This window comes from Sorex fumeus, unplaced genomic scaffold, assembly GCF_029834395.1.
Source record: "Sorex fumeus unplaced genomic scaffold, SorFum_2.1 ptg000006l, whole genome shotgun sequence".
Taxonomy (NCBI): Eukaryota; Metazoa; Chordata; class Mammalia; order Eulipotyphla; family Soricidae; genus Sorex; species Sorex fumeus.
Genome location: NW_026606063.1, coordinates 5,350,380 through 5,494,558, shown reverse-complemented (window position 1 = coordinate 5,494,558; position 144,179 = coordinate 5,350,380). Strand labels below are relative to the sequence as shown.

Below are 144,179 nucleotides of genomic sequence, written 5' to 3'. Positions count from 1 at the left end.
GACTTTGCTTAGTATTGCTAAGTATATTTATTTTAATGTTGATCAACTCACACATTCATTGATTCTAGTAGAACTTCTGTTTTCCATGGGTTAGGGTAGAGATGAAAGAGGGAAGAATGCATCTGTGTGGCGAATAGAGCATTCCCTTGAGTTAAACTTGAATACCCTCATATTAAACTTGAATAATATTGAATTAAGGTAATTGTATTTAGAAAAAGTTTCATTTTGATTTCTCCAAAGAGAAGTCTGTTCTTTGCCATCTTTTTGCCAAACAAAGAAGAAAGGCTCTACTAACTACCCTGCTGTAGATGTAATCCCTAGTTGCAACCTCACTCTGCACGTTCCCTTTCCCTTGAAGTCTTGTGGTAACATTCATGCATATAGCTGTTAGGAAAGTTGGAGTCATAAAGTTTGCTTATAAGTGGATGGTCATGCTAAGTGAAATGATTCAGAAAGAGAGGGACAGACATAGAATGACCACACTCATTCATGAAATATAAAATAACATACTATGAAACTGACACCCAAGAACAGTAGACACAAGGGCCAGGAATACTGCTTCATAATTGGAAGCCTTTCTCATAAGCTGCAGGGAGAATGCAGCTGGAATAGAGCAGGAATCACTAAGTCAGTGATGGTTGGAGGAATTGCTTGGGATAAGAGATGTGTGCCGAAAGTAGATAAAAACCAAATATGATAGCCTCTCAGTATCTATATTGCAAACCATAATGCCCCAAAGTATAGAGAGTATGGAGAAATTGTCTGTCATAGAGGCGGGTAGAGGGTTTGGATGTGTGTGGGGGGCACACTGGGGACATCGGTGGTGATGGAGGATGTGCACTGGTGGAAGAATGGGTGTTCGATCATTGTATGACTGAAACTCAAATATGAAAGCTTTGTAACTGTATCTCACTATGAGTCTATAAAAGATATTTTAAAAAATCCATGCCCTCCCCCTTCGTGTGGGGCAGATGATTTCCACATTACTGTGGGATGAGGGGTATACTGGGGGTTTTGATGGTGGAAAATGGGCGCTGGTGAAGGGACGAGTGTTTCATCATTGTATGACCAAGACTTAAACCCAAAAGCTTTGTAACTGCTCTCACAGTGATTCAATAAATAAATTTATAAAAAAGAAAAAAATAAGGTGAAATTCATGCCCAATTAAACCAGCCTAATCAGTGGCTGAATTATTAGCAATACTCCTACATAAAAAATGCATATGTGTGGGATCAGGAACAGACATTTTCCCCTACTTCTTCAAATAATTCTCATGTCTGCACCTACTTTTTCCCCAGACATGACTGCCTGCCTGCCTCCTAGAAAATGTACTTTGTATTCAAGAGACAAGATAATTAATTAAAACTCCCAAATTTACAGCAATTTACCTATACAAACAAATTCTGGAGTCAAATACGCAGACAAATACACACATATTCATGAATGTAGTACAGAAACTAGTTACTTTGACATTGCAAAAGTATTCATAGGATTTCCTGAAATATTTAAACCAACTGTTTGGTCTGTTGCACTGCAATTCATTTTTTTAGCTTCAGACTAATGAATAAAATGACACCCATGTCTGTATACTGGGGTACATATCTATGTTCCTTTGAATATCATTATATACATATATGTACATAGATATGCATATACTTATATGTACATGAATAATCACATAATGAAACCTAAGACCCCTGAGTTCTCTCTCAGATCGCCTATAATAACTGTTCCACTCACAATCCCCTTTAGTGGAGACAATCTTCTTCCAATGTAACATTCCTTAGTCTGATTGCATTTGCTGTGATTAATCTTCCACAAAGAGTGTTAAGTACTCTCTCTTATCCTATTCATTTAGGAGTGGGGTAGTGATATTATTTGTGATAATGCAAAGTTACCGGATATCAGCAACTCAGGTAAGTGAAAATTTCACCCCAAATTTGAGTACTAAAGTGCCTAATAGGTGGGAGACCCTAAAAGCACACTCTGAGGCTCTCTCCGGTACTTCCTGGTTCTCAGAGAATGCACACATAACTCCTATCCCCTATGAGAAGTTGACCTACAGTCTGGTGGGTTCCCAGTGGGGCTCCCAAATAACCCCTGTTCGCAGCTTCAAGTAACCTCAGGGGCAGCTCATTAGACCTCTACTCAGTGAGTAGATACAGTGAAAGATTGGAGTCCTGATTGCCTATGACAAGGAGCCCTGCAACTGGAACTTTCCAGCAAAAAGGGAACCATGGCCAGGATGGACAGTAGCTAGGAGACCCTTGTACATCTGTATCTTGATTTTTGTGAATAAACAGTAGCGTCATAAAGGCTATGAAGCTTGAGATTGACCACAGATATACACTGGGGACTGAGAAGCTAGAGTCAAATTATAGATTCCTGACATATCATACTCATGAAGATCATTCCCCATCCTTCTGCCCCCCTCCCCCAACAACTAAACTTTTTTTGCATTTCATTTAGTCCACAAGCTGAAACCAGGAGATATCAAAGTGGTGGCTGCCCTGGGGGATTGGGCCACAGTGAGTACTGGGCAAACCAAGGGTATCCACCAATCATTCTGTTCCCTTTTAAGGAAAAGTAAATGTAAGCCCTGACTTGCACATGAGCAAAAGTTACCTTTCTCCAGTGAGCTGAGTACAGAAGCAAACTTTCGTCTTTGTCTTTACAGACTGCATGGGGTTCCGGCCCTTTCACCTTTTCCAGATCTCAATCCTGGAAAGCAATCTCCTGGAGGTGAGGTTATAAACTGATTTTCTATTATTGGTATCCCCCTTCCAATAGATAGAACTGATTGGTTTGCCTTTTCTCTCTGGTGAGACAATGCTAGCGCTCCCAGGACAGAATGGTTCAAAGAGTTCTTATGAAAGTACAGATATAAATACTCATAATAAAGTGATTTCTTATGATTCAGAAATATGTCAGCACATGGAATAATTGGCTAAAGGTCTTTAACTCAGGGGCTTTCTCATTCCTAGCACTGGATCATATAAGAATCTGAAGAAACATACCACCCTTCCCAGTAAGTAGGCACACAGATCAGTCACCAAACTAAGTCTACAACAACCCCATGTTGTGGCCAGTACTTTTCCTAGGGAGGGAATAGAGGTCAAATGTTAAGAGGGAGTTCACCAGCCCTGGGGCAACCCAGAATTTCCCTGCAATCACCATTGTCTCCTAGTGACTGCTAACTCTCCTCTCATGTTGTTATGTGTCCTTCTTCCTGAAAGACATTCTAAACCATTTCAACCCTGCTATCTTGGGTGTGTCTCTTGGATCATGGACTGAGTCATCAGGGCTGAATGTAGCAGAGGAAGATGCCAGAGCTCGGTAAGTCTACATGGATATACTAGAGAGGTCATGAAGGGAACATGAGAGGGGAGATTGAGATCAGGGTCGGGTAGTGGGTGTTGGAGGCATCTTGGAGCCTGAACCCAGGTGACAATAAAGGCTCAGTTCTGGAAAATGTTCTTTGTCACTGACTGTTGGAGAGATGGCTCCTACTACATGGTGTCTCATGCAACCTCACCACAGTGGAGAGGAACTACAAAGAGAAAAAGGAGGTTTGGGAAGGTTGCTGAATGTCCCAAGTTATCAAAGGAAGCTGAATCACAAGGTTCAATCCCACCTTTCACTGTGACCTTGAGGCCTGGTGTTTTCAGTCACTGGTCCCTCATCTATGGGTTTTTCAGCAGATTTATTCTCTTGAATGGGGGAGTGAGGATGAGCCTCTTTTTATTCAGCAAGATATTCTTTGAGTCCATCCATGTATAAGCAAATTTCATGAATCCATGATTTCTTTAGGTTTTTTTCATCAAATTTGCCCTCTGTTTTCCCGGGAATCAGATGCTTCTTAGACTGTTCCTCTTGGACTCATTCCCTAGCTCTCCAGGATGGTGATCTTTTTGTTTTCTGACTTTTCCCTTCACTATTCATCACTTTCTAAAGGTTTCCTGAATCCCATCTTAGGGTTCCTAGATCTTTCTATAGCTATTGTTATTCTGTCATACTCAATACTGTACTTTTTATGTCACCAGCATTACTATTAATTTCCAGCACGTCTAATAGTGTTTTTCTAATTTCAGCTCTCGTATTTTCTTCTGTCTTGCTGATTCCCTATGCCATAATTTCTTTATTTTCTCTTAACACCTTCAAGATGGTGTCTCTAAAATTAATATCTGAGACTTTATGGAAATGCTTGGTACTGGTAAAACCTTACTGCTATTGTTTTCCACTGTACTATAACTCCATTCTTGGTGACAACTCATTGTTGTTTTGTTTTACATCTCCCTGATGAAAAGTAATTCAAAGCATTTTAAAATATACTATGTACTTCCTGTATGCCTTCTTTGATGTGGGTTAAGTTCACTTTTTTTCTAAATTTTTCGAATACATTGGTTGTTGTATTGTCTTAAGTATTGTATGTACTTTACATGTCATCATTATTAATCCTTTGTCTATTAAGTGGTAGGAATATGTTCCTTCTCAGACTGTGGGGTGTCTTTTGATTAATTTTTGGTGAAAATGCTTCTTTTATTGTTATCATTATTGTTATTATTTTGTTTCTTGAATCCAACTGACTATGCTTGGGGCTTACTTCTGCCTCTGTACTCAGGGATAACTCCATGTGGAGCTTGGGGGAATAGGTGTAGTGCCTGAGGTAGCATATGGTTCAGTCACAAACAATCCAAGGAATTTGCCTTCTGCATTATTTCACTACCCCCAAAACCTCTTAATTTGATGTATTCCAATTTGTTTATCTTTTCTTCTGTTTGCTTGGTCTGTAATATCAAATCACTGAAGTTGCTTCTAGATTCAGCGTCATGAATTGTTCTCCCGATGTATTCCTCAATATAATTTATCCCTTCAGATCTGATATTTAAGCTTTTAGTTCACTTTCATTTGAATTTGTATATGGTGTGAGATAAAGGTGTAAGTTTTGTTTAGATATGACTGGCTTTCCCAATATCCTTTGCTAAAGTGAATTCCCTGTTTGAATTCATAGTCTCTTGTTCTTCTTGTCAAAGACTAGATGACCACATACCCAAAGATCTATCTCTCAACTCTCAGTTGTTACTGGTGTGAGTTCATTCTTATTCCAGAACAATATTCCAGACTTATACACTTATACAGCACTGTGCTAGGCTTCAAAGTCAACATGCAGAAGTTGATGACAGTTTGATATAAAAAATATAATGAAAGAGAGAAATAATAGAAATAAAATAAACAATCTAATTCACATTCTGGCTCAAAAAGAACCTAGGAATCAGCTGCCAAAAGAAGAGAGATACTGATATAAATTACTCCTAAAAGAAATTAAAGGAAGCACAAGAAAAAAAGAAAAGTGCCCTATTCATGCATTGGAACTATTAATATTATCAATGATAATTTTACCTAAACAAATATTCAGAGCCATTACAATTCCTGTAAAAATACCTATCACAATCAATCACAACCATCCTGTTATTCATCGATTGCCTCGAGCAGGCCCCAGTAACTTCTCCTTCGTCCTAGCCCTGAGATTTTTTTTTTAAAAAATGACATATTCAAATTGCCTATTCTTTCAGAGTTAGGAGAATGAGACCCTTCATTGTTACTGGTATTTGGCATATTGTGTATGCCACGGGGAGTTTGCCAGACTCTGCCGTGTGGGCAGGTTACATTCGGTAGCCTGCCAGTTTGTTCAAAGTAGGAATGAGATGATAAGATGTCGCGCTGCTGCATTCACGGAAATGCTCTCGGGAGTTGGGTTTTATAGTCTCTGAGTCTTGGTCGTTGATGGGATTACATGGTGCCAGGGGGCCAGTTGGTGGGTGTGACCCCCGCCTACTGGAATTTGGAGAATCTGGGTGGAAGATGCTCAGCCCCGATCCGAGTAGGCTTGGAGATCTCAGCCCCGGGATCTGCATGCCTTTGTTCCTCTGCGGGTACCTTCTTGTGTGCGGAGAGTGGTCTCAGCATGGTGGTGGCTGGTTCTGGAGGTCTTCGGCTGCCGTAGCCCTGGTCGAGGCGGGGAGGAAAACTCTGCCCGCTTCCCTCCAAGGGGCCCCAGCAAGGACAGCCAGGTGCGGGGGCAGGAGATACCTATGATATTTTTAATTTAAAAATACTTTTAATTGAAATTCTCTAGATTATATACTGTTCATAATTGTTAGTACTTATATGGAAAATGTGTGCTATGTTATTTTAAAATCATAGATCAAATGTTGCTGAATTTTACATGGAGTAATAAACTCACCTAATAGCACAGTCAATTCCATGGGGGGAAAAAAGAGATGAGAACACATGCTTTTACAAACACTAAATTATATTATAAAGCTATAATGATAAAGTCACTATTTTCAGAATGACACTAGGATATAGCTGACGGTCGTTGCCAGAAATATGAGACCTAGCTAATAATAACTGTGACATTTAATTTTTTAATTGAATCACTGTGAGACAGATGATTACAAAGTAGTTTATGATTGGGTTTCAGTTGAATAGTGTTCCAACACCCATCTCTCCACCTGTGTACATTTCCCAGTAACAATGTCCCCCCCAAGAAAACAAACAAAAAACCCTGTTACTTTTAAATTTGTTTCTTGCCTCAGAACAACACTAGAACACCAACAAGATCATATTCCTGTTGTTCTCTGTGCACAAAGAGAGACAAAATTACCATCTACTTTGAGAAGGCCAAACTTCAAGTTATTATATTTTTAATCAAGAGGCAAACTCAGTTACGTTGACTTCAATGGCAAAGGTCACAGTAACCAGTTTTCTGATTAAAACAAAGACCAAACTGACAGCCTCAATTTCACCAGAGAATCAAAAATGTCCGTTATTTTCTTTATAAAATCAAAATGCAATTTGGTCAGTTCTTGTTACTGAAATTTAAAGAATGAAATTAAAAGTGGCTCCTTCCCATTAATTACAAGGGTAAAACAAAATATCACTAAGCAGAAAACATCTCTAGTGAATGGCCCAAATTCCCTAGAGAAAGAATTTTTCCTTAAGACCTTATTATTGAATCCCTGTGAGATATATCTTTACAAAGCTGTTCATGATTGGGTTTCAGTCATATAGTGTTCCAACACCCATCCCTCCACCAGTGTACATTTCCCAGCACGGTGTCTCAAGTTTCCCTCCATCATCTCCCCCACCTCCCAGCCTGCCTCTGTGGTAGACAATCTTTCTTCTTCTTCTTCTTCTTCTTCTTCTTCTTCTTCTTCTTCTTCTTCTTCTTCTTCTTCTTCTTCTTCTTCTTCTTCTTCTTCTTCTTCCTCTTCCTCTTCCTCTTCCTCTTCTTCTCCTTCTCCTCCTCCTCCTCCTTCTTCTTCCTCTTCCTCTTCCTCCTCCTCCTCCTCCTTATTCTTCTTCTTCTTTTTCTTCTTCTTCTTCTTCTTCTTCTCCTTCTCCTTCTCCTTCTCCTTCTCCTCCTTCTCCTCCTTCTCCTTCTCCTTCTGCTTTTTCTCCAACTTCTCCTCCTCCTGCTCTCCTCCTCTTCCTCTCCTCCTCCTCATCCTCCTCCTCCTCTCCCCCTCTTCTCTCTCTCTCTCTCTCTCTCGTCTTTCTCTCCCCTCTTTTGAGCATTGTGGTATGCAGTACAGATACTGAAAGATTATCTGGTATATCCTTTTACCTACTTTTAACACTCAGTGCTTGTCCAGTGTGATAATTTTCAGCTACTATTGTCATCCTGGTTCCATCTCTATCTTACCTATATTCTGCCCCACCCATACTTGTGGTTGATTGCAACCATTTACCAGAGGATCCTCTTTTCCCTGCCATGGATATGTCTTCTAATATAATATATATGTATATATAGATATAGATATATCAACCACAGGTGACGAAGGCATTAAAATCAGGAGTGTCACCCTACCCTGCCCTGATGCTTCCACCAACCATGAGAGACCCAGGGATTGGATTGTGCACAAAAGACCCCCCTACCCCTACCAGTGCCACATAAATACCTCACCTGCAGAACTCCACTACCTCCACTACCCAGCCGCTGCCACACACCAGGACGCTTTTCGGACCGCGCGGCCGCAAAGTGACCTCGCAACACATTATAAGACACTAAATACCCATTTTCCAGAATTTCCATACCATATTAGATAAGGTTCAAATATGGTTTGAACCACGGGAACACCTACAAGGGCAATTAGAGGCCGCCCCAAAAGCCTCTATCCCCCTCGGAGAGCCTGGCAAGCTACCGAGAGTATTCTGCCCGCGCCGCAGAGCCTCGCAAGCTATCCATTGTGTATTCGATAGGCCAAAACCAGTAATTACAATGGGACTCATTGCCCTGACCCTGAAAGTGTCACCAATATGGCAGCATTGAGAAGGATGAGAAAGGAGAGGCTGATAAAATCTCAAGGCAGAACTAGGCTGCCACAACGAAGGAAGACAAAAATGATCGTCTGTACTTTCAATGCACGTACTGCTATCATCAGATGCATCCATCGAGGACCTGATGGTACAAGTGCAAAAGATCAAGTACTACATCATTGGTCTGACCGAGACAAGAAGGTACCAAACTCATCACGCCGTTTTCGACATTGGAGAAGAAGTGTTCCTCGGAACATGCGATAAAAGAGGTGTCGGAGGCGTCAGTGTCCTTGTCAACACGAACTTGGCCATGAGCATTGATTCATTCGAATGTCTAACAACCCAAATCAGACGTTTACATTTGAATAGATGTGGCTCAGTGCCAGCAGTTTCTATCTTCATTGTTTACGCACCAACATCCAATTATGATGAAGGAAAATTTGAGAAATTCTACATGGAGCTGGAGAAGTTCTATAAAGAAGACCACACCTTCTACAAGATAATTGTGGGTGGTTTTAATGCCAAGATAGGACCAAGAAGATCGGCCTAAGAACTCCCCATCGGGACCCATGGCTTAGAATGGAACGAACAGGGTAACAGACTGACTGAGTTCATCGTGTCGACCAAGACGGGATCAGACCACCGTCTTCTTCATGCAAAATTCTTCTTCACATAGCGGGGAGAAAGGACTGCAAAGTTTAAGAAGAGAACTCCCAGAACAACCACCAACTGGTAGCTCTTTGGCACTATTGCTGCAACATGGGAAGATGCCATTGTTGACAACATTGATGAGGAATATGATCGACTGGTTCAGCACCTCCATGATTGTGCGAGGAATGCCAGGAGAGAGATAGCCACCAAAAAAATGCCTTTCTTCGAAAACTCTTGAGTTTATTCGCCAATGTGGTTTGGCACATGCCTCAGGCAACTACAAGCGAACGTCCGAGCTCTCAAAGCATTGCAGAGATGCGAGATATATATATATATATATATATATATATATATATATTGCAAATGTATGCAGTCATTCTATATCTGTCCCTTTCTTTCTGACTCATATCACTCATATCACTCTAAGTCCATCCATTTTATAGGCAAATTTCATGACTTCATTTTCTTAACAGCTGAGTAGTATTCCATTGTGTAGATGTAACATAGTTTCTTTATCCACTCGCCTGTTCTCGGGTACTCAGGCTGTTTCCAGATACTGGCTATTGTGAATAGTATTGCAAGGAACATAGGCATGCAGATGGTGTTTCTGCTGTGTGTTTTTCTATGCCCAGGGTATACCTAGTAGTGGTATCACTAGGTCAAATGGGAGCTCCATTTCTAATTTTTTGTGGAGTGTCTATATTCTTTTCCATATTGCTGGAGCAGTCGGCATTCCCAAAAACAATGGAAGAGAGTCCCTTTCTCCTCCCATCCGTACTAGCACTGGTAGTTCTTATTCTTTTGTCTGTGTTCCAGTTAAATTTATGACCTATAGAAATTCTCTCCCCTCCACCCCCTGCCCAAATCCATGGTTTCACAGAGCTGTAAAACTATTGCAGGTTTTTATGACTATTGTCCAAGAATAGGTTTTCTTCCCTAATGATCCTGTTCATATTATTTTTGGCCACTGAATTTGCTGCTCTAGTGAAAGATAAAAGTTTGGATTGAACAGTGAGTGCTCCGGTGTTAGAGAGGTCGAACAGACCTTAAAGACAATAACTCATAAAACTAATAAAATTTATATTTTAGCTCCTATCTATATAGTTGTCTTCCACGTAGAATGGCCTCTTCATACACTGTGACTCTTAGGCCTGGATTTCTAGCCTTGATAACTTGACTTCCCATTAATCATTGATTTACTCAAGTGGGCACCAGTAATGTCTCCATTCATCCCTGTTGTGTGCTAGTGTAGCCCAATGGCATCTGTTCATTCTAGGAACACGAAGAGCCTCAAACGAAGAGCTTCAAACCGATCGTTCAGAGTCTTGATGAAGAAGTCTGACCATCTTGTAGGTGGGTGGCCACGCAGTATTTTGATATCCTGTGGAATCCAGTCGCTAATGACTTTAGTCCAGTGGTCATGTTCAAATCTCATTAGGTGTCCAGCCCATCTGATTTTCAATGCTTTGGCAAACAAGACAGCGTCCCTGATTCTTGACCATCAACAAAGGTCAGAACTCCGGATTCTTTCTCTTATTTGAGTGAAGAGTGATACTCCAAGCATAGCTCTTTCTATTCCTCTTTGGGAGACACAATAGCGTCCTCATCCTGTTTTCGTAGGGCCCAGGTCTCTGAGGCATATGTTAATGCAGGAAGAATGGTGGAATCGAAGAGATGTGCCCAGGGCCAGAGGGTCTTTGTCCTCTTAGCTATTTCTTCGATGCTCTTGAAGGTGTTCCAAGATACTCTCTTCCTCCTGCGCAACTCAAGTGCCAGGTCATTCATCATGTTGACTTCTCGACCTAGGTATACATAACTGTGGCATTTGGAGATGGTCGTTCCGTTGAGAGCGAATGGAACATCAGGAATGAGACTGTTTCTCATAAACATTGTCTTCGTTTGATTCAGCTGGAGTTCAACCTTTCCACACTCACAGTCGAAGTCGGCCAGCATTTGTACTATTTGGCTAATGTTTGGTTTTATTAGAACAATGTCGTCAGCAAAGCAGAGGTGGTGTAGTTGGCGACCGTCTATCTTCACTCCCATTCCTTCCAATTCCAGTCGTCACATGACGTTCTTGAGGGTGGCACTGAAGAGTTTCAGTGAAATGGTATCACTCTGCCGAACCCCTCTCTTGACATCAATGATCACTTCTTTGTAGAATGGTGAGATCCTGGTAGTGAATCCATAATAGAGCTCACAGAGGATCCTGATGTATTGCGTATGAATGTCCACTTCAGTCTCAACAGAATCAAAGGCCTTCTTTAAATCAATGAATGTTAGACTGAGTGACATCTTGAACTCCTGAGACCCCTCAGTGAGTTTGGTTATCTTGTGGATATGGTCGATCGTGCTGAATCCTTTGCGGAACCTGGCTTGCTCGCATGGTTGTCCTTCATCTAGTGTTCTGCCAATCTTGTTCAGGATGACTCGAGTGAACAGCTTATAGACGATGGACAACAGGCAGATCGGGTGATAGTTGCCAATGTTGTGGATGTCTCCCTTCTTGTACAGTAGTACAGTCCTGCTGGTTTTGCATTGGGATGGAACCTTGGCATTCAGACAGGTAGCATGTGAAGAGCCAAGCAAGTGTATTGAAGAGTACTAGCGGCAAGTTCTTCAGGTGTTCATGCCTGGCCTTGTCTGGGCCAGGTGCTGTTCATTTCTTTACCGACGATATGGCATGTCGGATTTCGGAAGGGAGAATGTGGGGAACGACATATCCATCCTGCGGAATTTGGTATGTGGGCAGGTGGATGTTTCTATCAAAGAGATCCAAATAGAAGTCATGGATAATCTTCTCCATTGCCCTTCTGGAAGATGTGATAGATCCATCAGGACATCGGAGGGCAGTCATCTTGGTCTTGTAGTTGGCAAAGGACAGGCGGGTGTTACGAATGCTTTTCCTGGCTTCTGCCACATCTACTAGCACTTCTGCTCTTCTCTCTTTGAGGTCTTCCTTTATCACATGTCTGCACTGCTTTGCGAGTGCCAAACCAAGTTGGCAAAAAAGCTCAAGAGTTTTTGAAGACAGGTGATTTTTTGTGGCTATCTCTTTCTTGGCATTCCTCACACAATCATGGAGGCGCTGAACCAGTTGATCATATTCCTTGTCAATGTTTTCAATGACGGCATCTTTCGATGTTGCAGCAATAGTGCCAAAGAGCTCCCAAGTTGGTGGTCATTCTGGGAGTTTTCATCTTAAACTGCAGCTCTTTCTCCCCGCTCTGTGAAGAAGAATTTTGCACGAAGGATTCCTAGCCTAAAAAATGTTAGAGCAGAAGAATGAAGTTCTAAGGTTAAATACCTGTACTCTCATGATTAATGTTCAGTTTCTGTCTGCTAAACAGCATTTTCACCATAGCCAGCTGACATCAAGCTCATCTTTGGTCTGTCAATCATCTCTTCCTGGTTTCCAAATAGTTTCAGCACAAACAACTGTCTCCTGGGGTCTTTTGGGATGACTATAATTATAGATAGATAGATAGACAGATAGATAGATAGATAGATGGATAGATAAAGAGACAGAGAGAGTGATGCCTGCCAGTCTCACTTCAGCCTGACTCCCTTCCTTAAAGTGTGGCATTGGGACAAAGAAAACATTTCAATATACTCTGGAGGCATTACTGAATATTTTTCTTATAGTTCTTCTATTTGAGAGCAAAGTACAAATCCTCTCATTTGAACCCTTGCTTCTGAATCAACACTAACATCTCCTCTTCTTTGTCATTTCAGGAACCTTCCAGATCAAGCCTCTAAATTGGTGAAGCTTTTAGAATCCAATAAGGTGAGTTCAGGATCTCTGAACGATCTTTAGAATCCAGGTCTTTGGGTGATGGACCTCAATGGTGCTACCATACTACCTCAGTCCCAGATCAAGATTTTCCTCCAAGAGGCATAACAATAGCTGGAGAGGGTTATTAATAATAAAAATGCTTTCTGGATTTTACCACAATGAGTCTCTTACCAAGAGACACTTTGAAGGGGAAGGATGGAGCACAGAAATGTTTCAAGATTGATGTTCTTGTTTTCCTGTAGCTTCAAACTTTCCCTTTAGCTCTGACTTTCCAGAGTCCTATTATGAAGCCCTAGTGGACCAATCTAGTCTTTCCCTCCTAATTCTTTTTCCTTCCTGCTCACTAGATCTGACTAAACGTGTAACCAGCACATCACAGGCCCTCTGATTTCCACAAGCCTTGGAGTTTAACTCATGGAGAGACTCTGGTTTGGGAGGTGATTGAATCAGGCTCCTCCAAGAGCTTTGATAGCCCCCTCATTCAATGCAAGGCTCTCTCTGTAGTTGCTCTATCTGCATGCAGACTCAGAGGACTCTGGCTAGCAGTGATTCAGGGACATTGCTCTTGAAACAGATATTTTGTTAAGTTCCAGGGGTAGTTTTATCCTTTACTTCCTCAATACACAGATTTTCATTTTGTTAAAGAAATTGTTTTAGGACTAAGAGTGATATAATAATGGGTAATGAAATGGCTTTGCATGCAGATAACTCTAGATTCGTGCATAAAATATGGTCCTTTCTGCCAATTTTGATCATTAAGTGCAGTCAGGAGTAAGCCCTTAGCATGGAAATGTTTACCCACAATCCTTGCAAACAAAAAGTAGTTTTAAAATTTTATTTAGGTAATAGGGTTACTAGGGCTGGAGCGATAGCACAGAGGTAGGGTGTTTGCCTTGCACTCAGCCAACATGGCCGACCCGAGTTCAATTCCTCCACCCCTCTCGGAGAGCCCGGCAAGCTACCGAGAGTATCTCGCCCACACGGCAGAGCCTGGCAAGCTCCCCGTGATGTATTCGATATGCCAAACACAGTAATAACAAAGTCTCCAATGGAGACGTTACTGGTCCCGCTCGAGCAAATCGATGATCAACGGGAGGGCCTTTACCTTTACCTTAATAGGGTTACTATAAGTATATGCTACAGTTTTACTGAATTGACATGAGAAGTTGCAGATCCCAGTTTTCTTAGAAAATTTCAAAGTGAATAATAAATTCTTGTTCAAAGTGAGCAGACCTCTCTCTCTCTCTCTTTCTCTCTCTCTCTCTCTCTCTCTCTCACACACACACACACACACACACACACACTATCATGTTGCTCCTTGTTCCAGACACCAGGATAAAGGGATTTCCATGAAGGTTTTACCTCCAGGCTGGCACAAGGCAGAATCACTTTTGAGGAGCCGGTTGCGCTGCATGTGAAACTCTCCACCCCCCAAGTCTAAATTTTTATTTCTCTGTCCTTCAGGAGATCAACTTTAAAAATGACTGGAAGATGATCACAATCTTCATTGGGATCAATGATTTGTGTGATTACTGTAATAAACAGGTAGGACCCTGTGCAAGTAATGAAAGGTGTATCTTATTTCTGTCATTATCAATACATGGGCAGTGGATTGCAATATGGTAGTCTCAATAAGGCAAAGATGGTATGAACTCCATTCCAGAATATCAGATATTTCTGCCTTCAGCTTTACTGAGGAAGTGGCTCCTTGTCCACGCAAATAATATTCTTGGTTGTCAGTGGGCACATAATTCATATCCCTTAGGGTCCTCGAAAAACACATTAGAGGATGTTTTCTTGAGAGTAGTGACAAGGGAAAGGCAAAAACAATGCCATGAGTGAGGTTGAATACTGATAAAGTGGTCCTCAAGCGATAATTGATTTCCCACCTGACATAACGCACCTTGATAAAGGGGTCCTCAAGCTATAATTGGTTCCCCACATGACTTAAAACGTCTTGGCTTCTTGTCTAGGAAGAATGTTTCTAAAGATCTTTATCAGAGGAAATCCATCCAGACCTGTAAACTATGACAAATTGTGCCTTGGGACATGACATAACTTGTTCTAAATTGTAGATAGCCTGCATTTTATTAGTCAGAGAAAGACAACTGACCTGACCCAGTGAACAAAGGGAATAAGGTCTTAGATGTAATGTCTTGCCTTTGGCTCTGAGACTCCACCAAGCACTTCAGAACTTCTCTGCCGCAAGGTTTGCTTCTCCAGCGTTCTCACCTGATCCTTCCCTCAACACCCAGACCTTAATTACAGAAATGACCCAATGTCATGGGAATTAAATGCTAAGTTTTCATTCAGTGTACTGGAATATGACTGAAGTGAACACAGAAAGCCAGATCGTTATGAGAACTGTCAGGTATATGACATCATCTTCATATGAAAAGAACATAGAAGCAACTCCAGAATGAACTCAGGCCAAATTTTAGGAAAGGGCCAAACTTTTATAATGTTTCAAAGGAGAAGCCTCTAGACCTGAATCACTGGGGTAGTGGTTAGGGGGATGGAGAAAGAATAAAGGTCCCCAAAGTGTGGCCAGCACGTGCCAAAACCAATAGAAACACAAGTGTGGTCACTGGGGCTCAAGTGTACTGGTGACAACTGAAATCAGTGACAGATAGAAATAAAAAAATGTAGCATTCAACTGTCTCTGGCTAAGGAGCAGGGATGTCTACTAGGGTTCAGGTTTGACTATGTAAAACAGATTCTTGTATCTGTCAACAGAAAGTAGTTTGTAATTCACTCACTGTCTCCAATTTTAGTATAGGTAAAAGGTAAAGGTAAAGGCCCTCCCGTTGATCGTCGATTTGCTCGAGTGGGCCCAGTAACGTCTCCATTGGAGACTTTGCTGTTACTGTGTCTGGCATATCGAATACTCTCGGTAGCTTGCCGGGCTCTCCGAGAGGGGCGGAGGGATCGAACTCGGGTCGGTCATGTTGGCCGCTTGTAAGGCGAACGCCCTACCCGCTGTGCTATCGCTCCAGCCCTATGTTTCAGTCATTTTTTAAACAAGTATAGTGTTTTCCAAAAGTCACACATATGATCTAAGATAACACAAAACACCAAATGCAGAAGCAGATATAAAATATAGCCGCTATTTTTTTATTAACCTGGACATGAAACTTATTAAAATGTCAAACATTATTTCCATGCAAGTATATTACGTTAATAAGAGTTTATTGTTTTTAAGGCATAACTAATTTTTTAAATTTCAATTTATAATGAAGAATATAACCCACCTTCATCTTTTGTTCAGGAGTAGGGGCACACCCAGTGGTGCTCAGGGCTTATTCCTGACTCTGCTAGATGACCACTCCTGGTGGCACTCGGGATTACATGCAGAGTTAGGGACTGAATCTCACGGAAGGCAATTGCCTTATACTTTTGTACTATCTCTCTAGCCCTGTATCTCACATTTTAAGAGTTGTTAGGGAATTCTCAAATCAAAGAGTTTGAAAACCTCTGCTGGAGTAATAAAATAGGAAAATAAAAAGTTTTAGTGTAAGTAATGGTTAAGTCTATGGTTTTAGGAACATATGAAGAAATTAGTAAAGGCACTAGGTCTCGATATTGCATTATGCAGACTTTTATTTAAACGCTATAACCCTCACGTGAATTTCATGCATTCTCTCTCCACACAATTAAAAGTCAGAGCTTTTTGCCTTGACTGTGAAGAAGAAAATAACCACTGCACAAGATAATTTGCTACCAAAGCAAGCACTATTCACTGACTCCCAAATCGCTCCAAAACTTTACAAAGTCCCTGGCTACTAAGCCTCTCTTCTTTTGAACATGATTTTCCTCATCTAAAGGAAACTTGGTAGCTTAGGAAAACCTCTTGTTCCTTCACAGGATCCAGAGGCACCTATGTTATTTTTCCAGCATATCAATGAAACCTTGAAGATAATTTTCAAGAAGGTAGGAAAAGAGTAAAGATGTTTCCAAACCTCATAGATTCCTCAAACCTGTTTTGCAATTGGGGGTTGCGTTACTGGGGGGCCCTGGGCAGGCAGGGTTTAGTAAGAGACTCTGAGAAGTGCCTAAACCCCACTGTAACTGCCATAAGGGTTGACTGGTCGGAGGCCACTGTAGTGCCTCTGTGGTTCCCAATTAGAGTTGGAAGGGGCTGGCGTAATTCTGAGTCAGATAATATTACTGGGCATGAAAGAGCCAGTCTCTGGAGTTAGCTCATCTGGTGTGCTGCCAGAAAATCACAGGCATGGAGACCCTCGGTGAGGCAATTCCCTTTTTCTCAGCTTCTCCACTACCATGGGGTAAGGTCAGGGAATGGGAGCTGGGATATGGACCAACTGAGGTTCCTTCCAGTTTCCATCAGTGACCCCCGGTTCTACCACTGTAAGAAATAAGAAAGTTTCCCTCTCTTCCACAGGTTCCGAGGGTTTTCATCAACCTGGTGGAAGTAATGAATGTGATTTCATTTTTTAAGAATCGAGGAGGGAGATGTAGTGGAAGGCCTCTGTAAGTAGATAGATCAAGTGAATCATGAAGAACCCAGTTGACAAAAGACAAGACCAAAGTGGGAAATGTAGTCAGAGATGACTTCAGATATCAGTCAGGGTTTGTGCATCCCTGGAAATGTGTCTTCCTTATTTATGACTAAAAGTCACTTCATATCTCTGGACCCAGTTTGGTCACAGTAAATTCAGAACCAGACCAAATTCTACTGAAAATAAGTACTTTGTACATGGTACGTGTTTACAAGTACCCTTCAATGAGTAGGGTGTATTTTCATTCAACAACATCTGGGACCAATTGCTGACTGCTTCATTTGGGATCTGTGACCTCTTGCATTCAGCACAGAACCTCTTTAAACTTTTATCCCTTATCATGGGGGAAATTAGGAATGTACATGCATCAAGGGCAGCATCTCTCCTAATAATAGTTTTTCATTGTGGGGCTGAAGACCATGAGTCAGAAGTAAATTCCCAAAAGGCAGAACAAGATGATCTCTGGAGGATGGAACCCTTTTTGGTCCAGGGAGTCTCCTATAGGAGGATGCCAACTTTTAAATGAAAAAGTTCTCTCCTATTCTCTTGCCATCAGGGAGGGCTACCATAATTGTCTTTCCCCATTATTATCCCTTCCCGAAAGGAGCCCTGTCATCAGCTGCCAACAGTTGCCACCACTGACAAGTATCCATTTAACCCTGTACCTCTGACTTATGTTTCTGTGACTTGTCTCCAGAACTTAGCAAGTCTGGTTATAGAAATCATGTGTGTATTTACTGATTGGGAGGGGGATACAGAGAAAACCTCCCCCAGAAATTTCTCTGATCACTTCACAGGCAATGTCCTTGCTTTGAAACCAAGAACGAGGTGTTACAGAAAAAAATTCAGGAATTAAATAGTCACTTTCAGGTAATTCCTGCTGCCCTGTTTGAGGGACACCACATATCCCCTTCTTATGTCCTTTGAAATGTTTATAATTTCTATGTACTGCTGCGGTTAACTGCCACTGGACAGTTGAGTTTAATCTAAATGAAGGTGCGGTGACTGAAATATTTTCCCCAGGAAATCAAATACCAGGTCTGAGGGGACCAGGCCTGAATGATATTGCAGTGGGGATACTGGGATAATCCCCATATGTCAGTTCAGGGGATGAACAGGTAAGTACCCTGGAAACAGAGGAGGGAGTGGTGATGTTCTCCGCCCTGAAGGTCTCCCTTTCTTTAGAAAAGCTTGAGGTTCCCTTATGCTCTTCTAAGCTCACCCCAACTTTTCTCAACTCTTGCCTGCTTCCTTAAGAGCCTTCACTTCTTATTCCTCTATAAGGGGTAAACTCATGTGTAGATTCCTAATCTTTAATCAGGTTCTCCAAACTCAGCTCTTTACCAATAACTCCTCTCACACTGTCTCATCTGCATAGTACACTAACCTGAAATTGCCATGTTGATTCTCGTGGTTTCAGATCTTTCACTCTCCCATGGGAGTCTTCCACTACGTGAGGATAAGCGCATTCAACATATTTACTTTGCCCTCCCCACTGTGGCAAAATAAATATAAAGTCCATGGCTATGCAATCCTAAACCATGGGAACCTGCGCTACTGGTGCTAAAATGTTTCACCAAGTGAACAGGGGCACCCTATTCTCAATCTTCTCTTTGCTAAGTGACAAGAAATGGTTGCCGGAAATGTAAGCATATAACTGGGTGCTTCTGTGTCTTTTTATCCATGGAGATACCACAAGAATTCTTTCATCTAAAAGGGGTTGGTATGCCATAGCTCATGCCAGAGATCAGGACCAGAGATGGTCCATACAACCTTGCAAAGCATTCCTCTTCTCCCATTGCAGGAAGGGATCTACAAATATACCTACAGTAGTGAGTTTGACACACGTGAGGACTTTGCAATAGTCTCTCAACCTTTCTTCCGGAGATCCGAATTGCCGCGGAACACAGTATGTTGCAGGTGGTTCTGGGAGCACCTGTGTAGACCCCAATAGTGGCAATGGGATGATATGGTGGGGGCATGGTTTGAGAAAGAGTCTCTCAAGGGTTTGCGCTTTTGATCTCCTCTTTTCTTTCCTGTTTTGATTCCTTGTGGAGCTTTGATAGCCTGCCTTTGCAGGTGACTTACGTGAAATGACGTGCCAAAAGGAAGCGGCATAGAGAGTGAAATCTATTGCTTTCTTCTTTACCTAACTTGATCACTCAGGAAAGTGCCCCGGTGGGTCAGGACTGATAAAGTCTGCCAGGAACACCTGTGAGGCATGGGAAGTTGCATCCCAGCAGTCCCATTTAGCAGTGATCAGATTGCACAGAATCTCATTTAATCTACATGCTATGGGAATTAATAGCTTCAACCCAAATTCTCAGGGAGCTATAGAATTGCTGGTGGACAGAGGAATTGCTCTTTGCAGAACAGAAAAACCAGTCTTAATCATTGCACGAGTTCTCATTATCTCATTCCCTCTTAGAAAAGAATTTAGGAGGTATAGTACAGTGAAGTAAAAAGGGTTTTATTTAGAGATTATAAGGAAGGATATGGTAATTTGCCAAGAGAATGAGGCCTTCTCCAAGGGAAAGCTCAGTGGATTACATAAAGTAAAGGAAAACAGTTACAAAGTTGCGAGATGAATGTGGAGGTTAATCCTCTCCATTTGCAAAGTTGTATAGTTTTTGCCAAAACTGCTCTTTGTTCTTCACATGGGGTTTTCTATATTATGAGTTAAGTCTTTTGTAAGTTTATTTTCAACAGGAAGAGACTTGTTGGTTCAACTTCTGGTTATTTCTTCCTGCGTGGCTTTTCCTCTCTGGAAGAATTCCTAACCTCTGAGCTAGTGCTAGGAGGAGTTAAGAACCCTAACTATTTCCATTTCTAAGTCCATAAATTGGGTCTAAAATGCACGGTTTGGGGCTCCTTTAGGGCTAGAGATAGTGTTGGCTCTGAAGAAATACATGGTATTATTACTTTTCTAAGCTAATTGCTGCACCTACTCTTACCTAAGTGCATACTTCACTAGGAAAGATGTGGAGTAAATCGACAGTTCTCATCCTCCTGAGGCTTTGTTTTGGTATTTACTGTGTAAATTATGATAGACTAGATAACAACATATGGTGACCAGCATGCTAAAGATTGCTTGGGGAATGTATGTTCTAGGGGCCTGGGGGGTCCTGACCATTCCATTCTGCTTCTGAAAATTCAAAATTGGCAAGTTTCCCCATCAGTGGAACCAGTTCATTCACAGCTGGCCTCAGAAAAGTATGAAAGTGGAAACACAAAGGGTATCTGCAATACGGCTGTGATGGGACCCTTTGCTCATGAAGGTTGTCACCATGCCTTTTCTTGCAGATTGGGGAGATTGACTCTAAATACTTCTCTGACGATTGTCTGACCTTCTCAGCACTTATGCAAAATGAGATGTCCATTGCACTCTGGAACAACCTGGTGAGTTCCCCACTGCCAGAGGAGCTACCCACGGATGTTCATGCTATTTCCCATTATGACCCACACTTGGGTTAACAGAACTCCTTTCTGCCAAAAGCTTGAAATGCCAAATACCTTATCTACCCTCCTGGGGAGCATCGGAGGCACCCTGGCAGTGCTTGGGTGCCTCCGAGCCACATGTGGCAATGCTCTGACCTCTCCATAACTACACTCTACACTCTCCCTCCTTAAGTTAGAGGCCACCTTGCTGAAATCTTCAAAATGACTTGTGGAACGATTGTCTTCCAATTCTTTGGTGAGTAGAAGTTCAGTTTCCTGTGCTAGATAATCGAGAAACATCCCCAGATAATAAGACGTCCTTTCTGAATTTGCAAATTTATTCTTCCAGTATGGGATATTTGCAGCTTATAGCTAATATTGTCTTTTGAAATGTCTGAAAAAATGCATTAAAGTAGATACAGTTTTAGAGAATAAAAAATCCAAAGATAGTGACCATTCAAGTAGCTTTCTACTGTGGGAGCCTAAGTAAACCAACCCCAACAGACTAATTTTTCTACAGAGTTCTATGTGAGGGAAGTGTTAGATTCACAGCATAAATAATTTCCTACCTATATAGAACTAGCTATTGTATAAGGGCAATGAAACCAAAACAGGAACAAAGTAATCTGGAAACCCCATAGGACTTTCAGAGGAAATCTATCCAACTTGCTATTTCTAATTTTTTTTATTTTTTTAATTGAATATCTGTGAGATAGACAATTACAAAGCTATTCATAATTGAGTTTCTTTCATACAATAATCCTGCAGCCATCCCTCCACCAATGTACATTTCCCACCACCAATGTCCCCTGCTACCCTACCATGATCTCCCAACAACCCACGTCCCCCACTCCCAGCCTCCCTCTATGGGAAGCAATTTCCTTCTTGCTCTCTCTCTCTCTCTCTTTTCCTTCTGTGCGTTATGGTTTCCACTACAGGTGCTAAGAGGCCGTGGTGTGTGTTCAGGGCATTCAGTATTTTTATCGAAACAGTAAGGCTGGAGTAGCTTTTCAATTGGGTGGCCGCTTTGGGTTGTGGATGTGACTACCTGAGGCTTCTGGAAGTACATGGAGGTAGGGGTAGGTAGCCCATCCTGATCCTGAGAAAGCCTGGAGATTTCACTCTCAAAACTTGCATACCAGAATTTTCAATTTTCAGCAGATTATGTCTCCGTGAGATCCACCCTGAGAGAGTGGAGTCAGACCAGGGGCTTGGTAGTGATTTGGGATTGTGGGAGCAAGCAGCTGCTGGGGGCTCTGCTTGGGTGGGCACCAGGCAGACCCACCTGCTTCGATTTACCCCCTGTCTGTTCAGCCATGCACAGGTCAGAGATTGACTGCGGCTTTTGATCTCTTTCTTTTTTTTTTAATTTGATTAGTGAAACACCATGAGGTACAGCTGTAGACTTACAAGTTTTTGTGCTTGGGTTTCAGTTATACAATGATCAAGTACCCATCCCTCCACCAGTGCCCATTAGCCACCAACACTGATCCCAGTATCCCTCCTACCCCCCCATCCCCCCCATTCCACCCTGCCTCTATGGCAGGGAATTCCCTTTGCCTCTTTTGATCTCTTTCGAGATTTATTTATGGGTCTCTGAAATAAGTGAGCTTATATAGCTGAGCCAGAGGTGGTTTGTGGGCATGGATCCTACATACCTAACTTTGACTGTTAAATTCTTGGTAAACTTAGCCCCAAGTTGTTGGGGTCTGTCCAAAGGCACAGCGTCAATTTTTGGGTATCGGCAAGCCTGAAGGCACCTTCAGGCTGCTTGTGCACTCACAGGTTGATCTACTGGTGGCACAAAATCTCCACCACCTTGCTATTTCTTAAAGTGGTAATGAGCTGGACAAAACACCTTATATTTAAAAAACTACCAAACTTCTTGTTAAAATATACAGCACACATTTCACACAGCTGACCAGAATTATGTACCTACAACTGAAATGGACAACATGGCAAGCTCTTCACACCTGGGGATCCAGGTATAGAAATAGTTATCCAATATTTTGGATGATGCCTATAAACAATATAAGAACCTGGTCATTTGAAACACTTCAGAAACCTCATCAGAGATAGAAATAGGTAGATGTTGTAGAAGTTGGGGTTCATTTAGATCCTCATATCTACAAACACAGTTTTTTATTATAAGTGCATTACAGTGTGGAACATGAAAGTCAGCAAAGTTTGTTAAGGAGTAAATCAGTGATCTCAAATAGAATCGCCTCACACACACCTTCACCCAGAAATATTATAGTTTTAACTCTCGAAATAAAAGCCAATGCAAATCATTTATAGATCTCTTGACCACCCACCTTAACTCAGTTAACTCCTGAATATATATATCCTTAAAAGGATGTTTATAACATTTTTACTTCAACTAATCATCGCCAGTCCATGGACACGAGGATATAAAATACTTCTAAAAGAAAGAAACCTTGCTCATAATATGCTTGATTGTTCCCCCCTAGTATAAATACTCCTCTGGGGGAGCCTGGCAAGCTACTGAGAGTATCCCACCCACACAGCAGAGCCTGGCAAGCTACCCATGGCCTACTGAATGTGCCAAAAACAGTAACAACAAGTCTCACAATGGAGATGTTACAGGTGTCCACTCGAGCAAATTGATGAACAACAGGAGGACGGTGCTACAGTGCAGTATAAATACAATCCCTTTTGGCTAGAAAAGTCTTTCATTTTCCACGATTCCTTAGAGAATTCTATCTATGAGATCTACCTGACTTGATTCCATTTTTGCTCAAATAAGCCATCAAAATAAGATGGAGGAAGAACAAAAGATGGAGAAAAAGAGTGAAAATAACATCTTCTGAGATTGTAGTGACAGTAGCTGTAGTGATGGTGATGGTGAGGTTACTGAATTATAAAGTGTCTGTTTTGTTTTCCAGTGTAGTCTAAACCAGTCTACATTACCAGCAACAGTGGGTAAGGGTGAATTGTTTTGCCTCATCCACATAAGATCTGATTTATTTTGTTCTTTTTTTTTCAATGTGTGCCAATTTCACTCATGTGGGATGATGAATTCTTATTTTGATTTTCATTATCTTAATGATAAGTGATATACAGCACCTTTTCCCACATACCTGTTGACTCTCTGCTGTCTTTTTTAAAGAGGTATTTATCTCATTTTTCTTTCTTCCCAACATCCCCCTTTTATTATATTTTATTTTTTTATTTATTTTTGTTTATGGTATACATCCAGCACTTTCTCCTGGCTCTGCTCTCAGGAAACACTTCTGTCAGGGATTGGGTGACTCTATGGGGTGCTAGAGATAAAATCTGAGTGCTGCATAAACTCTGACCCTCTCCTTCCAATTTTTAAGTAGGATTGCTTGTTTTCATTTTGTTGCCAAGTTTTACAATTGCTTATATACCTTGAGTATCAATTCTTAGTCAGAGGAATGGGATGAGCATATGTTTTTCTCCCAGGCTGTGTTTTTTCTCTTAAGCACTTAATCACTTAACTTCCCGTTAGTCGTCGATTTGCTCGAGCGGGCGCCAGTAACGTCTCCATTTGTCCCTGTCGCGTGCTAGTGTAGCCCAATGGCATCTCTTCGCTCCGGGAACATGGAGGGCCTCAAACCGATCGTTCATGATCTTGACAAAGAAGTCTGACCATCTGGTAGGTGGGCGGCCACGCGGTCTCTTGACATCCCGTGGAATCCAATCAGTAACAGCTCTAGTCCAACGGTCGTCTTTAAATCTCATTACGTGACCCGCCCATCTGATTTTCGACACCTTGGCAAATGAGACAGCGTCCCTGATCCTTGATCGTCGACGGATGTCAGAACTCCGGATTCGTTCTCTCATTTGAGTGAAACGTGATATTCCAAGCATAGCTCTTTCTATTCTTCTTTGGGAGACCAGAATAGCGTTCTCATCCTGTTTGCGTAGGGCCCAGGTCTCTGAGGCATATGTTAATGCAGGAAGAACAGTGGAATCAAAGAGATGTGCCCGGAGCCGGAGGTTCTTCGTCCTCTTAGCTATTTCTTCGACGTTCTTGAAGGCGTTCCAAACCGCTCTCTTCCTCCTGCACAGCTCGGGTGCCAGGTCATTTGTCATGTTGACCTCTCGACCTAGGTAGACATAGCTGTTGCATTCGGAGATGGTCGTTCCACTGAGAGCGAATGGGGCGTCAGGAACAAGGCTGTTTCTCATAAACATTGTCTTCGTAAGATTCAGCTGTAGTCCTACCTTTCCACACTCACGGTCAAAGTCGGCCAGCATTTGTGCCGCTTGGCTGATGTTTGGTGTTATTAAAACAATGTCATCAGCAAAGGGGAGGTGGTGTAGTTGCCGACCATCTATCTTCACTCCCATTCCTTCCCATTCCAGTCGTCGCATGATGTTCTCGAGGGTGGCACTGAAGAGTTTTGGTGAAATGGTATCACCCTGCCGCACCCCTCTCTTGACATCAACGATCACTTCTTTGTAGAATGGTGAGATCCTGGTAGTGAATCCGCAATACAGCTCACGGAGGATCCTGATGTATTGGGCTTGAATGCCCTGATTGGCTAGGGCTTCAATGACCGCTTCCGTCTCAACAGAATCAAAGGCCTTCTTTAAATCAATGAACGTTAAGCAGAGCGGCATCTTGAACTCCCGAGAAACCTCAATGAGCTTGGTTATCGTGTGGATATGGTCGATGGTGCTGAATCCTTTGCGGAACCCTGCTTGCTCACATGGTTGTCCTTCATCTAGTGTTCTGCCAATCCTATTCAGGATGACTCGAGTGAACAACTTGTAGATGACAGACAATAGGCAGATCGGGCGATAGTTGCCAATGTCATGGATGTCTCCCTTCTTGAACAGTAGTACGGTCCTGCTGGTTTTCCATTGGGATGGAACCTTGCATTCAGACAGGTAGCGAGTGAAGAGCCGAGCCAGTGTATTGATGAGTACTGACGGCAGGTTCTTCAGGTGTTCAGGTCTGACCTTGTCTGGGCCGGGTGCTGTTTGCTTCTTTACTGACGAAATGGCGTGTCGGATTTCGGAAGGGAGAACGTTGGGAACGACATACCCATCCTGTGGAATTTGGTATGTCGGCAAGTGGACATGGCTATCGAAGAGATTTGAGTAGAAGTCATGGATAATCTTCTCCATTGCCGTTCTGGAGGATGTGATGGATCCATCAGGACGTCGGAGGGCAGTCATCTTGGTCTTATAGTTGGCGAAGGACAGGCGGGCCTTACAAATACTTTTCCCGGCTTCTGCCGCATCTACCAGTACTTCTGCTCTTCTCTCTTTGAGGTCTTCCTTGATCGCATCTCTGCACTGCTTTGCGAGCTCGGACGTTAGCTTGCGGTTGCCTGAGGCATGCGCCAAACCACGCTGGCGAATTAGCTCAAGAGTTTTCGAAGATAGGCGACTTTTTGTGGCTATCTCTCTCTTGGCGTTCCTTGCACATTCATGGAGGTGCTGAACCAGTCGATCGTATTCCTCGTCAATGTTGTCAACAATGGCATCTTCCCATGTTGCCGCAATAGTACCAAAGAGTTCCCAGTTGGTGGTCGTTCTGGGAGTTCTCTTTTTGAACTTTGCAGCCCTTTCTCCCCGCTCTGTGAAGTAGAATTTTGCACGAAGGAGACGGTGGTCCGATCCCGTTCGAAATTTTGGGACAACAGCGACATCAGTCAGGCAAAACCGTCGATTGAATATGATGTGGTCTATTTCGTTGTGGAATCGTCCACCGGGAGACTCCCATGTCCATCGTTTAGATTCTGCCTTCTGGAACTGTGAGTTACCATGAATGGTCTTGGTCGACATGATGAACTCAGACAGTCTCTCACCCTGTTCGTTCCATTCTAGGCCATGGGTTCCGATGTGAAGTTCTTCAGCTGATCTTCTCGGTCCTATCTTGGCATTAAAATCACCCACAATGATCTTGTAGAAGGCGTGGTCTTCTTTATAGAACTTCTCTAGCTCCATGTAGAACTTCTCGATTTCTCTTTCATCATAATGAGATGTTGGTGCGTAGACAACGAAGATAGAAACTGCAGGCAGTGAGCCACATCTATTCAAATGTAAACGTCCGATTCGGGTTGTTAGGCATTCAAATGAATCAATGCTCTTGGCCAAGTTTGTGTTGACAAGGACACCGACGCCTCCAACACCTCTTTTATCGCATGTTCCAAGGAACAATTCTTCTCCAGTGTCGAAAACGGCATGGTGAGATTCGTGCCTTCTTGTCTCGGTCAGACCAATGATGTCGTACTTGATCATTCGCGCTTGTACCATCAGGTCCTCGATGGATGCATCTGATGCTAGCGTACGTGCATTGAAAGTACAGACGATCATTTTTGTCTTCCTTCGTTGTGGCAGCCTAGGTCGGCCTTGAGATTTTGTCGGCCTCTCCTTTCTCATCCTTCTCAGTGCTGCCATGTCGGTGAAGCTTTCAGGGTCAGGTGAATGAGACCAGTTGTAGTTACTGGCTTTGGCATATCGAATACACAGCGGATAGCTTGCCAGGCTCTTCCGTGCGGGCGGAATACTCTCGGTAGCTTGCCAGTCTTTCCGAGAGGTATAGAGGCTTTTGGGGTGACCTCTAATCACCCTTGTAGGTGTTACCATATGGTTTTTTCTCTAGTTACCATTTATTTTACAATGAAGAATCTTCTTACTTCGAGTACCTATTTCTTTTCATTGAACTCTATGCTGTTTGATATATGCATTGCCACACAGTCCCTCCTCTTCCCTACTTTTTGCAGTTCTTTTACTCTAAGATGGTTTTCCAAACTTTTATTTTGAACCTGAATTGACCCTGATTATTCAGATGTATCTCTTATAAGCAGAAGAAAGTTGGGGCTTAGTTTCTGTTCCACACTGCCAGTCTGTGTCTCTTGGGTGGTGAGTTAAGGCCATTGATAATGATGAGATTATTGAGATCATGGGATATATTATCATCATTTTGTGCTGTAATCATTTGCACATTGTGTGACTACTGTCTCTGATCTGCTCGTTTTGGATTCTGGTGAGTTTACCACATCACTTTCTCTGTCATCCTAACCTTGCCACATACAAATCCAAGGATGAAAGTATTTTAAAAATTTTATTAAAGCACCATCACCTACAAAATTACTCTTAGTAGAGTTTCAGACATATGATATTGCATCACTAATTTTCCCAGGTCCCTTTCCATTTCTGTCCCCCTCCCTTCCAGCCTGTCCTCTTGGCAAGCATATAGATTTATTGCCACTTTTGATATTATTGAAGAGAGGGGAAATTTTAAGAGTGGTGTATCCAGCAAGTTAGATAATGAGTGGGGGTTTTTTTTGGGGGGGGGGAGAAGACTTTGATAAATGTGCCAGAAATGTTGGAGATGGAGAAAGAAAATAAAACCATTGTATCTGTCAAGGTGCTGACTATTACTATCACTGATCTTGATCAAAACTTAAGTCAAATGATGGAAACTAAAGATGGATTAGATCAATAGGAGAGATGCAAATTACAGCCAGGCCTTTGCTTGTAGTAAATCGCAACAGCTCTTACTGGAATTGTCGGAAGTATCAGAAAGGCATGAGGTAGAGGATAAATAAAACACAGGGATAATAGGACAGGCTGTTCCTGAGGACATGGTAATAGTAGAAGTGAGAGACTGATGGGCTCTCCATCCACATCAGCTGATTCCTCGACTCTTGGAATAACACTGTAATCAAATAGCCTGTGTTAATTGTCTATTTTTTCCACTAAATGTCTAATGATGACAGATTTGGCATTTCTTCTAAAGTATCATTGGAAGTATCTTGAAATGGTATTCACCCATGCCTTAATTTCCTCCTATTCTTAATTCTCAAGCAACTCATTTAACAGAAAGCAGAGGGCAGTATGTTTGACCATTACTTGCGTCAGTTAATTTTCTTGCCTTCCTCCATATAGCTTATTTTCTGCAGGTCCTGGACTCAACATGATGTGCTTATTTCACTCTTTTTTCTCTCATAGAATAGACAGTCATTCCTTTCCACTGTCACCAAGGAACAGATTAAAGATGCTTTGCAGGGACTGGAGCGGGTAGGGCATTTGCCTTGCACTTGGCTGACCTGGGTTCGATTCCCAGCATCCCATATGGTACCCTGAGCACCACCGGTGATAATTCCTGAGTGAAGAGCCAGGAGCAACTCCTGTGCATCGCCAGGTGTGACCCAAAAAGAAAAAAAAATGCTCTGCAACAACAACAAAAAAAAAAAACAAGATTATGGACCCACAGCTGTTAATAGCTGGCAGACAACCTTTCTCTGCCCTCCTGGGTAGAGATTGGGTATTAGGAGCATATAGGTCAAGATACGCAGGGAAGAAGATTACAGGAAAGATAGAACCTCAGCATTCAGAGAAAATTCTGCAAATTGACATGTAGTTAATCTCTTAATCTTGTCTGTCTATAGTCTATATGCTGAGGCAGAAGGGATGGACAGCTTCTGGGTCATTATTAGAGGGTTTTTTTTCTTTTTGGGTCACACCCGGCATTGCACAGAGGTTACTCCTGGCTCATGCACTCAGGAATTACTCTGGTGATGCTAAAGGCACCATATGGTATGCTGGGGGATCAAACTCGGGTTGACTGTGTGCAAGGCAAATGCCCTACCCACTGTGCTATTGCCCCAGCCACTTTCAGGTTCTCTTTTAATCCCAATTGCTCCCCCAGAATATTTCAAAAAAAAATCCCAGCGTCGTTGAGCCTGAAGGATGCCACATATCCAGGCAGAACACTCAACTATCAAACTTGAACTTCCAGGCCCTTTGTCACTGGGAAGGCTCCCAGGCCAAATGAGTACAGAATGGGAGAGCCTGAAGTTCAATACCAAGAAAATATGAAAATGTTTACAAGAAAGCTCGCATTTCATGGGGTTGACAATCCAAATATCATAAACATGCTATGGTAATAGTGAAAGTTTTCGAGTTTTTCTGAAATAGACTAGCCCAAGCATTCTAAGGTTCTGTTACATATAATTATCACCTCTGTATAACATTGAAAATTTTGTGGCTGTGACACTGTAAAAATTAGAAAACACGAAGGAAAGACAGGGCATGGAACTTGAAGTTTCTCCACTTCTACACACTCTGACAAGTCAAAAATCTCTTAGGAATGAGGCTCTTCCTAGATGAATCCAATGCGCAGTCTTGGGGGTCCACTTGGTTCCCATTTATCACTGATCTGTCACTCTGTGAGATAGAAATTTGGTTCAGTTCTAGCCCAGACTGCTGGTCTAAGCCTGAACCTGGTCTTTGCTGGTTACACCCCTTCTTTGCAAAGTCATGAAATTGTGTGTGTGAACCTGCCCATGGGTAGGTCTTTTCCAGCTTTGAAGAAAATTCATCTGTTCTCTCTCTCTCTCTCTCTCTCTCTCTCTCTCTCTCTCTCTCTCTCTCTCTCTCTCTCTCTCTCCAGTTGGAACCTGTTGACTGGAAGACCACCAGCTATAACTTCACATATGATCGAAATAAACTCAAGTGTCCCTCTATTGTGAGTAATGTCTATATGTCCAACCTGGATGCCTGGGGTCTAAAAAGGGGTATTTACCTTCCCCCAGCAGGACAGACACTGCTGTCCACCAACGCCCCCCGCCCAGGAGACTTTACCTTCATTTCTTTTCAATCACCTCTTTCAACCTCCCTACCTCCTCATTTCCCTGCAACTTCTCAGCTCCTCAGGTTTGGGGAACCATGTACGGGATGGAGAAAATACAAGCCCACAGGGAGGTGAGGAGAAACCCTCAGGGAGGCAGTAAACTAACACTGGCCATACCAGGCACCAGCACCTGAGTGATCCCAGACATCATCTGCCCTGCACCCACAGGGAGGAGCTGTCCCAGGCAAAAGAGTTTACTAGGCAGCTGGAAGAGCAAAATGAAATAAGACACAGATTCTATTTGGGGGTTCTGGTGCCTCCTTTACACTCAAAACACTATCTGTTACAGTCCTTATCTGCTATTGCTTGGTCCAGGTAAAAAAAATTCACTAGTATCCCCATCTACTTCCCTCTCGCCCTCTAGCCATCCCAATCCTGCCACTACCTGATCTGGTTTTCCTGATAGTAGCTTTAGTTCTGGCAGGGCTTCTTGAAACTCTCCCCCGGTCTCTGGTCCCTACTGCCTGTTGGATAGTACAGAGGGAGGCCCACAGTTCTCTGCCACGAGGCAGATTCTGTGATCCTATAACTGGATGCGCTTCCCATAGGAGTTCACGATGGTCACTGTTTGGGCTACTGCTTCTCCCTTCCTCTTGTTCTGTAGGCCCAACCTCTGTCTCTGGCCTCAGCATATGGATCATGCTGTCAGCCTCCCAAGCCCAGTGTGTGTCTATCTCTTAGTAGTCATTCCCACCATAGGGCCTTCTTGAACTCCCTTCCTCAGCCCTGACTCAGTCTTTCCTTCTGTGAGGTGATAATTTCTGAGCACGATTTCTTTGAAAAAATGAAAGTGGAGTCTTGCCCTTGAATCTCCTATTCTTGAGTTCCACCAACAGGACAATCCACTGTTTCCAGAGAAGGGAAAGCAGAGAGGTGGGGGAAAGGAATAAGAAATTATCTATATAGTTCCCCATGTCCCTTCTCCAGGACTTTTTGGCTTAAGTTCTGTAACCTATATCCCCAACTCTGTTCCCCGGGCACCCCTCTGACGGGTGGGCAGAGACAAGGGGTATTGTGAGCTGGGTTAATCTATTCACGTCTAGAATAATGTGTCATTTTTTGTTTGGGGACTGAAAAAGCCATAAGTGGGGAGACGAATGGTTTCTATTGACCTTAACCACTGATCTTTCTACCTATACAGTTGCATCCCTATATCTACACCTCAAAAAACAGTAATATACTATTCAGAATCTGGATCCCGATTGTATTTATCGTATTGTTGATCCTCATCGTAATTATCACCATTATACTAGTGTGTTGTCGAAGGATTAGTGAGGAAAACCAGCCGCGGTAGTGGCAGTATGCAGGAGGGAAGAAGAGACCTAAACGTGTACATTAGAGGAAGACCGGTGCTGGACATGGTGACCTCTACGTCTGTGTGAAAGCGCTCCTCCTCACCCCTGCCTCATTTCTCAACAGTTCTCTAACTCAGCCACACTTGACCAGCAAGAGAGCCTGTATTTCCATAACTGGTGACAAGAGAAACTGAAGGGACAGTCACAATATCTTGGGGCCTGGAGTCTACTCATATCAACTTGGAAAATTAAAATAAAATCCAATGTTTATTTTGTCCTGTGTGGTCCTCCGTTTGAAGCGTTCATCTTCCATTTGTTGTGTTACCCTGTTTGGGACATAGAAACCTTGTTGTCCTGTCTCAATCACAACTGCCTGAGAATCAGTAGTCAAAGTCAAGACTTTCTGCATAAGGCTCCAGTCTAGCACTGAATGTGGCCACCTGGCTTTTGAATCACTGGTGAAGCAGCCATATTTGATTCACTCTTGATTTACCTGCACTCAGGACATTGAAGAGCAATGTGTTGCCTCGAGGCTGGGAGTAGCAGTGGGTGATGACCAAGATACAAACTAATTTGAAATATAAGAATTCTATAACTGTGTGGGGTTTATTTCTGGGCATTGATAGTCAGTATCTAATTATATCAGGAATCAAAGGAGTTCCCTGAGGGAAATTTTATTTCAAGAGTAGAGGCCCTCCCGTTGATCATCGATTTGCTCGAGCGGGCCCAGTAACGTCTCCATTGGAGACTTTGTTGTTACTGTGTCTGGCATATCGAATACTCTCGGTAGCTTGCCGGGCTCTCCGAGAGGGGCGGAGGAATCGAACTCGGGTCGGCCATGTTGGCTGCGTGCAAGGCAGACGCCCTACCCGCTGTGCTATCGCTCCAGCTCAAGAGAGAAAATTTAAATGTCCTTTTTGAAAGGGGGTATGGGGTGGAAGAATCTCATGATTTTCCACATGCCCTCAACAGGAATTTATCAAAAGGTGTCATATTTGGGGAGAGCTATTTACTCTATACCCAGGTTTCTGAGAGATTGTCTAGAGAAATCCTGACAGGTGTAGGCCAAAATCAAGACCTGAACTGAATGCCTTCCAGAATTGTTTTCAGTTAGCATGAAAAGCCAGATAGATAATAAGGAAAACATTGTGATGAGTCTCAGGTGATAATGAACATACCTGCATGTGTGAGGCTATGGAGTTTTTCGCGGTACCACATGGTTCCAACAATTCAAGCTCATGTGACATTACAATAATTTTTTACATCTTTGAAAAATTTAAATAATTGAATATATTAAACAATTATGCCATTAAATTAATAATTAAAAGTAAATTTTATTTAACAGAATTTAAAATAAATAGATGGTTGCATAGCCTTAAGCTTGCACTGTAGCACTGTCCTCCCGTTGTTCATCGATTTGTTTGAGCAGGCCCAGTAACATTGTGACTTGTTACTGTATTTGTCTTATGTTTTGTATAAGGGGCTGGAGCGATAGCACATCGATTTGTTTGAGCAGGCCCAGTAACATTGTGACTTGTTACTGTATTTGTCTTATGTTTTGTATAAGGGGCTGGAGCGATAGCACAGCGGGTAGGGCGTTCGCCTTACACGCGGCCAACATGGCCGACCCGAGTTCGATTCCTCCGCCCCTCTCGGAGAGCCCGGCAAGCTACCGAGAGTATTCGATATGCCAGACACAGTAACAACAAAGTCTCCAATGGAGACGTTACTGGGCCGGCTCGAGCAAATCGACGATCAACGGGAGGGCCTTTACCTTTACCTTTTTACTGTATTTGTCATATCAAATATGTCACAGATAGCTTGCCAGGTTTTGCCATGTGGGCGAGGTACTTTCAGTAGCTTGCCGGGATCTCTGAGAGGGGTGGAGGAATCAAACTCGAGTCGGCCAGGTCAGCCACGTGCAAGGCAAACGCCCTACCCACTGTGCTATCTCTCCAGACCAAGGATTAAGTTACATGTAATATTTCTAGAAGGATTGGAGGAGTGGGATTCATTCTGGGTCTTTAAAAATGAATCCCGAGCTTCACTGTACCCTCCAGGGGAACCAGAACCTCTGCCACAGTCAGTGGAATGAACTTAATGGTGTGATGAGCTGCTATGACAGCACTGGATTGGAAGAACAGACTGCCCTCAAGAGAGACGGCCTCTATGCTTGATCACCACCAGCTGCAGAACTTAGCTCAGTTTCCCACCCAGCCAATGAGTTGAGTGTATGGGTGGATGGATTAGTGGCAGGTAGGTAGATGAATGACTTACTGGATGATGGGTGGGTGGCTAGACAGCTTAGATGAACGGGTGAATATATGGATGATGAGTGGATGGATGGTGTGTTGGCAGGTAGAGAGATGGATTAATGGATGGATGGATGGATGGATGGATGGATGGATGGATGGATGGATCACTTAGTAGGTGGATAGATTGCACTATGTGAAGCAAAACTATTACCTTTAAAATGGCCACATATCTCAGGTGAATATTGCAAAATCAAGCACAAAGCAAAAGTACTTTCTGTTTGTGTTTTTTGACACTTGGGAGAAGTTATATTTCCAGCAGTGGAATTTCTGGGTCCTATGGAAGCTCAATTTCTAGCATTTTAAGGAATATCTACATTGTCTTCCAAAGAGGTTTTACCACTTGACCTTCCCAACAGCAATTAAGAAAGGTCGCTTTTTCTTCTCCATTTTCTTTTTGGATGAATGCCTGTTGGGGTGTGATGTTTTTACTTTCGTAAAGTTCTATCATGTTTTATATTACTTAGAAGAGTTGGGCAAAAAGTTTCTCCAAGTCTGTGGGCTGTCTTGGCATTCTGATTATCATTTTCTTTTAGGTGCAGAACGTGCTTAACTTAATGTAGCCTCGTGTGTTTAACTTTGCAGCACTATTCACAGTAGTCCAAATCTGGAAACAAGCCAAGTGTGCCCAAGAACAGATGATCACTACAAAGAAGCTATAGTGCAAATATATACATGTACGCTAGTGTAATTATGCATATGCACTAGTATATGTATATATATAGATATTTCTGTATTTACATATGTGTATGCACTAGTCAGACATAGGAAAAGATGAAGTCATCTGATACATGATTGGATCTAAAGAGTATCATGCTGAATGAAATGAGTTAGAGGGAGAGATACACAGTATAATCTCACTTACATGCATCAGAATATACAAAACATAAAAGGACTATAACTAAATCACAAAGGCATTAAAAATAAAGAGCAGAAGTTCCTTAGTCGGTATCTTGCAACCTGTGTGGGGGGACGGAGAATTGTGCTACTTCATGGAAGAAACCACTGCGGAGGGCCCGCAAACCACTCTCCGGCCCGTGGAGGTGGCCCTAGGATCCGTAGGTGCAGGGAAGGACCAACCAAATGAACACAAGACACAAGAGACAGAGTATAGTTTAGAAATAAAGAGAAAAGGGGACAGCACTTTATTGAGGGATACAGGCTGTTTATATAGGGTCCGGGGCAGCTCAGTCAGGAGCAGAAGCAGTATAACCATATATGGTAAAGTCAGCAACAAGAGCTAACATTCAAGGTAAACATTTGTACATCAAAAGGGTCTATGGCAGTAGGTGCATCCTGAGCTTTACATTTGTATATCAAAGGGTCTTAAGGCAGTAGATGCATCCTGAGCTTTACATTTGCATATCCACATCCTGGAGGTTACTATAGCTAAGGCCAGATAAGATAACTGTCAGCCTGATGTGTGGCTATAGATCAGGCATCCCCTTAGATGAGGAAGTCCTGGGAGACTGTTACCATTGTCTCTCCCAAGCAATTCCTAACATGGGAACCACAGCCAGTGTTTATGAGAGGGCTCTTGGCTTCCCACAAACCACTACAACAGTAACAGAGGAAAGTGATCACTCTGTACCTGGAATAGGTACTGAAAAGAGGTCAAGTGACCTGCATGATAGCCTATCAGTCGCAGTATTGTAAACCCCAGAGCCTGTAAAACCCAGAGCCTGAAATTATTTTTAAAAAATGGGGGAGAGGGGTAAAGAAAAATAAGGAAAAGGAAAAAGTTCCTATCACAGAGGCAGCTTAGAAGTCAGGATGGAAACTGGGAAAATGGTGGAAGAAAGTGGAGATTGGTGAAGAATGTTGGGGTTGGAACACTGTATGACTAAAATTCAATCATGAATACCTTTGTAATTCATGAAGATTTTATAAAAAGTATGAAGCACAGCTTTTTCCCTCTGGAAAGCAAGATGGAGGCCACCTCGGAACTTTTTGGAAAGCCAGGTATGAGCCACTCATGTCGGGGCGACTGAAACCTCATGGGAAGGGGGGCATTCCCAGCTCATCCTTCATGCCCTACTGAGGTCACGAGTTGTCCCCCACGTATGGCTCTCTGGCATGGCCATGGCTCCAGAAGCACCAGGACTTAATGCAGAGCCTGGCAGCTTGCGGCAGAAAAGTGAATGGACTATGCGTTAATCCACGCCACCATGCCTGCCCAGAAGGGAAAGGGCATTGCTCCCTTCAGCCTTTTTCATTCTGGAAAGCAAGATGGCGGCCGCCTCGGAGCTTTTTGGAAAGCCAGATATGAGCTGCTCATGTCAGGGTGACTGAAACCTCATGGGAAGGGGGGCATTCCCAGCTCATCCTTCATGCCCTACTGAGTTCACGAGTTGTCCCCCACGTATGGCTCTCCGGCATGGCCATGGCTCCAGAAGCACCAGGACTTAATGCAGAGCCTGGCAGCTTGCGGCAGAAAAGTGAATGGACTATGCGTTAATCCACGCCACCATGCCTGCCCAGAAGGGAAAGGGCGTTGCTCCCTTCTGCCTTTTTCCCCCTGGAAAGCAAGATGGCGGCCGCCTCGGAGCTTTTTGGAAAGCCAGATATGAGCCGGTCATGTCAGGGTGACTGAAACCTCATGGGAAGGGGGCTGTTCCCGGCTCGTCCTTCATGCCCTACTGAGGTCACGAGTTGCCCTCCACGAGCAGCTCTCCGGCATGGCCATGGCTCTAGCTAGAGCCACAGAAACCAATCTTATAATTATCTGACTCTCTGCAGAGATACTTCCAGGCTTAATAAGTAAAACATCAGAAATCCAAAATTTTGTGGCCACAATAGTGGCCACGCGACTACATTTGGTTCTTGCAACCAGCTGTAGAAAATAAATTATTTCACAATGCCTTTTCAGCAGGTCTGATTTGGGGGTGGAAACTCTAAATAATAATGGTGCATCTTTTTTTGAAACAATGAATCTACCCAAAGTTGATATAGCGATAACTAGAATTCATCTGCCTCACAGGCATTGGGAGGGGGAGGGGTATATTCAGGTTTTTGGTTGTGAAAAATAAGTACTGGTGAAGGGAAGTGTGTTTGATGATTGCATGACCGAGACTTAAACCTGAAATCTTTGTAACTTTTCCCACAGTGATTTAATAAATTAATTAATTTTAAAAAATTATGAAGCACATGGGAATTAACAGGGAGCAAGTATCAAGGACCTCATGTACATCGATGTATAGAGGAGTGGTATAACTATAAATGAAAATTGTAAAGTCAGTAACACTGAATGCAGATGATCCAAACCACAATAAAATTAGAATTGCTTCCTGTCAAGAAGGCAGGTTAATGATATGGAACGGAACCTGGGGATTCTTGTGGAGGGATGTTGACACCAGAGATGGGACTTGTGCTGGAATATAGTTTGCCTAAAAATCGACTCAATTTTGAGTAATTTTCTAAGTCTCAGTTTTATTATTTTAAAAAAATGGTACAGATACACAATGGAGTATTACTAGGTCATAAGGCAAGATAAAGTCATGTAATTCATTGCTGGATGAGGAATCTGGAGTGTATCATGTTGAGTGAAGTCAGAGAGAGGAATAGAATGATCTCTCTCGTATGTGTGATATGAGGTGGATTATCAAATGCCCAAAGGAAATAGAAATGAAGAGCAAGAGAACTGGTAGGAAGTAGGAAGCTTGCCATTGGGGATGGAATCTGTGTGACACGTTAGGGAAGTGAACTCTAGGACAATAAATGAGGGGAAAATTGTTTGCCAATTCAAGCTTGACTGAAGGGAGATTGATAACTAGAGACATTTATGAAGGGTAGTGGATACTGCTGAAGGTATTGAAGTTGGAACATTGCATGCCTGAAACTCAATCATGAATATCTTTTCAACCTTTCAATTCAGGGTGTGGGAAGCTGACCCTTTAACTGACCAAGGGCCTACGTGCCTGTGCTAGGTATGGTCATCTTGACCTACGACCCCACGGCAGGCACAGTTAGTGCTATATATGGTTATCTTGATGTATGGTTATCCTGAGAGAACATCTGTCATGGCTGTCAGTAATAATAAGAAATAACTACCTCGTGTCTGGTACGTGATACGTATAAACCTTGTAAATCATATGGACATGGCCCTTTGTGTAACCACCTTGTGTCTGGTATGAGATACGCATAAACTTTATGGGTGATATGTGAAAACAAACCTTCCTAACCATATATGGGCATGACCTTTTGTGTAGCTGCCTTACTCATGGATATATACCCTGATTGCCCCCAATAAAGTCTGTTCCTTTTTCTCTCTGTTTCTAAACTGCATTCTGTCTCTTGTGTCTTGTGTTCATTCAGTTGGTCCCTCCTTGCACCTATGGATCCTAGGGCCACCTCCATGGACCAGAGAGTGGTCTGGCAGGGCTCCCCGCAAAATCCTAAGTTTAACAAAGTATAATGTTAATGGTCTTCCTGTATCCATACAAAAAGGGCATTGCTTTAAAGTAAACTGTTCATAAGGCATAAGGAGAGGAGAAAAAGCAATATTTCACTCATACATATAAAATCATAGATTTCTGAGGAATCGAACCTTACAAATTAACAGAGTCTGATTAGGGGGAAAACTGATTAACTGGTTGGGAAGGAGAGCATAGGGAAGAATTTACAGATGAACACAATGGAATGGAAATGCCTCAGGAGCAGTGTGATGGGTGTAACCAGATAAATCTAAGCTCCTTGTGGAGGAAGGACAAAGCAATGTCATCCTACATAGCATGTTCTGGGAAAAAGAAAAACAACAACTAGCACCATACAGTCCCCTTCCTATGTCCTTACAGGGTAGTGAGCATCCAGAACAGAGACACTTGGTACTTAGAACCCCAGGGACTAGGTGGGAATCCCAGGTGGACCATAGCTGAAGGTCTTTAACTTGGCCTACATTTTCTCAGCACTAGGTAAAGGTAAAAAGGTAAAGGCCCTCCCGTTGATCGTCGATTTGCTCGAGCGGGCCCAGTAACGTCTCCATTGGAGACTTTGTTGTTACTGTGTCTGGCATATCGAATACTCTCGGTAGCTTGCCGGGCTCTCCGAGAGGGGCGGAGGAATCGAACTCGGGTCAGCCAACATGTTGGCCGCTTGTAAGGCGAACGCCCTACCACTGTGCTATCGCTCCAGCCCATAGTTCTCAGTACTAATCTATAAAAATAAAATCATGAACCAAGTGAAAGCACCCTTGTAGCAGCTGCCTACCACAGGGTTCAGTCTCCTGCCTCAGTCTCTGTCAGGGAACCAAACAAAGCTGGAAATCTGAGCATCTAGACACTTTTTACCTTCCCACCATTCAAATTCACCCAGTTTCTTGCAGCTTTGAGGAGCATCATGTGAACTGAATGAGCATCAGCCAGACCCTTTTCACACTTGGGAGCACTGGATGCTGAGTTGGAAGATTGAGAGAAAATAAACAGAAATAAGCCAGGCTGGGTCACAGACCATAACTGAGATAGAACTTTAAAAAAGTGTTAAACTTCTGAGATGTTGAAATAGGACAAACTAAATTTCCACTATTAAAATAATTTTTTTAATTTTTATTAGTGAAGCACCATGATGTACAGTTGTAGACTTACAAATTTTTGTGCTTGGGTTTCAGTTATACAATGATAGAGTACCCATGCCTCCACCGGTGCCCATTCTCCACCACCACTGATCCCAGTATCCCTCCCATCCCCTATCCCCCCATCCCACCCTGCCTCTGTGGCAGGGCATTCCCTTTTGTTCTCTCTCTCCTTTTGGGTGCTGTGGTTTGCAAAAGAGGCATTGAGTGGCAATCATGTTCGGTCTATAGTCTACTCTCAGCACGCATCTCCCATCCTGGGAAAAATAAATCTTAAAGCCCTAATATGCATCAAGGAATCCTCACTAACACCCGCGTAGTCCTGACACTGCCATGTACGTTACAATTATAAGCTCAATTATCACTCATAAACTGCGTCATTCACCAATACCTGAAGACAAAGGGGTAAAAACACTTGGCAGAGACATGCTCCCACCACTTCATTAGCTTTGTTCTCTGATTCTTGCTATTAATATGTCCTAAGAGAACATGTTCTACAGCAAGAAAGCACTGTTTCAGATCTTATCAACCATCAGCAACGCTCTTTTAGGGAAAGACACAGGCCTATGAGTCAAATGCTTCAGGAAGGTCAGTCTTGGCCAGCTGGAAAGGCATCTTTGTGATTGAGAAAGCCGAATGCTTGCTACCATCAAAAGATCCACAAGGGGGTGCTCGATTCCAGCCTCAGAGTCCTTTAGCCCTTTATGAATTTATTGTGAACAAGAGAAGTGGCCTTAGAAGAATATTTTTCAAATTAGAGTTTATAAACTATCATTATCCCGTGAAATTAATTTTGTGAGCCATTATCCCACTTTTTTAAAGTTTCAGTATAAAATACCTAAGGGCACTGCATTTAGCAAGGGTAGAATTTGGAAAAAGTTTTATCTCAGCGACATATAAATGATACGTGATGTATGCTGGGTAAAGTACTAGGTTTTTGTTTTCACTATGATTCGTAGGAAAAATAGTTGACAACCATTCTCTCGGAGAGTAATAGATCATATGCATAAAGAAATCCCTACATTTTGAAAGAAACAAAACAAGCTTGTCTTTCCCTCTGGTAAAAGCTGAAACGAGGGCAAACTCCCTGATGCTAAGAGCTAGAGCTAATGTCTCAGCTCAACTCCAGTCTGGGAAGAAAGACAAGTACAAGGCCAAGTTCTCAATGGTTGCGAATTAAAGATTAATTAAATTTGTTTTTCTTTCAACCAGGAAAACCTAGACCCTGGCTTCTGGGCTAGCCTGCCAATGTCGTCTAAGTCTGTGCCAGTGGCCTGATGCTAGAGTCCCTGCCAGTTGGCCTCTATTTTATATATACTCACACCTAGAAGAGGAACAATCCACACCGAACTCTGTGGGGTGGAAAAGAATTGCATAGATCTCAACATACCCTGCCCTGCTGCCAGCGACACCCTGTGGTTGTCTGCCATGAGTCACAGCTTTTGCAGAAATACCACCAACCTCTTTCATGGCGGACTTCAAACATTCTCCTTTTGCATGGAAATCTTCCTAATGACCATACCTTCCTTTTCTGGTCTCGTTAACATCTCCGAAAGTTCTCCCCAACAGAGGACCAAGCCCTGTGTCCTAATAACCATGGACCCTCCATAAATCTTTGTTCATGGGCTGAGACTTGACATTATGGTGTAATTAAGCCTGTGCTCTCCACGACCCTGCCCAGTCCCCAGAGGGCAATTTAAATTTGTATCTCTAAACTCTTCAGGAGCCCCAGAAATCTGAGCTCTTGCCTGGATGCAGCACAGAAGCACACACACATGAGAAAACATTGTCCAACTTGAGCATGTTTAGCATCCTTTGGGCTGAAGTCTTACTACAATTGAGACGTTAAAGATAAGTTTGACTAAGAAGCAAAAATAGGGACTGGAGCAATAGTACAGCAGATAGGGGTGCTTGCCTTGCCTACCCTTTGACAACTCCTTGTCGATTCAGTTCTTCTCTGGTCCAGTCAAGGTCAGATCCTGATCCATGCTCCCCTGGGTTTCTGGGCTTTTCCTCTGACACCCAGCACACTTGTCAACACTGATTTGGTCAGGTATTCTGAGAGAACAAGGACCAAATGCTGTGTCCCCAGCACAGAGTCTGACTTAAGCAGGACCCCAACAATTTCTTCAGGGATGAAAATACCCAGACTAATTCCAGCCTCTTCCCTGGGACCCTCAGTAACAAGAGAAACCCCTTCCTGGGACTGGAGAGATAATACAGTGGGTAGGACGCTTGCCTTGCATGTGGCTAATGTGGGTTCAACTCCACGTGGTCCCCCAGCATTGCCAGGAGAGATCCCTGAGTGCAGAGCCAGGAGTAAACCCTGAGCATCGCCATGTGTGGGCCCCCAAAAAGATAAAAATGAAGAGAAGCCTGTCCTTTATAGTAGATTAACTCCTGCTGCTGCCGCTGCTTTATATCACCTCCTTTCTCTCTTCAAGGAGCAAAACCTGGTCAATTGGAGTGAATTCTCTCACTAGATAGCACAGCGGGTAGGGCGTTCGCCTTACAAGCGGCCAACATGGCCGACCCAAGTTTGAGTCCTCCGCCCCTCTCAGAGAGCCCAGCAAGCTACCGAGAGTATTCGATATGCCAGACACAGTAACAACAAAGTCTCCAATGGAGACGTTACTGGGCCCGCTCGAGCAAATCGACGATCAACGGGAGGGCCCTATAGCCAACCTTTGTTAGCTTTGTGCTCAGCAAGATGATACTGTATCTAACCACATGATCATCACCATGAAGAATCACCACGCTCTGTTTTTCTTCCCCAAAATTGATTTATAATCTTTATTTGAAAAGCTTCACCTAGTGGTCACACCCCATTTTTTTACAACAACAAACAAATGGAATAAAATTCATGACAATTAGGTAGTGAAATATGGTATGTTCTAAGAACCAAATTTTGGGTCCAAGAGCAGCACATTTGGCCCTCACTGACTTCTGCTAAACTTAAGCTTCTCCTAAGACCCCAGCATCAAAAATTATTGGAAAAGAAACATGCTGTTGAAGCCAGAGCAATAGTACAACAGGTAAGCCTCTTGCCTTGCACACAGTCAATCTGGGTTTGATCCCTGGCATCCCATATGGTCCCTGGGCCTACCAGAAGTAATTCCTGAGTACACAGCCAGGAGTAACTCCTGAGAATAGCTGGATATGGCCCAAAAATCAAAAAAGAGAAAGAAGGAAGGAAGGAAGGAAGGAAGGAAGGAAGGAAGGAAGGAAGGAAGGAAGACAGGCAGGCAAGCAGGCAGGCAGGCTGGGAGGAAGAAAGGTAGCTTGGGAGGGAAAAAAGGGATGGACAGAAGAAGAGGTATGTGCTGAAATAAAGCAGAAAATTACAGGGCTATAAATTATGGAGGATGAATCAAACAAGAAAAGCCAAAAAGGACCTAAAGGTCAATTAAGGTCAAATAGTTTGCCAAAGGGACCCCCAATTGAATACTTGCCAATCAGATACTTTCTCAGGATTTCTTCTTATGACTTCTACAAAATCTGCTCTGCTTTTAGAGCTCTTTGACTTCTACTGAAATGCAGTTATCTATGTCTGGTTTCTAGGTTTGGAAAAATCATGGGCTGAAGCAACCTAAGGGACAAAGGCCCAGGCTTTCTCTTGTTGTCTGCACCATCTCTGAGAACTTTGGGGAACTGAGCAGAGTTCATGAAGCCCAGGTAGCGCAACCAAGAAGAGAGACGCATTCTTGAGAAGTACAGATCTTTTATATAGCTGGAGCTTTTAGGTTAGATACAGACATTTAAAGCCAGAAAAGGAGTGAGAGACTGTTCCAGCTCATTTTATTAAAAACCCTCTCATTTTATGATAAAGTCTAGTACATTGCTAACTACCCATGTGACTTTAAATGGCAAAGTCACATGGCTAGTTAGCAATGTAGCTGGAGTGAAAACCCAGGCCCCCATGCCCAGCTTTCTTCTAGACTGCCTGAGACTGTTTTCTAGATGGAGATGACTCAGCCTTCAAATGAAGGTTTTAACATCGATTGCTTTTTTAAATTTTTATTAGTGAAACACCATGAGGTACAGTTGTAGACTTACAAATTTTTGTGCTTGGGTTTCAGTTACACAATGATCCAGTACCCATCCCTCCACCAGTGCCCATTCTCCATCATTTACATTTTTTTAGAATTTTTGTTAGTGAAACACCATGAGGTACAGTTGTAGATTTACAAATTTCTGTGCTTGGGTTTCCATTGTACAATGATCAAACACCCATCCCTCCACCAGGGCCCATTTTCCACCACCACGGGATGGGGGGATGGAGGTGGGAGGGATACTGGAAACATCGATTTTTTTTTAAGTGCATGAAGGTGGAAAGAGAAGAAATTTAGTACAATGAGGCTGGTTGGCTTAGGGTGACAGAGAAACTTACTTTACACTGCTTAACAAAATAGACTCCTATCAACTTGATTTGTTTCATTCTTTATTCTCTTCAAAGATGCAAAGGTGGCTGGAGGGTTGATTCTCCCCACTCCCCCAGTTGACTCATCCATGCCCTTGACAATCTGAATGTAGGCCAGGGGTGAGTGAGTTAGAGGGAAAGATATTCTAAGGAAGGTGAATAGATTGAGACTGTGGTGGCAGGTTCTGGAGAACTGCAGGAATCTTCTTTGAAGGACAAATACATGGAATTACTCAAGCTGTCTTGGCTGCTGAAGTAGAGCACAGCACTTCTTAAATCAACTTCAGATACTTGATTAATATAGGCATGAATTGGACCTCTATCTGCACGTTAGCCGCTCAAGTCTAACGGTTGGAATTTGCTTATTATCGTGTATGCAAATCATATTATTAATCATGATCCCCAATGCATGCAGTGTTCTTCCCAGGCTCATCCTGAGGGATCACAATGCCATCATCCACTCCTGATGGATGTTCCTCGCCTGGCAGATGCTCTGTGCAGGCGACACCCCAGGAAGGCACCAGTAGTTCCATCAGGAGCTGCCTCTTCAGACCCTCTGAGACCAGGGCTGGTGGTTTTCTGGCACTGCGGTGATGCACTAGGAAGGAACAACAGATAGATAGTTCACTCTGGGTGCTCCCCGAGCACCCTCTCACATGCAGGCCACCCCACCCAGGAGACGTGTTCCCAGGGCAGTACGGGGTTCTTGTCTATGTGGCCAGAGCTCAGGCAGGATCTGGGGATCACCACACAGTCATGGTCCTTCTCTTGGAGCCCTTGCAACCTTGCAAAGATTTGGAGAACCAGGAACTCTAGCACGCCTACGAAGGGGAGTCTAAGTTCCTGGTGTGTATATGTGTGTGTGTGGTAATGTCGCAAAGGGGCGACATTACCACACACACACATATAAATCCCTACTTCTGGGATGGACAGATAATACAGGGGTCAAGGTATATGCCTTGCACATGGCAGACCCCAGTTCAATCCCCTGCACTGCATGTGGTCCTCTGAATGATCCCTGAGCACCACCATGGCCCAAACACCAATAAAATAAAATAACATTCTTGCTTTGGATCCAGGGTCTGTGGGTGGAGGAGCAGGTAGTGCAGGAGATCATCTTCAGTCTGCAGAGTCAGCTGACCAAGCTCCCCCGAGTCAGGTGACAACCTCCTCTCAGAATGGGGTTTCGGTAACTGTCAGCAGGCAGGCAGTGCAGTGGGGCGTTTGGAACTGCACCACTTTGGATTCTCAACCCAAAGCTCACCTAGTGGGCAGCCCTAGAGTGGAGACCCGTTTGCTCCAGTCTCAGGGCAAGGGATCTGGATGACACATTCATTTGCCTCAAGGTTCTTGGGGGGTAGAAGGGTAAACCTCCCTATCCCTGAAACACTTTGGGTCTATGAGGACTCACTTGGCCATTAAATCCAAAAGGTCTCTCAAGTTCCTATCAACACCCAGGAGGAGTGTCAAGAGACCCAGCTTGGCCCAGAAAAGACCTGCTCTACCGGCTCAGCTGAGCTGTCTGTTGCAAAAGGCAGCTGTTTTGCTGTGTGTGTGAGAAGTGCCCAAGTTGTAAGGCTGATTAGAAGGGAGGTCCCAACAGGGACAGAGCTGTCTATCTGGGCAGGTTCTTATCTTGGCTGGGCTTGCCCACTCCGAGCACCACAAGAGTCTTCCAGGACCAGGACAGCCAGCTGAGACCCCCTGAGCTCCTGCTCACAGGCTCCCTAAGGCAATCACAGTTGTCACACTGCCCCCATCAGCTCTCTCCTGCTGCTCCCCTGACTCTTCCCTGTCCCCTCACACAGTTTCTTCTACAGAGCAGGGTCCCGGAATTCCAGCACAAGACACCCACAATTAGGCTCTGCTGGAGTTTCATTTATCAAATATTGAATTCAGCATATTCAGCAGCCCTCCGTGTTTGGGGGGGCATCCGAGTTCAGGCAGGCTCTACTCATTCTCCCGTCAGCTGGGAGAGTACCTACACGCAGAGCAAGAGGACCTGGGGACACTTCCCACAGGCTCCTAGGAAATCCACCCCCCACTGACTCCTGCAGCATCGAACCCTACACCCTGCTGTGCCCATGCCCCGGGCCCCACCCTTGGCCACCCAGAACAGAAGACAGAGACGCTACCAGGTTCGTGAACTTGTCCTTGCAGGCATTTCGAATTTTCTCTGGCGTGGCAGGGCTATCAAGCTGGAAAAGTTCACTGGTGTGACAGTCCATGTGCTGAGCTCGGGCCGCGCGGATAGCGTCCTTGATGGCGAAGAAGATGGAGGAGGCCAGGAAGAGGGGCGGCTCCCCAACAGCCTGGAGGAACAGCAGGGGATGGCATGAGGCGCGGGACACTCCGTTCAGCAAGAATCCAGTAAATGACCCAACCCCTGTAACTCGTTTTTTTTTTTTCCTTTTAAACTCAAGAAATAAATAAAAGGGCCAGAGCAATAGTTCAGCAGGAACGGTGCTGGCCTCGTGGCTGACCTGAGTTCAAGTCCCCTTGTGGTCACCCAAGTGCACCAGAGTGATCCCTGAATACAGAACCAGCGGTAAGCTCTGAGCACCACCAGCTGTCACAAAAAGAAAGAAAGAAATAAAGAAAGAAAGAAAGAAAGAAAGAAAGAAAGAAAGAAAGAAAGAAAGTGATTGTAGTTGTGGTAACATAGTTATAATAGTGTCAACATTTATCATTTTGATGTGCAAACCTACAGCACCCGCACCACCATCAAAATGCCAAAGATCCTGACCCATGTTTGATCCCTGGCATCCCATATAGTCCCCCGAGCACTGCCAAGAGTAACTGCACTGCCTGAGTGCACTGCCAGGAGGAATGCATAACCCCTGAGCATCACTGGGTGTGACCCAAAAAGGAAAAAAAATCCCAAGATTCTCTATCACTGTTTTATTTTTTAATTTTTTTAACTTTGGTTTTGTATACATTTGCATATATATGTATATATATATATATATTTGCAATAGTGCCAATAGTACTAGTTTATACTCACCAGAGAATCAGGATCTCTCCACCATTATCCCAAGTTCCCTTCTCCCTACGCCCTCTCAGCACCTCAGATCACAGTTCTATTGACTGAAAAGATATGGTTCTACTGGGTTCATATTATAGCATAAATCTATCTTATATTGCTGCTCCCTCTGTATGCCCCCTTATAGCATAAACACAGAGGGGGCAACTATGCTCTCACTCCCCTCCAAGAGGCACCCAACAGAGTCTGCAGAGATCAGACCCAATTTTTATTCTAAGAAGTTTGAAATAAGTTAGGTTTCATTTACTAAAATACCAAGCTCAGGGGCTGGGGAGATTACAGGGGGTAGGACACTTGCCTTGCACACAGCTAACAGATCCCTGACACCCCATATGGTTTCCCCAAACCCTGCCAGGAATGATCCCTGAGCACAGAGCCAGGAGCAAGCCCTGAGCACAGCTGGGTATGGCTCAGAAACCAAAATGAATGAATGAATGAATGAATTAGATACCAAACTCAGGCAAATATTTTTTTCTCAACCCCTCCTCTTAATTACCCTTTGTTTGGACATGTCAGGTATGCATTCACTTTTTAAGCTGATGATAGCAAGTGCTGTAACTTCAAAAGGTGTAGTTAGCTCGTGTCTGACCTCTCTGTTTCGGGGAAAGGGTTTCTATATTGTCATTTAACTTTTTGGGGTCTCATAGTGTAAGTTTTTTCTAGTCACGTCTTGCCTGTAGGAGGCTTGAAGGTTTATATTAAATAATATTAACAGTTATATTCAACTATGGGATTTGGGGGACAAAACCTTCTGACATGCGTTTAACCCGTTCTTCCCAGTTCTAAGCACAGAGGAACCTACTACTCCATTTTTCAACAGCCTCAACACCACACGGGACTGTCTGCTGAGACCTACACGGTGGAACACTTTCTAACTGAAGCTCGTTAGATCTTCCCCCACGTGCCCAGAGCATAGATCAGAAACCCATAGATTCAGGATCACAATGAGGCAGGATCCTGCCCAGAATCTACTGAACCCCACGTTCTTGGAGGTGCATCCCAACACCCGCATTTCCTATGAGCCCTGATTCCCAGGCATGCACGCCCTAAGCTCTGGTGGCAGAAGGGATGCCTTCTGCCTTCCAGAGGCTGCCCATCTTCAGTGATGCCAACTCTCAGGGACCAGGGGGCCATCTCTAGGATCAGGCAACCCTGGGGACCAAGAGATGGCCGGGATGTGATTAATCAGGGTAGAGTAAGGGGCACCTCTGAAAACACCCCAGGAGAGCAGGCTCGACCTCACGGGGGTTGGGAGGTGTCATCCTCAGTCCATTCACCGGTTCCTGCCTGGACAACCCCCTCCTCTCTTCCAGGGACACCCCTGCAGGCCCCCAATGCCACTGGTCAGTCCCCTCATCGTCACCCTGGCCTTCCTCGTGAAGAGTATGAACCCAGGGGTTCCCGGCGGGGGACACAGTACCTTGGATGCATAGATGGCCTTCTTGTTGGGGCAGTCCCGGAGCAGGGACACCCGGAACTCCGTAGGGATGCTGCCAAAGGCAGGGATCTTGTAGGTGCCGGGGCCGCGGGTGTGCAGGGACCCTTCCGGGGAGTAGTGCAGCTCCTCCAGGGTGAAGAGGCCAAGACCCTGGACAAATGCTCCCTCCACCTGAAGGACACAGAGATATCTTGGTTGCCCTGCCCTCCTTTCTCATGGAAAGCCACTGGAAATAGCCCCTTCTCCCCTTGCCCTCCAGAACAGAGACAGTGAAGCCACTGGGTGGGAAGTAAGTGTCAGATCTATCAGCCAAGCAGGAGGGCTGTGAGGTGGCCACATCTTAGCTGGGCAGTGGGAACTGCTCCTGCCATGATGTTTTGGGGTGACCCCATGTGAAGGAGAGAGACTGAGTGTCTGACGGTGCCTCAGGGTCCTTCCTGTGTGTCTGAGCGGGGCCAGGCACTTCTGAACAGCTCCACAAAGTAGGAGGATCAGCTTGAAGAGGGACTCCCAGCCTTTACCTCCCTGAGGCTACCTTTCAGAGGCAGGGTCCCCTCCCAAGGTGGTAAAGCTCACTCTTAGGGGAACTTCCCAGCTCTGTGGGTTCACATGCTCAGTCTCCCTGCTCAGAATTGAGGGAAAGCTCTCATCCAGGAGAGCCCCTGCACAGGTCACCTCTGTGCCTCGCGGCCAAACCCCACCCCACCCCCCCGCCCAGCCTGGAGCCTCCCCAAAAGTCTGTTCAATGACTCCCTTTTTGGCCAGATGCTACCCCACTCCCAACTTCACAAAATCTCCCTCTTTTCTCCTCCTCGCTGGGCCGAACACACTCCTATTTCCATTTGACTCTCCCTTCACTCTTGCTGTGTCTTTTGCCCCCTACCCCAGGGAACATTTACTCCAAAAGTGCAGTAGCTGCCCCCCTAAGTGGGAAAGGAACTATGGGACGAAGTGTCTGACCTGCGGCCCCACTGCTGGACAGTGATCCAGACTTAGTCGTCTTTCACTCTGTGTGCCTTCCCACCCTGGGTGCACACATGCCTCACATGTTTGTGCCTATGTGAACAGATGCATGCACATGTGCCATGCAGATGTGTGTGGTTGTGCCTATGTGTGTTTCTGTTCATGTGTGCATCTCTGTGCGCTTGTGCGACCATGGGCACACATGTTGTACACATGTGCCAGTGTGGGGTGGAATGTGTGCGCATGTACGTATGTGTGGGCACCTTCACAAGTGCAGCCCTGATGTCGCCTGTTCATCACCTTATTCTGGGAGGTCTGAGTGCCCTTTACAAGTCAGTTTGCAAACCCTTGTCTTCTGCCTGGAGAGGCAGATGGACTCTCACTCACCAAAATCCCACTCTGAGGAAGGCATGTCTGATACCAGACCCCATTGAAAAGCCACACCGAATCTGACTGGTGACCCTAGGGGGTCCCGGGGCAGCTGTGTTGGAGTTATCCATCACCGTCTTGAGCCCCTGTGAGTCTTACCTGCCCAATGTCGATGGCAGGGTTCAGGCTGGAGCCGACGTCCATCACGATGTCTGTGCGCAGGTTCTAAGGGGTCAGAGGCATAAGCATCTTTGAGAAGGTGCGATGGCAGCTGGATCTTGGGGCCTGATACTACCTAGGGCCCGATCAGAAAGGGCGTGCTCTGCTGTCCCCCCACCACCACCACCACGGTCACTGCTAAGGTTTGCATTCTAAATGTCTGGAGCCAAAGGACAGAGAGAGCAAGAGTGATTGTGCCTGCCACAGAGGCAAGAGGTGGGAAGGGGTGGGAGTGGGGGAAGGATACTGAGAACATTGGGGGTGGGGAATGGGCACTGGTGGAGGGATGGGTACTTAAATATTGTTTGACTGAAACATAATTGTGAAAGTCTGTAAGTTTGTAATTGTATCTCATGATGATTCATTAAAATGCGCTGTCCTCCCGTTGTTCATCAATTTGCTGGATCAGGCACCAGTAACATCTCACAACAAATTGTGAGACTTATTGTTACTGTTTTTGGCATATTGAATACGTCACGGGTAGCTTGCCAGGCTTTGCCATGCAGGTGAAATACTCTGGGTAGCTTGCCAGGCTCTCCGAGAGGGGCGGAGGAATTGAACCCAGGTCAGCCACGTGCAAGGCAAACACCCTACCTGCTGTGTTATCACTCCAGTATTTGTCTTCATTTCTGGGTACACCAACACCCTCCCTTCTCATATTGGAACTTCCAAGTATTTCAGATTCAACTTGCAGAGTTTCTTTTTCACTTGGCTCTTCTCATAATAATAAATAAATAAACATCAGGAGCTGGGGCCAGAGATACTACAGACGGGAGGGCATTTGTCTTGCACGTGCCTATGAACTCATGATGGAACTTACAATTTTTTTAATGACTGGAGAAAAATCAGGGGAGGAATATGTGGTGATGTGAAAATGATATGAAATTGACTTGCAGCTGACATCAACCTCATGCTCAGTTTCTGTGCTCTGTGGTTTTACCCCCACTAAGAGGAATGACTTGAGTCATGGAGTTAGAGTCTCTGTGGTCCAGAAAGCTTGAAGAGTGTTTCTCTACTCTTGTTAGGAAGCTGGCAGAGACCTAATATAAAATACTATTTTTTTCTTTTTTAATTGAGTCACCATGAGATACACAGTTAAAGCTTTTCGTGATCAGGTTTCAGTCATATAATGATCCAACACCCATCCCTCCACCGGTGTCCATTTCCCACCACCAATGTCCCCAGTTTCCCTCCCATCACACCCCCTCCCCCAGCAGGCACTTTCCTGATCTCTCTCTCTCTCTCTCTCTCTCTCTCTCTCTCTCTCTCTCTCTCTCTCTCTCCCTTCTTCCCTCTTGGTTATCATGTTTTTTCCTTTACCTCCTTTCCGCACGCAGTTCCTAGCCAGAGTGATCATTTCCAACTATCTTTGTCATAATGGTCCCTTCTCTATCCCACTGCCTTCTCCCCCAGCACTTGAGGCAGGCTTCCAACCATGAACTAATCCTCCTGGCCCTTGTTTACACTGTCCTTGGGTATTAAGTCTTATTTTATGTTTTCTTTTTATATTCCACAAATAAGTGCAGTCATTCCATATCTGTCCTTCTTCTGACTCATTTCACTCACCGTGATTCTATGTTCATCCATTTATAAGTGAATTTCATGACTTTACTTTTCCTAACTGCTGCATAGTTTTTCCACCGTGTAGATGCACCATAGTTCAAGACACTATTTTCCCCATCAGAAGTTCTGTGTCAACCAGCTATTGGTATTTCAATATAGCTGTTTCTCTTCTCTTTTTCCCCCTAAAAGGTAAGTTGTGCAAGTGTCTTACCTTATGATCCCCTGTCAGACAGTCAATCTCTACTTCAGAGCAAGCCACCCCATAGCTGAAGTAGTGGAAAGGATTTCCAGAGTTGGTCTCAAAGCTGTAGCCCAGGTTGGGTGTTCTGGGGAAAAAAGAGAAAATATTATGCTACTATTATGATGAACATATAAAAACTTCCTTCGGGCCCCTCATAAGAGGTTTTTCCTCCAAAATTTTAAAACACTAAAGATTTCGTTGTTCGGTGTCTTAACCTCTGTTGTATCTCTCCAGCTCTTTGGTCTCTGGCTTCATCTGCCTTTGAATTCTCCCTGACAGAACCCCAGTTTTATCAATGCCAAAAACCACAGAGAACCTTCTGAGAAAATTTGTACTCATTTGTGATTGTGTAATTCAAATACCCTGCATAGCCTAAGGGACATTGGCAACTCATAGTTTTTGGTCCCAACAAATACAGTTTCACAGCTTCATAAAATCACACAAAACTTTTTAAAGCAAATTGAGCCATTTTCCACCTCTACCAATCTGCAGAAGAAAGGATTCTGGCTTCATTTCCTATTCCCATAGTTAAAGATTCCTGTAGATAATCAACCATCGCCTTATGGCTTATAAATCAGATGAATGGGACCCCCAACTCTCCCTACTGCTACTGGATTTTCAAATTAAAGAAAAGTCAGCACTATTTTGTAAATCTCACTATAAATTCTGTTCAATGATAAGACCAAGAGCTCTAAGTCCTTTGGATGAAAAGACTCTAGTAATGCAAAGTAACACAGCAGGGTAACTAAGATATAAGGACCTCATGCTGGAGCGATAGCACAGCGGTAGGGCGTTCGCCTTACAAGCGGCCATGTTGGCCGACCCGAGTTCGATTCCTCCGCCCCTGTCAGAGAGCCCGGCAAGCTACCGAGAGTATTCGATATGCCAAACACAGTAACAACAAAGTCTCCAATGGAGACGTTACTGGGTCCACTCGAGCAAATCGACGATCAACGGGAGGGCCTTTACTTTACCTTTTATATCAATATGAATGGCTGATAATTTTCTTTTTCTCTTATAATTAGGAAAGCCTATTCAGAGAGAACCCTTAATTTTCTCAAGTGAAAATAAACTTTAAGACCAGAACCAGAAGGTAAGACTTTAGATATGGCAGCTTTTGCTTCTGTTCCTCGGAACAGAAGGAGTAGAGCTAGTGGAGCATCCCATGGTCCTTAGAACTCGTGGAGCAATTCTATGTTTTCTCAAGTATCTTCTAAATGAAATGAGTGGCAGTCCATTAGAAGAGATAACATTAAGTGTATGGGTGGAACTGTTCCGTCCTGACCTCAGACTGGCAGAATTCAGAGTGGGACACTGGAAGATTAGAGTACCACAGAATACAAGGTAAATGAGGTTGGCAACACACTCACTTGTAAAACCCAGTAGCAGACAAGCTCACAGTATTCTGGTAGGCATCTAAGACCTAGGAAAAGAGACCGTCATAAGCGAGGGGTAAGTGTGATACCTGGAAACTCTGTGACATGACGTTTTCATGAGCTCATTCTCCCCCTCACTGGGAATCTATTCAACTTTTAAGTAATGACCTACTCCCGCCCTTTTTCTTCCCTCTTCACCCCTACACCAGGGGAACATTAACCCAGAACTCATCTAAGTGAGTGGGTATTAGAGACTCCATTGTATTCCTCACATGTACATTTCCTCTAACCCTTTGATCATTTCCCTATCTCTCGATCCCAAGAGACTTTCTTGGCTCTGAGCTACTGATGTTGAACCAGGTTCAGTTCGGGATTGGGATGGGGGAAAGAGAAAACAGCAAACCTCTGAGGACACTACTGAGGTTCACCATGCCCAAGGATTCCTCCCTCCCTTGGAGAAAAGCCAATAACAGGCTCTCTGGGAGGACTTTTGCCAGGTGATGGTGCAGGCCCTGGAAGATGGCCTGGCCAGGTCACAAGAAACAGAGCATCCTCCTCCAAGGAACCTTTAACCACTGATGCAGCCTGAACACTCAAGACAGAACTCCTCTTTCTTAGCCTGCAACCATGCATTTCTTCTAAGCTATTATCCCAATCAGCCATATATAAATCTCTATCCCTGAACTGAAAGTAAGGTTGAGGGAGGGGTGGGTTTGGGTGGACATGAGTCCAACATCTTCTCACATTGCTATGCCCTGAATAAATTTTTTTCTCATATCAATTCTTGTCTCTTGAATATTGACGTTCAAGCAAAGAGAACCCAAACTTGGATTTGGCAACACACAAATAACTGGGCTGGTGCATGTCAGGAAGACTTGTTGCTACTTAAATCACACAATGACATGAGTTTGTGATGACTATCCCATCCTCACTGTCTCCCAGAGAGAACCTCAAGGTGGCTCAATTCCAGTACTGGATGAGAAAAGGGACCCATCGGATAGCACTCTAAGAGAAAGAAGTGAAGAATGCTTCATCAGATTTAGTGGAATGTTAAAGGCAGGCCTGCGTGAAACACAATTTCACAGTGAGACCTATCCAACCATCACTCCCACTCCTTCTCCTCAGGCTCAGAGAAGCCCAATCCCCAGTTCCCATAGATCTGTCAAAGGCCATTTCCTCCAGAGACTCTCCTCAATTCTGAAGTACATCAATGAAGTTTGAGTATCTACCCTGGGGAGTATGTATTTACGCTGAGGATTTCTCTTTGTTGGTGTGACTAGTATGTGAGCTCGAGTTCCTACTCAGGGCTGAATGGAGGCCACATTCTGATTCTCCCTCCTTCAACAAAGGGATGTGTATGTGATCAGACTTACCCAGTCTTTCCAGGAGCCTTTGGGGTTCTTTTTCTTGAAGGGTTCCAGCCTCTGGAGAATGGTCTGACATGCTGCCTGCAAGCATACACAAACGCTTCAGCCCTCTGTATCCCCAACCCAAAGTATCACAGGGCTTCCACCAGGCTGCTGGGTACTGCTCTGCTCAGCAAGCCAATCTGCTCATAAAGCCGTTAAAACAGCCTTGACTTCTCTCAGTGATGGCCCAACTCATAGGCAAAGGCCCCAGACCCACCAAAGAGCACCATTAGCCTTTGATTAGAACTAGTTCCTGATGCCACACACCTGTAGACAGAATGAAATGTTTGATGGGCTTCCATAGAGGCATCCTCTACCCTCAGAGCCTATGGTTTGAGGGTACCCCTCCGGTCTCTTCCCTGAACCACTCTCCTCATTCCCTCTATTACCTCCCCTTCTTATGAGCTTTGATGAAAGTGATTTGGGCTCAGGGTTGCCTCTTAGCTTGGTCTTTGGAAGAACATAATTCCCCAAAACACCGAGTGAAAAACAAGGCCACATTTCAGGAGCAGGTAACTAGCCCTTTCAGCCTCCGACCCCAGGGATTCTCCTGGCTACCCCAAGACTCCTTACATAGACAGCTTGTCCATTGATATCGGTGCTGACGGAGGCCGCGGTGGGAGACGTGTTAGGCACTGTGTTCGTGCTGGTCTCGCTGATGTAGATCAGAGAGGTGGGTATTTTCAGAGCTTTGCTGGCCACCTGTGCAAAGAGACAACATCATCTTCCAAGGAAAGGATTCTCCTGGGACTTGGTTGCCTTCTCCCCAGGAAAAAGTCATGGTCACAGTTCCAAGCACAAAAATAAGCATGCAAACTGTAAACCTTGAAGGCTGACAAGTCCTCACATCTGGGTGAATATGAAACAATGCTTTATAGAGTAATTTAGTTGGATTTTAAAAATTAATAATTTTAATAGTGACTAAAAGCACCTATAAAAGTCAACCTTGGCATTTAGCTGGAGAATATGAAAACAACAATGTGAACATGAACTCAACCTCAATGCCACCAGTGATGGAGTGTGTATAGAGAAGCAACGTGCATATCTTCCATATAATATTATACAGAATATTATATATTTTTTGCTAAAAGGTGGGACCCTGCCTCAGGTTGCAGCATGGATAACACTACAGGTGATTTTAAACAGTGAAGCAAGGAAGAAAGTGAACTACCAAATGAGTTCACTGCTATGTAGGCTATAAATGACCAAAACAAAGTAGAGCAACAATGATTTTTAGACTTTTAGACTGTGGAAACTGTGGTAGTTCCCAGAGAGAAAAGGGACAGGGAGTGACAAGGATGTAGGAAGGGGGAGGACATTAGAGACTTCTAGAGACCTGGTGTCAGCATCTCCTCGTGGAAAATAAGCTCCTTGTACCATATGGCATGCCTACCTCACAACATCTCTGAGCCTGCCCATCTCCACCTTAAGGGTCAACTGGTCAATCCTACACTGATGAGTACACCAAGACCAGGAGAAATGATGTGTCCAAAGCCACAATAACAAACAGCAGAGCCAGATCCCAAGTTTCAGCCTGCTTCACCTTCTAGCATATTCCACTGCCCTGTCTCACAGGACTTCCCTCACACAGGCTCCATGAGGTAGGAGGACATTCAGCCTCTAGTCAACTCACTTGGACCATCTTGGTGTGCAGGCCTTGGCCCATCTCCGTGCCCCCGTGTGTCAGCAACACAGAACCATCCGTGTACACATGCACCAGGGCTCCAGCCTGTGGGAAAGGGGAACAGACATAAAACAGGGTGGGTCTAGGGCAGCTCAATGTTGTGATTTAATGAGACATCCCTTGGCAGCAAATTTTTCTTTGACTGTTTCTCCCTGTTCCCCCAGAATGAGCGGAAAGTCAAATAGCTTTGTCCACCCATAGGTGAAGGGACAGGTCAGCAAGCACTAGAAGACCCCAGTCCTCCAAGTTTTCTGTTGCTCGTCCTGTCCATAACACACTGGACCAATGGGGATGTGCAGATTCAGCTTATATTTCACAACAAAGAGCTGCTCTTGTCAGCTCTGACCTGTGATAGGTCACAGGACCTGACTCCTCCAGGACCACCAACAGGGGAAAGTCTCTCCCAGAGAGAAGCACAACATCCTAAAAGGCAATTACCTGATTCAGGAACGAAAGGGTGAAGCTTATCCCAAACTTGGTCGGAATTATACATAACCCTCTCTTTTTCCAACAGTTCTCCCTAGAGAGATAAAAGAGTCATCTCAACATTATTTAGGTCCCAGGAGGCATTTGTCCGGCCAACAGCTTTGTAAATTCAGAGAGTGGCACGAAGTTGTCTGGCATCCTTGTCTTCAACAGTAGCTCCACACACACCCCCACCTCCACCCAATTGTTCAACAAAAGCTCTTGAGTGCAGGATCCACACGGAGGTTGAGGTGAAGGTGTGGGATTGGAGGTCCCAACCTGAAATCTGTGCTTTCCTGATTGGGTGAGAGTACTCTGGTAGAGCTAGGAAGGCTCCAAAGGGATGATAGCTTACCAGAAGCCCCTCATTGCTTCCTATTTCATCTGGGTAACTCAATAAGGACGTCAACACCACTTTACAGATTATAAAACTGAGGTCCCACTACATTGGGAGATGGTGGCCCACCCAGAATCCTCATTCCATTCCTAGCTGCACAATGTGAGTTCCATGGGAAAGTAATACTCTGAGAGCCCCAGAAAGTGTCAGAAGATAATGTCCTCCCCTCCAGCCTTACTTGTTAAACTTGTCCACCTCGCTGCGCCGAGCCTGGTACTGAGAACTGGCCAAACACTCCTCCCAGCACCTGGGCAAGGTGAACCCTTCCAGCTTCTGGTTGAAGTGGGTCAAGTCTCCTTCTTGATACATGTTCTTCCTTCGCACCTTCCCAAGGACACAAAAACTGAGGACTTGCCAAGGGCATAAAATTTGGGGGTGGGGTCGGTGGGTGCAGAGAACCCAATTTCAGTTCAGCTTGCAGTCCCTCAAAAGCACCCGCCTGCCTATCTTCTATGCCCCAGGGGACACCAGGAAGGGAAGGCCCTGTCCTCTGAAAAGTGGCTAAGAACTGCTGACTTGTGCCACCAAATTCCCTACTCACTTCCTCAGCAGGCAGCCCGCAGGTCACCGCGACATCACTCATCCAATACTCAGCAATGAGCATTCCCTGAGGACCCCCAAAACCCCGGAACGCAGTGTTGGAGGGCAGGTTGGTCTTGCACAGTCTTCCGGTGCCCCGGATGTTGGGTATTTTATAGCAGTTGTCCATGTGGAATAGGGCACGTTCCATGATCTAAAGCAGAGAAGGTTGGAGGGAGCAAGTAACACATTTGTTTCAAAGGGGTCCCCAGGCCTCCCACCCGGGCCTCCCAGGCCCCATGATGTCCTCCTGCCATTCTCTGGGTCCTCTGCTCACTTGGAATTTGTGAGAAAGTTCAGACTGGAAGCATGATTGCTCAACTTATATTTTTTAAAAGCAGTAAATTACACACGCCAACAGAATTCAAGCACCACAGAAATGTGTGATGTGTAAGACAAATCTGCGTCCCCTTAATCACTTAATCATCTGAAGTCTGCTTAGTTGTGCATGCTTTCAGATTATTCTATGCCGCCTATCATATACTCATGACATACATGCACACGCACACACACACACACACACACACACACACACAGAGTTGCTATGCACCATGCTTAGACAATCTTCGATCATTCCACACACTCTTGAGAAAGGATCATCTCTACTCAGAGGGTTACTGCAATAATGGTCTCAGTGCTAGAAATTAACTTCGGACAGCAGGGGATGGTGAGGCATGATGCATGCCTGCAAGTGCACACAATGGGGGTGGGGTCTGCCCTTAGCCTCCAGTTCCCGGGGCAAGCAGGGGCGCTCCCACTTACACTCTGAGAGAGGTCCAAGGTGTTTCCTGCATTGCTGAAGTGCTCCACCTCCAGAGCCACAATCTTCCCTGTCTTCATGAAGCCAACCTGACAGAAACACGGGCACTTCTCACCAACCCCTCCCTCTGGTTCTCTCTCCCCTCTCCCCTGGGTCAGCTGCAGCCCACCTTGCCAGGCACCAAAGACAGGGAGCCGAGGAGATCCCAGACTGCGCAGTTAAGCCAAGAGATGCTCATCTCTCCCCAAAGACACCGAAACTCCCAACCCTGGACACCCTCTCCTCATCCTTCTCCCGGTGCCTGGTTCTAGAGGGAGGAAGGAGCTGAAAACACAGTGGAGGAAGAAGAAAGACAGGAGTAGGGTGCAGGAACAGAAAGCAGGAGTTACTGGGGACACCCTGCAACTTCAGGCTGGCAGACTATAGGTCCCACTCTGTTGGAGCTGAATGAGCTCCTCTTCCCCACTTTCTTTCTGTGACCGGAAACCTCTTGTGACTAGAAGCCCACTAGTCATGTCCTCAGTGAGGAAACCAGCACCCGAAATGATCAAGGTACTTTCTCTGATCCACAAGATGTGAAAATAGTCATCAAAAAGAACAAGAACAACCAGTGCTGGTGCGGATGCAGGGAGAAAGAGACCCGCATTCGTTGTTGATGGGAATTGCCAAATGGTCCAGCCTTTTTGGAAAACAATATGGGAAGTCCTCAAAAAACTAGAAAGTGGGCCACCATATGATCCAGTAATAATATTTCTGGGAATATATCCTGGGGATGCTAAAAAACACATTAGAAATGACATCTGCACTTGTATGTTCATTGCAACACTGTTCGTAATAGCCAGAATCTGGAAATGACCCGAGTGCCCAAGAACACATGACTGGTTAAAGAAACGGTGGTACATCTATACTTTGGAATACTGTGCAGCTGTTAGAAAAACATGAAGTCATGAAATTTGCTTATAAGTGAATGGACATGGAGAATATCATGCTAAGTGAAATGAGTCAGAAAGAGAGGGACAGACATAGAATGACTACCCTCATTTGTGGAATATAAAATAACATGGGACTAGCACTCAAGGACAGTAGAGACATGAGCAAGGAATATTAGAAGCCTGCCTCATGTGTTGGGGGAGAAGGCAGTTGGGATATAGGAGGGACCACTAAGTTAATGACGGTTGGAGGGACCACTCAGGATGGGAGATGTGTGCTGAAAGTAGATGACCTCTTGGTATCTGTATTGCAAATTATAATGCCCTAAAGTAGAGAGAGAGTAAGAACAAAAGTGCCTATCATAGTAGCAAGAGCGATCTGGGGACATTGGTGATGGAAAATGTACACTGGTGAAGGGATAGGTATTCGATCATTATATGACTGAAACTCAATCATGAAAGCTTTGTAACTGTATCTCATGGTGATTCAATTTAAAAAAAAAAAGATATGGGAATAGGATAAATCCTCCCTATGCTTCAGTTCTGAAAGGGAGAGAGAGACAGAGTCCCTTGGCAGAGTTAAATCAGAGAACAGCCATAAAATGTTACAGGGGAGATGTACAAAGGAAGCTCCCAGGGAAGTGCTGCCAGCTGATGGAGCCTCATGGGGGTCATGAGTTCTGCTGGTGTGTACAGGGTCTGGTCATCCAAACACCTCCAGAAAAGGACAATGCCACAGAGGGTTTGGGGCAGCGCCCATCCACCATACATTGGAGCAGGGGCATATCCCTCCAACCCTTGCCCCTGAGAGTCTGCAGAGCCGGATGTCTCATTGGAAATGCATGAGCCGTTATTCAGAGAATGACAGGGGCCAATGAGCACAGGAACACTGGGCCACCTGCAGAGAGCCCAGCCCCAGGTCTGCTAATAAATCACACTTCTGAGTCTCACTGGACAGAGACCTTTTACAGGACCTCTGCCGAATCAGACCATTGTGAAGACCGCGTCATGGCTCCCTCGGAAGGGGACCTGCTGGCACTCCCCTGACCCACTGCCAACACCCCTCTATGATGCCATTTGCTGTTCTGAATTCTCTGCTTCTCATTTTATCCTTGAGCATCTGCAGGTAGCTGTGGAAAAGTCAGAACAGACCGGGATCTTGGCTCTCTGGCCCTGGGTTTCCAGTAAGATGGCCTTGCCAACCCAAGCACAGCCCCCCCCCAACATCTAGAACCTTGTATTTAGCCAGGAAGGGATGTCTGCCACCAGTTATCAGCATGTCTTCATCCCGGTCCAGCATGCAACGCACTGGGCGGCCAGTCCTGAGGGAGGCACCAGACAGTTAGAAACATGGAATGCTGGGCATCGGCCCAGCCCTCCAAAACCTAGATCGCCTTCCTGGCAGAGACAGCCTTCTTCAGCAGCCCAGAGACCACAGGGAGAACTCACACGTGTGCAGCCAGGGCCACGGCTGTGGACACCACGGTGCTCCTGGTCTCTTTTCCTCCAAAACCTCCTCCCATTCTCTTCACGCGGACCACAATCCGGTTTTCTGGGACATTCAACATTTTTGCAACAAAAGCCTGGAAGCAAGAGAAAGCTGCACTGAATATATCCTGCCAGCTTCTGTCAGGCCCCAGAGCCTGCCCCGATACTGACCTGGGTCTTCGTGGTATTCTGAGTGGACACAAAGAGCTCCATCTCCCCCTCCTCTCCTTTGGGCACAGCAATAGTGCAGTGTGTCTCCAGATAGAAGTGCTCCTGTCCCCCAATGTACAGTTCACCTGCGGGAATAATAAGCCCCCCAACACAGTGAGCCTATGTGCACAGAGGGTAATTCTGCTGATGGAGGGAGGGCACTCCCTAAGCACTCCTGGGCAAGAACCAACCACTTCCTGTAAACTCCAGGTTCTCAAAAGGAGTGGGTTGACTCTCAGTCTTACCCATTTGAAAGTGAACATCCCCAACCCTAACACAGAAGCCAGAGCAACTGAGTCATGCTCTCTTCCTGCAGCAGCTGGGGCAGATCAGACTTTGCGATTCTTGTTGTAAAAGGTTGGATGAAGTAAAGAAGAAATGAGCAGTTGTGATTAGAAAGTTAAAATTAAGGCCTTCCCAAGCACTGCCCAGTGTAGCTCTACTGGTCCCAAAGCACTGCTATACCTGAGTACCACCAGAACTGTCCTTCTCCCATGAACAATAATCATAATATAACTATAATAATAATAATAATGATAATAATGAGGGTCTTTCGGAAATGAATCCCTAGACCCCGTTGGAGGGTTGGGTTGGAACCCTGCCTTGGGGGAAGAGCCAGGACCCAGGGTCATGAAAAGTCTGGGGTGGAAGAAGGCACAGCAGTACCCTCAAACTCACCCCTAGAATCACAGGTTACTTCCAGCTTAGAGACACGGGTACAAAGACTTAAAAGTCTGCAGCTCATTAATCAGGATCTTTCATTAGGAACATACTTTCCTGCTTCGAGACTCTTCCATTTTACTCCTAGGCAGGGTGCCCACCCCTCCCCCCACACACACACACACATCTCCATGCAGCACAGTGCAGCTGTACCTGAAACCACGTTGTCTGCCTCAGAGAAGCCCTTCTTGAGGTCACCCTTCTCAATCTTCAGCTCAGGTCCATAAAAGGAATTGTTTTTTATGGCTTCCTAGGATCAAAAAGAACTTTCAGTGACTTGACTCTCAGATAGAAGAAGAGGGTTTCTGTCTGATGAGGGCAAGGAAATACTTGGGAAGAGAAGTGTCTCTCCCTTCTCACAAATGCATCTCTAACACCTACAGATTCCAAGAAGCTCATGGGGTACTAGTCCTCCTCTGCCTCGGATATCGGTGGACAAGCCTGATCTTGAAAAAAATCATGACTTCCTTACAGAACCAGTAGATGCTGAGGAAGGTGGAATTCAGACTTAAAGCAAGAGCTTAGACCAGATCTAGGATCAGACGGGGAAGTTTTCCCAGGACTACACAACCCAGTACCATCTCTGAGTGGGTATAGGGAATTCTAACAAAGATGCCACTGTGTGTTCAGGCTTCTCCACAGAAGTTCATACTCAATTACCTCCATGGTGATAATGGCTGGAAGATCTTCATAGGTGATTTTCACTGCTAGGGCAGCTCTTTGTGCATGTTCCGGGGTGTCAGCAACCACAGCACCAATGATGTGCCCAATGCAAGTCACCTACAGGAATAGCCAGACTGTCAAAGAATGCCACAGGCACCTGGGCCCTGTTAGAGAAGGCAAAGGAAATCTCTGACCCACCACTTCCTATCAAGGCACATTTTAGGAATGTCCTGGAGGCTTTTTTTCTCTCTCTCCTACTATCCTGGGAATAGGACTCGAAGATCACTCATTTCAGAGGGCAAACTCACTTTATCTCAAGGTTCAGTTACTAGAAGGCTGTTGAGATGCTCCCAGGATGGAGTGTGGTGACTGATTAGTGATGTCTGCATAAGCAACAGAATTGGAGATAGGGCCCAATGAAGCATCCTGGTAACTTGGGTCTTCTCCAACATCCTTATTTTTCTTTTTCATTTTTTTTTTGTTTTTGGCTTTTGATGGTCGCACCTGGAGATGTTCAGGGGTTTCTCCTGACTCTGCACTCAGGAATTACTCCTGGCAGTGCTTGGGGAAGCATAGTGGATGCCAGGGATCGAACCTGGGTCAGCAAGGCCCTCCCTGCTGTACGATCACTACTGCTACACTCTTATTTTTCATAGGAAGAGATGGAGACCCAGACTCCAAGATCACAAGCAGCTAGTGACTACGCCATGAATTTTCATCTTTTCTACCATCCCCACTGTCAATCTTCTCTTTACGGATTATATTAAAACTTTTCAAAGATAGAAATTTGTCTTATGTTTTGTCTAGATGCTCAGAGTGGTACTTCCTAAATGCTGGTGTTTAGACTTGATGAACCATCAGGTCAGGATTTAGGGATGGACTTGTAGAAATAAGACTGTTATTTTAATTTAATAACACAATTTCTTAAAAACCCTAATGGAGGGCTGAGAGATAGTACAGTAGATAGGGCTCTTGCCTTGCATGTGGCTCACTTAATTTTAATCCCAGGCTCTACAAATGGCTCACAAATAGTGATCTATGAGCATAGAGGAAGTTGTAAGCCCTGAGCACAGCAGGATGTGGTCCAAAATCAAACTAACATAAAAGCAGTAGATCTTCTTTAGGAATCGTATTTTACCCAAACAAAGAAGGATCAATATATTTCTTAGCCAAAATAAATTGTCCAACTTCTCACTTTGAAATATGAGTTTTCTCTGATAATGATCTCTAGAGGACACAATTAATTTATTGGCTTAACTGATTGGTGCAGTTTCTGTTGAATCTGACTGATTCACACTAATGACAGGGCTAGCCATGCTCCTGAGGGCTCTTGAAGTTTATTAAGTAATTTGTCCTTCTATATTCTCTATTCTCTTAGAGTTCCTGCATTCAGAGTTAACACTTTTTGTTCTCTCCTTTGCTTTCACATCAATAAGATGAAATTACTCTTCAGCAATATCTACTCATCTTTAATTTGCAACACTTGAACATTTTTGAATAATAAATTGATTGATAATTGTCTCATAAATATATAGAATTTTTCAGAAAATGTCCTGAAATTTTGGAAAAGTTTTTTCCATAGATATAGTTGAAGTCAACAGATGGGCTTTCCTAAAAGTAAACTACCAATATATATTGTGCATTTTTTATGGTTTAATGCATTCTTATTTCTTTAAATCAAGAAGCCTCAAGTGTACCATCAAGAGACCACTTATTAGTTCAATTGTAATAATCAGCCTTGTTTTAATCCTGCTATGACATGGAGACATCTCATGAGGTAAAACGGCAGCTGGACCTTACAAAACTAGCGAACATCTGGTAGAAACTAGAACGACTGCTCAGCACAGCCATCCTTTCACTTATTTCCCTGAATACCATCCAACTGGATGATATCCATAGTATGTGCAAATGTTCAGTCTTCCAGGAATAGAAATTTGGAAGAATGAGCAGAAATTAAAACTTAAATTACTATACTAACTTCATATTTTTAAAATCTAAGTAAAGCCAGAGAGTAGAAATAGTAAGGTGTTTGCCTTGAATCTTGCAGTTGTCCCTGGTATGATCTCCTAAAGGAGTGATCCCTGAGCACAGAGCCAGGAGTAAGCCCTGAGCATAAATGAGTGTGGCCCAAAACACTGTATCACACTGTATCACTGTCCTCCCGTTGTTCATTGATTTGCTCAAGCGGGCCCAGTACTTTGTTGTTACTGTCTTTGGCATATTGAATACATCACGGGTAGCTTGCCAGGCTTTGCCCTGCAGGTGAGATACTCTCAGTAGCTTGCCAGGCTCTCCGAGAGGGGCGAAGGAATTGAACTCAGGTCGGCCATGTGGCTGCATGCAAGGCAAATGCCCTACCAACTGTGCTATCACTCCAGCCCGGCCCAAAACACACACAAGAAAAAATCAAAATTCCAAGTCATACCTCATCCTTGGCGAAGATTGTTTCATCATTAGCTATCCCAGTTTTATTACTTCCAGGAATATCATCAGCAGAGAGAAATCTGTGGAAGCCTGGCACCTTTTGGGCTTCTGAGAAATCTATAGACCTGCAAGAAGAAACTGGGTGAGGGGCCAGGCAAAATAAACATCTGCAGTCGTGCCCAGCCAACCACTCACCCTTGTAAGAGCCTGTTTCCATTTCAGTACTTTTTTATCCACCCAATACTTTCCCTTTCTGTTTTCTGCTCTATTCTGCAAATAATGAACGAACATTTTCCCACTGGACTCAGTGTTACTGGAGATAGAAGGAGTGACCCTGTTCTCAGGGAGTCACAGGGAATCAAGTCACAGCGAACAATGTTTACTCAGAATGGTTCTGATGGCTCATAGCACAACTAATGCCCATCCAAAATCAGTGACTTAGAGCTCGCCACGCCTGCAAAGAGACTAAAAGTCTTCACTCTCCCCACACTCAAAGGATCTTCCCAGCCTGGGGGACACAAAGGCTACCTCCAGCCATGCAGGCCTCCCAGGGAGAATGCTTGGAGAATTTGCAATTCTAAGGTGGTGTCATGCTTAGTTAAGCCCCTATTTCCGAGGAAACAAACCAAGGCAATTCAGAAAAGAGCTTTGGCCATGACCAGTCCAAGTACCAACAAACCTCCAAGCATATCATCCTCTTTAGAGATGCAGAAAAATTTAGTTATAGTCTTTATTTTACATTTGGGGGGAACCATGCTTAGAAAAGTTAAATTGCTGATCCAAAGTCACCCAATCTGAAATCAGGTTAACTGAGTTTGGGTCAGAGGTTATTATAAGGAGTGCCACGCCTGCCAAAGTTGACTCTAACATGTTTCTTACACATGGTCGTATTTTCAAAAAGTACCCAGATTGCTGACTACTTCAAAGTGGTAGAAATGAAGGCTTCCTCCTCACCCATCTGCTCCAACAGAGAAAATTAAACAGTGCAGGTCGATTTTGTCAATGTGAATTCAAATCAAGAGCAGAGGCAAATGAATGTGCTCCACAGATGGCAACAATATCTTACACATACCCTTATTTCTGGGACCAGGAGAGTTTTTTATCTGTGTCCGTTCACTATCTCTGGAGTTCAGCAGTGGAAAGACTCTGATATCAAAGATATCTGATCCCTAATCCACAAGGAGGAAGGGGTATCAGGCAGGATTTCCCATAATTATTCTGCCAAGCAGGTAATGTGTCTAACATCTAGGAGGAATACAGTCTGTGTTTGAATACCCAGAGGCGGCCCAGCCCTGATGCTAGTGCTGTCCAGTTTCACAGTCTTGCTCTGCGCTCACACACATCTGTGTGACCCAGACCTGACCTCCCCGGTGCCAGTTCCTCATCAAGCAGGGGGGTAATAGGGCCTGTCTATAGAGCTGTGGAGGAAAAACTTAATAAATAAAATAATGAGCTGGCATCTGTAAAGCATTTAAAATCAGGGACAGCAACTAAAAAGTGCCACCTGACTGAATTTTAGTGGTGGTGGTGGTAGTGGCAGTAATGTGACAGTGGTGATAGTAAAAATATTGAAAGTAGCAGTGGCAATAATAGTGATCGTGGTGGTAGTAATAATAGCAATTACAGTAGTTGTGGAAGTGGTGGTGTGATCCTGGCAGCAGTACTAATGGTTGGGGTAGAAACCAGATAGACAGACAGTAGGTAAGGTGCTTGACTTGCCTGCAACTGAGTTTTATCCCCCAGAACCCCATAGGGTACACTGAGACATCAGGGCAGGAGTGATCCCTGAGCACAGATCCAGGAGAAAGCCCTGAGCACATCTGGGTTTGGCTCAGAAAGAAAAAGTAATAATAGTGATAGCGGTAATAATGGTGCAAAATCTTATCACTGCCATGGTGGCTATGGGAGTAATGGTAGCAGTAATGGTGGTGGTGATTATGGTGGAGGTGGTACTAAAGTAGTAGTCACTGTCACTGTCCTGCTGTTCATCGATTTGCTTGAGCGGGCCCAGTAACATTGTGAGACTTGTTACTGTGTTTGGCATATCGAACGTGCAGGCGAGATACTCTCGGTAGCTTGCCAGTCTCTCTGAGAGGGGTGGAGGAATCGAACCTGGGTCGGCTAGGTCCATTGCATGCAAGGCAAACACCCTTCCCTGCTGTGCTATCGCTCCAGCCCAAAGCAGTAATGGCGTTGGTAATTATAGTAGAAGTTGGGGAGCTATCACTATAGTGAGGTAGGAAATGGTAGTTAGTGATGGTGGCCATAATAGTGGTAGCGGTGATGATAGTTGTAGTGACAATAGTGAAATCATTGTAGTCATGATATTGTTGTTAGCAATGGCAGTGATCATGAGAATACCGATAGTGGTAGTAACAGTGTTGCTTGTTGTTGCCATGGTAGAGGTCATTGTAATGGCAGTAGCAGTTGTAGCTGTAGTGATAGTCATAGTAAAAGTAGTGGTGGTGGCAGCTGACTCAAGTTCTGCAGAGGCTGCAGGGACATTTGACCTACATCTAGAGGGCAACTCCAACCGGTCTTTCAAAGGTCTTTTTACAGACTATCACTGGTGCTGGAGCAATAGCACAGCGGGTAGGGGTTCGCCTTACAAGCGGCCAACATGGCCGACCCGAGTTAGATTCCTCCGCCCCTCTCGGAGAGCCTGGCAAGCTACCTGTGACATATTCGATATGCCAAACACAGTAACAACAAAGTCTCCAATGGAGACGTTACTGGGCCCGCTCGAGCAAATCGACGATCAACGGGAGGGCCTTTACCTTTACCTTTTATCACTGGTGCCAAGCTAGTGTACAATCAGCTGATGCAGCTGTTCAAGTAACCCAGCCCTTGCCACCCTCTCCACTGTCTCCCCCAGCCCAGGGCCTACTAATACTGCTCTCCAGACTAACCGGAAGAGGTGCCTGTCTTTCCTCTAGATTGGGAAGCCCCGAGAGAGCTCACTATTCGTGTCCCAGTACCCGGCAGGGCTTCCCAGCAGCACCCTCACCCCCACGTCAATGGTCCCATCTCACTTGATCTTGGCGTGCGCCCGGGTGCTGGTGACCAGACGGAGGGACAGCTCATTCTCGTAGCGAGGGATGTCATCACAGTACACGGCCTCCCCAGAGGCCTGCAGGGCAGAGGCCAGGTGGGGCAGGGGACGGCCCACCATATCCTCCTCTGACTGGTCTTTGGGCACCTCCTGGAACCAAGCGGTCACAAGTCAGACTGAGCTGAGGGAGAGACCCACAGACCCAGAGAATAGGAGGTTTGCTTTGCAGGCAAAGCGACTGAGCAGTGATAATAGAGTGGTCGAGAGGCCAGAAAGGCACACTAATGTGTCTGTAACTATGGACAGGCATGAAAAGAAAAGAGAAGAACCCAAAGTGAGAGGGAAGTTCATTCTGTTCCACACAATCAGTGCAAGAAAGAGCCGGCATCTCTGCAAAGAGAACATAGAAGAACTGAAGCCAGAGCAAAGAGCTATGTTATGAGTATAAGTAGGGGATACTGCGTGTATGTAGTTCAAATTCTATAGAAAAAATGTTATAAAGATATACATGTCCATGAAAGTAAGAAAAGGAAGAAAACAACATACAATTGTGTTCTTCTGGATATAGGAATTGGGGAGATTTTTATTTTTCTTCTTTTAGCTTTATTTTTGAAATATTCTAAAATGTACAGTTGGCCACTTAACAACATGAACTTACAGTATCACTAAGAATGATACAGTTCTGCCAATTATTTTCCCTTCCTTGCAATTTTTTAAACATTTTTAGCTAGCTTATTTTACAATAATAATTAGCATATAATGCATAATACATATACAGCATGTGGTAATCAACCATTTATGTTATTGGTAAGTCTTCAGGCTACACAGATGATTAATAGTTAAGTTTGGAAAAGTCAAAAGTTAATATGCAGGGGGTGAGTACCCCTACATTTCATGCTTTGTTCCAGGATCAACTGTATTCATTTTATAATAAAATCATATTTTTATGTGTTTTCTAATATAAATAACTATATTAATAATATTTATTGAATGATTAGTATGTGCAGTAACTATATTAGCTATTTATTTTTACTAACATATTTAATCTTCAAACTCTCTTAAGAAATAAGGACCATAATTACCCACAATGGCAAATAAGCTTATCAATTTGGCCAAAAGGTCAGAGTAGATAAGCAACTTGCCCAAGGTTTCATAGTAAAAAGATAGCAGGGTCTGGATTCAATCCAAGTCATGCAGTCCCAGAGTTTATATCTTAGATCATAACACCCTAAGATAGAAGCTCTCAAATTGTGACAAAGAGGCTTCAAAAACTAGATTTTGATAAGTTGTGATTTTGGGGTTTTTTTGTTTTGTTTTTATATTCTTACAGAGAACTGCAGGTTGGAGTGATAGCACAGAGGGTAGGGCATTTGCTTTGCATGCGATGAACCTGACCGACCCAGGTTCGATTCCTCCGCCCTTCTCGGAGAGCCCAGCAAGCTACCAAGAGTATCTCGCCTGCACGACAAAGCCTGGCAAGCTCCCCACGACGTATTCAATATGCCAAACACAGTAACAAGTCTCACAATGGAGACGTTACTGGGCCCACTTGAGCAAATCAATGAGCAATGGGAGGACAGTGACAATGACAGTGACAGAGAACTGCAGGTTTGGTTCATTGCAGGTCTCATAGGGAGAGAAATGACAAAATAGGAGAAAGAATTCCTTTCAGGAATAGATAAACACTAGAGTTATCCACGAAAAGCCAAAGAGGAAATAGCTTCATTGACATTTCTCTGCTTCTCATTGGTTTCTGTGCCCTAGTTCAAAAGCTTTAGGAGCCTCCGTAAATCTGGGGCCAAGTGTGAACATCGTGGGATGTACTGTACAGCCCACCCCTCACCCCGGCCAGTGAGAACACACCCACCAAACTCACCTGGAAGAGCTGGACATTGGCCGGAGGGTCTTTGTGAAAGAGTAATGTGGCACTGGCATAAGTGGGATCCAGTTTGCCACATTTCTGTGGAAGGAAGAGAACAGAGGGCACATGTTGGTGACTCTTTCCATTGTTGATGCAAACCAGGGTTGTCCCAAGCAGCAAGTGTTGCAGGAGACAAGAGTCCTCCTCTCCTCAACATACCCTCAGTCCAGAGCATGCAGGATGGCTCCCACTTTCCCAACGCGGACTCTGAGAACTGGTTATTTATCTTCAGCACTCCCACTCCACCCTCTACTCTGCAGAAGGAATGATCCATCCCACACCCCAGTGTGTGCTGTGCAAAAATGACCTCTACCCTCTCCTCTCCCCAGACTTCCAGAAACCCTGGTGGCCTCTACCACCACCATGTTAGCTCACTGTCCAGTTAACTCTTCTGGATTTTCTGGAGCTTGGCGGTACAGCATCTTCAAACTCTACGATTCTAACATCCCAAGAGGAGCATGCCAGATTGGATGGGAATGTAATGTAGAAGTCAACTGAGCTAGTGAACAAAAACATTGACACAGAAGCCTCAACTAGCAGTAAGAACTCAGTGATCGCTCAAACAAGCACTTGATATCCCCACGGTGAGATATAGCAATTTTCTTTTACTGATGTAGTTTTGTATAAGCCCACCAGCCATTTAGTGGTCACGATCACGATCATGATCACGATCATCCTGTTGTTCGTCAATTGCCTCGAGCAGGCCCCAGTAATGTCTCCTTCGTCCTAGCCCTGAGATTTTTTTAAAAAGTGCCATATTCAAGGCTCTTTCAGGATTAGGAGAATGAGACCATCATTGTTACTGGTATTTGGCATATTGGGTATGCTACGGGGAGTTTTCCAGACTCTGCAGTGTGGGCAGGTTACATTCGGCAGCCTGCCAGGTTGTCCAAAATAAGAATGAGATAATAAGGTGTCGCGCAGCCACAAATGCGGCTGCGTGCTTCCGGGAGCTGGGTTTTATAGTCTCTGGGTCACATTTAGTGGTAAAAGTAAAAAGTAAAGGCCCTCCCGTTGATCATTGATTTGCTCGAGCAGGCCCAGTAACGTCTCCATTGGAGACTTTGTTGTTACTGTGTCTGGCATATTCAATATAAAATAAATTATATGGAGCCTGCTACAGTGTGACTGGGAAAAGAGGGACAATGGCAGAGGGAAGTAACAGGAGTTGGAGGGGTGGGGGTTGGAGTGTCGAGGGACTACAACAGATCATCGGGAACAACTATGTTAAACCATGGTGTATAAATAAAGCGGAAGGGAAGAGGGACCTGCGCCCACACCCCAATACCACTCTGCAATACCTGCAGCATCCAGCCCCACTCTGTACAGGGCAGACCTGCACCCACACACCAGCTGCACTTTGTCCAGGCAGGCACATTGCAGCAGCCTCTCTCTCTTCCCTCTCTGCACTCTGCACAGGAAATGACCTGCACCAGCATCCAAAGTCCACATGCTTCTCCAGGAAGTACTTTCTCCCTCACTCCTAGGCTGTGTCCCTCCCTCCACACTTACTCTATCTGCTGGGCACACCTTTCTCCCCATCCTTAAGGAAATTCCTTCCTCTTCCTTCTCAGGTCTTGGGACATTTTGAATGATCATGGAAATGTTCATGACATAAATTTATTGGAACCCAGGGGAACATAAACTCGGTATGTGCCTAAGCCTCCATCGGTTTGGAAAGCGATAGAGCCGGATTCAGAGGTAGACAGATAATAATCTAGTGACAGATGGAAGGACAGACAGAAAGCCAGAGCCATGCAGATAGAACAAGACTCCAGGACAGACAAATGTAGGAAAAAGACCAGATGAATTACAATAGCGGTGATAACTTTCTCTGTGATCTGAGAGGGGGCTTTTGGGGTCATGCCCAGCTGTGCTCAGGGCTTACTCCTGGCTCTGCCTTCAGGGCTCACTCCTGGCAGGGCTCAGGGGACCATGTTGGGAGCTGGGGCTCAAACCTGGATCGGCCCCATGCAAGGCAATTGCCCTATCTCTGCCCTCTCTCTCTAGCCTTAACAACTTTCTAGACATGATCTAAAATTTCCCACGATTGGTCCTTATTACTTTTATAACTGGAAAAAATAAACGTGGTGTGGCTCTTTTCAGAGAGGTGCTCCACTCAGCAGTGCCCACATCTACGTCATCTCCTCTGCTCTGTGCTGGACCCTCCACTTTCTCACACTCAGGGCCAACTTCCCTGCACAGCCCTCATCCCCAGTGCCCAGAGAGTCCTTCAAGAAAGGCACAAAGTCTTTGCTTGTGGACAGACAGTCCTGGGAGAAGGGCGCACTCCATCAGCACCCTCAGGTAATGCACAGCCTGTGGGTGCCACGTGCCCCACCTGCTGTGGAACCCTGTCTACACGCTCACCCCATTCTGCATTCCCAGTCTGAGCACCAGACCACGGTCACAGGGACTGTGTTGTTGGCAGGAAGGGGCCGCCTCTGCACCTTAGGTCATGGCCTCTTCCAGGTCTTATAAAAGGCTTGCCTAGAACCCAAACTCAGGCACCCGCCTCCCAAACCAGTGCTCTGCCCCCAGGCACCTATGGTCTCTGACCTCTGGGGGCTCCCTGCGTTGTTCCTGGACATTGCTCCATTGATCTTAGGTGTCCAGAGGAAAGGAGCAGGATCACCAGGTGGTCCACAGCATTAGATCACCCAGAAAAAAAAATCCAAACCCTCCCCCACACACACACTAAAGTGGCCCAGGCCCTCGGTCCCCACTCACATCCTCCGTATCCCCCTTGCCCAGCTTCTGAAGCACCGTCAGGTAGAACTTGAAGAAGAAGCTGAGAGTGAGGGTTCGTCGAAACTCCACCATGCCCCCGGGGGCACTGGGGGACAACTGCAGCTCCTCAGCCAGGCTGGCACACACTTCTTGCAACAGCTGCTCGTTCCAGGACCTGTGGAAAGCAGCTCGTAGGTCAGTGCTCCCGTCAGCATGCAGAGGTGGAGATGTGCTGTGGCCTTACAGGCCAGGGCCTGGGGTCAAAGTTGAACTCATGCTCACCATTCTGGGTTTTACTGAACCCCTGTGAGCCTCAGTTTCCTCTGTCACTGTCACTGTCCTCCCATTGTTCATCGATTTGCTCGAGCGGGCCCCGTAACATCTCCACTGTGAGACTTGTTGTTACTGTGTTTGGCATATTGAATATGTCACAGGGAGCTTGCCAGGCTTTGCTATGTGGGTGAGATACTCTTGGTAATTGCCGAGCTCTCCAAGAGGGGTGGAGGAATTGAACCTGGGTCAGTCGGGTTGGCCATGTGCAAGGCAAATGCCCTACCACTGTGCTTTTGCTCCAGTCCAATTTAAAAAATGCATACGATATAATGAATCACAAAATGAAAATAGTTAAATCTTGAGACTCTTATATGCACAAGGCATTACCCAAGTGCTTTGAATTATGAGCACTTTATTTTTTTAATTGATTGACATGTGACACATAGTGGTTGACAATATTTTCAATGACGGTTTCCCGTGTACATAATTCCTACAACTCATCCATCACCAGTGCACCCATCTCCCTCCCTCAGGAATCCCAATACCTCTCCCTTTCAGCACCCCAAACACACACAAACTCAGTTGTGTAGGTCAGTTCTCATTGTGTTGCTTTTCACCCTTTCTTACAACCTTGCTGTGTATTTTAAGTCCCACTTTCCTTCTGACTGACTTCACTCTCCAAGATATTTTCTAGTTCTATCTGTATCTCCACAAATTGCATGCTTTTGTTCTTTTATAGAGCTAGACATGATGAAATATGAAATATGGTACAATACAAACAGGTAATGAGCATTTTAATTATGAATTTATTCTGAAGATGGGTGGGGCCACACCCAGCTGTGCTCAGGAACCATGAGAGTGCTGGGCTATGCTCAGGGATCACTCCTGAGTCCCATATGCAGTACGAGGTATCAAATCCAAGCCAGCTCTACGCAAGGCAGAGCTTTCTCTGGCCCTTTAAATATGGATTTGAAAACGAAGTAGGTAAAATCATATACTCATTTTACCAAGAGGAAAATCGAGCCATGGAGAAATTGAGCAAATCAACTGATAAGTGTTGGATCCAGGTTAAGTTAATTTTTAACTCTCTTCTGTGGCAACTGTAGGGATGACACAGGTCAGTGATAGGGCAGGGTTTGGTATAACCGCTGCCTTAAAGCAGCCATGATAATAGTAGTAGTTCTAATAATAGGATTATCCATAGCAGTAATAGCAGCAGTAGTAATGCAAGTGGTGGTTCTAGCAGTTGCGGAAGCAACAGTAGCAGAAATAGTGAAATCAATAGGAACAGTGGAGTAAAAAGCAGAATTAATAATAGTTGCAGTAGCAGAGGAAGTAGAAGTAATAGTAATCCCAATACCATCAGTAATGTCATAATTAGTGGTAGAAGCAATAGCAGCAGTAGTGACGCTATTATCAAAAAAATAATAGCTGAAGCAGCACTAGTAACAGCAATAGTAGTGATGATAGTAGCAGCAAAATTAATTGTATCAACAATAGTGGCAACACCAGCATGGCAAGAGTCATAGTCTATCAGTAATGATAGTACTAGTAGTAAAAAGAGATTTCAATATTAGTAGCAGTAGTATAGTGGGTAGGGCATTTGCCTTGCATGTGGCCAGCCTGGGTTCGATTCCTCCATCCCTCTCAGAGAGCCTGGCAAGCTACCGAGAGTATCCAGCCCGAGTGGCAGAGCCTAACAAGATCCCCGTGGAGTATTCAATATGCTAAAAACAGTAACAAGTCTCACAATGGAGATGTTACTGGTGCTCGCTCAAGCAAATCGATGAACAATGGGAGGACAGTGCTACAGTGCAGTAATAGTAAAAGTAATCATGGTTGTAGGAATAGCACCACTAATGATGATAGTAATAGCACACACAGTCACAGCAATAATACAAACAGCAATAGTGATTGGATAAGCAGAATCACGGAAATCAGTTCCATCACAGTCATGGTAGGTGTGGTGATAGCAGTAGGAGAAGTAAGAGCACTATCGACAATGATAGGACAGCAATAGTCGTACTGACTACTAATAGAGCAGCAGAAATGGCAGCAGTGATATTAACAGTAGATACAACAGCAATATGGCGTTTATGGCCAGAAATGTAATGTGTTGGCTGTTGATCAGCAGTATTGCGGGAATAGTAGCAAGAGTAGCGATGCCGTACAGGAAGCAACAGTAGCAGGAATGTGACACTTGTAGAACAGCACTAATGTGGTGGCTATGTGGACTCAGCACAAAGTAGGGACTGTAGTAACAGTGCTAATGGAGGAGTGTATCAAGAATAACATGGGAGTGCTGTAGCGACAGACATGTGGGAGCTGTAGTAACAGTAACAATATGGAAGTTGTTGCAGCAGTAACGGGAGTCACAGGAAGCAGTGGTGTGGGAGGAGTTGCAGTTATAGCAGTAATGTGGAAGTGGTAATAACAGTAGCAATGTGGGAGTTGTGATAACAACAATAAGGTAGGAGTTGTAGCAAGAATAGCAATGTGGAATTTTAGTACCCAGAGTAATGTAGGCGTTGCTAAATAAGCAGTAGCAATGTGGGAGTAACAGTAGCAGTAGTCATGAAAAGTTGTAGCAGCAGTAACGATGTAAGAGATGTAATAAAGCAGTAATGTGGTAATAGTGACAGTAGTTATGTGAGAATTCTAATGTAGGGATTGTACCATACTCAAGTAGAAGCCAGCCATCGTCACAATGTGGGCATCGTAGTAATAGCAGCAATGAGGGAGTCAGAGTGGCAGCACTAATATGGGAGGGGGTAGTGGCAAAGTCACATGGGAATGGCAGTAACACATGGACATGGAAAAAGTAGTGACAATACTCAAGTAGAAGGAGTAGTCACAGCAGTCACTTGGGAGGGGAAGGGAAGCAGTCATGTGGGTTAGGTTGCCAAAGTCGACCTATCTGCCCCCACCCCTCGCCCCTACCTTGTCAGCTGTCTTTGTGAAGTCTTCAAGGCAGCCAGGGTCCGGTCAGCCATCCCACCATAGCAGAGCGCCAGCTCCTTGACCTCCAAGGTCCCTGGCTGGAACAGGACTCTCATGCCACAAGTGACTTTGGCGATGTCATCTTCTCGGCGGGAGGCCTGCTTAAATGCCGAGAAGAACTCACCCTAGAACAGAACAGAGTCGCCCAATCATGCACGTGCAGCTCGGCTGCAGGTTCACCTGACCCCAGTCCAGGTGGAAGCAACTATGAGCTCAGGTCAGCAAGGAGCCAGGGGACAGCCTGCCAGAACTGACTGTCCACTCTAGAGATTGCCTGGGACATCCCAGCCCTGGGAAAGGGACGGAGTTTCTCCTATTAGCAGGAACAACAAACAAGCAGCAGGAGGAGGAAGGAGCTTAGGCAGTGACTTCCTTCTCCAGTTCCCATCCCTCCCCCATCCTGGGACCCAGCATAGAGTCCAGTGGCTCTGCCAAGGAGAAGGTGAGACGTCTCCTGGCCCAACCTTCCAGCAGAGACATGTTGGAGAGATACATGGTGCTCGCCTTGCACACAGCTAACCTAGGTGGAATTTCAGCCACCATAGAGCCCTCCAGGCCCCATTAGGGCTGCTCCCTGGGAGAACTGGAAGAAAGCCCTAAGCACAGTCACGTGCAGCCTGAAAATCAAACCTAACCAGAGAAACACCCTCCAGTCTGTGGCTTTCACAGACTGTCTCAACGTGTCTCTCACTGATCTATGGGTTTGCTTAGGACCTTTGATTCCAAGGCAAGCAAGATAGTACTAGTACTGAGTGTAAATTGCATCCACCAACCCTGGTTCAATGGCCAACCCAGGTCCTCAAGGAACAGCAGGATGACCTGGGTAGTCCCTGGCACTGCTAGTTCTGACCAACACATATCCTTGGACCTCAACCATATGGTTGGCAGAGAATCACCAGTGGGGCCCCCAAGAATAGGCCTCCCTCTCTTCTCTCACTCCCCAAACCTCCCTCCCCCCGCCATTCACCCACTAACTCAGATTCCTGGAGTCAGAGATAGCCTGGCAATGACCCAGAGTCTGAAATCAGTTTTGGAAAGAGGTTCCAGACACTCTCTTCCGGGACAGACCAGGCCAGGACAGAAGGCTTTGCCCGGAGTACCGTGTACTCTTAGGGCTAGATGTCCAGTCTGCTTTCTGAGAAGTGTCCCTAAATATGGATCTCACAATCCTTTCCTCCTTCATGTTGCTCTTCATGTCCCTTGGGGCAAACTGGATGCTGGTGCGCGCTGGATCTATTCCTTTACGCGCCAAATGTTCTCACTGTACTGTGAAATGCTTAACTCTGGCAACCACTGCCTTACAGGGGTCTGTAAGGCCCAGACAGAAATCTTCAGGAAACCACTTGGGGGCAGAGCTGCTCTCCTGTAATTAGCGTTCTTGTTGAGGAGTCAGGATACAGGACCTGCTTCAAGTTATGGGTTATGGATCTGTAAGCCCAAACCACACTCTTTCACAGCTGCCTTCACTCCCTCCCTCATCTTATTGCTAAAAGACCCTCCTGAATGGAGCAGAACCACACAGTCGAGCCCACTCGGGGCCCCGCCAAGAGCAAGGCCGTCAGAGGCTCCCAGACTAAGTGAGCCTGTACACAAAGGGAGGAAGGTTTTCAGCAGAGCACAGGCAAAGAATGACTGAAGGCGGGCTGGAGAGATAGCACAGCGGGTAGGGCGTTTGCCTTGCACGCAACCAACCCGGGTTCGATTCCCAGCATCCCATATGGTCCCCTGAGCACTACCAGGTGTAATTCCTGAGTGCAGAGCCAGGAGTAACCCCTGTGAATCACCAGCTGTGACCCAAAAAGAAAAAAAAAAAAGAATGACTGAAGATCTCTGCAAACTTGAGGCAGGGAAAAGCCATCCTTACTCCTCCATCCCACACCCACCACGGCAGCCATACAGCTGAAATTAATGACTGAGTGACCAGCTGTGTCCTCCAGTAGCCACAGGCCTCCGCAAGGAGGCTTCCGTGATTTCAGTCCTCACAGAGCTTTTCTTGCGGGTCACCATGCTCATTTGACAGACAAAGACCCGGGGGCTCAGAAAGTTGAGCTGCCTGACCCGGAGTCCCACCTCACCTCCCTGCTGTAGGGGATCTCAATGGACAGCAGGATCTCCTCAGGACTCAGCTGAGTCTTCCTGTAGGCGGGGAAGAAGTTTTGGTCCATCTGCAGGGTTCTCTTAGTACCTGTGCGGGAGCAGAGGAAAGGGGGCCAAGTGAGAGGGGAAACAACCTTGGGGGCACAGTGGATGTGATGGCTTCCAGAGTCAGGACGAGGGTGGGATAGTGGGGACCCAAATCCTTCTGCATCCCCGCTGGTGAGTGGGTCACAAGAAAAACAGAGAGGAAAAAAGTAAAAGCATTTTAGAGTACTTGCTAGAATCCAGCATAGAAATATAACGATATGATAATAGGATAATAGAAATATGGCAGCAACATGACGCCTGCCACAGCCACGTCCCGGGACACTGCGCCAGGCTGTTCCACTCGGGCTGCCCCAGAGGAGGGGCAGGTGAGAACCCTCCCCGCTCCAAGGGACCCAGCCCCAGCAGCCAAAAACCTCCACAACCCAACAGCCACCACGCTCAAGGCTGCTCCTCGCACACCCGGGAGGAGCCTCACGCACGAGTGAACCTATTCCTGGACCACGTGGCTGACACATCTTAAGACAATCCCTACCCATTCTCCAAGAGTACCACACCACATTTGATGGGGTTCAAATAGTAGGCAACCAATTATAGATAGAAATATATGTGCATATTTTTTTCAGATATATATGTATACAAAAGTTCATATCACTCAACCTTTAACAATATGTTAGTGATATCCTAAAGAAGTTCTTAATGGCCCTGAAAAATAGAACAATCTTCACACTGTTTCCTCTATGGATACTCTTTTGTAGCATTTTCAGCAGTTCTTCATAACAAACAATACAAAATATAAATATTTCGGTTGTGCTTTGGGACAGGGATTACGGCTTAGGATGGAAATATCCCAAATATGGTGGTGGGATTGATGTTTGAATATTAAATATAATCAAATATTGTGAACTACCTTATAAAATTAAAAATAAATAAATAAATAAATAAAAATAAAAGAAATACTGCCCAATCAGCAGTTTCAAACTACCCTGGTAAATTTGAAAAGCTGGGTACCATAAAGTGGCCTGACTCGCTGCTGTCCTCTGGAAGCAAGGTTTCAGCTCTGTTCTGTGCTAAAGGGCTCTGCATGCTTACGTGAGCTGTGCAGTAAAGGCCAGGCCCTTTGTGGATTTTACTTTTATCCTCCATCTGCAATATTTCCAGTGGAATCTGATGAGGGGTGGCTGTCTGCTGAACCCTGTGAGACAGTGTCCCCCAAACTGGGTTGAGGTGTCTCGGGGCCCCTCCAAAAGGAAAAATGCACACCATCACATAGCATCTTCACTCCAGCAGATGAAAGAGGAGGAAAGAAGCCCAAGAATGTAGCCTCGAAGAGAGGAGATCAAGTAACTAGTTGTGTCTTTAGCATCATTGACTTCCCTGTGATTTGTTTCATTGTAAGTTAATTTGGCAGGTGGGGGTGGAGGTTGGGGACGGCACACCCAGCAGTCTCATGGGCTACTCCTGGCCTCTATGCTCAGGGCCCATGATGTGTTGGGGAATCCAACCACGTCAGCTGCGACCTTAACCCCTGTATTATATCTCCCACCTATGTCATTGGCTTTTTAGCAATGAGCATGTTGATCAACTGGCTCACAGGATCCCTGAAAGCCCGGCCATCCGTCCATTCCGGCTCCAGCATGTGGCTCCAGAGAAATACGGATGATAGAGCCTGTTGTACATTCTTTTTGTACCAGAGGTAGGTGTTCCCAAACAGTGCTCAGGGGTGCGGGGGCCACTCCTGGCAAAACTCAGTCTAAGTGTGCAGGTTGATGGTTTAATGTTTGAGCTCAGTGATATTCTATGCTTGAGCCCAGTGGTCTTTGGAGGATCTAAGCTGATTGGGGAGGAGTGTGTGCAAGGCATACACTCCAGCCCCATGAGCCAACACCTCAACCCCAACCCTTGTCATAGCATCTTGAGAAAGAAACGGTCCAGCACCTGGTCTCCAACCCAGGTGCATGTCCTCTTCCTGGGACAGCCAAGCCAGGGGTCTTTGGGCTCTATTTCTCCAGAAGGTGACCTATCTTGGAACACTTGTGTCCCCTTGCTTTCTGTACCTCTACTTGAGACAACTCACCTTTGGATATGATGGTTAGCTTGGCCCTGCTAGCCATGAACACAGGGTTGAGGTCGGAGATAGGGCTGGCATTGATGATGTTTCCCCCAATGGACTAGGAACAAACAGAGAAGGTGTGAGAGTCCCCCAGAAAGCCCTTGTCACACAGCTGGTTCCCAAACATAGGGCAAGAGGAAGACACCCCCCCCAAGGACCTACACCCCCAGAAACACAAGTCTGGCAGTAATACCTTGGACACGAAGAGCCATGTCTGAAATGTGAGTTTTGAATACTTATTTTGAGATCCTAGTCTAGAAAACCACCGAAAGGAGAGCAGGCCCAGTCCCGGAAATACATTTACTCCTTTCCCTTGCCCTAGCCTTTTCCTGGAAGGGTGGGGTTAGCTCATCACACAAGCTAGTGAGAACTGGGAGATACTGATCAAGGAACATAGAACAGGAAGCCTTAGGGATGAGAAAGAGACTGTTCTCTTTGGGGCTGAATCCTTGGCAAACAGAAGACTGGGTTCTTGGTAGAGCAAAGAGGGAAAAACCCAGTTGCGTAATTAAAAAGAAAGAAAAAGAAGAACAGACTCCTTCCTGGAGGTGGTGTTCCTCCTCTGCAGGGTCTCAGTTACATTTCCTGAGGTCCTGAGTCACCCAGCAATTAGAGGTGGGGCTGTGATGGCAGTGCTCTGTTTTGTTTTCAGTAGGTGAGAGAAGGGCAAGCAGCCTCCCCCGCCTCATCAACTGTTATGAGCCTCTCTCCCCGGGGGTGCTGGGCAGGCGAATGCTATTTGCAAACTGGAAATTGAGGGGCTGATCTGTCTTCTCCAAATTTCTTTCTCACCCACCTGGGGATGACGTGGGTCAAGCTCAGGAAAGGACACAGGAGGCTCCTGACCTCCAGAGTCAGAGGTGGGGACAGAGTTACAGCCTTGGATTGGGGTGGCCCATCCAACCTTCATCACAAACACCAGCCCCACCAGGTCAGAATCTCTGGAACAGGGCCCAGGAAACTGCATTCAACCAGCACCCCAGCCATGTTCTAGTAGCAACATGGGCTGCCCCCTCAGGCAAGCTGTGCCCCACTTGGAGTGAGAGGCTCCTCAGGACCCTTCACGGGACTCACCGCTACGGACTTGACCTGCCTCCCTGCGAACCAGCGCAGCTGCTCCAGGACCCCCCGGAACACCTCTGTCTTGTAGGCTGGAAGTTTGATCACTGCATCCGTCAGGATCTTCTCCACTGAGCTCAGGGAGCAAGCGGCCCCAAAGGTGATCCCTGTGAAGACAGGACCAGGATAGCAGGGGGAGCACCCTCTTCCGCACCCCGAGGGAGTTTCACAGCAGCCCCAGCGAGCCAAGGTGGGTCCACAGCCTCCAGAGAGGAGGAAACCCAGTCCCATAGAGGTTAAGTGACTTGCCCAATGCCACACAACTATTTCAAGATCCCCGGTGTTCTTTCCTCTAGTGGTTCTCTACTCAAGGTCATCAAACCTCTGAAGGCAAAGTTGTGGCATTGTTTGTTAATTTGTTTAAGTACCAGTCATTCTCCCAGTTCCTCCCTGCTCCGTGATCAATTCTAATGCATGGGTGGGTTGAGAAGTGACTGAAAAAATCTTCCCTTCTTGTCCCGGGTGGGGCTGGCTACAGATCCGTCCCTGGACAGTCGGGCCATAGAAAACCTGACAGCAGTGAGGGCCACGGAGGGCGCTGCCCTGGCACCCCAGCGTCTGTGCCCCATTCCAGCCCTGATGTGGACTCCTAGTCCATGCCTCTTACCTTCGGGTCCATGTTCCACGGCATTCAGCTCCGGGACCCAGGCTGGGCAGATAATGATCGGGAACAGCTTGTTCTTAAACTTCATCTCAACACCTTGAGCAGAAGACAGGCTCAGTGTGAGGTTCGGGCTGGCCCAGCCTCTCCCTTCACCCCCAGACACCTGATCCATGGAAAGGAACAATCTTCACAACCCTAGCCAGCTTTGGGGCGAAGCAGGGTTAGCAGACTCAGGGTTTCCATCCAGTCTCCACTGTCAGCTGCCACCCTGTCTTTTTCTCAGAAAGTCCCATCAACATTCAGGTAAGATGAACTTGAGCCCACTGTGTATGTGTTTAAAGACCAGGCCAGAAAGCAGGGTCGGTAGGTGTGGAACCTTCCCAAACTCCTGCCTGAGCTCAGCCCATCTCATCCCCACATTAGTCCTGGAGGTGTTGGGGTTGTCTCTTTTGCATGAAGAAACTGACCTTAGCATGGGAAGGTGGAAAGCTTTGTCTTGGGGTTTGGCTTGTTGTTTTGTCTAAGGTCTTTTTTTTTGGTCTACTTTGCCCAGGTATAATATTGCACCACATAATCATCACGCCTCCCTGTTTCTTTCCAATAACAGCACAACTTTTTTTAAGCTTCGTGTAATTGTTTTTGCAAAAAAAAAATTAATAATAATAAAAGAATAAAATCTGCAATGATTATGCAGTGGCGGGTCGGAGTGATAGTACAACAGGAAGGATGATTATGCAGTGAAATAGGGTAAGAGTGGACACATTCCATTCTTTCCTTCGCCTGGTATTAAGCGGGGGCAGGGTTAGGGGCAATGGAGAACAGCAGCAATAATGTGAACACCTAACATCTAATATTCAAAGAGGAAACTGACTTTTGATCTCCTGCCTGCATGTGTGTCTACCTCTTTTCTTCCTTCCTGTCCAAAGATTCAAAAGCTCTGCGCATAGATACTCTGTCCCAGAGACCCAGTGAGACCAGCACTCCCCTGCCCTCCTCTTTCACCCCCAGGACTAAGGATGCAAAGTTTGAAAAAGAAATTTCTGTGAATCCTCCTAATCCTCCCCCAGCACTCGGGAGTCATGAAGGGCACTCCAAGCTTTGGGGGAACCAGCTTGTTGGCAGATCAGCTCTGGGACAAGGGACACAGATGGGGCAGTAAGTAGCACTGTAGCATTGTCCTCCCATTGTTCATCGATTTGCTCAAGCAAGCCCAGTAACATCTCCATTGTGAGACTTTGTTGTTACTGTGTTTGGCATATAGAATACGTCACGATAGCTTGCCAGGCTCTGCCATGCGGGCGGGATACTCTCGGTAGCTTGCTGGGCTCTCCGAGAGGGGCAAAGGAGTCGAACTCGGGTCGGCCAGGTTGGGCGCATGCAAGGCAAATGCTTTACCCGCTGTGCTATCGCTCCAGCACAGTAAGTATCCAACCCAATCCATTATCTCTGTCCCACACTAGTCCTTTGCACCCCCATGCTTGCCTGCAGTGGATCACACTATTCGTGCAGGAGGGAGAAGAAAGAACAGAGAGAAAAGTCTTAAACTGTCCCTAATGTAGAGCGTATGCAATCTTGTGAATTCCTTTTTCTTGGAATCCGAATTCTGGATGGCAAATGATTCACTGTGTCTTAGATGAGAAGATCTAGAAGACTCTTCCAGTCATTGTGGAGATGCTCCCTGGACGCACACTAAGGCATCCCTAAAGACACACCTCCCAGCCACCTACTGCCCCATTGGTCACAGAACTGTGCTGGAGACACTGCCCTACGCAAAAACCAGGCAAGGCTTAGGAATCCAGCCCTCAGAGCCCCGAAGCTCCCACAGGTCGGCCTTGGCTGCTGACATATATCACGTCCCTCTAAACCAGAGGCCATCTAAGTTTGAACCTTCCAGGGCCACTGTGTTCTGTTGGGGCCTCGGCACTGTGCTTGGGAACCTGCCAAATGGAAACCAGCTGATCCAGGTTTGGAAAGGACTGGCATCAACCAGGATCCAGGCACCTCTGGCCCTCTTGGCTACGAATGTGCCAGACTGTTTCCGGACCTTGTTGCCAGGATCTGGTTACAACAAGGAGCAGCTGTGACCAAGTGGCAGCCTAACAAGACTGGTGTCCTCTGGCTTCCACCACACAGTCACACTCAGACACCCCTTCTTTGCTTTGTCACCTAATCCCTCAAAAATGGGGAACCTATGGAATGACATTAGGGAAATTCTGGCATTTGTCACAACCCATCCTGGACACCTGAGTTCTGGGCCCCCTCTGACCCCATTCCTCTTAGAGACTGGTCCACATGCTGCATGCTTACGGAGAATGACCCCTAGAAACTCTGTTCACTAGAGACAACTCTTTAAGAAGCTCTAGCACCCACAGACAGGGAACGGGGAGCAAAGAGCGGCTGGAGTGAAGGAGCGCTTCTGCCAACAAGGAGCTGCCTAGGTCCGCGTGGGCTCTAGCACCAGGGTCCTGGTAGGCATTCACGTGCCGAGGTTTCCCCAGCAGGCCCCGGGCTACCACAGAACTTACCAACCTCCGTGTTTCCCACCACCAGCTTGGCGTCAGGGTGCTTCCCTTTCAGCTCCAGCAGCTCTTCCAGTGTGGACACCTGGATCCAGGTCACACGCTCCCCTTGAAAGTGCAGCTGCTTCTGGGAGGTGTCTTTCAGCCTCTGAAAGGTGGTTTTGGGGGATTGGGTTGGGTTGGGTTGGGTTGGGTTGGGTTGGTTTGGGTTGGGTTGGGAGTCACATCTGAAAGAAAGTCTTTCTGTCCAACTGTGGTCTCAGAGGGTAGCCTTCTCCCCCTCAAGCCCTCCCACCCCCAAGACATCTGCACAGAGGCCACTCAGAGAAGTACAAGATTCTTTCCTTGTCACAAATGGTCAGGGTAAAAGGAACCAAATCGCCTAGAGAAGCTCATGGTGGCGAGGGGCCTTCTCCTTGCACGGCTCCTGTTCAACAAAAAGAGCAGAGCAGGGGGTTCCCCTTATTTCTAATCTGGGAGCACTGATGGGGAAGGATGGGGTCCCAGAAACCTTATGCCTTAGATTCGGTCAGGCCAGAACTTCCTTCTAGAACTCCTGTCATTGTGCAGAGAGTGTCTGAGAGACCATGTGTAAGAATAACAGAAGGTGGGGGGAGCATGGGAGGAGGCAATGGGGTGGTTGGCACCTGGGTGTCGTAAAGGGATGAGATTCAGGCTGACACCTATATAACAGGAAAATAACGACGATCCCTGGTGATGAAAATTGGCCAGTCTCTGGGGCTCCTGGCACAGGATCTGGATAGTTCCCCTGGGTATCACCTACCAGCAACTCCGGGGGAAAGATGGGCTCCTGGGTGGGATCCAGGGGCTGGAATTCCTCAGGATTGAATAGAGATGTCGAGAGTGTCATCTTCTGAAAAAGGGAACAGAAGGCGAGATCATGACTCACTTAAAATGCCCCAGGAAGCCACCCGCCCTCGGTCTGGGCACCAGCAGGCTGCTGTAGAGCCTCGGGGTCTGAGCAAGACCATTTCTTCCCACAACCAGCATGCTGGGAGGTGAGAAAGAATCCCACTGGGTTGACCTGAGATTGGCCCCTGCTTCCAAGGAGGGGAGGACCCCCTTACCGAGTCATCTTTCTTCTGGCTCATGCAGCAGTTAGGGTTGTCGCCCTTTCCTCCACAGCACCCACCGTCCTGCAGGGAGGACCAACATCTGTTCATATGTGTGGCTAAAGAAACTGCTTGATTGTGTTGAAAGATCGTATGACTGAAACACAATCATGAATAGCTTTGGAATACCCTATCTCACAGTGATTCAATTAAATAAATAAATAAGAAGCTGGGTGATTACTAAGCATCTAGCGTAACACTCACCCTTCCTGGGGTCAGGATAGCAACAGATGCCCTACCCAGCACCCATGACCCTGCAGGGGATTAAGACCCCTACTTTAAATGTAGAGTGAAGAGCTCATGGAGAAACATGGGTCTCTTCTGGAAGCAGCCGAATTTCACCCCTGAAAGTGTGTGTCCAAACAAGTCGGGGTCAACGTCATGAGAACCTCTCTGTGCCCTTTTTCCCTCATCGGTGCCACCTCCACTGCTTCTTGCACCTCTACTTCCAGATCAGTCCAGTTCACTGAGCTCCTAGCTGGGGGCTTTGTGAGATTCCCAGGGAGGGTGACCCTGACCAAGGCGAGTGTAGAGATGGTCCATCCAGAGTGGGTCCCTATTGACTCAGCGATCTTGGGGATAACTCCTTCCGAGCATGTTCTAGAGGACATGTCAAACTATTCTGCAGGATTGCTAGACTGTTCTCAAGGACATGTAGACTATATGGGGGGCTCCTAAACTTTTCTACAAGACGTACGAGACTCTTCAGAGGATACACTGCACTAGACTGCTCTAGAGGACTGATGGACTGCTCGGAGAATGTACTAGACTGTTCTAGGCCATGCACTCCTCTGATGACCCAGTGCCACACAGAAAACACATGTTCCAAAGGTGCTTTCAATATTCCAGGGCCAGAGCTGAGAACTGAGCTCCCATGGCTCCCTCCATCAAGGGTGGGGAAAGAGTGTGCTCCCCTGATTGATCCAAAAAGCCCAAGAGCAGCTCAGTGTCTTGGGGGACAGCATACGGGAGCAGTGCTTGAGAGACTAAGTAGCCAATCCCTGAGAGAGGCAGACTGGGGAGGGGGGGAGCCCTTGTGTAGGTAAAACATGGGCCATATTGGTCCTTCTGACTCTTAACAAAGGAGAGTGCCACTCCCCAAGCGTTCCCAGGAAATCCCAGAAGGCCCCAGATGACAAAGGGTTTGCCCCAGAGAGCTGGCAGACCCCGTCAGACTTGGCAGCAGGACAGAAGCTGCCCACCCCACCCCTGCCATGCTGACACTCTCCTGGATAGACCTCTCCACGCCCACAGCTTCACCTGTGTAGTTAAGCGCCACTCTGTCTCCCTCAGACCACTGTGTCCTTCCCCTCTGCTGCTGACCAAAACGTAGGAAGGAGCAGCAGCTCCTAGCATGCCTCTCCTTGTGCTCTTAGGGAGGTCACCAGGTGGAGGGCTTCCCACCCCCTGCACATAGGAGGGGACCATCAGCTTGCTTCTGGTCAGGGAGGAAGGACATATTTTACAGAACTTCCTTTTCCAGAGAACTAAAAACCCAGGACACACACACACACACACACACACACACACACACTTTATGTCTTGGGTCACACTTGGCAATGCTCAGTGAGTGGCTATGCCTGGCTCTGAGCTCAGGAATCACTCCTAGTGGTCTTGGGGAACCAAATAGGAGGCCAGAGATTGAACCTGGGTTGCCCATGTACAAAGCAAGCACCCTACCCACTGTACTATCTCTCTGGCTCCACATGCTTGGAACTTCCTATGTCTATTCATTGCTGTGTTCAAGACACATAGCCTGGCAAGCTATGCATAATGTTTTCAATATGCCAAACACAGTAACAACAAGTCTCACTGTGGAGACTGTTACTGGTGCCCTCTGGAGCAAATCAAACAATGGGAGGATAGTGACAGTGATTGTGAGTTGACAGGAGGTGTCATTGCCCTCAACAACTATGCCATGCTGGGTGAGGCTGGTTCTTTCTAGGAGTTCTTTCAACTTTTCTGGCAACTACAGCTGCTGGATGCTGGCTTCTGTCATAGTTCCCCACATGGACGCTGCCATTTCTCACAGGAACATTCCCCCTTTCAGTCTTGTGCCTAGGCCCTGCAAATTCACAGCCCATCTTGGTTAGAACTGCCTGCACCGTCAGAAAAAGCAGCTCTGGGTAAAACCTGGGGTGCCCCATGTGGAAGCGGCGCCAGCTAAGCTCACTCTGCCAGCTCCTCAAACTGGGCTTGGCCACTGCTGCCACAGCCCGCTGGGATCCGGAGGTACCGCCAGGGAGAGAGCAGTGGGAGGCTTTCCATGACGGCAGGGCAGAACCCGGGAAGGGACCCAGCTGCCAGCCCCACTCAGCAGGCCTGCTCCTCTGAGAAGCAAGACGGGCTGGCGGCATCCTTCCTCCAGGAAGGAGCTCCTAGGAAGCAGCATTGTGGGCAGAAGCAGCAGCCCAGGGTTCTCAGGCGTCTGCACCAGAGGGTGAGGTTGAGTCACGGCAGACAGATTGGCATCATCACCGTGGCTGCCGCCGTGTGTGAACTGGGAGAAAGGTGCCGGGCACTGCTCCAAGGCCTTTTGAGGGAGGTCCCCGCAAAGGGGGCAGAGGGGAGGAAGCAAACCTGCAGTTAGACAAGGGAACTTGCCCAGTGTTGTACCCCCATAGAGCAAAAGAAGGGGACTCGAACCCCTGGTCTGCGGACTCAGGGCTGAACATGGGCATCATCCTTCTGAGCACTGTTCTTCATCCGTCCCCACCGGGCTCTTCCCTACTGCCTTCCACGAGTGTGCAGTTCCCAGCCTCAGAGGCAGGGCGCCAGCTCCACCCCTTTGGGGTTCTTCATATATACACACATACAACAAATCGATGAACAATGGGAGGACCGTGACAGTGACATATAGATATAGATATAGGTATAGGTATAGATATAGATATAGATATAGATCTTAGTGAATCACCATAAGATACAGTTACAGACTTACAAGCTTTCGTGATTACATTTCAGTCATACAAAGATCCAGTACCCATCCCTCCACCAGTGCCCATTCTCTTAGATTCTTAGTGCAGCAACTCTAGAGGCCAGAAGAAAACACAAGATTCCCTCACTCTCCCCTCCACTTGAGGGGAGTAAGAGAAGTGGGGGGGTGGGGTGTCTGATGAAATCTGGGAAGCTTAGTCTGGACCTGTGTCTCCTTGCCCGAGGGCAGGGAGGGATATCTGGGTTGATATCAGCCATCACTCCTGCAAGCAGTGGCCTCAATGGATTCACAGACCGTCTGGGTTCTGATTAACAGCTTCAAAGGCCAGCAGAGGGCCAGTTGGCAAAGGAAAGGGTGCGAGCGGCAGGCAGGTTGGCTGTGGCTCTTAACTGCCACGTTCAGCACCTGGGCCAGGTCCCAGTGAGCCCATCTCTAAGAAGGGCTGCCAAACCCACATGCCCTGGAGGAAATTAACTCTTGGGCAACAGGCCTCTTCCAAAAACCAGCTCTTCTACTTTGCTAGCAGGAAAGTTCCAGAACTATTGACAAGAATCCTCCTGTGTAAGAATGGCAAGTGGAGCATGCATATGCTGCCTGAGCCCATGTGCTGCTTGCACCCATGTGGCCATGGCCAAGGACGTGTGGTGCATGAGCACATGTGTTGCCCGCATCTCCTCTCTTGTGACAGTTACCTTCATGTTTTCATGCCTAACGCTGGGATGTGTGTAGGGGCTCTCTCTTGAGCATGTTACTTTCCATTCTCTCTCTCACTTTCACTCCTTCCTTCCCTTCAAAACCTCCAAATAAACTATGCAATTTTTTTTCTCTTTTTGGATCATACCCAGCGATGCTGAGGAGTTACTCCTGGCTCTGCACTCAAGAATTACTCCTGGTGGTGCTTGGGGGACCATATGGGATTCCAGGGATCAAACCAAGGTAGGCTGTGTGCAAGGCTGTACTATCTCTCTGGCCTCAAAACTGTGTAATTTGAGAGAGAGAGAGAGAGAGAGAGAGAGAGAGAACGGCAGGTGGGAGGCATGTGCCTGGCAGCTATCAGAGGCTCTTGCCCTCCTCCTGGTTCCTTGCTGCCCCAGGCCCCCACTTACCCTGGCAAAAGTCCGGAAACCCTGGAGGATGGGTCTGTAGCCAGTACAGCGGCACAGGTTCCCTGCGGGCCAAAGGAACACTGAATCACTGGGGATCCTCTGCCTGGAATGCCCTGGACCTCTTTAATTTCCTGACTTCCAAACAACTGAGTGCTGCTTCTTCCAGTAAGTCTCCCTAAGAATCCACAGACTGCATTGGTCGCCCTCCCCTGGGCTCCTGGTCACCACATCCTTCTTACCATTGTAAGCCCCTTCCCCACAGATGACAGCTCTTGAGCAGAGGGCTCAAGTCTCTCGTCCCTGTGCCCTGAATGTCTACAATGCCGAATGTACAGCAGAAACTCAAAGAGCTGACTGAGCAGGCGATGGGGTGGGCGTGCTGAAAGGAGGGGGAGTTCTGTACAGAACCAATACCTGGCCCCAGCCCAGAAGGCCGAGTGGTACCAGTCCCTGCCCAGGACATGAACTTCTCCTCTCCCTCCCATGTGACCTCTGCAGGCCCCTGGTGAAAGTTAGGGGAAAGAGATGTGACTAGCTTGGTGGACTTTTCCAAACGATCATCTGCATTGGCCTCCAGCTGACGCCTGCTGCTAGCACTGGACATGAGCACACGCACGATGCCAGGAGACCCCAGGAGGACCCTCCCCCCATACCCAAAGCACTCAAAAGTCTCCAAACCAAGAGCAGGGCAATGTCCCAGCAGACTTTGGCCACCACACTGGTTGCTGTTCCACAGAGCACCCTTGCCTTCCCACTTCCCAGGCTTCATCCCAGAGACCTTGGAAGGCGTCTTCAATCTCCTCCATGGTGGGCTCAGGCTGGTTCCGGAGCAGCGTGTACATGCTCATGACTATGCCAGGGGTGCAGAACCCGCACTGCGAGCCGTGGCTCTTGGAGATCCTCTCCTAAGGGAACAGATGATGCGCATGTCTGCTTGAAAGAATCCTTCCGGCATTGATGTGACCTTCCCAGGTCCCTACATGGCCCAACCGATGTCATCAGCTGCTGGTAAAGAGTGGGGGGAGGGAGTCCCTGTCACTGCCAGAGTGCAATTCTGGGACCAACTCTTGGTGACCGTGATCTCACCTGGTTTCCGTACCTCCCAGCTACGGACAGATGAGAGTCTGTATCCCAGGCCTTCCTTAGCGTTTGCTCTATAGCTGAAGGGGAGATTAAGAAGCACCAGTATGCATTTGATTCCAAATGGAATGCCTTGGGGTGAAGGAAGGGGTCGGGAATTTGGGGCCACACCTGGCAGTGCTTGGGAGTTTACTCCCAGCTCTATTTAAAGGAGGTCAGTCTCAGTGGTGCCGGGAAACCACGCAGCACTGGTGAAGGAACCCGGATCTCCTTCATGCAAAGCCTGCCTCCAGCCTGTTGAGCTGTTTCTCTGGCCACTGGCATGCATATTTAAGTGAAGGCTGACCTTGCAGTTGCAAGAAATGTGCCATCTAGAATTTACTAGCTACGAGAACTCATGTGGAAGTTTTTTATTATAAGGAGATGCTCCTTGTCACCTTGGGAATAGCCTCGGTATTTAGGTTAAGTTACATTGATGGATTTTCCCACCCACGCCCCTAGCAATTCATTTTACAAATAGGTACTAAGAGTCTATTGTGCCAGACTGGGCAATGGTACTGGGACAGAGCAGTGAAGAAGAGAAATAGTGGTTCCTTGCGCTCCTGTCTTAGGAAAGAAATGCTGACAAATCTTAATAGGAAAGTTCAAGGTGGAGGCAGACCAGGGTGGGAATGAGGTACAATAGTACCAGTGGCTACTTATGGCATCAGAAATGGCTACTTTTACATGGCTAAATTCCATGATACAATTTGGATGAGAAAAATCATAGACCCTATATGTGATCTATATAAGATCATCTGTCCTGTCCTCCCATTGTTCATCGATTTACTCGAGCGGGCCCAGTAATGTCTCCATTGTGAGACTTGTTACTGTGTTTGGCATATTGAATACTTTCGGTAGCTTGCCAGGCTCTCCGAGAGGGGCGGAGAAACCGAACCCGGCTCGGCCAGGTTGGCTTCGCGCAAGGCAAACGCCCTACCGTTGTGCTATCACTCCAGCCCATATAAGATCATATATCATATAAACATTATATGATGGATATAATATAATTTGGAAAAACGAAAAAGCAAGCTGTGAGCACAGCTCCTGCACAAGTCTACTGAGTGGGATCCACAGAAAAGCCAGTGAGGGGAAGCCCAGGGGATAAGCCCCCCTCCCCACATCCCACTGGCAACAGGCAGCCGGATCCTTTCCTCCCTCAGTCAGGAGAGGATTTGGATTCTAATTCTGGGCGTGATGGGAAGCCCCCAGGGCACTGTCAACAGAACAAGATAAGATCTTGCTTGTGTCTTTTTAAAGAGCCAGAATCACTGTTGGGTAAGGAAGGGACAGTCACTGGGGGTGGGAGTGGTGGCTAGTGGAGACCCAGTGGACAGGACACTGAACAGTGCTCAGGTGAGAGGTCCGAGTCTTGACCAGATAGCGAGTGGAAATCTGAACAAAATTGAAGGTTACATTGTGGTTCTAGAGAGTGGTCTGGTCAGATGGGTGTGGTCAAAGAGTAATTTGGTAGACCCTTTATCCTCAAGCTTCTTAGCAAATTAAGGGAGCCAGAAGCGAAGGGGGTGGGAACTCATGATGGTTGAGATAGGATGTTTAGAAAGTGATGGCACACAGACAATGGTGACTGAGCGGACCTCCAAGGGGAGGTCAGAGCCTGGGAGCAGACAGAAGTGCCCTCGGTGTGCAGACCGTATTGATATGACCTCTGATGCAGGCAAAGTAAGAAACATAGGGACAGGAAGCAAGGGGAACCAAGTGAGCCTGGACGTGAACACAGAGGAGGGAGGAAGTAAAAAAGTGGGTGGGCCAGTTGGCTCTGACACTTGTCTGGAGTCAGAATCAGGCCCAGAACATGACTCTGTCCCACAGAAAAGGGGCTCAGCCTGCCCAGACAGATACCATACCTGGGTGCGACAGCATTTTCTTTCATCAGCTGTTTCAAAGAAAACTTTCAAGTCCTAATTAACCTCTCACACCCCTGCAGCTTAGACACCTTAGTCATTTTTCCTTTTCCGGCCTAAGACTCGAAGCCACCAAAGTGACAGGGCAGTGCCCCGCCTGACTCTGGCCTCACTTTGTTCACTCCTATCGCTCTGCCTGAGGAGTCACATCCAGGCACTCGCTCACCCTGAGGTCCTGCCCCGAGATCCAGAGCGAGCATCTGAACCCCAGTGTCCCTGACCAGCAAGTACTGTGGGAAGGAAAGGCTCGCATCCCAGCCTCGGCAGGCTCAAAGCATCTGAGGAAGTGAGAAGGAACCTGGGTCTCAATGCCACCCTTTCCCTGAGGACACTGCCACCATCACAGGAGGCCCCGTCCCTATTACCTGCACAGGGTGCAGCCTGGTCTTGGTGTTTCCAATCCCTTCCACTGTTGTCACTGCCATGTGGTGCAAGGAGCAGATGGGCGCCAGGCAGGCATTGGCTGAGAAGTGGCTGGCATCCCAGATTAAGGTCGTTCCTCGGTCATGAGGCTGCAGTCCCCCCTCCACGGCCCCATGTTCTTATCTATCACCTCAGTTCCCTGGTGCGGAGGAGAAAAGAGGGGGGAGGAAGCAGTTCCTAGGAATCTCTAGGCTGCAGCCCGATGACTATCAGGCAACTCTTCTACAGCACCACTCTGGATACCTACCAGTCAAGAGTAAGTTTCTAGCAAGTCCTAGATCTGTATGAGGACCCTTCTCTGTTCAGAGTGCATCCTATCCTGCCCTGATTCCTGGGCTTTCCTAATTTCACTCTCCGGCATCAGTTTCATCCCCTTTTGGGATGGAAAAGTCCCTGGTCCCTGGAGGCCCAGTCCCAGACAGAGCTTCCTGCTGCCCCTTTCTGAGGACCCAGCCCAACTTCAACCTCCACCCAAGTTCCTGAGTCCTGCCCATTGGCTCGGCACTGCAGAGGTGGGTGGCTGAGGAAACTGAAGAGAATATGACCCTTGTGCTTGTTGGAAAGTCAAGCCCCTGAGAAGAGGCGATTTTCAATGCATGGAGGAAGCTCTTCAGGAGGGCTGGACGCAGGATCCCACAGGACCAGGACAGACTGGGACTCCCAGCCCACCCTGTGGGGCCAAGGATTGCTTCCTGGAGTAGGTGCCAAAGAGTTCACAAAAGTGAGCCAGATGGGAACCCCTGGAAGAAAAGATGCAGGAAGGAAACAACCTATGCAAAAACCAAGTCAGCAGTGATCATGGGAGTGGCTGCTTCACAGCCGTCACTGGTGCCTGACTGACGAGGAGAATGGACGTTGGCGAGTAAAGTCGCTGTTGATCATAAAAGGACTCAGATGTTCCACAAAGACTACCTTGGTCCAGGGGCTACAGCAACCCGGAGAAGGATCTCATGGGATGTGAAGAGAGTCCAGATTTTAGAAAGGTCCCAGGTATGCCCGCATACCACCTGGCTCACCACCAGCCCTCCCCCGCCCCCCAAAAAACAGTCCAAAGGATACACGATCTTGTTCTGCAGCCGATCATACTTGGAGAGCATCACAGTGCATGCTCCGCAGCCCCCTTCTCCGCAGCCCAGCTTGGTCCCGCTGAGCCCCACTGGATGGTCAAGGGTTAAGGAACGGGATGTCAGAGAGAAGAGTGGCAGGCTGACCTCCAGGCCCGCAGGATCCTCACCAGGGAGGCTGACTTGTCTTATCCACCTCACTGATGAGGCAAGGTACCAGATCCACAGGGCATCAGCACCCGTTGTCCACCCTGGGACTCAAGCCCCAACACCTTCCAGTCCCAGAGTTTGGCGATAGGGTCAGCCACCCATAGGTGTGGCGAGATGCATGGCCTCAGGGGCATAGGGGAGTGGTGGTGGGTGAAGGTGAAACCAGAGGCTGCCCAGCAGCTAAGAGTAGGGACAAACCTACTTGGGGACTCCCCCCAACCAGAATATCGTAGGCTGATAAAGCTCAGGGACCAAAATTTGGGCCAGGCCAGAGCATACCAGGCACACGCAGGAAGTCAAATGAAAGGATGTTTGAGATTGGGGACCACTTAAGTGGTCCTCCTCTACAGATGTGGGAAGGAAACTTCTGCTTTGAGTTTGACCAGTGAGGACTGCGCAGGTCTTCTAGAGTCCAGACATCATGACAGCACTTCCAGCAGAGGTGGGATCTTTTCGCTCTTTCCTGGGCAGGCACCCAGCTTGTGGCTACCGGGTGGATGCAGGGAGTTGCAGGATGTGGCACCTGGCCTCCTCCCTTGTTTTCAAAATAAAATTAGTGCCTACCTGTGGTCTGGACTCCAACACTCATTACCATGTGCTCATTTTACCTTCCCAATAATTAAAAACCAACAACACGGAGACCCACCACGCAACGTGAGCTATGCCAGGTCACACTGCCACTGGTATCTCCTTGAAGTTTGGGCCAAACACAGCCCTGGGGTGGCAGATGTGGGGCCTCCTCTATCATTATGCTGCTGCTTCCAGTACACAGCTGGGGCGTCAGGGAGAGGGGACCCCCTAGGTCCTGGAGGTTCTCTCTGGCATCGCTGTTCAGATGACTGAAGTTAGATGGTGACAAGCGCGAGTGGCACAAAGTCTAGCAAGTAGATGGTTCTGGAATGGAATGCAGAGCAAAGCCAAGGCTGGGGCATCTCTTTGCCAGAACTCCCAGGAAAGGAGCCACAGGGATTTCCCTTATGCGTGCTAACTTTCAGTTTTGGGTTTCGTTTGTGGTGTGAACTTTACCCCCAACCAACTCCTGTATCTCTCAGGCCCGAAAATATCATTTGGAAACCCAAATGGATGTCCTTGGTTTTTTTTTTTTGGGGGGGGGGTGGTGTTCACACCTGGAAATGCTCAGGGGTTACTTCTGGCTCTGCACTCAGGAATTACCTCTGACGGTGCTCAGGGGACCATATGGAATGCTGGGAATCTAACCCAGGTCGGCCGCATGCAAGGCAAATGCCCTGCCCGCTGTGCTGTCACTCCAGCCCCTGTCCTTGGTTTCTAAGGAAGAGCCTATGTCCCCAGACCTCCCAGGCAGGTGTGCTGGACATGGAGTTCCAGTCTGTCCCTAGCCATCTGACTCTGCCTCCTCATAGAAGCTGTGAAGCTCCAGGGATATGACCCACCTCCAGCCCTGCCCCCTTCAGATACGAAGTCAAGACAGACTGCATCAGAGGCTTGTGACGACGGCAAGCCAGCCAGAGGTGAGGGCAGGCTTCCATCCAGGTTTGCGTGACAATCCTTCATCGACCCCCATATGCTAAGGGTGAGCCACTGCACTCCCCACTCAGTCAGAGGGGTGGTTCCTTGAGGTCTGGAGGAGCAGCTTCCTGAGAGGAAACCCCTGAAGGGTTTCTAGTTGGGAGGAAGCTGGCAAGTCTGACTGTTAGCTCTATCCCAGACTCTAAAGCTCTGGTCAGTGAGAAGGTTCTGGTGCCTTGCCATATACAGGGCCACCTCCAGTGCATTTCAGGGATTGTTGGAGAAGTCAATGGGAGAATTTGCAAAAGCCCTGAACTCCATGCTTGAAGGACTCTCCAAAGTTGTCTCTTCTGTCTGCACCGGTAAGGGAGTCTAAGGGTCTCTGGTTCCTTTCCTACTATGAAGGAGCAAAGGGCTCCCCATGGCCTCCTCACACGAGAAAAGAAAGCACCCTGGGGGGCTGGGCTTGGATACCGTTAGCCGTCAGCAATGCCCCAGGAGAAGCACCTCTCCACACTGTTCCCCTGGAAACCTCCCTTTCCCATAAGCGCCCTGACGGGCCGCTCCCCTTGTGCAGAGCCAACAAGGTCCCCTTTGCAGAATCTGGTTGGGATTTAGCAAAGTTCTCCAGGACAGAAATGGCTGGCATGACCTTCACTGGGGCTGGACGAACCTTTCAAGTCTGTCTTCTTAACAGGCCTGAGGGAAAGAGTGTTATCAGAGTCTTCCCACCAAAGATGTCCAGGCACCTCAGAAATAATTCCCTCCTCCAACTTCTGGGTCTGTCAGACTCGGGGAGCTTAACTGGTTCCCCCAGGTCACGCGGCTATCAGTGTCTCAGCCGCAAGCCTGGGTGCACAGCCCTACTCCATAACTCTTCCTCCACACCAAGCCTCCCCTGCTGTCTGCAAGAACTGACAGGAGGCCCCCCGGGGGAGTGTCTCCATCTTCTCCCATCCTCCCAAAATCAGGATACTTTTTCTTCTCAGATAGGCCAAGAGGGTTGTTTCTGGGTCTGCATTTTTCTCCACCACCTACAGGAAAAAAAAAAAAGAAAGAAAGAAACATCTGTCATGGGGAGAACTAGCCTTGGGTTTTCCCAAGAATTGGGAGAATTTTAAAATTTCTTCTGTGGGATTAGTACCAGGAATTTTGCTCCATGACTTGAAGGCCAGCCACATGTGCTAGGTGAGAAGGAAGCTCAGATAGAGAAGAGAGCACCAAATAAAGGGTGTTGTGAAGACCCTCCCAGGGTGGGAGAGACATGCTAAAAGTGGTCTATAGACCAAACATGACTGCCACTCAATGCCTCTCTGGCAAAACACAGTACACAAAAGAAGAGAGAGAGAACAGGGAGGAATGCCCTGCCACAGTGGCAGGGTGGGACGGGGGGGGGGGGAGGATGGGGGGTCGGAGGGATGATAGGACCCGTGGTGGGGGAGGATGGGCACTGGTGGAGGGATGGGTACTTGATCATTGTATAACTGAAACCCAAGCACAAAAATTTGTGAGTCTATAAGTATACTTCATGGTGTTTCACTAATAAAAAAAAATGATAAATAAAAAAAAATTTCTTCTGTGGGTCTGGAGGGTGGGTTTGAGGTCCACCCAGAACTGCTCCTGGCTGCAGGTTCAAGGACCGCTCCTGGCATTGCTCAGGGTACCATACTCAAATGGGGCTCAGCCGCATTCAAGATAAGCATCTTAACCCGTACTCTCTTGCCTCCTTACCCCAAAATTTGTAGAGTTGACAGGGATTTGCTAAATATTAGGGGAAAGTAGGATTTGTTCTCGAAAAGTCTGTAAAACTGAATCTATTCAACCAGCCAAACTATGCTGGCATCCTCCCCACGCCCCCCTTCCCACTAAATTCTCAGAACCCACTGCCAAGCATACAAGTGTTACAGCAGCAGCTGCAGGAGTGGCTGTGTGAGCATATGAGCAAACCTCCCCCCAAATCAGTATGTCATCTCCTCAGCGCACCCACCAAGCTGCTGGATTGGGACTTTACGCAGAGGCATGGACAGCGCTAGTGCCAATATATCAGCTCAGGGCCCAGGCTCACAGAGAAGGGTGAGGTGTGCCCGGCAGGCAGCACGGGCCAGCATTGTCACACCTGTCCGATATGTTGGGGAACAGGCGTTCCATATAGGAGAAGGTAGCTTGCATGCCAAGGTGCCTGTTCTCAAGGAGAAACGTTCAGGAAGGTCTAAAGAAAATGTCCCACCCACCTTACACATCAGCAGGGTAAGAGGACTAGGATGACTGACAGGGTTTCCTTAGAGAGAGCTGTACAATGAGTTCCACTTCTTACAGTAGAGCAGGAAGTGTCTGGCCCACACCTTAGACTTCAGGGGCTTACGAGATGCCGCAGGTATGGCCTACAGGCATCCCTTGAGGTGGGTGTGGGAGGGCAGCGGATCTGGTGGTCTGGCAGCACAACAGCAGAGATGGGATTACCAGATGCACTAGAGAGCGGCCATGTTGGGAGACTGGCATGCTGCCAGTGTGTGGGAGAACGAAGGAGACCGGGGCAGTGTTAGCCATGGGTGTCCGGCAGAGCCTCCAGGAAATAGAGTTGACTTAGGGCATTACTTAGTGGTTCTCAGAAGGACCACCCTCAGGGGCTGATGGCCAAGCAGAGAAGGTGGAACACAGCCCAGAGTTTGGATGGGAGGGGTCTCAGAACACCTGAGGTTGAGGGAGAGCAACAAGTCTGAGAAATGGGCACTTTGATGAAATGAGCTCCGCAGTTTACTGCTCTCTGGTGTGGAGAGAGAGCCTCGGGGACAGCCTCGCTACCCTCCCTTCTCCGCCCTAGACTAAGTCTGCATTTGACAATTTAGAGATGTCCTTGCGGATTTTTTTTATTGACTCAGTGTAATCAAAAAGGCCACAAACCTGACAGAATTTGCCCCTTGAATAAAGTTTAAAGGAAAGTGAAAGATAAGTTTCCTTTGGTGATTACACCCATGATTCCAGTTCATTCAAAGTTCAGGTTACAAAGTACACTTAGAAGTGCTCTCTTTCCTTTCGAAGATGAGATTGTGGCTTCCCAAGACCAATATCCTGATTCATTTTTCCTCTGAAAACAGTGAGAGTCTCTTAGCTCTCTTCCTCCCTGTAGGGAGTCTACCACTCCTGTCCTGTAGACTTGTCTCCATCCCTGAGTCATCCCTGGCTCACTGTCTTCAGGAAAACACACACACACACACACACACACATTCAAGGAAAATCCAGATTTCTAAGTCATCTTCCAAGTGTCTCCAGCAGACTCCAAGCTTCCATTTCAATCTTTCCCCCATCCTACTTATCTCCAAGCTTTGTGCTCTGGAAACAAAGCTGCTGACCCTGCCTTTGACCGTCCTACTACCTTCCACCTGCATCCCTTCTGGAAGAGCCCAAACCTTGCTCAGGAAAGTCTTTCCATACCACACAAGCCCTCAGTGCCCAACCCTCAAATCACTGCAGGGAATGGCTGTGCCACTCTCAAGGCATGACAGCAGCGTTAAGCCCCAGTAAAACTCAAGCACCAGAACAGTGACTGAAACAGAACATAACCCATCCAGTACAACTAAATCTCTTTATCCCAAGATGATTTTTCATAGACAAATGAGTCAATGGGATTAAAAGGAAGAGTCCTCCCTAATAGAAGAATGCCTGCTAACAGAGATGGTGGGCCACGGTGGGGGAACCACAAATGAGGCTAAATGGGAAAAGGGGTGGAGGTTTGATAAACACAATATTACGACCTCAAAATATCTCCTCATAGATGATTATAAAGGGATAAAAGAGTTCTCCCGCAATGGCAAGCCCTGGCGGTCACACCTTAACCCAGTGATCTGAGTTCTCTGTTATCAGAGATAATGGAGAACATATAACATGATTGCCTCCTGACACAGCAGCTTGAGAAGGACATGTCATTTCTCTGGCATCACTGCGTCAAATGCAGACTTGGGCTGAGAGTGCAGCACAACTTAGTACAAGGGGCATTCTGAAAAAATCACTGAACCGTTCTCTTCCTAAACATCAGTTCCAAAAGACAAGGACAGTTGAAGAGTTGTGGGTTAAAGGAACTAAACACTGGTGACATCTAAGTGTAAGACACAATTCTGCCTCTGGATTTGGGGGCAGGCAGGAGAGGGGGCAAATTATAAATTCAGAAACATCCACATAATGTTGCATAAGATTCATTGAGCTAGGTCATCTCCTTAGAGCGGTTTTCCAAAGCGGACAATGCCACCCCCTGGATGAGCTAGAACAGTGAGGGGATAGGCTAGAATGTGCCTTGGAAGAATTTTCTGTTTGCTTCCTTAGAAGGCAGATTTCTGGAATGGGATACCAAGTAATTTTTTTTCCTGAGAAAGGAACAGTAGATCAAATAAGTTTGAGAAACTCTAAATTAGATCATCACCAGACTTCCTGATTTTTCTAAATAGATTATGTTTCTATTCAGATTATCCATGGTTTGAGTTTGATGGGAACAGGGATATGAGATCTGAAAGTGACTCTCAAATGAAATTATGCTCAGAAAGAAGACATGTGCTTTATATGTTTAATTATATTAATTGAATATAAATAAATACATAATTTATATTTGTAAGATGTGAACATATATGTATATATATAGAGAGAGAGATAGTGTGATACAGCAGTTGTGACAAATTGTTTATAGGTGGCAGAATGTAGGAAGTTATTTTATAATTTTTTAAAATTCTTTTTGAAGGCTTTTTAGTGAGCTTAAAATAATTTTAAACCACAAAGCTTAAAAATGAATGTCTTTGGGGCCAGAGTGATAGTACAGCAGGTAGGGCATTTGCCTTGCATGCGGCCGACCTGGGTTCAATCCCTGGCACCCCATATGGTCCCCAAGCACCGCCAGGAGTAATACCTGAGTGCAGAGCCAGGAGTAACCCCTGAGCATTGCTGGGTTTGAACCAAAAAGGAAAAAAAAAAGAATGTCTTTAGTAGAATATTTCTCATTCCATTCGCATTCATCAGGGACCTCCCAAACATCAACACTGCGCTAAGTGGCTTGACAACATCTTGAAGGAGCATTTCACAAGAAGAGTCTCTGTGAACTCCAAATTGGAATCTATGGTTATAGCCTTATCCTGATTCTGCTCTACAGCTGGTCCTTAGGCTCCCAGTGGCAAGTCCCTGATCCTGAGCAAGTGAACTGATCCCACAAGCCCAGCAGGGACTTGGTGCTTGGACAGGAGACATATCCAGGAAGACTCAATTTCCTCACTGACATTTGCACGTGGCCTGAAAGGGATCAATCCTGGACCCTTTCAGTCTCACACATGCTGAATCTAGACTCCTGCAGGGTCTCTGATTTCCACTAAACAGTACTGTTTATCAAAAAAAAAAAAGTAAACAAATCAATAGCAGTGGTTCTTCTGCACCACCATCCATCAAGAGTAGCAGCTCCTTCCCTCCAATGCCGACCCCCACCCCAGAAACCCTCAGGGTGTTTGATTGCTCTCTTCTACCAGGACCTCTCAAGAGCTGTCAGAAGCACCATCTGAACAGAAGGAGGCTCAAGCTCACAGTGAGTCACACTGTCTTACAGCTTCCTTGGCAACTTCTTTGCATAAGAGCTGGATAACAAATGATGAATTACATCCTGGAAACTGAAATAAAACAAATTTACAGGAACTTTTGATGGGCAGGGAATTTCCTCGTTTGATGCTTTCAGAACTTTGCCTCATCTCTCCCTGCCTTGCCTGTCAACCTTTCCTTCCATTTCTTAAGAGATCACCCATTTATTAATTGCAAACATGGATATTCATCACGGGAACCGGCTGTCATAGAAGCTCCCAGAGAGAGTAGGGTTTTGCACAATGATCATGATCACGATCACGATCATCCTGTTGTTCGTCGATTGCCTCGAGCAGGCACCAGTAACGTCTCCTTCTTCCTAGCCCTGAGATTTTAAAAGAGCCATATTCAAGGCTCTTTCGGGACTAGGAGAATGAGACCTATCATTGTTACTGGTATTTGGCATATTGAGTATGACACGGGAAGTTTGCCAAACTCTGCCGTGCAGGCAGGATACTTTCGGTAGCCTGCCAGTCTCCAAAGTAAAAAGAAGATAATAAGATATCGTTAGAAAAGATGAAGCAATGAAATTTACATACAAGTGGTAGTACATGGAAAGTATCATGTTAAGTGAAATGAGTCAGAAAGAGAGGGATAGACATAGAAAGATTGCATTCATCTGGGGAACATAAAGAAACACAATAGGAGACTAACACCCAAGAATAGCCGAGATAAGTACCAGGAGGTTCAATCCATGGCTTAGAGGCCAGCCGGGCATTCTTGGGGAAAGGGCAGCTCAGATAGAGAAGGGAGCACCAAATAAAAGGTGTTGGGAGGATCCTCCCAGGATGAGAGATGCATGCTGAAAGTAGACTATAGACCGAACATGATTGCCACTCAATGCCTCTTTTGCAAACCACAGCACCCAAAAGGAGAGAGAGAACAAAAGGGAATGCCCTGCCACAAGGGTGGAGTGGGATGGGGGGAATGGGGAGTGGGAGGGATGCTGGGACCCGTGGTGGTGGAGGATGGGCGCTGGTGGAGGGATGGGTACTTAATCATTGTATAACTGAAACCCAAGCACAGAAATTTGTATGTCTACAACTGTACCTCACGGTGTTTCACTAATAAAAAATTTTTTAAATGCACAATGATATTCCTTAGAAATGTTACATAGTTTTTCTTCATGTGAAAATAAAATACAGAGGAAAACTATTTCTACCAAGTCAGTCTTCCTTGGAATGTTCCTTTCTAGATCTTTTTTAAAAAATTTTCATTAGTGAAACACCATGAGGTACAGTTGTAGACTTACAAATTTTTGTACTTGGGTTTTGATTATACAATCATCAAATACCCATCCCTCCACCAGTGCCCATTTTCCACTACCACGGGTCCCAGTATCCTTCCCACCCCCATCCCCTTAGATCTTATATTTTAAGAAAAACATTCTTCAGAGAAGAGCAGTCTGGGACCATCACGCCCAAATAAATGGCTTCAGAAATAGTCAAGTCTTCATGTAGAATGGGACCTTGGAAATCATGACACAGCGACTCACCTATGTGAACATTGCCTAGAAAATTCTCCCAGAAGCTGCCAAGTTACACTTACGGGAAGTAAGTTATACTTACAGGAAGAGTCAAGCTGCTGCTTGACTCTCTGCAAAGAAATTGCTGAGTATAACTAAATGCTAGAGAATACTGGATGTAAGTTTTCCTACTGCAGTGCACTAACTCTTGGTTTGCTGCTAGATGTCATTCCTGAGAAGCAATGAGCACAGAAAGACAACTCTGAACCCCGAAAAACAGACTTGACCACACTCCCAGAGCCTTCTAGGGACACTACGACATCTGACTCCAACTGTCTTGATAGCAAGGACGAGCCCAGACTCCAGGAATTCCCTTTCTATTCACCAAACACACCTAGGAAAGTCAACAACCAAGTGGCCTATTAAACACATTTTAGTTCTTGAAAATTACATTGTTAGGCCAGGGTGATAGTACAGCGGGGAGGGCATTTGTCTTGAATTCTACCGACCAGAGTTCAATCCCCGGCATCGCATATGGTCCCTGAGCACCGCCAGGAGTAATTCCTGATTGCAGAGCCAGAAGTAAACCCTGAGCATCGCCGGGTGTGACCCAAAAAGAAAAAAAAAGGAAATTACATAGAAAGTCACCCAGTTTCTCAACTCCAAAGTACAGATAGAGGGCTGGGGGATAGCAAAGCCATTAGGTTGCTCGTCTAGCCTGGACACAACCCAGGTTTAATTCCCACCACCATGTGGTCCTCCGACTATCACCAAGGACTGCCCTGGAATCCCTTGAGGGGCCTGCAGCAGTGCGGTCCTGATATCCATCCAACATTGCAGGGTCTGAGTAGAACAGAATTCTCAGGCCCTTGTGCTGAGTCAATGGCCAAGAATCAGCAGTGTGGCCCCTGGACTTTCTGCGCACTAGTTGGGACCCAAAAAATAAAGGCTCAATAAAGCAAAACAAATTAAATTGCCCTTTGGGGGGGGGGTGGCTTCTGGGAATATAGTCATACACAATGACCACACACCTCTTCCCAAGGTGCACTCAAGGCTCCTCATATTTCCACCGGGCAGCTGGAGTCAAGCTGCGCATCTCCTCAGATGCGGAAGGGTGAGTTGAGGTGAGGACAGCGTACGGGGTCTGCACCCACTGTTTCTGCACCTGCACTCAAACTGCAAAGTTTGACTCCTGTGGGGCTTCGAGGATGGTAGGAGACCGGAGACTCCCTCCTCTCCCCTCTCCCACCTGCCTGGTTGCTCTTGCACTGGTGAGGGTGACCCACGGGGGTCATCTTTATCAAAGCTAAAGCTTTCTGATACTTCTCCACGACATTCAGTTGGAAGAAGAAAGCAGGCTTTAGTGAAAACACGGAGACTTGCCACAAGATGTCAGTGTCTGTCCTCACAAATCAGAAGCCTCTTTCGGCAATGAGAGACAGAAGGGGAGTCTGAGTGCATCTTCCAGCCTCTTTTGAAGAGGGAGCTCCCGTTCCTTCTCTCAGCAGAGTAGTGAAAGCTTTCGGATAGTTTCTATGACATGCAGAAATGGGGCCTAGTGGATGCCCCCACTTTCACCTAGAGCCCTGTGCTCCTTTCTCATCTGCATGCCAGCCTCTCTCTCCTGCAGAGTTGGCAAGACACCTCCCTCCACACTTCCCTTCCCCCTCACTCCCTGTCCTATTGAGTCTCCTGGAAAGGTCCCCAGTGTGACCCGAAATACAGAAGCCACACTCAGAGGGGTGAGATGAAGAGGAGCAGAGTAAGACGTGACATGAAACAGAGGAGGAGGAAGAGGAGAAGGGCACAGGTGCCTTCAGGGGAAGCAGGCATGCCCGACCAAAGGTCAGCTCCTGCTTACCTTTCTGCCATTCACAAAGAAAACCAACTCGTCTGCTGTCATTGTCACTGCTGGCCGAGGAGGTCCCCTGCACTCAGGTATCTGCTTCCCAAGAGACACTGGCAGTTATGACAGCTCTGTCACTAGAAAACTACGCCTCCCAATAAAACGAAACCAAGTGGGCCAATGGGAAGGAAGCAGTTCAGAGCCTCGGGGCATGGAGAGTTCTTGGCAAAGGCCCAGGGTTTGCATAATACAGGAAGACTCCTACAATCTTACACCAAAGATTGCTCTCAACCCTCCTGTCAAAGGGCACAGGGGAAGGTGCATGTAGATATGAGGGGAGCAGGTGCTGCTGCTGCCAGCTGACCATGGTCCTGGGCTCTGTTCTAGAGTTACTTGCTTGCCCCTCCCCCTGACCGAAGACAGGGAAGGCGGCAGCGCCAGGCCTGAGCCACCACACAGCTGATTCATAGCCTCCATAACCACAGAGGCTCTTACCCTTCAGGTCTGCAGCAACCCGACCAGGCACCATCAGGGAACTCCTACAGCCTGGAGGAATACACACCACACGGAGCCTGGGATCCAAGATGAAATACCCAGCCTTTCACCTCAGCAATTTACCTCGCTCCTCTGGACTCAGTTGGTTCCACCTTGTAAATGGGTCTATAAAAGGTTACCATTGTAACTGTATCCTCAGCAACACAAGAATAACACAAGCACCCTAATTACCAGCCAGCGGCCTTCCTCCACCCAGTGTGCATTTACCTGTGGTGTAGATGTACATGCATTTAACCCCTGTCAGCCACAGGGGTCCCCCTGACACTCAAGCTCACATGCTCACACGGACAGTCTCACACACTCATGCTCACACACACATACATACACACCCACGTTCACACTCACACACACACACACTCATATTCACCTACATACGTGTTTCCATTTAGGCTCACGCAACTCACATTCACATTCACCTACATACGTGTTCACATTCGGCTCACACACGCAATGTCCACATCCATGTTTCCACCCACCTCTTCGCATACATGCACGTGTTCATACCTACATACACCCAAGTCTTTTCCTCCTCACACGCTCACATTCACAACCTCATACACCAACTCCCGCTTGTCCACACTGCCCTCCTTCACACACACACACACACACACACACACACACACACACACACACACACACAGCTGCAATCCCCCTTCAGTCCTGTGAGGACCCTGGAGGTCACTCAGCAGACTCTCAAAAGGGGATCATTTCCCTGGCACGCATGCTGAGCAGGGGAGGACACTCCATCAGCCTTTCTTTACGCCAGAAGGCATATTCCACCTGTCAGGCCCAACAGCCCAATGGGGCCTGGTTTTACCCCCTAGATTCCAACTGGTCTTCAGTCAGGGGAAACGGGTTGGTCATATAAGATCATGGTTCTTTGCTTGGGATCTTTCCTCCCACACCAGGAGCCACTTGGCAATGTATGAGAAACATGATTTCTTGCCATGCTGAGGAAGGGTGCTAAAGGCCTCTCACAGCTGCTGAACACCCCGCCCTTCACAGGACACTCCCCAGTGAGGAATTATCAGGCTGAAATATCAGTGAGGGAAGGACTGAGACATTGTTCGGAAGGGAAGGAGAAGGGAGGAGGAGAGAGAGGACGGAACTTGGGGACCTTCTTTCCCTGATTGCTCTGTAAGTGAAGACTCCTGTGTTCCCAAAGCCCCCACCTGAGGAAGCCTCACTTTCTCTTAGCCTGCCTCTAGGGAGAGTTCAGGATGCCACCGAGCGAAAGGGGGTGCCTAGGAAGAGCTTGGCCTCAGGGACCTGGTCTTAAGTCTGAGCCTCAGTACTTGCGAGGAACCATGAGCTCTGAATCTGCTTTGCCGGCTCCCACTCTAGTGAGAGTCCAGAAGTCTGGTACCACTATGAGGGGGTCTTGACTTCTTCCCCTCAAACTGCACCTGTTACAGAATCCTGTCCTACTGGTATGCTGAGGTGGGGGAGGGAATAGGACCCTCTAGAAGGTTCTGTTTCATTCCAATTTTATTCCTCTAGTCAAGAGTTTATTTTGGTGACAGTGAGATTGGCCAAAGACTTTGACTTCATACAGTTCCTTCTTTTTTCAGCAAAATATTTGTGAAATATTTCCTTTCCTCTCACTAATTTTTTTTCAAGAGCTCATGAAGTAGGGAAATATTCTGGAAGAAGCATTTTCTTTCCCAGTAGAAGGCTCCTCAGCGTTCAACCTGGGGGTGAATTCTCAGTTGGAGCTGAATGTTGTCACAGCACCATAAGAAAGCCCTCCTTCTTTCCTGACAAGTGCCCTGGTGTCTAACCCACTGTGTGCAGGCCTGTGAGGTCCACAAGACCACAGGGGAGCCAGAGAAACCCCTAAGCCTCCAGGGACATGAGTGTCTTCTTCGTGGGTCCCAAGAAGGAACAAAAATAAACACATTGCCAAGTTGAAGTCTGCAGAAGTCTGCGCTCTCTGAGGGCCCGGCCCTTCCCCTCACCTACACCCTCTCTCTCCACCCCCCACCCAACCTTGTGCCCAGCAGAGTTTCCAGAAAGCTCTGGACCTTCTCAGAAGGCCTGGCCACAGTGAGGTCCCTCTCTGTGCAGGCTTTCCTGCCCTCTAGCTTGTGTTCTTGCCGTGGTAGAGGCCAGCCTCCCGCAGAAGGCTGACTGCCACCCTGAACCCCTGGGCCACTCACTCTTCTCTTTTCATCCAATTGTACACTTACACCCACGCCCTCAGTTCATTTTCTTTACCCACAGCACATTTCACTAGAAAAGAAAAAGGTTAATATTGGGGGGGTGGAGTCATACACCTTGCAGATCTAAGGGCCACTCCAAGCGCAGGGACTGGGGGTCACACCTGATCTCAGTGCCAGGAATCAAACCTTTTGCATTATATATGTGTATGCTTATGATATATATGATATATAAAGCATATCATATTATGATATGTATGATGTATATATATCAAAATATGATATATATGATATATATATGATGTATAAGGGATATTATATCAAACACTCCATGCCAGGATGTTTTCACTCGGGGCACCCCAGAGTGGGGCAGGTGAGAGCACTCCCCACCCCAAGGGACCCAGCCCTGACAGCCGACCTCCACTACCCAACCGCCACCACGCTCCAGGCCACTTTCCAGACTGTGCGGCTGCTTCTCCAGGCGACACATCATAAGACACTTCCTATCCGTTTTCCATAATTACCACACCATATTTGATGGGGTTCAGACATTAGGCAACAAATCATAGAGAGAAAAATATATATATCTATACCTCTCAGAGAGCCTGGCAAGCTACAGAAAGTATCCCGCCCATACAGGCAGAGCCTGGCAAGTTCCCCGTGGCATATTCGATATGCCAAAAACAGTAACAATAACAGGTCTCATTCCCCTGACCCTGAAAGAGCCTCCAATCACTGGAAAAAACGAGTAAGGAGAGGCTGCTAAAATCGAAGGGCTGGAAGGAATAGAGACATTACTGGCACCCACTTGAGTAAATCGACAAACAACGGGATGACAGTGATACAGTGACTATGACATCATATCAAAATATTCCACTGTTGGATTTTTTAAACTAAAAGACAGTAAATGGTTGGTGTTTACTGTTGTTTTTCTCTCAAACAATTTTCCTCCTACACAGACTCAAGCTGGATAAAAGGCTTTCTCCATTCTCAGAGCATCCCTGCCCAGCCACTGGCGCTCCTGATGTTCTCCAAGACATCTAGGTTACTCACCAATCCTAATAACAGCTCTTGACACCTGAAGAGCATTTCCTTCACATATGTAATTTTATAAATAAGTGCCCTGCCAGGTGGACAGGAAAGGTATGATTATCTTCCCCATCCAGCAAGGAAAATGAGGGCCAGAGGGGTTGACTGGCCAACTGTCTCCAGTGAACAGGTATTTTTTCTGCCCGTCACCCCCTTCCCAAAAGGTCAATCATGGGAATGTGAAAACCAGGATGGTGGGGCCGGGACTGTAGCCCAGCAGTACATGTGCCGGGCATGTGTGAAGCTCTGGGTTCCATCCCTAATGCCATATGTTCCCTGAGATTCAACATGAGTGACCCTCCTGAATGCTGCAGGTTGTGGTCCCAAAACAACAACAACAGCAACAACTCTTTTAAACCAGGGCTTCATGAAATCTGCTGCCACGTGTATAGAATTGGAGGATGTCACGAGAAGCAAAATAAGGCAAACGGAGAAGAACGTATACCAGCTGGTCTCACTCATCTGTGGTATGTAGACAGACAACACAAAGGAATAGACAACACGGAACCATGAAAAACTCTGGGCCTTGGGTTACAAAATTCAGATAACCAAGCAGTGGAGGGAGTATAAGGGGAAATAATGAGGCCAACTGGAGGTGACATAAGGATAGTGGTGGAGGGTCATGGACACTTAGTGTAGTGAAATGTGTTTATCTTGCATACAACAGATTCCCAGCACCCCAGATGATCCCCTGAGCACCACCAAGAGTGACCCCTGAACACAGGGCCAAGAGTAAGCTCTGAGCACCACAGGCTGTGGCCCCCAAAACCAAAAATAAATGAATGAATAAAAATATAAACTAAATGAGTCCTTGAACTAGAAAGTGACATTTGACCTTCTGGTTAGTCTTTGCTCTGCCAGAGAAGTAGGAGAAACAGACACTGTGGTAACAACAACCTCCCCTCTCTTCCAGTCCCTCAGATGGTGGCTTATCAAGGGGCAAAGGCAGGAACACGTTGCTGCATCTGCCCAACTCACTGACATGCCCTTTGCGGAAAGCTGGGAGAACAGGGGCCCTTCTGGAAGCCTCTGGGTGATTTACAGCTTCCTGGAACCAGGAGGGAATGCAGCCTCAGGGCAGAAAGGCTCAGCTAAGAGGCATGGGGTCCTGAGGGGAGGTATTATGGGCTTTAGTCAGGAGCAGTCAAGGAAAAACAGAGCTTATGAAAAGGACACCATGCTTCCAGGATGATCGGCAAAGATGGCAAGCCTAGTCAATCAGAGCCTCTGGGTCATGTCTCCAGAGCATGCAGGTCCCAGATGACTTCCTACTCCAGGTGTGTGGCCAGACCAGCAGAGTCATAGTCCCTAGACCCGGAAGCAGTCATGATTTTCCTGCCGTGATCAGTATCAGTGTTTCCACTAGGACAAACATCTCCTATTCATTCTCTGTATCTTCTTATTGTCAATATTCTGAGAAATGTGAATGAAAGAGGAAGTATCTAGAAGAATCAATCTTGTGAAAGAACCACATAGGCTCTGTCTAATGGGGCTGAGGTTGGAGGGAAGTGTGGGAGAAGATCCCTGGAAATGAAGCAGCTTGTATTTTGTTTTTTAATATTTTGTCACTCCTTCCTTTGTGTGGAAAAAAATGGTGGAGGTAACAAGAATCTTTTTATTGAGATTCTGTGGTCGGCAATGTTATTAGTAAAGGTTTCTCATGTGCAGAATTCCAACACCACAGCCATCTCCAGTGTGCTCCCTCCCACTCCCAAGGACCCCAAGGCCCCTTCCTCTCAAACCTTCCCCACCAACTCATTTGTGTGACTCATTTCTCCTGTTAAACAGCCTGTGGACCTTCGTTGTGTATCTTTAAGTCAAGTCGCACATATGAGAGACATCATTCTGTATCTATCCCTTTTCTCCTGTGGAGAGTCTGAAAATTATCCATTAAATCTGACTTTCAAGGTGATTCTGAAGAGACACTGTCCATTAAGGAGCCCACTTTTGATTTCATACTTTGTTCAGTTGGCCTGTTGCTTTCACTACAACCACATATAAACCCACAGTATCTGGCTCTCCAGGGTACCAGCCTGCAGATGTCAGAGGAGACCCTGGAAAGCTGAGAGTCCAGCACGTGCAGATGAATAAAGGGAGGACAAAGAGGTGAGCAGTTGCAAAGACTCGGGCTTTAATAGAACTCTTCCAAAACGCAAGACATTATAAAGAGAGAGTCCCAGGACCCCGCGAGGGACCCCAAGAACTCATCTGTGGGCATAGAGTGCTTTGGGACCCACCTGGACTCAGCCAGACTCAGACTCAGCTGTTCCAACCACCATACCCTTGGAGCACATCTAGACCATCACGAAGAACTGAACTTGCCAACAACCTTCCACGATTTAGCATGGGCCGTACCACTGGCCTCAATTCCTACTTCTTACCCTATTCAAATTCTAGGAATTTTATTGCCTGAGCAGTAGCACAGTGGTATGGTACTTGCCTTGCAAATGCCAACCCATGTTCCATCCCCATCATCCCGTATGGTTCTTCAAGCACCATCAGGAGTGATTTTTAAGTGCAGAGCCAGGTGTAACCGCTGAGCATTTCCAGGTGTGACCCCAACACAAACAAATAGATAGATGAATTAATTAGTTAATTAAATTCTGGGAATCTCAGATCCTCAACACCTCTAACATCTCTCTATGTTGACCACAATTAGGATATCACACTGCCTGTCTGCTCTCACTGCACTCCATGCCATTCTTTCTGGGAACTTTGAACACAGACCAAAGTATTCTACTCCCTGTTTATTCCCGTGCTGTATTACACAGTCATGAGCAAGCCCTGTTGGCTAGGTTACTCCTGCTCAGAAACCCAGAGCTGAAGGAGAGTCTTAGTCATGGGCAAACCTGAGTTTTCTTCTCTCCCACCCAGAGGTAACCGCCATGTCAAGGACATGCTTATTTCCATCATTTTTCTCCTTCTCTGCCAGGTCCCCTTCCCACAGGGTTCCTACGTGTAAAAAGCTCAGAGCTCCCCATAACTGATGGACACAGAAACCCAATCCATGTCAAATTTTCAAGAATAAGAGGAAGGAGAAACGTTTGAAGAAACCCCCAGAGCACTGTCCATCCAGGGACCCTGAAGGGTTTCTGGGAAAGTCATCCCCGTCAGCAGAGGGGTTGACTGGTGCAGGGGGACTTTGCAACAAATATAAGGTGACCTGGGGTTCCTCAGAAGAGAACCCTGTTGTGAGTAACTGCTGCATGCTCACTCACTCACAGGGATCATGGGGATCTTGGGCGGAGTCCATTCTGAGTGGAAGGCGGTGGTCCAGACTGGCAGTAAGGGTGACAGGGAGGGAGCAAGAAGACAAGTCAAAAACTAGCATGGATGGAGGATGCAAAGAAAGGAGAAGCTCGAAGAACATCAGTTCAGGTGTTGACTCATGCCCACCTTTGCTCTTCTGGGCCTTGCCAAGCCCACTGCACCAGATATAACATCTATGGGAGCAGGGGTCAACCAGGGTCTGTCTGCTCCCAGCTCTTCACACTAACCCTGCAGAGCCAACAATGGTCTCTCTCACCTTCTTCAGAAAAGGAGACTTGGCTCTGCTGCATGCAGGAGCAAAACCTCACTTGGCCTCCAGAACATTCCTGGGTTTCCTCACAAAACAAAAGCCACCCACCCACTAGTGCAGTTCGGCTTGGATGCAGGTGGGGAAGCTGTGGCCCAGGAGGACAGTGTGGAGGAAGCAGCCCGTTCTTGTGGAGGATGGTAGGAGTCACTGGGGTCTAGTCTTGGGGTGAAATCATTAGCATAAAAATGAGACAAGAGCAACTGAAGAGACAGTACTTGAGGAAAGGCCTTGCCTGTAAGCCACTGACCCCAGTTCCATCCCTGGAACCCCTGACTATCAACACGAGTGACCCCTGAGCCCAGAGCCAAGAGTAAACCCTGAGCATTTCTTCATGTGATCAAAAACAAAATAAACAAACAAAAAAAAAGTGACATGTGGAAAAGAACATGAGAAGCAGTTGTTGGCTTGGATCCAGCAGCCCATTTGAGGAGATAGCGTCCATTTCTACATGCCCTGCACTTCTCTTCACACTCATGAGGGCCTGAAGACCTGGGCCTTTCTTAGGGCTGGGTTGAAAGTCAAAAATCCAATCAATACAGGGGATCAAAAGAGGTGGTGATGGCAGAGACCTGAACAGCATAACACAGATAAACCCTTGGTTTCCCACCAGCAAGCCCTGAAGGGCTGCTGACAATAGGCCCCAGAGAGGTGGCAGAGACCACATAGCAATTAGCACCTACCCCTCTGCACAGGGCAGGGCCTGAGAAGGTACCTGGGGGCAGGCGGGGGCAGGGACGGCACCTCTGAGATGCAGGTGCCTGGGGCTGCCCTGGCATGCCCCTTTAATTAGGATGGCTCTCTCTCACAGGAGCCCATAGTTCCTCCCAGGATCCGTCAGGGGGAGAGGGCCTGCAACGGACCCTCTCTGCACCATCTCTGTGATCACTGGACACTTGGCAGGGCTCAGGTTTCGGGTGTCCCCATGAAGACTGTCTCAGTCCACTGACTGTAGGGTGGGAGTTCTAGGCACCCCCCCCCCCAACACCTTGCGCTGGAGCAGCCGTTGCAGTGAGGAGAGGTTTTGCTTTTTGGGTTCTCCAAGCTTACTCTCTTCGAATATTCTCCAGTCACTTGTCACTTGTCACTTCCCATCTTGTTGATCATTGATTTGCTCGAGCAGGCACCAATAATGACTCCATTCATCCCTGTCGCTTGCTAGCATAGCCCAATGGCATATAGGGGGTTCTCCAGTACCTGAGATTTTTATTTCAAAAGAACTATTTCTTAGATATTGAAATCTATCCTGTAAGTTGAAATAATTTCCACCAAAAAAAAAAGATTACAAGGGATGAGATTTGGTAAAGAGAAGAGTTAGGAAACTAGTAGTGGTTTGTGCAACATCATTGAGAGAGATGAGGAGTGAGGGAGGGAGAGGGAAAGAATTCAAATATTTATGTTCAAAGCCCAAGTCCCCCACTCAGCAGCTCTGGACTATGGAAGATCTTCCCCCTCTCTTCAAGCCACTGCTCCAGTCCATCAAACAAAGAGAATGCTTGCCACACACGATGGTAGGAAGGACAATTTGCTTGTTCCCAGGAATGGAATACAACAGAGATCAGGAAATGTCTCTTGAAGCAGAAGCTGAAGTTTGGTGGATTTTATTTCGTATTTAACTATTCTCCCAGCAGCCTCCTAACTAGGCACCTCAATCAATAAATCTGTCCTCTCAGGGAGGCACTTCCTAGGGCAGAGGCACTGAGTCCTTCCTGGAGATGCAGGGTAACCACCAGCCCCAGGAAGAGCAGCCTCACCTCAGGACCTTCCACTGCAGAAAAGGGCGTCACTGCTCCATGCCGTGCTGGGGAGAGGAGCAGTGGGGGGACAAGATGGTCTCAAGCCACCAGCACCCTCACGGGTCAGAGTTTGGAAAGGAATTCTGCCCAGTTATATTAGGTACAAGAAATTCTCTCCGTCTTGGGTTCTTGATTCCTTGCTGTGCCATGACATTTGCCCCCACAGGTATGCCTTGTGTGGCCTGGAGAGGTAGAATGCATCTGAGCCTGTCTGAATGTGGTATATCAACTGCTCTACTCACTCTTTATTAGTGGACCTGGTCACCTTTGCCTCGTCTAACATCAAGGAAGTGGTCTGTCTGTCGGCTAAGGTCAGGTCAAAGTGTGGCAACCATCAACCCCAAGAATTTGCCTGAATAGCAATTTTGCCTCACTGGTGTAACATGCTCCTTCCAGGTCACCCAAGGCTGTAGGATTGGGCAGGAGAATCAGTCCCTTTAGGAGTGCTGGGGTTCTCATGAGAGATATAAGAGACTACCTGTAGAAATTCAAAGGTGGTCAGGCTCTGCTCAGAGCTGGCCCCATTTCCACTCATAGTATAGTGAGGTTCATTGCTTAAGATCAAGATTAAAGACACCGTTCTCCCACATACAGAGGTCTCGTGGGTCACTTGAGGAAGGTGATGGTAAAGCATCTGGAGGGACATAACCTTACTTGGTGACATTCAGAGGAACGGATGACCCAAGATCAAAGCACTTTCCTTACAAGACTCATCGTACATCCATCCACAACTTGCCCACATGCTCAAACCCCATCACATGAGATTCACAGCAGATCTATCAAATGAGACTCTCTGAACCAGAAGAAAATGGTGGGATATAATTTTTTAAAAACTCATTGAAACGTTCCTATTTGTTTTCTCCTTCAGGCTATGGTGCCTGAGTGGATTCCAGTGGGGTGGGAGTTAACGCAGAAATACTAGTCTGGAGGAGAGCAAGAGACAGACAAGAGGGTGGGTTAGATTTGTGGGTCAGATTGTGGACAGTCTCTAATCATTGCAAGACATGATTTCAAGATAGAATCAAGAGCAACGTGTTATAGGTTGGAATGTTTGTTGGGAGATGGGGAGCAGTGGATGAGAAGTAAGGATCAGGAAAGAGGATGTTGGCTCTGCCAGAGACGATGGGAAGGAAAACATCAGAAGTTTACTTTGTGACGGCTGGGACTGTATCTCAGAGAACTTGCTTAGCATCTGCATTAAGCCCTGGATTCAGTCCCTAACATGACTTTTTGTTTGTTTGTTTAAATTTTCCTTAGGCTGTGCCAAGGAAATTTTAAGATTCCTCTGAGCCATTCAAGTTAGAAATAGCAACGTCATTTGCATTTACAGCCCGGAGAAAGACCTAGCATACAGACACTTATGGAGGAATCCTAATGAATACCAAAAGACATGAACTGGCTGGGATGAGGAATTAACAGAAGAGGGCTCTGGACTACTCTTAAAATATTAGGGTTTGAACAGAGACGTTGAGGTACCAGCAAAGGAGTCTGAAAAAAAAGCTATGTAGTTAGGAGAAAATTAGGTTTTCAGAATTGGGTGTTCTGGAAAGCAAGAGAAGAAGCTGTGTGCCTTTGGCCTTAGTGGCATGGAGTGACCGATTAAGATGGGTTTTCCTGGAGCAAAGTGGGCAGAGGATTGAATTAAGGGCCGCAAAGAAGGAGTGATAGATGAGGGCATGACTGCTACATCCCTTGCAGGAAATAAAGTTCAAGAAGGAAATGAAGCTCCAAAACCCATCTTTGGAGCAGAAGCTGTCAGTTAGATAACACACATGGATGGCACAGATGTCCCCAATTCCAATGATTGAGCTCAGGGGTTTTCTACTTCTCGGTGGTGTGAGCACAACATACATTTAGTAGAAGCCAGACTCTAAGTGCTGATCTTTCCCTGGCCTATGGGAATGACAGACAATAGGTTCGCATGATGATGGACAGTGGTGGCAAACCACAGCTCTAGCCAGCCATGGGGTCATGAGGACCATACACCAGTTCAAAGTGCATGATGTGGCCAGCAAGTTTGGAATGTAGTGCTGTGTGTTTTTGAAGCCAAACACATTTTTTTTACCTTCAGTATTGTTTTAATAAATTGCATGAATTTTACACACTTTTTTTTTTTTAACAAAATAGGCTTTGTGTTCTATGACGATGGCCAAGTGTCAGTGAAATAAGTGTTCTGATGTCTCCATAGTTTCCACCTGGGAGCATTGGGAGGAAGATCTTTACAAATGTTGGAGTGTTTTTTAATTAGTCATGAAGCTTTTCTTTCTTTTTTTTTTCTTTTTGGGTCACACCTGCGATGCACAGGGTTTACTTATGGCTTTACACTCAGGAATTACTCCTGGCAGTGCTCGGGAGACCATATGGGATGCTGGGAATCGAACTTGGGTTGGCCACGTGCAAGGCAAATACTCTACCCTCTGTGGGGGCTGGAGTGATAGCACAGCGGGTAAGGCTTTTGCCTTGCACGCAGCCAACATGGCCAACCTGAGTTCAATTCCTCCGTCCCTCTCGGAGAAACTGGCAAACTACCAAGAGTATCTCGCCCACACGGCAAAGCCTGGCAAGCTCCCCGTGATGTATTCGATATGCCAAACACAGTAACAATTAAATCTCACAATGGAGACGTTACTGGCCCCGCTCGAGCAAATCGATGAACAACGGGAGACCCGTGACTGTGACCGTGTTTTAATAGATTCAGTAGAAAGGGATTAATTAAAGACAAGGAAGGCAGCGACCCTAATCAAGGAAGAACAGACCAAAAAAGAGAATAGAACACAGAGCACTCAGAAGAGGAAAAAAGAAGGAAGAATAAACCTCTTGCCAAACAGGGGAGCAGCAGAGGAAAATTGTCTGGTAATGCCACCAGGTGTTTGGATCTGGTAGTGGGAAGATAAGGGTAAGTTTTCATATGATGAACAGTTTTATTTGCTTTCTTCATATTCATGTGATGCAGGGTCACTTGCTAAGAGGAACATGGTGTAGAAAAGAGGAGAATGTAAACATAGTCCAAGAGGAATAGATTGGAGAAATCGCACAGGGATGAGACACTTGTCTTGCATGCAGCCTATCCCAGCTCAAAACACCAGCACCACTCTGGCCCTCAGGAACAGCCAGGACTTGCTCCTGACCACAGATCCAGAAACAACCCCCAGGACTACAAGGTGTGCCCTAAATAACCCCCACTCCCAAGTATATTCCCAGAGGAGAGTGAGAAAATGAGCCTCTTTCAGCAATTTCTAGTAAGAAGTCCTGAGCTAGAGTTATACTGATTGTCAGAGGAGTGACAAGTCATCTCGGTCTGCCCAGTCTGGGTATTTTTATCCTGGTAGTTGAGTGAAAATAATGTCTTGGTTTATGTGGGGAAGAATTGAGTCACAAATACATATAGAAGTAAAAGAAAGGAGTGGATGATACATACAAGGGCCAATCATGATCATCTATGGACTTTCTCCTGGACATAGAGGTAAGTAAAGAAACAAGAGTTTGGAATACAAAAAGTATGGATGAGTAGCTGGAGTGATAGTATAGCCTGTAGGGTGCTGGTCTTGCATGCAGCTCACCAAATTTGATCACTGACACCCCATATGATCCCTTCACCCCCACCAGAAGTGATCCCTGAGTGCAGAGCCAGGAGCAAGCCCTGAGCACAGCTGAATGTGGCCAAAAAACAAAAACAAAAACAAAATGGGTGGATGCTCAAGGAACAAGCTCCAGAGGTGGAGAAGCTGTTCCAAAGAACGGAGAGAGACTTGCTCTAGCAAGCCCACAGTCTCCCTAGAACACATATTTTTAGTTGCTTGCTTTTTCCACCCTGGGGAAGTCTGTGATCAATCTTGATCATGTTCTCCTCTCTTTCCCTTCATATATTTCTAAGTAAATTCTGTTCAATTAATTGAGTTACACCCACTCAGTGGTCCTAAGGCACAACCAATTCTGTCAGGGCACTCCCAGTCCTCTGCATTTGTCTTCTTCCACTATCTGTTAATCACAGTTGTCTCCAAATCAGACACTGTAACTTGTAAAGTCAAACCTTCTGATTGTAAGGGACAGGCCCAAAATGGACTACCACCAGAATTAATTTAGCTTAGCTTAATAGGAACCTGCATTGCAAAATAACTTGTTTTTCAAGGAACAGGTCTAGATAAGCTTTTTCAGATCCGCTTTATAGGAGCCTGCACTGCAAAATAACTGGTTTTTCTACCCCTGAGCAAGGAATTCAGATACAGGTACTCGAAGGGTGGGGGTCAGACCAGATAACCGGATGTCTCTCATAAGACCCATGTTGCAAGACCCAGGACTGCCTTAAAAACCTGTCAGTTCCTAAGCACCGACGCAAAATGCTGATCTTTAAACTATAGGCTAGGAAGTGATGTACCCTTAATTGGATTGGTTAGGAAAGCATATGTTGTTACAAATCTATTGGCTATGAAATGCGTGGGCTTTGCTGTAACAGCCAGTGAAGGCCTATATAAGATCCCCTTTGAAGAGGTTCGGGGTCTTGCCTCACCTAACTGACCTGCGTGTCTGTGTAGGCGGCTTGACCCTGGCTAGCCAGTCTTACAATAAACCTTGCTTGCTGTTTGCAGTCTCTGGAGTTTCTTTGTCGTTAAAGGGAGATCACAATCCGTGCCCTAACACTGATAGCTCTGGATTTTGTATATATAAGTGAAATATTGCTTTTTTCTTTCCTTTGTGTCCTTTGCATAACTTATTTTAGGGCAATGTACTTTTTGTATAGACAAAGGAAAACAGTAAATGCTATGCTTTTGTAACATGGGAGTTAATTGACTCTGAATAATATTTACTCCTGGGCATTCATCATATTTAAAAGGTAAAGGTAAAGGCCCTCCCGTTGATCGTCGATTTGCTCAAGCGGGCCCAGTAACGTCTCCATTGGAGACTTTGTTGTTACTGTGCCTGGCATATCGAATACTCTCGGTAGCTTGCCGGGCTCTCCGAGAGGGGTGGAGGAATCGAACTCGGGTCGGCCATGTTGGCCACGTGTAAGGCGAACGCCCTACCCGTATTTATTTGACTTAAATCTCAGTTGCCCTTAGATTGACCTTAATTCCTAACATCCCCAAATAGTGGGTCCTACCAAGGGACTTGGATGGGCCCAGGGCAAGCTATAAGCTACCCTGGCTTCAAAAGGGACAGCCTAAGTTCCATAAGAAATATGAAAAATTAAGAGCACGGTCATGGAACAAACTGTGTCATGACCCAAAAAGAAGTAACTGAATAAGGACTCAGTTGAGATTAGGAAAAACTAATCTGGCCTGATGATTGTAGTCTGGGAAATATAGCGAGATTTATATAAATATATACTATTTAAATATAGGAAAAGCCACTCTTTACCATGAGTCCAAAGAGACCATTGAAGCTTACAATCTAGAGTTAAGCACATATCTTTTAAAAGCCTATATCTTTTACTGTGTCTATACAAAATGACTAGAATATTATTAAGAAATAAATTTAAGGGGCTAGAGAATTTGCCTATGGTGTCTGCCTTGCACACGGCCAACCCGGGTTCAATTCTTAGCATCCCATATGCTCCCCTGAGCACCACCAGGAGTAATTCCTGAGTGCAAAGCCAGGAATAACCCCTGTGAATCACCGGGTGTGACCCAAAGAACAAAAAAGAAAGTAAATTTTTTTTTGTTAAATTTTTATTAGTGAAACACCATGAGGTACAGTTGTAGACTTACAAATTTTTGTGCTTGGGTTTCAGTTATACAATGATCGAATACCCATCCCTCCATGAGTGCCCATTCTCCACCACCACCAGTCCCAGTATCCCTCCCACCCCCCTTCCCCCCATCCCACCCTACCACTGTGGCAGGGCATTCCCTTTTGTTATCTCTCTCCTTCCCCCCATCCCACCCTACCACTGTGGCAGGGCATTCCCTTTTGTTATCTCTCTCCTTTTGAATGCTGTGGTTTGCAAAAGAAACATTGAGTGGCAATCTTGTTCGGACTATAGTCTACTCTCATCACGCATTTCCCATCCTGAGAAGAACCTCCCAACACCCTTTATTTGGTGCTCCCTTCTCTATCTGAGCTGCCTAAAAAATAGTAAATTTAATATAATTGTTTAAATGGATTACCAGAAAAGGAAAGGAGAAAGCGAGATGCCCTTCGATGGAATTCCACCCTTGGGTGGATCTCCTAGTAGGAATCAGAGTGCTGGAATTCCTAGATGACATTCTGTCTTTGAGTGGATCTCCTAGAAGAACCTCCTCTGAAGGAAGTTCACCCTCCAACTGTTCATTGTTTGTGACTGTTCAACCACACCTATGTGTAATTACTGCTCCCCAATCCTTCATGATTCCTATATTATAACACTGAGAGATTTGAATAAATGGCCACTGATTACCAACCACTAGTGACGAGCCTGTGGCCCCATTTCTTCGTCCCTGGTCCTCACCCACCAGAAAACTGGCTGTCGTGCCCACAATTTGCCTCTGGGTACCATTTTAGCACAGCAGCAGCCCTGGGCCAGAGACTCCCAATTGAATCCCAAAATGGATTAGTGCCATACAGAGATATCTCTGGAACCCAACCATTTACAATCTAGAAATTTACATTTACAATCTCAGCCATGCAAGCTCTCATGATATTCAAAATGAGCACTGTAGCACTGTCCTCCCATTGTTCATCGATTTGCTCGAGCAGGCCCAGTAGCATCATCATCATTGTGAGACTTGTTGTTACTGTGTTTGGCATATCAAATACATCAAATACAAAATGAGCAATGGAAAATAAATTATCTCACGTCTGCCCTTGCGAGGGCGGGGGGGAGTTTAACACAGAGGTAGGGCATTTGCCTTACAAGCAGCCAACATTGCCGACCCGAGTTCGATTCCTCCACCCCTCTCGGAGAGGCCGACAAGGTACCAAAAGTATCTCGCCCGCACGGCAGAGCCTGGCAAGCTACCCGTGACATATTCGATATGCCAAACACAGTAACAAGTCTCGTGATGGAGACGTTACTGGGCCCGCTCGAGCAAATCGATGAACAACGGGAGGACCGTGACCACCGTGACCGTGACCACGTCTGCCCTTGGCAGGTAGGCTTGAGTGGTAGTGGGAAATTTAGAGCAAAACATAATGCCCAAAATGAGAGAGAATTGGGGAAATTGTCTGCCATAGAGTCAAGGTAAGGACTGGGATGGGGCAGGGGGAGTGCTGGGGACATTTGTAGTGGAAAATGTGCAGTGGTGGAGGGATGGGTGTTCCATCATTATATGGCTGAATCTCAAACATGAAAGCTTGGGAACTCTATCTCACGGTAATACAATAAAATTTTTTTTAAAAAAAAAGTAATGTGGAGTTCATGCCCAATTCAATCAGCTTAATCAGTGGCTGAACAAACAGCAATACTCCTACATTATTTTAAATAAATAAATAAATAAACTTTCATATTCTGTTGAATTCCTTCAAAAGCTTTCCAAAAATCCATTAACCCTACAAGTATAGATGTGTTCTAGAGTGTGTATGTGTGTGTGTGTGTGTATGTGTTTACTTCATCAGTACAACTTGAATCAGTTTAATGTCACATATACTTTATATATAAATATCCTTAAAAGCTGTGTTTTACAATACATCAAAAACATAAAACTGCTAGAAATTGTAAAGGTAATTCTTTTGACCATATAACAAACTGAAACATAATACTGTTATGGTAAAAGAAAAGCATCTTCCTATATTTATTTTATTTTTTTAGGTTTGATTCATTTCGTGTGTGTGTTTGGATCGCACCTAGTGGGAGTTTGGGGACCACTCCCAGCTTTGTGCTTGGGGAATCATGTAGGGCTGGATGAAACCCAGAATTCTCTCATGCAAAGTATGCAATCAGCCCTTTCAGTCTTCTTTCCAACCTTCTTCTTAATCATTCCTATTTAGAAACAGTGAAAATGCCCTACAGGAGCATTTGTCAAGAGCATTTGTCAACCGCTCTGTTCTTATGCCCATGCTACCTTATCTCAGTTATTGTACTTCTGTAAGTTCTGAAGTTGAGAAGCAAAACTTTGTTCTTTATTCAAGATTATTCTGGCTATTTAAGGTCTTTTCTATTTTATGTAAATGTTAAAATCCACTTGTCAGATTCTTCAAAAATTATCTACTAAGATTTTGTGATTTACATTTCTATGGAGGGCCGGAGTGATAGCACAGCAGGTAGGGCATTTGCCTTGCATGCAGCCGCCCCAGCTGACCCGAGTTCGATTCCTCCGCCCCTCTCGGAGAGCCTGGCAAGCTACTGAGAGTATCTCGCCCACACAGCAAAGCCTGGCAAGCTCCCCATGAGGTATTCAATATGCCAAATACAGTAATAAGTCTCACAATGTTACTGGGCCCACTCAAGCAAATCGATGAACAACGAGAGGATAGTGACAGTGACAGTGATTTCTATGGAAAAATTTCAGGGAGAAGTCATGTAATAACAATATTCAGCTTTGAAATCCATGAACTTGGGCTGTCTCCCCACTTACTAAGGGATTCCATTTCTCTTTACAATGCTCTATAGCTCTCAGTGTACAGGACTTAGGCACAAATAGTTAAATTTAGTCCTATATACTTTATACATCTGACATTATTTTAAGTGTATTGCTCTTTTTTTTTCTTTTTGGGTCACATCCGGTGATGCTCATTTACTCGTTGATTCTCGGTTACTCCTGATTCTTCACTCAGGAATCACTCCTGGCTGTGCTCGGGGGACCATATGGGATGCTGGGAATCGAACCCAGGTTGGCCGCGTGCAAAGTAAACACCCTATCCTCTGTGCTATCATTCTAGCCCCATAAGTGTATTGCTCTTACATTTTGGCTTTTTTTTTTTGGAGGGGGGAGGGTTTCCACACCTGGCGATGCTCAGGGGTTATTCCAGGCTTTGCACCCAGGAATCACTCCTGGCAGTGCTCAGGGGACCTTATGGGATGCTGGGAATCGAACCCGGGTCGGCAGTGTGCAAGGCAAATGCCCTACCCGCTGTACTATTGCTCCAATCCCTGCTCTTATATTTTAACTTTTCCAGTTCTTTAGTGTTAATATATGGATACACAATTGATTCTTAAGAATGACATTGATTATAGCCACATATTCTGTCATTGGTCTTAGAGTAATGATTTAGAGTAAAAGGTTTTAGAGTAATAGAGTAAAAGGTTTTAATTATTGATCTCCATTGTTATGTCACTTATTTTTAATTCTCTTAATTTATGTATTTTGGCAGTGCCAGGGCTCTAACCTGGCTCACACATGCTAGGCTTGTGCTCTTCCACAGAGTCACACCCCTGTCCTCTCTCTCATTTTAAATTTTGCCTTTTGACACGGTTATTATTTTCAGAACAAAGTTGAACTATGGAGTGAGAGTGGACATCTTTGCCCTCTCCCTGCTTTTCCTGGGAGGGCAGAATTATGCTTTTTTTTTTTTTTTGGTCTCATTGCTCTCACTAAACAGGAAGTTCCTTCTGAGTAGGAATCGGATCATCTTCACAGTGGTATTTTCCTTCATGACACAGAAAAAGTCTGAGATTCAGTAAATATTTATCGGTCTAGTCAATGAATGACAGATGGAGGGAATGCCCTGGCTGTTTGAATCTTGATTTGGGTGCTGAACTCTTAAAATGAAATGGTAAATCATAAACAGGAAAAGAAAAATAGATAGCTTCAGATTCGGAGTTTTAAGCAAGCATCATGTTAGAATGGCTAGATGGGTTCAGAAAAAAAGTAACACCTATTGGCCAGAGGTGCTCAGAGCCTGAATTCAAAGCAGTCATTAGCACTGAGGTTTGCAAATTGAGGGCCTAAACATGCAAAGCTATGCAAACATGCAAAGCTATGAAGTCAACTAAAAAAAAGAAAAAAGAAAAGTACTAGGTTTGTTCTTCAAGTCTCCCTTGTGTTCTCCCTTGAATGTTTACCTTACTTATTTGTCTCTATGTCTCTTTGCTTGCTCTTTTCCACTTTGGAGAACCTAGTGTTCTCTCTTGAATACATGTAGGATAACATTGGTTTGTCCTTTCTGCCTTGCCACAGGGAGCTTAGGTTTATTGGGTTACACCCACACAGTGGTTCCATTCCTCTGTTTACCTGTGACCTCTTTCTTTGTACTCTGCTTCCCCAACTGATCAGTCACCTTTATCTACTAATCAGACTCTATCATCTTGTAAATACTACTTTTCTCTTCTTCTTAAGTCCTTTGCATAGCTAATTCAGAGCAATGTCCTTTTTGAATAAACACAGGAAGATAGTCCATGCTATGTTTTTGTAATTTAGGAGTTAATTGACTCCAGATAATGTTACCTCCTGGACATCTGTTCTCTCGACCTAAGCCTCAGTTGCCCTCACTTCTTAGCACTCCAAAAGCAGGGTCCCAACGAGGGACTGGATGGCAAGAGGTGAACTACCCTGGCATCGAAATGGGCCGGGCCAAAGCACCATAATACTTAACTATAAGTCAAGAGCATGGTCAAGGACAAATTCTGTCATGATCCAAAAAGTAATAACTAGATTCGGACCCTACTAGGGTTAGGAATGATTAATCCGGCCTGAGCACTGTAGTCTGGGTCTGTGGCAAGATGTTCCAGGGAGAGCCACCGTACAAGCTCAACATACCTCTCACTTTGTCCATACAAAATAACCAATATGAGGAAGTAGAATTAAGTTGTTAATTAAGTTATTGGACTAAGGAGAACAGAAACACCCCTAAGTAGTATTTTTGCCCTTGAGCAGCAGAAAAAGGGCTTTTGATATGTTGATTTTGCTGCAGGGTGGGGTGTGGTGACTACCTCCAATACAATCACAAATCACAACCATCCTGTTATTTGTCGATTGCCTCGAGCAGTCCCCAGTAATGTCTCCTTCATCCTAGCCCTGAGATTTTTTTTAAAAAGTGCCATATTCAAGGCTCTTTCAGAGTTAGGAGAATGAAACCCATCATCGTTACTGGTATTTGGCATATTGGGTATGCCACGGGGAGTTTGCCAGACTCTGCCCTGTGGGCAGGTTACATTTGGTAGCCTGCCAGTTTGTCCAAAGTAGGAATGAGATGATAAGGTGTCGCGTGGCTGTGAATGTGGCTGCGCTCTTCCGGGAGCTAGGTTTTATAGTCTCTGAGTCTTGGTCGTTGATGGGATTACACGGCGCCAGGGGCCCAGTTGGTGGGTGTGACCCCTGCCTACTGGAATTCGGAGGATCTGGGTGGAGGATGCTCAGCCCCGATCCAAGAAGGCTTGGAGATCTCGGCCCCGGAACCCGTGTGGCTTTGTCCCTCTGCCAGTACCTTCATGTGTGCAGAGAGTGGTCTCAGCATGGTGGTAGATGGTTCTGGAGGTCTTCAGCTGCCGGAGCCCTGGTCGGGGCAGGGAGGAAAACTCAACCTGCTCCCCTCTAAGGGGCCCCGGCGAAGACAGCCAGGCGTGGGGGCCTCCAATACAGAGAGTTGGAAAGAGAAGAGAGAGAGACATAGAGAGAGGGAGGGAGAGAGAGAGAGAGAGAGAGAGAGAGAGAGAGAGAGAGAGAGAGAGACAGACAGAGAAAGAGACCAGGGCAGCAAGATGGAGCACAGAGAGACCAGCAAGGGGAGCAGAGGGAGAGGAATGGAGGGGAAGAATGCAGGAGCAGGCGCGTGGAGAGACAAGAGACGTGACTGCGAGAGGGAGTGTGGAGAGATGAGCAGGAGAGACAGGAGGAGATGGGAATGAGGGGCAGGGTGAGACTGGAATGGGGGGCTTAGTGAAATTGGAACAGGCACATGGGGAGAATGGAATGAATGGCAACTGATCACCAACCTGGCCCTCGTTTCCTCCTCCATCCGCCCATGGCATGAGCTATCCCACGCGGGAGAGTGGCCCCAGTCCATTGACAGTGGGCTGTGAGAGGGACAGCCACCGGGGTTTTCCCTAGCCTCCCGGAGATTACACAAATACACATTTTCTCTCTTTCTCTCCTCTTGCATCTTTCTGAATAAACTTCACTCAGTAAAAACTATCTTGCAGGGTCAGAATCATAGTACAGCGGGCAGGGCATTTGCCTTATGTATGACCAACACAATTTTGATCCTCAGCATTCCATATGATCCACAACCTCCCCCCAATCCCAGCACTACAAGAATTCCTGAGTGCGGAGGATTACTCCATAACTTAGAGGCCAGCCGGGTATCCTAGAGGAAAGGGCTATTCAGATAGAGAAGGGAGCACCAAATAAAGGATGTTTGGAGGATCCTCCCAGGAGGGGAGATGCATGTCGAAAGTAGACTATGGACTGAACATGTTTGCCACTCAATGCCTCTTTTGCAGACCACAACACCCAAAAGGAGAGAGAGAACACAGGGGATTGCCCTGCCACAGAGACGGGGGGATGGGGGGATGGGGGTGGGAGGGATATTATCCATGGTGGTGGAAAATGGGCACTGGTGGAGGGATGGGTATCTGATCATTGTATAATTGAAACCAAAGCACAAAAATTTGTAAATCTACAACTTTAAAAAAATAAAATAAAATAAAGGGGAAAAAAAAAAAAAAAAAGAATTCCTGAGTGCAAAGTCAGGGGTAACCCCTGAGCATTGCCAGGTGTGCCCCCCCCCCCAAAAAAATTAAATAAGTAATTTTAAATAAAAATGAAAAATACTGAAAAACCACTATTTGGAGGGAAATAGATTCATTGATGTGATAGTCACAAAGTATCATTGGTTATCAGCCAAAGGGGTGATTATTAATGGAACTTTGCCAACGGGTTCAGCAGAACTGTTGAGTCAAAGTTTTTTTTTGGTAAAATAACAGGTAATGATAGGACTTCTAGTTGTTGCTGCATCAAGTTCTCTCCCCAGCAGCCCAAACCCAGCCACATTCTTCCCCTGGCCTTCCCAAAGCACCAGCACTCAGGCAGTGATGCGAAGGAGGGTCCCACTGTAAAACCATTAGGTTCAGCTGCAATCATTGAGTCAAAGCTTTTTGTAAAATAGCAGAGTCATAAGTCCTGCCAATCATTGAGAACCTCCACCAAGCATTTTTCTGAAAGTTTCATATAACCTACACCACATTCACCTAAGTGACAAGCGAGCATTATATCCCATTTTTACAGATGAGTGAATTGAGTTTCAATTGACAAGTTCCACAGTTCCCAACACTAATGACAAGACCCAAACTAGGCCAAGTCTGTAAACTGTACCTCCAAAGTTCGTGCCAGGATGAGAGGGAGTCCTGGTGACCCTTCTCCAAGCTCCCCTAGGACCTGATCTAGCAGGTGAGTCCATATCTGAATCTCTAAGCCAAGCTATCGACTAACACCTGTCACTAAACAGACATTCAGTCAAACACAAATGAAACAACATACCTTAACTGATCGTTCTAGTTATACCCCTAATATCTGTTTATTTGTCCTGGTAATTCTAGATATCCTAGCAATTCTTGCTTTAAGTTTTAGAAACTATATTGAAACATCTTCCTATTGACTTAAACTTTTCAAATATGATGGAGAAATCACATCATTCCTAAAGATGGAAGGGAGTACCAATCCCACCAATCTAGTACCAATTCCACCACCAGTGTCCACTGTTGGAGGGAAGTGGACACTGGTAGTGGGATTGATACCACTAGAATACTATATGCCTAAAACTCAACTAAAAGTAAGGCTCTTTAGTTAAATTTTAAAATTTTTTAATTAAAGTGTGTAACATTCTTTTAATTTTCGTATGTCTCTAAGTTCTTAATGGATCTTTTATAAGTGCAGATAACTAAAGTTTGTATTCCTGTTTTCAAAACCAGTCTATTTTAACTAATACATTTTAGTTATTTGCATTGTGTTGATTTAAAAAATATATATTTGGGGCTGGAGTGGATAGCATAGCGGGTAGGGCGTTTGCCTTGCATGCAGCCAACATGGCCAACACAGGTTTGATTCCCAGCAACCCATATGGTCCCCTGAGCACCGCCAGGAGCAATTCCTGAGTGCATGAGCCAGGAGTAACCCCTGAGCATCGCCAGGTGTGACCCAAAAAGCAATATATATATATATATATATATATATATATATATTTGCTTTTACAATTTTACTTTGCACTTTCTTTTCTATGTTTTCTCTCTCCCTCTCTCTCTCTCTCTGATTAGTCTACGGCAAGTTTGTCTTCTTATTCCATTTCTTATTCCATGTCTGTTTTTTGGTTGGGAAGTGTCACCACATTCAATATCAATTTTTTTACAGTTGCCCTATTACCTACTATAGGTAATGTTTAAAACTTTGATTTATTACACTTTTAAATATTGTCTTCTAAAACCTTAAAATTTGCAATTTTTCTAAGAACAATCTGTCAAAACCTAACAATAAGAGAGAACAGCATAACTATTGACCAATAAATAAAACAAAATGTTTTTAGGTCTAATATGTAAACAGTGTGAGTAAATTACAAATATTTATAAAAATAGAAAATAGCCAAGCCAAGACGTCTTCATAAAGTAAATACAAAAATGTTTACTTGTGAAGAAAAAAAAGTAGTGTCTATTTAAGATGGAAGCGACTTTGGCAATAAAATCTAAGTCTCTACTTTGATTCATGGTAATATAAAATACAGCAAATGGAAACAGCTTGCTAAAAGTGTTAATTGGATGAGATATACTATGATATCATTTCCTTTTCCACAATCATTCCTGGGAGAAGTCTTAAGTACAAAATAAGAACCACAAAAGTCAGACCATGGCTGACATTAGCTTCTGTACCCAAGTAAGCTGCATAGGTCCAGTCCAGCCATTGGTGGTAAAAGAAAACAGAGACGATGGTGGAGGAAAGAGGACATCGGTGGAGTGTGTGGTCTTGTAATGTATTCTGTATGAAACCCTATCATTAGCAGGATCGTAAATCACTGTAAATCACTGTAGCACAGTCCTCCCATTGTTCATCGATTTGCTCGAGTGGACACCAGTAACATCTCCATTGTGACACTTGTTGATACTGTCTTTGGCATATCGAATACATCACAGGTTTTGGTAGCTTGCCAGGCTTTGCCGTGTGGGCGGGGTACTCTCTGTAGCTTGCTGGGCTCTCTGAGAGGGGCACACGGCTGATCCGGGTTCGATTCCCCCGTCCCTCAAAAAAAGAAAGCCAGGCAAGCTACCAAGAGTATCCCGCCCACAGACAGAGCCTGGCAAGCTCCTCATGGTGTATTTGATATGCCAAACACAGTAACAACAAATCTCACAATGGGAACGTTACTGGTGCCTGCTCAAGCAAATCAACGAACAACAGGAGGACAGTGCTACAGTGCTACTGATGAAAAGATTGCAAACCACAATTCCTATGTAAGGTCCCTTGGAACCCCGAGGGAGATTCCTGAGTTAAAACTCTACTAATTAGTAATTCTCCCTTTCCTGCCCCCTCCCTAGTAGAACTTTAGAGTGAAAGCATTCGCCATTCCTTATTGGGATGTAAATTATGAAACCATTTGTTGACTCTTCCCTGTTGGGATGGCCCTTCCTTATCTGTTATCTCTGTTAGGAACTTTTCCCTTATCCGCCTCCAGGAGCCATGAGCTGAGAATCAAAGGAAACAAAGAAGATAACCAAATGTCCAAATTACCAGATGCCCACTAGCCACAATGCCTATGTACGTAAATGCTGATCTTTGAATCTATAGGCTAAGGAGTGATGTACTTTTAAATGGATTGGTTGAGAAAGTATATGTTGTTACAAATCTATTGGCTATGAAATGCACGGGCTTTGCTGTAACGGCCAGTGACGGCCTATATAAGATCCCCGTTGAAGAAGTTCAGGGTCTTGCCTGACGGCTTGACCCTGGCTAGCCAGCTCAATAAACTACCTGCTTGCTGATTGCATTCCTTGTGGTCCTTGCTTGTGGCCGGAGATCCAGAGTCATGCCCTAACACCTAAAATTTTTTAAAAAATTAAAGAAAGACCATTGGTTGTGTGCTTTCTCTTCAGAACCTCCTGCCTCCACTGTATGGAACTGCTGGCAGGAGGGACTGGTCTACATCATCAGCAAAATCCAAAAAAATTAGGTTTCGGGGGAGGGGTAGGGCAGTGGCCCTCTCTTGCACAGTGAAAAGAGGACATAGGTAAAGTGTGATCTCAAATAACTTCTGATTTATGGTCTCTTCACTGAGCTACCAAATCACACTAAATTACCCTCTAATTGTTTATCACAAAGGTCACAAGATATAACTGGAAAGAGAACTGAACTTCCAAAGTTCATGATAAAAAAAAAAAAAGGCGACTCTCTCTTTTTCAGGCACACCTTTATTGATTGGAAGATTTATATAGAACTTTTTAAAGTCAGGTTTCACAGAATACAAGCTCGAAGGAATAGCTAAGGGCTCTCTGGGAAATATCCAGGGGCTCTCACTAAGCTTTACTTGAGTCGACCCTGCATGTGAGTTGCTGGGTCCCTCAGTGTGGCATCATTTCTCTGCAGAGACATTCCTGTACTGAGTGTTTGTGTATGCAGGGCTCCCTAGCTAACTCTAACAGAGTCTGTGCATGTTTTCCCAGAAAGGCTATTGGAAAATATGACGTAAAGAAATGCAACGATGTGCAAATAGAAACATCTTTCTCGCTAAGCTCTTTTCAGTGGTAAAATATGTGTAACAAACGTATTCCATTTGCCACATGTAAAAGTCCATCTGGATGGCATGAAGATATTCATGTTGTGTAAGTCAAAAGTCTCCAGAACCTTTTCCTCTTTCCAACTAAAATTCTGCACGTGAAATAGAAAACCTCTATACTCTGCAATCACATTCTACCTTCTGCCAATAAGGATTTGACCACTCAGTGCATTATAAAAAGGGGGCCATGCCACATTTCTGTGTCTGACTGACTTCACTTAACGCAATGCCTTCCAGGCTTGTACATATTATAGCATGTTAGGATCTACTTCCTTTTTAAAGGAAAGGTCAGAATGCATGGTGCAGGTACCCTCCATGCATTCTGACTTACTCAGCAATCCATCAAGGGGCACTGGGTTGAATCCGCTTTGGGATTGCTGAGTTTGATTCACTAAGCTTTACTTACTATAAATGTCATCTGATTCTATTCATGTAACAGAAAAAAAATAGTTGAAATTTTTTCTTAACTCATACATCCATTCTGGTGAATAAGAATTTCTGGCTCAGACTAGGGTTCTTAGAATTTTTGGTCAAGGGCCTAAAAGATGGTGCAGTGGGTAAGGCATTTGTTTTGCAAGCAGCAGCCCTTGATTCAATCCCCAGCATCCCATGTGGTCTCTGAGCCCCACCAAGAGTGATCCCTAAGCACAAAGCCAGGGTAAGCCCTGAGCACCACCAGGAAAAAAAAAAAGTTTCACAGTACTCTATTTGGCAGCCACAGAGAACCTTCCAGAAAGCTGTCTAACTATTCCTTCTTTTCCACAACAAGGAGTTGGACTTGAACTTCTATAGCATGGTGCTCATTCCAACGGGGGATCCTCAGAAACCTCGCGAGGGCACCCAACAGAGAGCTAGGCGACTTGACCTTGAGGATCTGTCTTTTTTCTAATTGAAAGAAAATATTCTCCTCTCAAGGGAAAAGCTCTCCATCGAGTATTAAAACCCTGCAATTATCTTCTTTATTGGGGCAAAAATTATTGCTCTCCATCAAAGATCTTTTCAGACGTAAGGAATAAAGAGGAGGTGCCATGTGATCTAAAATCGGAGAAGCATGAATTGGCAGGACCTGTTAGGAATAACGAGAAGACACAGGAATGCTTTTAGGAATAAGCAGGAAACCACCAGAGCCAGCCAGACAAGATCATGAGGGAGGAGAAAACTAGAAACCCAAGATGAAAGTTTACCTTTCCAGCTTCCAGAAAATGAAGTCGGTACCTTCCAAGTCAAAATATTAAGAAATAAAAAAAACTCTTCTCCATGAAAGTGCTGGGTGCATATTGCATTGCCTTATACTTGGCCCTCCCTCAAAACTTGCAGCTCCTGACCACACTGATCGTGGGGGGGCATGGGGGGGTCACCCTCTCCAACCCTCCCCTCCCCAAGGGCCTGTCCTTTGTGATGAAAATAGGTGTGGGTTGACCTTGATCTTGTGTCTGATGAACACTCTGAATCTTCTCTATTGCTCTCTGGGAATTCCTCAAGGCTTTCCTTGGATCCAATTCTTCCATTTACAGAGTTCTTGTAAACTTTCTCACCCAAGTAGCCCAAACACAGAGCCCCATAATTCTCTCCTTGTTTCCCCAAAACACTAGCACAGGACGGCTGTGGAGAGGAGGGTTTCATTGCAGATCCTGAGACCCTGGCAGGAAGGTCACAGCCTCCAGGGTTCTTGATATCATACATAGACTTCCCACCTGCCCACCCTACTCAGCTTGTACATCTTGCTTGTTCTGCGCAAACACACCTTCTCTTTTCCTTTTGTATTCCTTGCATATTTGGTAGGTGAGGGGGAGAAGACAGGTTATCGCCACCTGGATCTTTCCTAGGTTGTTCTCAAAATTTTACTTGCAGAATGGTGTCATCTTAGGATAATGCTAGCCAACTCAAAATGTTGTTCCAGGGTGACTCTGAAAAACAGCATCTCAAAATGTCTTCCTAACTGTAATTCTTTCTGTAAGAGTCAACCTTCATTTCATTTTTCATTTCATCATCCTGTTATTCGTCGATTGCCTCGAGCAGACCCCAGTAACGTCTCTTTCATCCTAGCCCTGAGATTATATTCAAGGCTCTTTAGGAGAATGAGACCCATCATTGTTACTGGTATTTGGCATATTTGGTACGCCACGGGGAGTTTGCCAGACTCTGCCCTGTGGGCAGGCTACATTCGATAGCCTACAAGTTTGTCCAAAGTAGTAATGAGACAATAAGATGTCATAAAAAAAAGTTCTGATAAGATGTCGCGCGGCCGCATTCGTGGCCGCGCGGTTCTGGGATCTGGATTTTATAGTCTCTGAGTCTTGGCCGCTGATGGGATTACACGGCGCCAGGGGGCCAGGTGGTGGGTGTGACCCCCACCTACTGGAATTTGGAGGATCTGGGTGGAAGATGCTTGACTCCAATTCGAGTAAGCTTGGAGGTCTCGGCCCCGGAACCCGCATGGCTTTTTCCCTCTGCCAGTACCTTCATGTGTGCGGAGAGTGGTCTCAGCATGGTGGTGGCTGGTCCTGGAGGTCTTCGGCTGCCGGAGCCCTGGTCAGGGCGGGGAGGAAAGCTCAACCCGCTCCCCTCCAAGGGGCTCCGGGAAGGAACACCCAGGCGCGGGGGCAGAAGACTGCACTGTTCTCGTCCGGGATCTGGATTTTATAGTCTCTGAGTCTTGGCCAACCTTACTTCTTCATTATTAATATAAAAACTACTCTTTCTGAAAAGAGCTGACCTTTCTCAGATCTCATACATTTTCCTAAAGGTACTCAGAGTGAGACAGAAATTAGGACAAAGTTCTGTTGGAATAAATTCTTGAGCTGGAGTCTGTTGGCAGATTGTGACCAGAGCTAAAATTTAGGTTCAAATCATAATCCTCCCTTGCCTATCTATACATATCTCCATGTCTTGTCTCTGGGTCAATACCTCTCAGTCCTCTCTTAGAAGCCCAGTTAGGTTAGCAATGTTGATTGAGAGCCTTCCTCTCTGCACCTAGTGCAAAGTTGCAATGCATAGAAAAGACAAAACAATTCACCTTTTGACACACAGGATTGGTTTGGAAGAAAAGAAGTGTCATGCCAAAAGCCAAGTCCAGGCATTTCAAAGAGAAATCAAACTTTTGGGGTGGAAGCTGTAGAACTAACATCACTTATCTACAGGAGAATCTTGGTGATTGGTTCGTCTGAACTCCAATTCCTCGTCCTGCAAATCTGAAGAATTGCAGGGAGAATCCTACTTGACTTGCAGGTAATCTGTGTGAGAGGAGGGAGAAACAACTCTGCCTCACGAGACTTCATTCACCCTCTGCTTAGAACAAGCCTCCTGGGTATAGGATCCTTCAATAGTGACCTCTGACACTTGTGTGTCCTTCTTGGTCAGCCTCTCTGCTTTCACCCAAATTCACCTCTCCATCCTGCTCCTTCTCTACCTACATCTATGCTCCCCGGAATGTCTCCCATCTTCTGGGAGACCACAGGCAATTCTATTAGAGTCAGTTCTTACATTCTGGGCATTTCCAAGAAGGCCTGATACCTGATAGTGTAATCCATAGCAAACTTACATGGTTAGATTATAATAGGTAAGGATGTAATAAAGACTGGCAGCTTGCCAGTGCCCAGGAGTCGCAAAGGGCAAAATGATCCTCAAGAAGAAAACATGGAACCAGAAAAAGAAAGGAATGGAAGCTCCATCTGACTTAGAAACAGGTTTCTCTCTCTCCAAAAGTACCCCAGAGAGAGGCTAGAGAGATTGTATGGTGGGTAGGGCATTTGCCTTGCAGATACCCAACCCATATTCAATCCCCAACACCCTGTGTGGCACCCCAATCCCACCAGGACTGATCCCTAAGCACAGAGCCAAGAGCAAGCTTGAGCACCAGCTCTGGTCCAAAAGTCAAAAAACAATGGCAACAACAACAAAAAATAAAAACCAGGGAGTATCACTATATTAAAACATTGAACATTAATAGCTATTTATATTGATAACCAAAAACCGTTTAAGAAAAGATAAAACGGGGCTGGAGAGATAGTATAGCTGATAGGGCACTTGCTTGCAGGCAGTAATCCCGAGTTCAATCCATAGCACCCCATATGTTCCCCTGAGCACAACCATGAATGGTCCCTGATTACAGAGCCAGGGGTAAGCCCTAGACATCTCCAGATGTGCCTCCACCCTTCTCCCATGCCAACCCTCCACAAAAAAAAATTAGAAAAAGTCACATAAAAATTTGTCACAATAAACCCTGTCTTTAAGAAGGCGGGAAGGTGAAGGGCCCAGAAATATAGTACAGTGGGTAGGGCATTTATCTTGCATGCTGCTGATACACGTTCAACATCGGTACCCCATATGGTCCTCTGTTGGATAACATTGAGTTGTCCTTGCTCCTTCCGCAGGTTTATTGAGCTACTCCCACAACAGTGCCGCGGAGGCACACCCAATTCCATCAGGCACTAATATTCTCATATTGCCTTTCTCTTTCCTTTATGTCATTTTCATGGTTTAACAATATGCTTTTTGTAGAAACACAGGAAGACAGTTCATGCTATGCTTTGGAACATGGGAATTAATCGACTCCAAAATAATATTTACTCCTGGGCATCCATATTTACTTGACTTAAACCTTAATTGCCCTTAGTTCCTAGCACTCCAAGAGCAGGGTCCTAATGAAGGAGAGAGATCAAACTATGCCAGAGAGGAGAGAGAAATAAACTGACTATCAACCAGCCTGGGGCTTGGGGACCAGTTTCTCTGTTCCCCTGGTCCTTCATGCATCTGTCACCATGGGCCGGCCAGAGGAACGTTTCTCGGCCACCGAACATTCAAGTCCCCTGCGTGTGCCATCACACTTTATTTTTGAAACTCACAGACCTCCAAGTTCACCAGGAGTAAGTCTTGAGGATCATCAAGTGTGGCTTAAAAGAAAAAAAAAATACAGGAAAATAAAATATGTACTGTAGAAAGATTTCTACTAAAACATTTAATAGTATAAAAGTTATGTCAACTCTGGGTGAAATTGAATTAGAAGAAAATTAATATTTGCTGAATTAAACAGCTGTGTTCTGCAGATTATGATATGTATTCTGAATACATGCATTTATTTTACTTAAGATCATACTCATAACTACTCGTTCAAGTAGATACTTGAGGCAGCTTTTCTCTAATGCCTTTGAAACTGGAGAAGCAAGTTTGTCCTTTCAGATGTAACACTAAGAACCCACCATTTAGGGATTAGAACTGGGTGAGAACATAATGGGGGAAGTTTAGGGACACAGTTCTAGAAATTCTATGTACTGTTCCATAAATAGGTACTCAGAGGGCTTGGTCAGCCTGGCCCAGGAGACAAGGCCATCCCTCCATTGTTCTTCCTTCACATCAGTCACCCACACCATGAGCAGTTTTTGATCATTTGAGATCATATGAAACCGGACAATAGTCAGTTGGCAGAATTGTTGGCCAAGCTACTACTTGCATCTGGTCTTCCTGGCCTGCCTTCCTCACTGTAAATTAATAAATCATCATTCATAAATCCTCATCTTGAAAGCTTCGGAGCATTAGTCAGCAGGCAAGTCCCATCAATCCTAGTATATTGGGCACTAAGACAGTGAGCCAAGGGTCCAGCTTAGACCTCAGTACATTCAGCCAAGCGAATGCCCTATTGTATCATCAGCCTCTTCATGAGTCAGTTGGTCTTTCCCAGGCAACACCCCTCCTGCTCGTCCCTGAGCCTCACACATCAGTGTTGAAAATAGAAACAACTTCGGGGATTTTAAGCAACAAGAGATTTGATTTGGAGATTTAGATCTTTTCAAACCCCATAGGAAAGGTTTAAAGATCAGGTTCCAGACTGGTCTTCCTGGCATAATCTCCACACTATAGAATCATTTGTCCGTGGAGCCACTCCTCTGAAACTGTCACAGAGTGCTGAGACGCAGCCGGTTCTCTGGCACCTGCCATCAGGCTTAGAACTGGAGCCTGACACCCACGCTGCTGTCAGGACCCGAGTCCTACCGTGGACACAGCCACACTTTTTTCAAACCCTAAAGTTGGAGGGTAGAACTGGGAACCATCTCCAAGAAAATGCCTTATGTTTCTATATTTTCTTTCCTAAAAAAATAGCCTTCCTTTCTCCTTCAATTTATCAAGTCACATTGATGTTGGTGGACCCCCACGGGTGACTTAAGTGAAGCTGGGAGGAGAAAGATGGTCACTTTCTCCTGATCTGCCTCTGCCACCTGGGACCCAGGGTTACTGGGTTCTTGCCTCGCCTCACAGAAAATCATTTCAGGAGCAGATGAGCAGCGAAACTACAGTTTTTATTTGGAGGTTTTGAAGGAAACGAGGGAGAGAGAGTGGGAGAGAGAGAAAGTAATGCACTCAAAAGAGAACCTGGCCTTCTCCAAGGGTGGAGAGAGTCCCTACTCACATCCCAGCATTAGACACAAAAGCATCAAAGTCCACATCTCAAGAGGGGAGATGTGGGCGACACATGTGCCTGGCCACACGGGTGCAAGGAGCACATGGGCTTGGGCAGCTTATGCCTGCGCTTCCTTTGTTCAAGGTGGCCTTTATAGGGTTTCTCCAACCTGCCCCCACATGGGGCTTCTACCTAGGTCAAAGTCTGTTGCTAAGGATGTTGCCTAGGGGGCTGTGGTTGGGAGTGATGATGGTCTTCTTTGAAATTCCTTTCCTGGCCTTTTGTTTCTGCAGGAGCTTCTTCTGGGTTTGTTTCTGTAGACAGATGAGGATAGATATCAGGCCTTAGTTCTGTTTTCATCCTGTTTTCTGCAACGTCGGCTTTTGCTGTTATGTTGGGAGGGGGTCTTCCCTATCTTCCTGCTTGCCTATATCACCATCAGTGTATATTGGGTAGGATCAAAGGTGTGTCCCAAAGTCTAGCAACAGATAAGTCAGAAAAATGTGGTTTGTGGGCTTCCAGCCTCTTCCATGGGAATTCTGAGCTCTAGAACCTCCAGCTACCCTCATTGTCCCAGTGGACTTTTCACTGAAGGCAGGTAACTTAAATAAGTCCATCCCTGATGAAGAAAAAAAACAACTGAAACTTAAAAACAAGTTTTCAAGTTACGTGTTAAAATAGGTCTAACTCCTGTTCTTTTTATTCTGCCACTCAAATTCACATATCTGAGCTTTTCCAAAGCACCATGAGTGGCCGCTATGGGGCTATTTCTGTCTCTTCTAGGACATGGTCTCTTCCAGCTACCCTGCATTGCAAGGCCCCTAAAGGCCAAAGAGGATGGACTAGGCTGGCACGCTGTGGTCATGGGCACAGCCATCTGTGCTGAACCCCACCTGTGTGTCTCCGATGACCCCTCCTGCCTGCTCCGTCATCTTCTCTAGGGCCTCAGTTCCTGAGAATATTCCCCACCATTCCACTCCTTTCCATCCCTCCATCCCTCCAGCCACCTACACACAGATTGCAGCTCGAGCCTCTGCTCTGCATTAGGCACATTCCTCCTTGAAATGACAGTCTCCCACCTCTGTGAGAACCCACTTAGCACCTGTTCTTTCCTTCCTGACGCACATCTCCCACCCCAGAGGATGTCAGTGATGGCTGGCATATGGAGTCAGAGGTAGACAAACCAGATCTACCTGCACTATAGGCCATGATATAAAGCTGCATTTTATTCTCAAGAAAATCATGTGTGTGTGTGTGTGTGTGTGTGTGTGTGTGTGTGTGTGTGTGTGTGTGTGTGTGTTTAAAGGAATACAAACAGGTTTAAGACTTTTCGCCATCAATCCTGGTAAGAAATGATATATGAACTGGGTTGGAGGATCCTGTCACTGTCCTGTCATTGTCCTCCCGTTGTTCATCGATTTTCTCGAGCAGGCCCAGTAATTGTCTCCACTGTGACAATTGTTACTGTATTTGGCATATCAAATACGTCACGGGTAGCTTGCCAGGCTTTGCCGTGCAGGCGAGATATTCTCGGTAGCTTGCCGGGCTCTCTGAGAGGGGTGGAGGAATCGAACTTGGGTCGTCCATGTTGGCCACTTGCAAGGCAAATGCCCTACCCGCTGTGTTTTGGCTCCAAACCAGGGTTGGAGGATAATTAAAAAAAAAATAGAGCTACAGTCTAACCCAGGACATGTGATTGTGACCTTCTTTGGGAAAAGGGGCTTTACAGATGCAATGAAGTTAAGGTTCTCATGATAAGGTCTTAAATTCAAGTGATCTTAAATTCAGATTCAAGTGATGCTAGGAGACTGAAGAGGAAAAGCCAGAGACAGAGGATGGAACTGTGTGGAGAGGGAGGCAGACAGGGTGATATAGCTACCAATCAAAAGGTGCCTGGACCCCTGGAACTGGATGAACAAGAAAGAATTCTCTCCTGTGCCTGCAGAGAAGTGTAGCTCTACTCACACTCACACCGGATGTCAGACTTCCAGTTCCCAGGTTTATTAGCAACAAACATCTGTTGCTTTAAGTCTCCTGGCTCTGTAGGTATTTGTTATGGCCACCCTAAGGCAACAAACAAAGCATGTTATCGCTATACTGCTGAATAACGAATTCTCCCAGGCTTAGTTAGGATTGTAAACACTTACTAATTTTGAGGATGGTGACATTGAGCTCTGCCCCCCCCCCCGCCCCCCCCTCCCATCATTGGTGGCCATTAAAAAAAGTTTTGCAAGTGTGGAAACAAAGGGGAATGTCTGAAACTGAGGTATAAATGTGGATGTTGTCAGCATCACTTTAGAAAGACAGGAATTTTGGAAGCCCAGAGGAGTAATGCTGGAGACTGTTTGGGTTCCCTCCCCTCACCTACATCCCAATTTTGAAATCCTGACTCACTGTTGTTCTCTCTCTCTCTCTCTCTCTCTCTCTCTCTCTCTCTCTCTCTCTCTCTCTTTCTCTCTCTCTCTCTCCCCGCCCCCCTCTGGCTCATGCTTGCTCTCTCACTCACTCTTGCTTTCTCCCTCCTTCCTTTCTCTCTCTCTCACCCACTCTTTGCCCCATTTCCCCTTACTTCTTCCTCCCTCCCTCCCTCCCTCCCTCCCTCCCTCCCTCCCTCTTTCCCCTTCCTTTACTCCCCCCACCCTTGTGTTGGTTATTGTCAAGTCTGCCTGGCACCTGACTCCCTTTCCTTCCTCTTTCCCTTCCATCTCATCAACCTGGCACACTTCCTCCCCAGAAGTACCTACGTCCTCACTTTAACAAATCCCTCAACAGAACCAGCACATTTCCCAGGTTTTAAATGGCCACCCCCAGTAGTTGTTAATTATAAGTGACCCCCAAACATTGAGAAGCGCTAGAGGATGACCCACCAAGCAAGAGCCTCTGCTATGTTCTGAATCAGACAGAATTCACACGGGAGAGGTTTTGGCTCTCGGTATCTATTAGCTTGAGAAGCTGAGGTGCCTTTCTCCTACAGTCTCCTATAGGAATAGAGTCAGGCCAAGTATCTGGACCACTAAGCAGTGGAGCCAAAGCCCTGCACCTGCAGATAGATCTGTGCTCCCTTGTAGGTCTCATTGCTTGGAATAGATACTCAGGAAGAGCACAGCCCATCCTAGAGCCCAGGACCAGGTGCACTGGAGACACCCTTTTGATGTGGGCAGGATAGGGAAGGCCCCCTCCCAAGGCAATGGCAAAAGCTGACCTTGCAGAAAATAGGAAAAAAAACTGGAGCTGTAGATAAAACCCTCACCTATCTACAGCAACAGACCCAGAGAAGCTCCTGCAGAAACAGAAGGCCAGGAAAGGAATTTCAAAGAAGACCATCACCACTCCCAACCCTAGCCCCCTACGCAACCTACTTAGCTTTGACCTAGGTAGAAGCCCCACGTGGGGACAGGTTGAAGAAACCCTATAAAGGCCACTTTGAACAAAGGAAGGGTGGGCATATGCTGCCCGAGCCCATGTGCTGCTTGCGCCCATATGGTGCCTGGGCACATGTGTTGCCCGCATCTCCCCTCTTGAGATGTAGACTTTTATGCTTTCATGTCTAATGGTGGTGTATGTGTGTAGGGTTCTCTCCACCCTTGTTGAAGTCTGGGTTCTCTCTTGAGCACTGGGTTACTCTCCTCTCTCTCCCACTTTCTTTCCCTCCTTTCCTTCAAGATCTCCAAATAAAAACTGTAATTTCACTGCTCATCTACTCCTGAAATTCCTTTCTGTGAGGTGAGACAATAACCCAGTAACCCTGGGTCCTGGGTGGCAGAGGAGGATCGGGAAAAAGTGGTCATCTTTCTCCTCCACACTTCACATGAGCCACCCATGGGGTCCACCGACATCACCCTGAGATGCGGTTTTGCACAGCAAGGCCACACTGTTAGAGCCACGAGACTTCGTGCAGGGGACTCCCCACTCTCCCCCCACCTTTCAAGAAGCTGTTAAGTGGGTGTGTTGTGCTCAATCTTTAAAGCTCACTTACTCAAAGGCTAAAACTGCTGGGTCAGTGTTTGAGGAGGGGCAGGCTATTTAGAGTCTCAAAGTTTCTTCCCACAAGTTTGGGGGCAGGGGGAAGTTTGGGGCCACAAAGGGTAGTGTTCAGTGCTTGGGGCTCACTCCTGGTAATGCAGTGCTCAGGGAACAATGCAGGACTCCCAAATGCGCAACATGAGCTCTAGCCCTTTGAGCTAGTTCTACCCAACCCCTCTACCAATCACTTTTTGAATTGCAAAAACTTAATTTTTAGTGGAGAAACTGGGTAGATTACTCCTTAACTCTCTAGTGAAATGCAGCATCACAATAAAGCAGGGTAAAGCAGAAAGCTGTGTTCCTTTGAAAGACGTACTGAGGACTCAGCCCCTGGATGATTCAGAATGCATGATCTGAAAATCAAGATAAAGAAACATCAGACAAGCCCCAGGTGACACGTTCTTTCAAAACAACTGCTCTGTGCTCTTCAAAAACATCAGACTTTCAACAACTTAGAGGTTAAGAAACGAATCTAACCCAAAGGAAACTCGGGAGGGGCATGCATAATTCAAATTATTGGCCCATGGGTTAAAAAGAATACCGAAGGGCATTCCACCCACATGAATTGCCTGGTTTAGATCCTTCTACTTGGGTAACAAGAAGGTTCCTGTCCTTGGAAAATATACACTCAACTCTTTAATGGTCAAATGTCCATTAAAGAGATGGACAACTTGCTCTCAAATGGTTTTGAAAATAATAATGTGTGTGGAGAGGGGAGAGAACAAGAAGAACAAATACTAAGAAGGAAAAGCAATTTCAGTTGTGATCTTTCCTATCCGGCGGCCTTGTGTTCCTGCTCTGTGGGAATCCCATGGGCTCGCTCTGCCCTTTGAATAATCCCCCCTGTCTGCTATCAGCCGCATATGAGCTTCACCTACTCCTACCTAGAACACAGTGTCCTTTTCTCAGGACCAGCCTTTGAGGGAAGCAAATGAAACACCTGCCTCAGCCACCACACTTCAGAGGGTGCCCCCCAAATTCATAAATCAAGAGAACTCTGTTAAAGCAATATTTTTAAAAAATCAAAGTTACTGTGAAAAATAAAATATGGTACAGTGTAGAAATTTCACTTTTGTTTTTATTTTTTATTGGGCTAGAGCCATAGCACAGCAGGTAGAGAGTTTGCCTTGCACGCAGCCGACCCAGGGTTCAATTCCTCCGCCCCTCTCGGAGAGTTGGGCAAGCTACCAAGAGTATCTCGCCCACACAGCAAAGCCTGGCAAGCTATCCATAATGTATTCGATATGCCAAAAACAGTAGCAAGTCTCTCAATTTGTCTTGAGATGTTACTGGTGCCCGCTCCAGCAAATCAATGAACAACGGGAGGACAGAGCTACAGTGCTACAGTACTTTAATTTCTTCCAGAAGTCGGTTTCAGAGTCTATAGTTGACCTTTGCTTCCACCAAAGCCAAGAGAGTTCCATGAGAATTCTTTGGCGGATGAGTTGGGGGAGTTTACAAATAAACCATTCAAACTAAAAATAATATGTATTCTACTGTGACTGCTTATCAGGCTTTCAAAATTTATTTGTTCAACTTTTTTAATGTCCTAGGAATAAGCAAACATTAAAGAGAGATTAAAAATATGGAGTATGGGAACATATTTTCCATTTGATTCTAGGCCAAAATTTGCAAAGGCACAAGCAACATTGGCATTTGGCACATGGCTCTGTGTGGTGCTGCCTTTGTATCTCAGTGGAGGGATGGGGAAGGTAGGGCAGACTGAGGAGAACACTCAGAAGATTCCAGAAGCCATGGTCTTGCCTCTTTCTACCCGAGCCTGCACAGCAGCAGACTGTGGAGGGTGTGAGCGGTCATGGGCTACTTGGCAGAACACAGCCCTGTTCCCAGGAGCTAAGGCAACGTGCAAGCATGGTCTTGTTGTCCCGATGGTCTTGCACCAGCGCCCACAGCCCTCATCCTCCATGTGTCTCTCTTAAAAACTGACACTAATATTGGCTTACACATTAAACTTAGGGATTGGTTTTAGTTTCCCTGTTTTTGTTTTGTTTTGTTTTGTTTTCTGTTCCCATCCATAGCCCTTTCCCGTTGACAAGGAACCATTTTTGTCTTTGCTCAATAAATGCCCATTAGGCCAAGGAGCAGTGGCTCATTCCCAGCAGAGTGCTCCTCCCCAGTGCCCTCGGCTGCTGACATCAATGTGGGCTGCACCTCATTGATCCGCGGCAGCAGACAGCTCTCAGTGGAAGCAGAAGAGAAGAAAGAAGGGGCGATTACAGAGAAAGCAGCACAAGGGCTGATACTCCAGGGCTACTGTGCATTTATCCAAGAGGCTGGCGGGCCGCCAAACCAGGTGCCATATCAATGGTATCTTCCACTTCCACGGCTGGACACCCACACAGGAGGTGAGTAGATCAGGCGACCAGGGTCTGATTTCCTGCTGGATGTAGATGAGAATGTCACTTTGCAACCCTTCCCTTTCCTGGTGAGTGACCTACCAGGAGGCAGAAGGGGAAGGTGCTGGACTGGGCCCTGGACTTAGCCATTTCTCTCCTCACCCTTTGTCTACACTTTCTCTTCCTACTAATTCCCACCATTGCTGCCTCTTTTTCCACCTTAAGAACCCCACTGTGGCCTCCACTCCTACATCCTTTATATTAGTCCAACTAATCAAGTGTGGCCAATACAGATTGCCTAATGATCTGAACACATGCCAAGATGTTTGGATCTTACCTTGCATCGATGGGCCCACGCTTCCCAGGTTCTCAGGTTAGAAAGTCATGTGATGGGGGTGGCAGGGGAAGACTGCTGTAGGAATAGAAAACTCCAGACTGTGAATTTAAAACTCCAGATGTTTATTTACAAAAACTGCTTTGTGGTCGCTGAAAACCAAAAGGCCAGGCAGGCATGACCTCAGGGGCTCTGTGTCAAACTGAGAAGTGCCACTACCCTCCACAGATAGGAGTGAACTCTGCCTTCGAGGAGCAGGAAGCAAAGTGCATCATTTCTTCACCTCTCCATAAGTCATCATAAACATAAATAGACACCCTAACTGTAGGCTCCTAACTCACAACAATGCACAAGAAACAACTTCAAACTACAAAGGTTACAATGGTAAAGCAACACAGAACCCCACCAGGCTTAGTGAGGGAAGACGCTAGCCCAGATGACCCAACCAGTAATAATGAGCTATATATTCACTCTGATAAGAAATTTAGAATTAAATTGTTGAGGATCTATGAGGAGCTCAAGGAAACAATGAAATGCACCGCCAAACAAACAAAAAACCACAAGATGTTCTGAGAGCACAAACAAGGAAAATACAA

The 144,179-nt window shown here is 46.0% G+C and overlaps 1 protein-coding gene across 1 annotated transcript; it reads right to left on the bottom strand.

The window, feature by feature from the left end:
* Nucleotides 1–43,462: 43,462 nt before the first annotated feature.
* XDH (xanthine dehydrogenase) lies at nt 43,463–104,806 on the bottom strand. Its single transcript, XM_056124285.1, has 36 exons — nt 104,710–104,806; nt 96,756–96,813; nt 94,077–94,173; nt 92,960–93,068; nt 90,329–90,455; nt 89,551–89,612; nt 85,462–85,530; nt 85,158–85,247; nt 84,380–84,521; nt 81,858–81,950; nt 81,206–81,357; nt 80,096–80,189; nt 77,952–78,061; nt 75,817–76,001; nt 72,604–72,778; nt 69,829–69,912; nt 67,933–68,102; nt 64,902–65,025; nt 62,474–62,593; nt 61,967–62,063; nt 61,055–61,179; nt 60,845–60,978; nt 60,630–60,717; nt 58,469–58,555; nt 57,669–57,860; nt 57,306–57,451; nt 56,704–56,785; nt 56,215–56,310; nt 55,155–55,283; nt 54,546–54,620; nt 53,167–53,219; nt 51,767–51,881; nt 49,933–49,998; nt 48,424–48,612; nt 46,096–46,272; nt 43,463–44,558 (listed from the first exon to the last, which is right to left on the bottom strand). The coding sequence occupies exons 1-36, from the start codon at nt 104,749–104,751 to the stop codon at nt 44,508–44,510; spliced, it is 4,005 nt and encodes a 1,334-aa protein (XP_055980260.1). The 5' UTR covers nt 104,752–104,806; the 3' UTR covers nt 43,463–44,507.
* Between the last annotated feature and the right edge of the window lie 39,373 nt (nt 104,807–144,179).

Coding starts and splice junctions, on each gene's coding strand:
- XDH (XM_056124285.1), bottom strand. CDS start 104,751: ATGACAGCAGACGAGTTGGTTTTCTTTGTGAATGGCAGAAAG. Junction 96,814..104,709: donor TCTTTGTGAATGGCAGAAAG/GTAAGCAGGAGC, acceptor TTTTTCCTGTAG/GTGGTGGAGAAAAATGCAGA. Junction 62,594..64,901: donor CAATCTTCGCCAAGGATGAG/GTATGACTTGGA, acceptor CTATTCCTGTAG/GTGACTTGCATTGGGCACAT.